This window comes from Ceratotherium simum, chromosome 4 (assembly GCF_057802395.1).
Source record: "Ceratotherium simum simum isolate JZ-2026a chromosome 4, ASM5780239v1, whole genome shotgun sequence".
Taxonomy (NCBI): Eukaryota; Metazoa; Chordata; class Mammalia; order Perissodactyla; family Rhinocerotidae; genus Ceratotherium; species Ceratotherium simum.
The window spans coordinates 47,560,235-47,704,413 of record NC_141903.1 but is presented as its reverse complement, the minus strand read 5'-3'; the positions used below and the strand labels follow the sequence as shown (position 1 = coordinate 47,704,413).

General features: G+C 40.5%; 1 protein-coding gene and 1 pseudogene across 2 annotated transcripts; both read left to right on the top strand.

Moving 5' to 3' along the window:
* Positions 1-54,570: 54,570 nt before the first annotated feature.
* GRAMD2B (GRAM domain containing 2B) lies at positions 54,571-122,482 on the top strand. Of its 2 annotated transcripts, XM_087429860.1 has the most exons (15): positions 54,571-54,828; positions 93,398-93,517; positions 96,517-96,628; positions 98,794-98,860; positions 99,810-99,913; positions 103,450-103,545; positions 105,669-105,740; positions 105,840-105,920; positions 108,504-108,615; positions 109,162-109,284; positions 109,871-109,958; positions 110,866-110,970; positions 117,621-117,714; positions 120,174-120,233; positions 121,220-122,482. In XM_087429860.1, the coding sequence occupies exons 1-15, from the start codon at positions 54,746-54,748 to the stop codon at positions 121,259-121,261; spliced, it is 1,359 nt and encodes a 452-aa protein (XP_087285986.1). In that variant the 5' UTR covers positions 54,571-54,745; the 3' UTR covers positions 121,262-122,482. The 2 variants fall into 2 exon arrangements, with proteins under 2 accessions (XP_087285986.1, XP_004420316.1); XM_004420259.3 differs by lacking the exon at positions 120,174-120,233 and having other exon boundaries at positions 54,575-54,828.
* Positions 122,483-130,745: 8,263 nt separating this feature from the next.
* LOC101390791 (sorting nexin-15 pseudogene) lies at positions 130,746-131,913 on the top strand (annotated as a pseudogene).
* The last annotated feature ends 12,266 nt before the right edge of the window (positions 131,914-144,179 follow it).

Sequence of the window (144,179 nt, the reverse complement as noted above, 5' to 3'; positions counted from 1 at the left end):
CCTTTCACCTTCCCCCCCGCCCCCTTCTCCTCTGGTAACCACTAATCTTTTCTCCTTATCTATGTGTTTGTTTATCTTACACATATGAGTGAAATCATATGGTATTTGTCTTTCTCTGATTTATTTCACTTAGCATAATACCCTCAAGGTCCATCCGTGTTGTCACAAATGGCACAATTTTGTTATTTTTATGGCTGAGTAGTATTCCATTGTGTATATATACCACATCTTTACCCACTCATCCGTTGATGGACACTTGGGTTGCTTCCACGTGTTGGCTATTGTGAATAGAGCTGCAATGAACATAGGTATGCATAAATATTTTTGAATTATTGGATGTCATATGTTTCTTGATCTGATACAATGAGAAGAACACAAACATCACTCCTTGCCAAAAATATATAATCTGAATTTAATCAAGAGGAAATATCAGAAAACCCAAATTAAAGGACATTCTAAAAATAATTGTTCAATACTCTTCAAAAGAGTCAAATCAAGTTTATTGAAAGACAAAGAAAGACTAAGGAACGTCACAGATTGGAGACTAAGGAGCCATGCTAATTAAATACGTGAGATTCTGGATTGGATTGCAGACCAGAAAAAGAGCTTTAATGGAACAATTGGAAAATTCAGATAAAGTCTATGTATCAGATAATAGTACTGTATCTATGTTAGTTTTCTGATTTTGATCACTGGACTGTGGTTACATAAGGTGTTATCCCTTGAGTAATCTGAATGAAAGATATATCAAAATTCTTAGCATGTTTGCAACTGTTTTGTAAGTCTGAAATGACTTTTGTAAGCCTTCAAAATGAAAAGTTAAAATTTTTTTAATTTTTAAAGTCAATAGGATAGAAGATGATGCACAATTGAAGAGGATCCTTGAAATTAGGCAGATTACGAGTGACATCTGTCCTATTTAGTTGGATACTGCCTGAGCAAAGTAATGATTTGCAACACTGGCTTAGGACCACCCTATCCCACCCTCCATTCTCACAGACCATCTTGTCTCTATTTGAGTTGAATATGTCACAAAATCCTCAGGAATTTTCAAAGTAGTCCCGCTCAAAATTCACTTTGAATTTACAAAATAAAATATCGTGTTTAAACACGACACAAGGGAGAAAGGAAGGAAGAGGGAAAATCATTCAAACAAGAGGCTAATTTCCAAAGAGGTAGTTCTGAGTTTTAAAACCATCAGCTAAAGCAGAATCATCTGGGAAACTTGTTTTCAAAGACTCTGACGCCCAAGCCCCACACCAAACCTATAGAATCAGAGCCTGTAGGAGCAGGGTATTTGCACAAGCTCACGGAGCGATTCTGAGACAGACCAGGAAAGTTTGAGAACCACCATTTAAGAAAACAACGGGTCTTTAAAACAAAATTCATTAGCCACTAGGTGGTGCCAGGATTTCAAAGATGGAACTTTCTGGTACGGTACACATTTCCCTGAGTATACAGTATATTCATTTCTTTTTTTTCTCTCTACTCCACATCTCCCCAACTTTTAGAAAAGGGTTATATCACTCTGAAATAAATATTTCACGCAGCAGTTTGGCAGTTTCTCCTTGAATTTATTTTGATTATTTTTGATCTCCTCCTTCTGAGGGGATCTTGGAGGAGGCTTGCCAAAAATATATAACCTGAATTTACTCAAAAGGAAACATCAAAAAAACCAAATTGAAGGATATTCTGAAAATGACTGTTCAATACTCGTCAAGAGAGTCCAATCAAGTTTATTGAAAGACTAAGGAACGTCACAGATTGGAGACCAAGGAGACATGCAATTAAATACAACGTGAGAGTCTGGATTGGATTTCACTTTAGATTTTATTTTTAGTGAAATGGGAAATCATCAGAAGGTTTTAAGAAGGAAAGTAACATAGTCTAAATTTTTTTTTAAGATCATCTTGGCTCCTGATTGTAGAGGGGACACAAGTAAAAGCAGAGAGAATAACTGAAATACTGCTGTAATGGTCTAGATAAGAGAGGATGGCAGCCTGGACTACTGATGGGAGTGGAAATGAAGAAAAGTGGTCAAATTCTGGATGTGTTCTGAAAGTATAGCCAATAAGACTTGTTGATGGACTGCATGTGGGGAATGAGGGGATGAGAGAAATCAACACCACCTACATTGCTGTTTGATCAACGAGGTAGATGGAGAAGCCATTTACAAAGGGTAAAGTGGGACAGGAAAAGTTTGGAGGAGAGCTGTGAATTAAAAATTCTGGTTTGGGGGCCAGCCCCATGGCTTAGCCGCTACTGGCGGCCTGGGTTCGGATCCCGGGCGCACACCAACGCAACGCTTGTCTGGCCATGCCGAGGGAGCATCCCACATACATCAACTAGAAGGATGTGCAGCTATGACATACAACTATCTACTGGGGCCTTGGGGAGAAAAAGGGAACAAAAGGAGGAGGATTGGCATTGGATGTTAGCTCAGGGCCAGTCTTCCTCAGCAAAAAGAGGAGGATTGGCATGGATGTTAGCTCAGGGCTGATCTTCCTCACACACACAAAAAAATTCTGGTTTGGTCAGACTAAGTTGGAGATGTTTATTTAATATGGGAAAAGTTGTGGGGATTATAAGATTTGGGAGTCATCAGCATATAGATGGTATTTAAAGCTATAGGGCTAGACAATATCACCCAGAGAATGACTGTAGATGGAGAAGAGTATCGAGGACTGAGCCCACTGACTCTACATCAATGCTGTGTTGTTACTCTCTCTCAATAAGGCTGCAGTAGTTATCCAAAAAACTGATGTGGTAAGATCAATATCGGTAAAGTGCGAATAATAATACTCCATATGGTTATTGTAAGGAATCAAGAAGGAATATATAAAATATCCAAGACACTGCCTGACACAGAGTAGGCAATCAACAAAATATGACTTTTTTCCTATTTCCTTCCCTGGTAAAAGTGGACTCTGCAGTAAATTGCAATAGAACTAAAATCTCTCTATCAGCTCAGATGTCTTTACAGCCAAAGAGAAGTCTTAAGAATCATCTGTCTCTACATTTACAAAATAAGACTCTTCCCATAAGGAGTTAAGTTTCCAGGACCTCTATTTGGTTAAGCCTGAGTTAATAGGGTTGAACAGATTTATTGAACGCAGACTTTCACAAAGGTCTCTAAGGGATAGAATTTGTATGCAGCATTTCCCAACTTTCATACAGGCTAAAGAAATTGTCCACAGGCCACAGTTTAGGAAAACATTGATTTACTCCATGCCCACATTTTACAGATGAGAAAATAGATGAGGAAGAAGGAGATAAAGTCACCTAGATTGGAGCTCATTATTATGGAATATACCATTATTATGATACTGTTTAGTGTGACTAAAGCTACTCCAACTTTCCCATCAGCCTTCCCCTCTGAGTAGCCTATTTCTAAAAGCTCTTTTCCTAAAAGCTGAGTTTATGAGGTGTCTACAGTAGGCCTTCAGGTTGATGAGATGCCTATAGAAGGCCTCAAGTTCCTTTATGTGTCTGAAATAGCACCCACGTGGCTTATGAGGAGTTGCCTAACTAAGAATGACTGTGTTACATATCTATAATATGGAGTGGAAGGTAGATTTGAAAAAAAATCTTAAGCACAAATTAGATCATCAAACTGTTACTATATTTAGACTTTGCCTCCAATCATATGTGTGACTTTGGATCCGTCCACGTCATGTAAAACCTCTAATTCTCCTGTTAATAATAAAGGCAGTAAAATGAGGGTTAATATTTGCTAAAGCTTTGACCCATAACTCTAAGTTTCTAAATCAGCAGAAAATATCTTTACCAGTGATTGAAAGAACCTTGGACTAACTGCCTTAAAAGCAATAGCTTCTGTTTGTTCCTAATTCCTTTCCTTAACTGTACAGTTAAGCAGCAGAGAGAAGGAACAGAGCTTTGCTGAGGGCCTTTTCTCATCACCATTTTGCAGAGAAGAAAACTGGAGTACACAGACACTATACCCTTAGCATGTCTGAGGGCTCCTAACACGTTAGGCATGAGGCAGGACTGGAAACCAGCTTTGTCTGACTCTTAAGGAGTGCTACCCCTTCATTGCAAAAACCTGGAGTGCTGTCAATTGAGGGGTGAGAAGAAGAAGGACTTCCTAACGAACCTGAGAAGAGTGAGTGTTGGGTACTGCTGTGAGCTTTGCGTGGGGAAGCTAAGAAGGGGAGGGGGGAGACTGGAGGGGAGGTGGGGAGGAGGGGGATGTGGGCATGGCGTGGCAACAGTTTGTAGGTCTACCAAATACAATTTTGAGATGTTTAATACATGTCATCTATCCCACCTTAAAGCTACTTTTCCTTATTTCTAATGATAATAGGCCTCTGAAGGGTTTTAGGCTATTATCCCAGGAAGATTCCACTATACTCCCTAAGTTCCCCTGTTCACTTACTGAAACTGAAGACACTTTCAAAGTTACATCCATTAAGCTCAAGCAGTTGACAATGGTTAAAATGTAATTGCCTCTGGAGAGGCTATCATCATCTCACCCTTTTAGTAATATGAATATAGGATCTGAGGCAATTGGCTGTTGCTGCATAACAAACCATCTCAAAATATATCGGTTTAAAACAATGATTTATTATTTCTCATGAGTCTACAGGTTAGTGGGTAGTTCTACTGATCTAGACCATGGCTGAGCTCAGTCATATGTCTGTGGTCAGATAGCAGGTCAGCTGGGAGCTGAGTGGTCTATTATAGCTGGAATGACTCAGCTCTGCTCCATGTGGCCTCGTGTGGAGCACACCCCTAATTCAGGCATGTTGTCATGGTGACCATACAGAAGCCAGAGAGGAAGCAGAAACTCACAAGGCTTCTTGAGGTCTAGATTCAGAACTGTCACAATATCACTTCTGCCACATCGTACTGGCCAAAGCAAGTCACAGACCAGCTCAAGTTAGAGCGGGCAGGGACTACAAAGTTATCAGGCAAAGGGTATGGATACATAGAGGCCATTAATTTAATTGAGATCATCAATGCCTTCAATCTAACACAGGATAGAAGGGCAAATTTTGATTGAAAGAGTAGGAAAGGGAGGATAGAGAAAAAATGTTATTTGCATTCTTAATCATCTCGTGCATGGAAATCTCTTGTTCTATTACCTAGTCTTGAACTCAAGCAAATTGTATTCTTCCTTCTCATTTGTACACCTTCATCTTAGTATTTCCTAAGCAAGTAAGTCATTTGTCTTACATTGACATTTTGTTTTGCAATGGTCTTAGATTAAAATTAGTTAAATACTTAAAAATATCTAACCATTTGAGTTCAGCCCATTAGATTTTTGTTCGATACAGAGCAAAAAAAAAATGTCATTTTATTATTCTTCTAATTAATGAGCAACTTTAGTGTTTGCATTAGGGACATGTTGGAAGAGCTAAAAAGAAGGAAGAATAAAATAGATCAAATTCCCTGTGAATTAGCTCTCTAGCGTAACAGTTTTATCATCAGTAAATATTGAGCACCCACAGTGAGGAAAGAACCATGATGAATATAATACCAAACATGTTCTGAAAAAAAAAGTATATTCTGATTATAGAAAGCACAGATGAGCCATGGGTGATAAAATACTGATAATATCATTTAACAATGAATATCAAAGTTGTGTTGGATATGTTTAATTATTTAAATTAAATAATGTATAGTCATGAACTTATAGGAGTAAACCGAAGACAATTTGGGGAGAATTAGGGAGGAACCTCTGAGGTAGCATATACTCACTATCTTCTAAAGTGAGGAAAGACATCAGGATTGGAGTAAGACTTAGTTAGGTCCATCAGTAAGGAGTCAGTGAAAGTGGCCCCACACCAGCATCAAGATAAGAAGAAGTTCTTGAGGCCAGAAGGTAATTATCTTAGGAGTCACAAAGAATGTCTCTGCGGTCATTTGCTGACCCACAGATGTAGGTTTCAGGTGTGGCTGATCTATCACTCTGAGCAGACTCTGAAAGAGAAACCTTATGATATAGCACTTGTGAGAGATGAGCAGGCCGCTTGGCTGGAAGGGCTGCCATTGGCCAGATCAGGAGAAAATTCAGAGTTCCTTCCTGGTACTCCTCAGAGTTTCTTGAAGATCAGCTGGTCTCTAGAAGATGTGGAGAAGACAGCAGGCCCTACCGGCAAAGAGGAGCATCCAGCAGACATTCCGAGCACAGCTCATGCCCTGGAAGAGTATGCTCCAGGGGAGGGAAGTGAAGCCAATGGATCCAGACTTGGAATTGTAAGTGACAGGTCTCAGACCTGGAAAAAACAGTTGAGAGTAGAGTGTTGCCTCTTTGCTATATAACAGGTCTTTTGGGTATCTCAAGGACAGAAAGTCTCCACATGGCGGAGGTCTTTGGTACCCATTGGGGGCATTTTCCTTGTTTATCACCAAGAGCTTAAGCAAAAACAAAAGTGATCTTATACGCTTTAATGTACTCAGGAACCTGTGCATTTTGCTTATAGGTTTATTGCATAGAAGAACTGGCAGGGTTTGAGGGTTTTCGTGTTATTCAAGCTGAAGAAAGAGAACTCGAGCAGAGGGGACAATGAGCAATGCTAGGAAAGGCTCGAAAAGTATGGTTGCAGTTTAGGACTCAATTTGTTCAGGAGAACTCAGTATTTCCCAGGTAAAGGAAAACGGGATTATAACACACTTGCACTGTCACACTTGCCGTGTTGACTCTGTAAGTTTTGGTTTTAAGTTCCTTTTAATCTAGAAAGATAGGTTTGGTTTTAGGTTAGATTCCTTTGACTCCCTTGTGAGCAGACACTATGGCTAGGCTTTTGGCTTTTTCGGCTTTGGCTTTGTTTTCTACTTTAAATTTTGTAAAACTACGAGCAGAGTACCAAGTATACGAAAAGGTATTTAATTTTTAAAAAACATCTCTAGAATTCCAACTACAATTGCTTAAACATCCCTCAAAGAATCCTATCTTCAAAGGAAAGAGAATTTTATGGGACAGTTATTGGTTTCAGCCCAGACCTGGGGCAATAAAGAGAAGGCCTCCAGAAAGACATCTGAAGGCATCACCATGGATACGCACGAACACTGTGAAGGCAAACACTGTCCGTGAGGCATGATGGGAACAGAAAACATAAAACGTAAATGGGTTGAGGAGACTAAGAATCACATGCTGTATTTTCCTTTCTGGAGACTGTGTGTAATAGCGGAAAGACACAGGGCTTTGGATTCTACAAACCTGCATTTGAATCCCAGCTCTGCTGCTGTTTAACTGAATCTATAGACTAGGAAAAAAGACATTTTCTCTTGAGTTTGGTTTTCTTATCTCCAAAATGGTGAGAAATGTACCTATTTCCTAGTGTTAGGATGATCAAATAAATTTCTATATGTAAAGTGCTAGACATATAGAAATTACACAATAATTAAGTTCCCTTCCACTCTTTATCCTCCTTCCCTGAAAACCTGAAAACAATGGAACACAGTTTCTTGGAAAAACAGCCTAAGTCTCTGCAGCCCCCATTAGGGCCCAGCCCAATCACCAAACCCCACCGTACCCTATAGAGTTTTCACAAGTGCATAGGGCAGATGTAGAATTCAAACTCTGGCTTACCAGAAATCTCAAAATGGCATCTGATCTGTCTGGCTAAATGCTCACTGTGGCTATGGAGGACTTGGTAAGCATCTCTATCCATGTTTGAGTCTCAGCTTTGTCACTCACAAGCTGTGAAACATGAGATCATTCATTAGACTCTCTGAGCCTTAGCTTTCTCCTCTGCAAAATGAGAATGATAATACTTTATGGAATCATTTCCAGCATTGCACATGAGCCTGTTAAGAAGCTTATCACCATCACCACAAATGTGGTGATTTTTTTTAAAAAAACTCTGCCAATTTGTTACCCAATTGGGTCATCATCTGCATTTTTTGATAAAGAGAATATTTTTCATTTGTTTATTAGCCATGTGCATTTCTTCTCCTGTAAATTGCATGCTTGTGACCTGACTCGCATCTTAAAAGATCCTATGAGCTAAATTCTCAAGACTAAACTATCACAGACAGCACCATCTCAGTCACCTGTTCTGAAGGTGGCCCAGCCTCACTGCACTTCACTGTTTTTAAAAAATTGCGGGATGAAAGCTAAATTGAAGAGATGTCATCACCAGCAACATAGATATGTATTCCATAGATAGGGATCTCTTTCTCCTTGCCCGTCTTTTTTTTTTTTTTTTTTTTTTAAAGATTTTATTTATTTTTTGCCCCCAAAGCCCCAGTAGATAGTTGTTATGTCACAGCTGCACATCCTTCTAGTTGCTGTATGTGGGACTCGGCCTCAGGCTGGACAGAGAAGTGGTGCCTCGCTGCGCACCCGGGATCCGAACCCGGGCCGCCAGCATCGCAGCGCGCGCACTTAACCACCAAGCCACAGGGCCGGCCCTCCTTGCCCGTCTTTAAGAGATGATAGTTCATGCTCTTCTAAATGCCTGAAGATTTTGTAGAGAATCATCATTGTTAGTGTTCTTTGTCATTACTATTGTTACGAACAGGTGAAATAACACCTAAAACACATGATTTCAGGATTATCAAGAAGGATAAAGGAAAAATGCCAAAAGTCCTGAACCTGGACTTATGTAGACATGCATAAAAAAAGGTAAAAACACATGTCTGCAAAAGGACAGTGATGATCAAATTCACCAACTGTAAATAAGTGTCTAATGATATTGATAAAAATAATTAGTTAGCCAGAAATAAACCCTAACACTTATGGTCAATTCAGTTTCAACAAAGGGGACAAGACAATTCAATGGGAAAAGAATAGTCTTTGCAACAATAGTGACAGAAAGACTGGCAAAAGAGTGAAGTGCCAGGACAACATGCAAAAGAATGAAGCTGGATCCCTACCTCACAACACACACAAGAATTAACTCAAAGTGGATCAAAGACCTTACACTACTATAAATGCTAAAACTCTTAGAAGAAAACATGGGAGTAAATCTTCATGACCCTGAGTTAGGCAATTATTTCTTAGGTGTAAGTGATAAAAGGCACAAGTGATAAAAGAGAAGATTGATAAATTGGACATTATCAAAATTAAAAACTTTTCTGCTCTGAAAGACACCGTCAAGAAAATGAAGAGACAACCTATGAAATGGGAGAAAATACTCACAAATTATATATCTGATAAGGGACTTGTATCCACGATATATATAGGACATAACTCAATAATAAAAAGACGAACAACCCAATTTGAAAATGGGCAAAAGATCTGAATAGATTTTTCTCCAAAAAATATATATAAATGACCAATAAGCACGTGCAAAGATGCTCAACATCATTAGTTATTAGGAAAATGCAAACCAAAAACACAATGAAATACCATTTCACATCCACTAGAATGGCTATAATCAAAAAGAAAAAAAATATTAAGTGTTGGCAAGCATATGGAGAAGTTGAACCCCTCATCCATTGCTGGTTAGAATGTAAAATGGTGCAGCCACTGTGGGAAACAGTTTGGCAGTTCCTCAAAAAGTTAACCATAGCAATTTCACTCCCAGGTATATAACCAAGATAATTGAAAATAAATGTCCACACAAAACTTGTACACAAATTTCCATAGCAGCATTATTCATAAGAGCAAAAAGTGGAAACCATCCAAATATCCATCAACTGGAGAATAGGTAAATAAAATGTAGCCTATCCATACAATGGAATATTATTTGTTCATAAAATGGAATGAAGTACTGATACATGCTACAACATGAATGAACCTTGAAAATAATATGCTTAGTGAAAGAAGCCAGACACAAAAGACCACATATAGCATGATCCCATTTATATGAAATGGCCAGAATAGGTACTTTCTCTAAAGATGAGATATGAAATGTCTCATCTATAGACAGAGAATGTACATTAGTAGATTAGCACTTGCCTAGGGCAGAGAAGGGGGAGATAGAGGGATGGAGAGTAACTGCTAATGGGTATAAGCTTTATTTTTGGAGTGCTGAAAATGTTCTAAAATTAGATGATGGCATGATTGTGCAACTTTGTAAATATACTAAAAACCACTAACCTATTCACCTTAAACAGGTGGACTTTATGTTATGTAAATTATATCTTAAACTGTTTTTAAAACCTTCAAAAACAGATAGCTATTTTAAACAAAGCCCTATGATTTTATTATAACTGTTGGTAAAAACAATTATAAATGTTGGTAATAATAATTATAACAACTTACTGTGTGCTTGTTATGTGCCAGGCAATATTCAAGGTCTTTACAAGTATTAACGAACTTACTTTCCAACCAACCTATTAGGTAAATACTATTAATATTCTCATTGTAGAGATTAGAAAACTAAAGCCATTAAGTGGCATTGTAAGAATTCAAACACAGAGAGTCTGTGTTTTTAAATAAAATATGTGTTGGCCTGGAATCAAACGACAAAATATGGGGAGAAATCCTGAAATTCAGAGAATTGGGGAAATTTTAAAATATAAAATTAATGGTAGAGCCTAAGAAAGTTAATGCCTAGGAATAAGAAATACATTTATTTTTTGTTGTTGTTACTTCACACAATAGCAGTGGAAAATGAAAAGCTAAAGGTTATGTGACGGTGTCCCTTTCTTATACTGTATAAAGACAATATTAAGCAGGTGGGCTGTTGCCAGGAGGCCTTGGCATGCTTTCATTCTCCCATGAGTTACAGGAGGAGGGATTCTGTATAGCGTGGTGTGAACAGGAGCCAGACTGCCAGGCCAGGATTGAAGAGAGAGTCCGGAGGGCAGCCCTGGCTCTGCCATTAATCACTCATGTGACCTTGGGTAGGTCATCTAACCCCTCTGGACACAAATGATAGATCTATAACACAAAGTGTCTTTAGCAGATACTTTCTAAGGTCCCCATTTGTTTTAAAATCTAGTCATCTACCATCTAGTTTCCAGACTAATCTCAAAAACATCTTGGCAAGTGTTATGTTTACTTCCAAACAAATCTTCCTCAAATCTGTTTCCTGGAATTCTCCAAACACATCTTTTCTGGGTCTATGTCAACTACTCCGGCCCCTGACACTCCAGCTGTGCAGAGGGAACTGAGAAGATGTGTCTGTTCCTTACTTTGAATGCTAAGGGCTTTTGAAAAGAATAAAAATCTATTCAGTAAATGTTGGATGTGCTTTCAGGATTACCAAACTATTTTGACAATCATTTAGAGTAAAACATAATTTTGATGGTGCTAAAATGTTCATTGTAATCATCTCTGGGGCTGAGGATTACAGACGATTTTTAAATTTCTTTCTTTATATTTTGTGTATTTTGTTTTATAAACAAAGGAGTGTATTTAAAAAACCTTATGGCACAACATTATGAATGCAGTTAATGCCACTAAACTGTACACTTTAAAACAATTAAGATGGTAAATTTTATGTTATGTATATTTAACCACAAAAAAAAAATCCCTTATGGGAACATTGAAAATCATATGACAGGGGCCGGCCTGGTGGCATAGTGGTTAAGTTTGCACACTCTGCTTTGGCGGCTTGGGGTCCACAGGTTCTGATCCCAGGCACAGACCTACACACTGCTCATCAAGACATACTGTGGGTGGCGCAGCGGTTAAGTGCGCGCGCACCACTTTGGTGGCCTGGGGTTCGCAGGTTCGGATCCCGGGTACGCACCGACACACCGCTCATCTAGCCACGCTGGGGCAGCGTCCCATATAAAGTAGAGGAAGATGGGCACGGATGTTAGCCCAGGGCCAATCTTCCTCAGCAAAAAGAGGAGGATTGGCAACAGATGTTAGCTCAGAGCTGACCTTCCTCACAAAAAAAAAAAGCCGTGCTGTGGTGGTGTCCCACATACAAAATAGAGGAAGATTGGCACAGATGCTAGCTCAGGGACAATCTTCCTCAAGCAAAAAGAGGAAGATTGGCAAAAGATGTTAGCTCAGGGACAATCTTCCTCACCAAAAAAAAAAATCATACGATGTTCATAAATATTTCTCTGTAAATAATTATAAATTTGTATAAAATCAAACAAAGGCAGAATATACAATGACTACTGTGCAATTTGTCAGATGATAATGCTATTTAAATCAAAGAACACAGTTTGCTAAATCTGGTAACTCTGGAGCCAAATTCATACATTTTACCAAACACTGAAGTTGGAATGTTTAAACGTTTACAGTGCTGTGAGGGAGTCAACTCTTACTGGCTCACAAGACCTAATTATCAGCATCTCTTCCCAAAGTCATGTTAGTGGCATCACACTGGTAACTTAAAATCAGCCATAGGGGGAGTATTTACACCTTGGAAATTGGCAAGTGATAGAGATCAGAGCTTTTTTTTTCTTTTCATGTAAAACCGGTGTACCAGCACACCACTGTCTAAATAATAAATATATCAATGGCCATAAATTTACACCAACAGAATGTTTAAAATCAACAACATCCAAAAAATGAAAAATAAAATAAAATAAAAAGGGTCCGGCCCCATGGCGTAGCGGTTAAGTGTGTGCGCTCCGCTGCTGGAGGCCCCGGTTCAGATCCCAGGCGCGCACCGACGCACTGCTTGTCAGGTCCTGCTGTGGCGGCGTCCCACATAAAGTAGAGGAAGATGGGCACGGATGTTAGCTCAGGGCTGATCTTCCTCACGAAAAAAAATAAATAAAATAAAAATAAATAAATAAAATCAACAATGTCAACTCATTTTATAAATTTAAGCAAATGCAATTAAGAGCAGTGAAAAGACTTGCCCAAGTGAGTGGCAGGGCTGGAATAAGAACTAGGGTTTTCAAATTTCTTTTTGTTATATCACACAGCCAAATGCACAAAAAGAAAGCTTGCCTTAAGTCTGAAATTGCCATGTTTACTTGAACTGCAAGATCAACTTTCTAATCTTTCTGGGGGCAAAACTCCCTCTAAAGTCACCAGCTGCTGCCATTAGTAACAGTTTTCTGCAAGGGCAACATACATCGTCTCTCTGCATCCTCTCAGAGAAGGGCTCAGGACTTTAGGGGAGGAATTAACCTCCTCTCCAATCGTCATTATAGAAAGCACAGAATAAAAGAGCTTGAGGGAAGAGGAAGAACTTTAGATATGATTTAGTCCATTAGTTATACTGGAATATTCCAGGCTGCATGGCGGGGCATTAGCACCACCATCAACACTCCATAGGCCCAAATTTTTAACACTTACTCTCCCCCTGGGATTAGGTCTTCCACAGCCACATGCAGACACACAGCTGATGTCACATTCAGAAAAGGAAATCATGTCTTTCAATGATAATAAGACTCCACTTAACTTGAGTGAAAATACAACCAGCTCAAATCATAATCTTCCTCCTCCTCATCATCAATAGTATTTTCTGAACGTTTACTATGGGCAGGCTTCATGCTTGAACTTTATCATCAAATCCTCTCAATAGCCTTTTGAGTCAAGTACTATTATTATTACCATTTTTACAGGGGCTTGGAGAGGTTAAGTACCTTTCTAAAGTAACACAGCAAGAAAAGAATGGAGCCACCCTTCCACTCCAGGCAACCTGACCTCCAAGCCCACGCTCTAAACCACGACATCACACAGCCCGCTCCAGGAATGTGGGTATATTCACATTACACCCAAACGCTGGTTTTCCATATATGACTGTTCCGTGGTGAAGTCTGAATCTCCAGATAACTTCACCAGACCACAGGCTTCTGTGCCCAGATGGCAGTAGTGTGTGCTTAGAGTATGCAAACTAGTTTTATTAATACTAGACTGAGCACAGCATAATCCATTAGATAATTCTTAAAGCACAAGTATTTGTAATGTTGCTTAATTGTAGAGGAAATCTATTTATTTATAAACGGAAATTTAAATCTCCTGCCTCTGGAAAGCTCAGTTTTGAAGCTCTGTTTATCTGGTGTTTTCAGTTTGGTCTTGTGCCTCAGCATCCAATTCCCACACCTCTAGGAGGAGAAGGAGCATATACAGGCATGAATTCCCCACCCCCTATCTAGCCTAGCACCAGTAGGCACATTAGTTCCGTATTTGTGGACTTTAGGATGGCTGGACATAATAACCAAAGATTATCATCATTGCACAAGACTAAATTCTTGGAACTATGGAGATTGTTTCATTGAAGAAAGAAAAAATTCTTACAGTAAAACTTGAATGAGTAGGGTTTAAGGAAAGAAAACTAGAGCTAGAGAAGACTTTCAACTTCATCTAGGCCCAGCAGGTTATGAAAACCAGTGAATCAAAGCAGGCAGAGTAAGACAAGGAGGGTGGCTGGAGACTGAGGCGAAATGCAGAGTTCAGCCATGCCACAAGGAGGCACTACTGCTTAGTGCCACCCAACTATTGCCATACTCTTGCCAGATCTGGTTTTCTAGGCAAGGCCAGAAAACCACATTTTATATGAAATGTGTAAGAAATTTCTACTTACAAAGCATAATAAAATCCCAACAGAACAAGTCAGCAGGCCAAATCTAGCCTAATATGTCTTCATTTGGTAGAAGGAAAAAAAAAGCCCAGAAACATTAACTGAACTTACCAAGTGGCAGAGCTCAAATTCCTGATTCTCTTTTCTTTTTTTTTTCTTTTTTTTTTTTAAGATTTTATTTATTTATTTTTTCCCCCCAAAGCCCCAGTAGATAGTTGTGTGTCATAGCTGCACATCCTTCTAGTTGCTGTGTGTGGGACGCGGCCTCAGCATGGCTGGAGAAGCAGCGCGTCGGTGGGAGCCCGGGATCCGAACCCGGGTCGCCAGCAGTGGAGCGCGCACACTTAACCACCACGCCACGGGGCCGGCCCCCTGATTCTCTTTTCTATGTCAGACTCTCTTACAACCTCTGTTTATAAGGATATAACACTGTGACTTATTGGAGAGCATCAAAAAAATGAGATATTTGAATCATTGGTGGTCTTACTTAAAACTGCCTTCTAGTTGTCAGTTTTTGTCTTGTTTGGTTTTGTTTTTTAATCTCAATTTCCATGAAAGGATATAAAAGAGTCTCTGCTATCTTCATTTTAGTGATATTCTAGTTATCATAGATTATTCATTTTTTGCCAGTGTGTAACTCCTTTTATAGCTCTATTCACATAAACGTCCTACTCCAGTTGTTCATCTTTGATTGCCTGGTCTTTGTCTTAATTTTCACACACAAAAATGAAAGCTGTAGCAAAGGCTAGGAGTGCCTTGAGCAGAGGCCATGTCTAACCCGTCAAAGTGACGGGTCAGACAGTGGCAGCTCTGTGCCTGCTGATGTGGATTGCTATACAGCAGTCAACTGCCATTAATCTTAAAAAATAAAGCAGTCAGAATTCACATTTTCTTTCAGTGGTCGTGTGCCATCAGAACCTTTTTCCCATTTGAACATAAAGTCCAAATATAACTACTAGAAATTTTTGAAAGATTTAGCATAAGCAGCCCATATCAAGAAGTGAGTGACCTTCAGGGAGCAAGCCATAGCTGAATCCCGCCCTCAGACAGGTTCAGGTTGCCCCTCCCACCAGCATCTGCTGCATTTAACACTTGAATGCCCCTGGGAAGGGCGTGAGCACTGTGCTTTTCTACCGCTCTGCTGGCTTCTATCCCCCCCTCACGGCTTTACTTATCTTTCTGGCTCTTGAAGGCATTTGAGTTCCCGTGACTCCTGCTCTAGACTTTCAGCAAATCTCATCTTTGACACAATTTCTTATGATAAGGAATTAACTCGTCTTACATAAGAGTTCAGTCAATACAGTTTTAACTACTTCAGAGCTGCTCCCATAGGCGGGTAGTTGCAGCCTAAATGAAATAACCATATCACCAGGTGACTGCAGTAATGGTCCAGCTCATCTCCGTCTGCTTCTGTAGCATCATGGACATGGCCATAAAACTAATCTTTCATCATTTTATTCCCATTACCTGCAAGATAAAGCTTGAACAACCCACTGGCATTCAGGGTCCTTCATAATTCAGACTCCATCTAAATGTTCAAAGCTATTCCCCTACCTCGCCAACACAAACTCTCCATATCTCGCACACACCTGGTCCATGCCTATTTACTTGCTCACGAGCTCTACTCTCATCCCTTTCTGTTTTCCCAATGTCTTCTCATTTTTCAGAGCTCAACTCAAACTCTCCAGGTTTTCCATTAGGCAGGCTTTTCTAAATCACCCCAGTCTCAAATGATCTTGCCTCCTTTTAAATGTAAATGCTCAATACACATTTGTTGAATGAATCAATTCTGGCTTGGCCACATTCTTATAACCACTTAATTATGGCCAAGTTGCTTAACCTTTTTAAGATGTAATTTCATCATCTCTAAAAATTTGGTTTTGGCAAGGATTAAATGAAATGTTGTTATGAAATTATCTAGCAGAGATGCTACATAGACTCAAAAATCAGGTGGTACAGCCACTCAAGAAAAAATAGACTGATTTACTGTCTTCCTCCCTCTTTTATTGTTAGCTAACTTTTCAATTATGTATATTGTCTCTTCCTAGCTACATTATTGGAGCAAGGACCCATTTCTTAAAATTTTTTTGTATCATTCACTGCAGCTAGCATGGAGCCTTGCTAATAAAATATTGTTGATTGACTGACTACGAAGAAAACTTGTCTATTAAAAAATATGTCCAAAGACTGGCTGCTGACACTGGAATTTCCTCCCGTAGAGACATTTTGTTCTAAGTTAAGCATTGCCCCCAGTTAAAATCTAAACCTGCCTGGGAGAGTAACATATTTTGTTTCACTAGTTATTAATATCTGTACTTAGACTTTTTTGTTTACAAGGAGCAGAAACTACCTTGCAGGTTGTTGCTATTATATAAGATACAATGATTGGTTTGTTTAATCCAACACTTTAGTATAATTCAGTTTATCCAGGAAGGACAAGGAGGGAAGCTGGGTGCAGTGCACCATCAGAATTGTAGCATGATGGTATGGGAACCAGGGTGACCACCTGTCGTGGTTTACCCAGCACTAAGGGGTTCCTAGGATGCGGGGCATTCAGTGCTAAAACCAGGAAAATCTCAGACAAACTGGGATAAGTTGGTCACCCTATTAGGCACTGGTAAAATCTTTCTGAAAGACTGTCTGATTTCAAAAGTGTGCTTGGAGTCAGTCCTGCACACGGAGCAGCACAAACCTGTCCCTGGCTGGTTATCAGCTGGTTAGAGCCAAGTGCTAAGGAGGCCAAGGCTAAAGGTTTGATTTCCTAGGAAACTTTGCTCTCTTCCACAGTCAGAATCTGTGTACTTCACTTAAGCCAGTCATTCCCCAATGTCACTGAATAAACAAGGGGAACAAGGAGAGAGAGAACATAGCTACTCTGGACCAAATCTTTCACTGCTGCTAGTAACATTGGTGGAGGGACACTGATGTTTTCCTTGTGCATGAACATTAAGTGATCGAAGGTTGTCACATAAAGAAATTCATTCTTCTGAACTTCCTGCTTAAATGGGTTCTAAATAACAACAATAATAAATAGCATAATTGGAAATTTCCACAGCATATTCTCCTGTATAATCCCATCCTCATCCTGGGAGATAGGCATGGCAGATACCAAGCTCAGCAGGGTTGGGATCACTTGTAGTTACCCAGCCAGCAAACAAGAGAGGTGGAGCTGGAACCCTGCCTTCTAGTGTTTTTTATTTGTTTGTTATTGTTGTTGTTGTTTTGGTACAGGTCACACCCTCCAGTAATGCAGCAAAATATACAACATTCAGGTTCTCTTGACTTTGTCCATTTCACTTCCATAAGAACTCCAGAACTCTGCAGGTCCCAAGGACCAAGCAGCACAGCCTTAAAGCTCCTGTGTGTCTTGCCAAACATTGGCTGCAACACACGGGTGGGCTGGTTATTTCCTGTATGTGCAGAGGCATAAAGCACATCCACATTCTTCACCCTGCCGGTCAGCCCCAGGGGATTAAAAAAAGCATCCCCGCCTTTAATGCTTAGATGTCACCAGTCTCTGCACCTCATTGTTTTGTTTTGTTTAAGTCTTTACTTTTCCGTAGACTTTTCTGCCTAAATCCACAGGGTTGTGTGGTGTTCATATCCGTAATCTGAAAGCTAAATTTCCCAAACACATTTATTTTTCCTTTAGAGCAAATGTGGGTAGGATGAAATCCACCCTGTGTCATACTTACATGTTACTCATTAACTCACTTAAAAAAAAAAAAAAAGCCTCAGCTAGATTAGGAGTCATGTGAAGAAAGCTTCCTGCAACGCGGGAACTGAGCAAAGCTAAAACGCAGAGGTTTTCACACTACTGGGGAAATTCAGAAATGAGCCTGTGAGCTTATTTCTCACCTCAGCGATCGACAAGTATACAATGGTGAAGAAAAAGGTGTCGTCTTCCAATGACATGGTGTTCCGGTTTGAGATTCCACGCAGCCCAAGGAAGGCCCGTGCCGAGGCCCCGCACAGCTCCACTGAGAGCCCCAGCTCGGTGTTTTTCAGGTGGGTACATCTGTCTGCCCCCCTGATGGCCGCTGCCTCCTGACAGGTGGGCCTCCTCTTCCCTGAGGTAGCAATCTGCCAAGGGGAGAGAGAAGGCCAGCCTAGACACCTGGGCCAGTGGTTTGGAGGGGGGACATAGCAAGAGATATGACCTGCTGAGCAAATAGAACTATTACCACTATTAAGGGAAAATAACTGTTAGTGCCTTCTTTAGGACATCTTTAGTACCAGATAACTGGCCAGCTATGCGGTTTCTCAATTCCTGACTCACTCTCAGGTTCATAGGAAGTGAAGCCAAATAGTTAAACCAAAAAACTTACTTTGGTGTCAAAATTACCTGTACTATTATTAAAATAGTAATTATTAAAATATTAAAATAATTGCCTTCTTTTTGGCCTTCTAAGTTACATATTAAAATAGTACTAGTTGTGCTCTAGTTCAATTATTTACCATATGTATAGTGATTTACAACAGCTTTGACCAGATTCAGAACATATCCTTTTGGCTGTAAATATTAATATCTATATCGACACCACTCTGATAATTATATATTTTTAATGAAAATTTATTTATTGACTATTCATTTTGTCTCATAATAATTCTCTAGCAACTTATAAAAGGTAGAAATCAAGTGCAAATCAATCATAAAAAAAGTTTCTCATTCAACTTCAATGTAAACTTTAATGTACCTTTCATGTAAACTTCTCAAATGAAGACAGAGGAATGACCTCCACATATGAAGTTTCCTTTTACATAGACCCACATCTGGAAAGCTGATCATTTGTTTTATTTTTAAATCATTTATGCAAAAAAGTGCTCAAAATTATAGCTTTTAAAAGTTAAATGGAAAACAAAGAAATCTCATTTCAATTAATGGCATTCACATATTCAGAATGTCAGGTTATGAATACAAATTAAACAATTTTAAGAAGAAGTTTTAGAGACCAAGAGTCTGAATTTATGCAAAATGTGGCTTAATACATCTTTTTTAAAGTTAGCTTAATTTTTCCATCTGTCATTAAAATGAATCTACCTAACCTGCATTATGGTTGTTTGAGCAAGAGCACAATTTCTGTGATTGAAAATGTAAAACTGTTGCACTATTTCCATATTTTGCGAGCTTTGAGTGTGTCTCAAATTGCTTTTTCTGCTTAATCCATCTCTTACATGGACTCTAGGGCAAATTCTTCTTTGGAGCTCAAGCTCTAACCAAGAAAAATAAAATTAAATCAACATGCATAAACAAATAAATAAAAATATACAAAATCCACGAAGTATAATTTAAATAAATACAATACATATGATTTAAATAATTATAGATAAAATAAATAGAAAATAAAAATAAAATTAAAACCTGCATCAACCTAAATTCAAGCCTCTTTCAAAAAAGGCCCAGGCCTATTTAATCTGCATATTTGAATATTCAACATTAAATCTCTATATCAGTGTCTATAAGTGTTTTTTTCCCCAGTGTGTATTAGAACCAACCTAAAAACACACATCTCTCCAAACAGTTGGGGCATTGGAGGACTTTTAGTCTAGTTCAAAGATCTATTTAACGTATTATATATAAAATTATTGAAAACAATTTGTAGAAGCATTCAGGCACATGTTGGTTAATTATCTGAGGTCAAACGTAAGACGAGGCAAACACTTCCCTTTACCTTCTAAATAAATATTATGAATTTCTGTGGCTGTTGTGGTATCCCATTATCCTTTCCATGAACAAAAGCTAATAAAATGTACTCTCAGATCAACAAACTACTTCAAGTAGGCACAGATACAATTTATGCAGTGTTTTTATTCAATCATTCAATTCAACAAAGACTTACTGAGTAACTGTTATATGCCAGGCTATGTGGAAGGCACAGGGGTTACAATCATGAGTGAGACAGACCTAGTCCCTACCTTCCTGGAGGTTATTAGTTTAATGTCAAAGACAGGCCAAAAAATCATGAATGAATGAATGCATACACACATACATAATGCAAGTATTAATGTATGTTACCATAGGAAACAAATACAAGGGTGAGATAGAGCATAAGATGGGGAAAACTAATTTAGATGGAGGGGCAGGTAAAGGACTCTCTAAGGAAGTGATATTTAGGCTGACTTAGAGGATGAAAAGAGAGCCAACCACGGAGTGATAGGGAAGGAGCATGTTGCCCTAAGGTGGGGAAGATCTTGTGTCTTGAGGAACCTGGGGAGAGTGACACATGATGAAATTGGAGAGAGAAGCAGAGGATGAAGGGATTTAGAATTCTGTTCTAAGGGTGATGGGAAGCCGCTGGAGGGTTTAGAATAGAGGAGTATCATGATGTGATGTTCCCTTTAGAGGGGCATTCCGGCCCCCACTCTGGATCATCTCCAGTTTTTCGCTCAGTCAAGCAATGTTACATCTTGCCCATGTCTCCCAGTGTGCTTGTGTAAGGCAGTCTCTAAAGTATGTACCTAGGAGAGAAACTGCTGTGTCATAGGTGATGCCCATGATTAATTTTACTCATTAGTGTCAAATTGTATTCCAAAATTCTGCGTCATTATGCTACCACCAGCAGTTGTTCTGCTGCCTCAACAATATCTGTATTGTCTGACTTTTTAATTTTTTCCAATTGGGAAGGTGAGAAATGGCATATTGACGTGATTTTAATGTGCATTTCCCTTATTAATAAAGGAGGAGCATCTTTTCAACATGTCTATTTTTTAATTGCATTTTTTTTGTTGATGTACAGAATTGCAATTAAATTTCTAAATTGATCTTATATCCAACATCCTTGCCAAGTCTTCTTATTTTGAATAATCAATCTGTAGACTCTAGGAGGTTTTCTTTGTAGACAATAATAGTATCTGAAATAACAAAAATTTTATTTTTACTTTTCTGATCTTTACTCCTTTTAAGTCTTTTTTATTTTATTATACAAGAATGGAACTCCATTATAATGTCGAATATAGGTAGCAATTCCAGGCATTCTTGTTTTGTTCCTGATTTTAAAGAGAATCCTTTTAACATTCCAGGTTTTATAAGCCTTTCTTAGGTTTAAAAAGTCCCTTCTAATTAAGGTTTTCTAAGAGGTTGTTGAAACTATTGAGTGCTGTCCTGGCCTCCACTGAGATGATCCTCATTTGAAAATCTTTCACACTCATAATGTGCACAGTACCTCAATATTCAAAATTCACAAGAAATCATCATTTCCCAAAATATACAGAACAGTGGGCAGCCTTGAAAAACATGAATTGGGGTAAACTTTACAAGTACTTGATTGAAAAGGGCTCTAGTGAATTAATAGTTCCTTAAATTAGTTATTTAGCAAATAAAAATCAGAAATTTATATTGAATTAATTAGCTTTTGGAGATTTATTAGGCAAATCAGCTATTAGATCTATTGCTTTTAATAAATTTGTTTTCCCAAAATATTTATTGTTAGAGTATCACTCTACTTCAGTTTCAGGCAAAGATGAAAGTTGCCCAGTGGAGCCAATGTGTAGAATGGGCCACCTCGGGCTTTGGGGGCACAAACAAGGTCCAAGATGGCAACCAAAGAGGGCAAAGATGGGCCAGCCCGGTGGTGCAAGCGGTTAAGTGCGCCCGCTCTGCTGCGGTGGCCTGGTATTCGCAGGTTCGGATCCCGGGCGCGCACCGATGCACCGCTTGTCAAGCCATGCTGTGGTGGCGTCCCATATAAAGTAGAGGAAGATGGGCATGGATATTAGCTCAGGGCCAGTCTTCCTCAGCAAAAAAAGAGGAGGATTGGCAGATGTTAGCTCAGGGCCAATCTTCCTCCCCCCCAAAAAAAAAAAAATAAAGAGGGCAAAGATGAGGCAGCACTAAGCAGAAATGTGGGACCAGGGTGGGGCCAGCCCAGGCCTGCTCAGACTCCTGTGCTCTGGGTTGTGGACCACTCCAGGTGCAGTCAACAATGACCTTGGCAGGTCCAAGGTAGCCTTGCAGTCACACTGACTAGTGGCTCTAACCACTCTGCTTCTACCCCTCTACACTTCCAGCTGCCACCAGTGAGTGCAAGAGGAAATGTTTGCCCTTCTTCCCTTAAGCTCTCCCCTCCCAAGAGCCTTGCTTTTTCTTAGCCAAACCTACTTCTCCTGCTATTAAGGAAGAGACAGGAGAGCTATTGGTACCTGAAGAGCAAGAACACAGTAGACATCATATTAGGACACATTTTCATAGGTAAGCCCATGGTCTCAGCTCCTGTTCACACAAGTTGTAGAGATAAGAGTAATATTTAGAAGCTGGAAGAAGCTGAGTTCTGGAAAATGGGCTTCCTTCTTCAGGAGCAGGGATGAGAAGGTAGTAGTCAAAGAAAGCAGGATTGTGTTAAGTGGATGAATAATAGTATTAGTGTCCTGAGTGTGTGGAGGCAGGAGATATTTCAGTGAATGGACTAAATCTATTCTCAATGGATAAGGTCAGGGTAGCAGGACCTGTGAACTCTGCCGAGCCTCAGGGGAGAGTGAGGGGTGGGGTAAGTCAGGAGGCAGAGTAAGAAGGAAGCACACCATGATGTAGTGAAATGGGGCTGTGGAAGTTAGAATAAAGAGGTGAAGTGCAGAGGAGTAGGCCTCTTTGAAAGGAGAGTTAGAATTTTCCAAGCAGGAGAGAATAGAACTCTCCAGCAGCTAATGTTGCCAGGAGAGAAGGCACCTACAGTCTCTTTCTCAAACTTTGCCAGACACTTCCGCACAGTCTATTTATATAAAGCACTCAAGATTCTCTCAATACACATGCTCTATCCTATCACCAGGCTTTTGAACATGCTGGAAGCCTGAAAATCCCTATTCATCTTTCAAGATGCATCTTCTGAAAGGTTTAGTATAACATCTGGGGAGACTTCCCTGTGGCCTCCTACTTCCACCCCTTGAACTAGCAGCCTTTTCTTATTTGTTGGCACCATATCCCATATTAACCACTTTCAGAATGTACTGCCGTCAGGGGAGTATTTATTATAAAGCCAGTGAAGCTTAAGCTTCTACCCTCACTTATATGGGCCCTTTCCAAGGCCCTGGGAGTGTCCCTAGCAAGACGTTCACGTAGTCATACATTTTTGTAAACTTTTAAGACAATATTTTAACAACAATTACATTTGCTCTCTCTCGCCACTCCAGTTTTCCCTCTGTCACACTTCCCCTCCAGTCAAGTAGCCAGGGCCATTTTTGGCATTCTGAGCTAAGGGAAAGTTGTTTGGAGATACGTTTAGTTTGGGATTAGTGGAATATATTTATGGGATTTGCCATCATTTCTATGTGCACATAAGTTATTGTTAGTCATTCTGGCCTCCAAGAATACTCCTACCACCCACTGAACCAATTCACCCTGGTTGGTGACACAGAAGTGCAGGGCCAGAGATGGTATCATGATATGAACATGTCCTACAGGCGCCAGGCATCAGAAGTGCGTGGGTAATGGAAGAGAAACAACGTCGGAAATGTACTGAGCCAGAAGTTAGTCTCGGGCAAATTCTTCCATTCATCAGATGTGTAAATAGTAAGTGTTGGATTCTGTTCTCACTAATGCCAAGTCAAAACAGAAGTTCTCTCCTGTCATGACTACATACTTGATAATGTAGCTGATGTAAGTACACCAAACTTTCTTATGCTAATTGCACAATTTATCAGAACTCCTGTGTGTAAGGGGCGCAACCCAAGGTAATACTAAAAACAGCCCTTGCCTCTGTGTGTGTCAGATAGTAGATAACATCTTAGCATGACATTATCAAGAATAGGTTTGAATCTGAAAGAAAATGTCTAGCTATCAATAAAAGAAAGGTAAGCTTTTTAGAGAGAAAAGACTAGATTATCTCTTTATTGAAAATATTACAAAATTGTTGTCATATAAAGAAATCAACGTATATCAGCTAAAAGTTATAAGAAAATATCATAGACTATGTCATGCTGTTAATTCACAGGAGCGTTACATTACTTTTCTAGATTTGGAGATGTTTATGGAATTTGTCAGCTTTTTCAAATTAATAATTTGATTTCTTTCCTGACTCTAAATAAATATTCACCTTTTTTTTTTTTTTTTGTGAGGAAGATCAGCCCTGAGCTAACATCCGTGCTAATCCTCCTCTTTTTGCTGAGGAGACCGGCTCTGAGCTAACATCTATTGCCAATCCTCCTCCTTTTTTTCCCTTTTTCTCCCCAAAGCCCCAGTAGATAGTTGTATGTCACAGTTGCACATCCTTCTAGTTGCTGTATGTGGGACGCCGCCTCAGCATGGCCGACAAGCAGTGCATCAGTGCACGCCCGGGATCCGAACCCCGGCCACCAGCAGCAGAGCATACGCACTTAACCACTAAGCCACGGGGCCAGCCCCTAAATATTCACTTTTATACCTAATTTTTTTTTGGTGAGGATGATTGGCCCTAAGCTAACATCTGTGCCAAACTTCCTCTATTTTGTATGTGGGATGCCACCACAGCATGGCTTGATGAGTGGTGTATAGGTCCATGCCCAGGATGCAAACCCACGAACCCGGGCCACCAAAGCAGAGCATGCAAACTTAACCACCATGCCACTGGGCAAGCCCCGTTTTCATACCTAACTTTTTATTCATAATTTTTCTTAAAGAAGATCCTACAGTTGTATAGGCTTCAGGCCCACAAAACCTGGATCTGCCCCGGATTCTAATCTGTGTCTGTGTTCTGCGACAGATCTGAGCTTTTCGTATCTGTAGAACTTGACCCAGGCTATGTACTTTGTGGCACTGAGTGAAGGAATGGATGTGATTCTGCCAGCTGGGGTAATGAACTCCCAAGTGGAATGCATGTTGGCTAGAAAGTGACTGCCTGTTATCAGTCCCTCATGTTTGGCAATTTTGAAAATAGTTATAGAAAAACTAATTTTACAAAAATGTTTTTGATCAGTGTTCACTACATCAAATTTTTCAGAACACCTAAAACTGTTTTTTAAAAAACACAATTTAGGGGCCGGCCTGGTGGCACAAGCAGTTGAGTGCGCGCGCTCCACTGCAGTGGCCTGGAGTTCGCCAGTTCGGATCCCGGGTGCGCACCGACGCACAGCTTGGCAGGCCATGCTATGGCGGCATCCCATATAAAGTGGAGGAAGATGGGCACAGATGTTAGCCCAAGGCCAGTCTTCCTCAGCAAAAAAAAGAGGAAGATTGGCAGATGTTAGCACAGGGCTGATCTTCCTCACACACACACACAAAAAAACCACACAATTTAATAACCTGTGCTTTAATCTTTGACATACATTTTAAATGAAGTTTTAAAACCTCAAGGAAATCTATTTTGGATGAGTTCAACTTAAAGTCCCACTTTCATTAAAAGCTTTTTATGGTAACAGATTAAAAAAAAAATCAATCAGGTTCATTCACATGTCTTCATCTCTCTCTCTTTCTTTCACCTCTGTGTTTAACAAAGCAAAACCAGGCAAGGGTAGTTGAATTGAAAGTTCTAGGAGTTGCGTCTGTGTGTAACTATGTGGAGCTACACGCGGGCACGTTGCAAAGCTCTGCCAAGAAGTACATAAGTGATGAATGAGTGCTTCTGTGTAACCCAGCAGTAACAATAATAACAGTCTCTTCTATTTGCACAGTGCCTTACTCATGGGAACTTTTTACAGATGTGACCCTATAAATCTTGAGGGCCTTCACTATAACAGATATCCGGATTATGGTTATTGTCTACGTTGCTTAGATGAGGAAAGCAAGTAACAGAAAAGGAACACAAGTTTTCTGTCGTTATTGTGTGGCAAAATTAAGCCACTAAAATTAGCTCCGGTAGTGAATGCACAGCCAGATCCCTGACTCAAATGGCACTATCCAACTTCACTGACCAATTTATTCACCTGGCTTGGCTTCAATTATTTGGGCTATTTCCAAAAATCAAATCATCTTCAAGGGTCATTTAATTCAGTTTCTTCCTCCCAGCCAGAGTGACTTGTTCAACCCCAGAGGGGACACTGGTTTCAGAAGCAGGCACACTACTCTGTTTGAAAGAGCAAAGTTAAGGAGACCTACCTGGGGTTCTGAATTCTACACTGACTCATTATGTGATTCTGTGGGTTTCAGTTAAATTTATCTGTAAAAAGACAACGGTATATGCTCTGTACTTTTGAGGAGTGGAGAAAGAACAAGTATGATGAGTAATTTCATGTAACAAAGAGCTATGGAATACTTCCTATAATCTCTGAATAGGGAGGACTGCCTGGTGTGCATCTGGTTTCATCACTTTCTAGCCGTGCCATCTCTCTGTGCCTCACTTTCCTCAGCTGTAAAGTGGGGCTAATCATAGGATTGTGGAGAGTATTAAATGAGTATGAAATGAGTATTAAATATAAAGTGCTTGGCTCACAGCAAATGTTCTAATGCTAGCTGTGATTACTGTAAGACAGTGGGGGAGATCCACAGAGAAATAATGGTATATTCACTTATCACCTAGAGCTCTTAGAGAGAGGAATACATCCTTTCCTCTCTATCCCCAGCACCTACCACATAGAAGAATCTCTGTGATGAGAAGAGACCCTTGTGAAGTAAATAAATGGCTGAAGACCCAGCTCCTGCTTCTGGGAGCTCCAATCTCTTGGTGACAGACACATACCCATGCTACTACAGAGGGCAAGTAATGCGCATGCACTTTGAAGATTAAATTATTAGCCTAACTTTCCAAACTATAATTTCCCACAGCATGTTTCCCGTTAATCCCCGTGTTGCAATACTTAGATCTAGAAATAAACCGCACATTTCAAAAGCTTAGTGGAACAAAATAAACTTTGCCTAATGTGAAAAACTAACAGTTGCCAGGATGATACTGGAGAAAAGGAAACCTTCCATTTTGTTCCCTGCAATAAACCAATAGGGGCAGAACAACGTGCCCTGAACAAGCCTCACTCCAAACACACTCCTGCAAAAGCGAAAAGAAACCCGGAAGCAGGCATGGTGAAGTCAGACAAGTGTGTTTGTTTATCGCACAGAGTTGTCCTCTGGACTCTGAGGAGGACCCTCTGCGACTTGGTGGGCTTCCCCGGTCACATCTCTTGCCTTCTTTGTGCCCCATGAAGACCACGCTCCAGCCAGACACACTAGTTCTGGGCCTTTGCCCCTTCTTCTCTGCCTACAACACTCTGGCAGAGTAAATTCTGAGCTGTCCTTCAAAACTGGACCAGGTATCACCGCCTTCAGAAAGCCTACCCTGCCGCTAGCTCCCTTTCTCTGGGCTCACACTATACCTTTTGGTTACTTCCATTGCAGCGTTTATTACACACCGAGTCACACTTGTTCTATTTGTTTTTCTTCCTCACTCTGCTGCCTTTGGTTTCTAACCAGCCACTCAGCACAGTTCCTGGCACAAAGCAGACAACAACAAATGTTAGACGGATGAATAAATGGTGGTGGGTGATGGGTAAATAAAGAGCTCCCCTGAGTTGCCAAGCAAGGCTGACCCTTGCTGGGGTGCTGCTAACCTCACCCCAGGAAGGCTGAAGCTGCAGAACAGTCAGGGCACACAAATCCAGAATCTGCTCAATGCGAGGAGAACAGCTAGTGGCAAAGTCAAGCGATGTATCAGACCTTCTGACTCGCAGTCCACGACCTTGTCACTGCTCCACAGTGATTTATTATTGGATCTGAACTCATATTTGCCTCACTGTGGTCCCAAATGTTTTATCCTTGCAATTGGGAAAAGAGAGGGAAAACAATTACAGAACTAAAAGGCTGCAAGGAGCAATATAGGCTGTAATTTCTGTTTCCATAAATTTAAGTGTAAACTTAATTTTAACTTAATTTCACATTAAGTTTAAAAATAAACTTAATTACTGTAAAATTGAATTAAACTAGATTTGAAAGAAATAAGAACTTTATAAAACATCAATTTTTAATTTGATAAATAAGCTCTCCCATAAGCCACACGCTTTCATATCTTCATGCCATTTCCCTCAAGCAATCCTTAATCAACAAGTATTTTACGTTTTTGCAATATCCTGTTGGTTACACAGGTCCCTCCTGTGTATTCAGTGCGGAAGGGGACAATACAAGGGTGAGAATACCAAGAGAAGGGGGTCATATGGGGCCATCTTGGAGGCTGGCCACCACAATAGCTGTGGGGGATGCCAAAATTACCATGTATTTCTAATCTGAAAGGTGGGATATGGTGTAAGGACAGTAGCCCGAGGGTACTCAGACCTGTGCTGAATCACAGCTCTAGCACTTACCAAATCACCTTAGTCCAGTTATCTAATGTTGCTAAACCTCAGTTTTCTCATTTGTAAGACGGGACAAATAACACCTACCTTTTAGGACTGTTTTGAGGGTTAAGTATGGATAATATATGGTAGCTGGCAAGTAAGAGCACTCAAGAATTGCTAACTATTATTACAGTTACAAGGTAGGTGAAGTGTTACTATAGAAACACACTTGGAAGTCATAATCCACACAGCCCTGTGTCAAACTCTAGGGATTTTTTCCGTATTTGTTTTATTATCCCCATACATTCTTTTATAACTTATAAATGATTTAGTGAGAGCTAAACACAGGGGGAAGAAAGTACATGAAACTAAAAAATATATTTGACTACATGTAGAAACATGAGGACTTTAAGACCCAAACTTGAAGAGCCAAACAGCTGTCAAGCTATTTCATTTCTCCCATATGGCTGAAGTCCATATTATGATGACCTTAAAGAAACATGAAAGTAAGGTAGAGAAAAAAACCTCCAGTACTGAGCTAAGTAGTTTTCTCAAAATTATAGCTCTTCTGGAAAAAAAAAAATTGATTACTTCTAGAAAAAATACAAGTTCAAATGGTCAAGTTCTGTCTCATGTCAAAATGAACCATTTTTTCCAACAATGCTACTGGTTTACAGGTCAAAGAATGTTCTATACCCAGGAATTTGAGAGTTTGTGCTTTGCTTTGTTGTCAATTCCTCCAACCTTAGTTTCTTCTCTGGTAAAATAACAATAAAGACACTAAGAGAAGAGGCTTCTTCATATCTGACTTAAAATAGGTATTATTTCTCTAAGTTCATATGCTGAAAGTATCATAGAAAGAGCCCAGGCTGGGCTCTGACAGACTTCTGTGACCTAGAGCAAACCACTGACCCTCGCTTTTTCCTCATCTCACAAAATGCAGAGATCTATTGTGAACGGGATTTTTCCAGACAGTGGAGAAATAAAAAGGAGGAAAAAAAATCAAGCGTGGGGATATATACAAAGTGAAAAAGTACAAGATCCTGGTCAGCCCCGTTGGCCTAGTGGTTAAGTTTGGCACACTCCACTTTGGCGGCCCGGGTTCAGTTCCTGGGTGCGGACCTACACCACTCATCAGCGGCCGTGCTGTGGTGGTGGCTCACACAGAAACAGGAAGATTGGCAACAGATGTTAGCCCAGGGGGAATCTTCCTCAGCAAAAAAGAGGAAAATTGGCAACAGATGTTAGCTGAAGGCGTATCTTCCTCAGCAAAAAAAATAAATAAATAAATTACAAGATCCTCTGGGAGAAAAAAATTATTTTATTCTTACTCCTATGATATTTTTTAAAAATTTATTTTAGTTGCTATCTGAAGTAGTAGATTTACCATGAAGTTAATGGAGCGGAAACTTCAGAACCTATCACTTGAATTAAAGTCTTCTAATTCAATATCCACTGTTGCACCTAATTTTGTAATTTTTTCCTTAACGAAATCCCCTATATTGATATGCTTTGGGCCCTACGAAACTGAATCTGCCCTAGTTGCTGTAGTTAACTTAAAGATGCATTTTCCAGCCAAGACCAATTTTGTAAATATTACCATCAGTATTTCATACCAGTACATGGGATATCATTTACTAACAGTTAACCAATCTATACAAGAAAGTATTATTATTTTGAAACATTCACAATGTCATATAAGATGACCACATTACATAAATAAATATAATTCATAAACTGTATAGTATACCAGTACATAACACATATTTAACGTATAATTTAATTTTAGAGTAAATTGTAGATAAAGGTGGTAGCAGCTTTATTTTCTTTCCTAAAAGGGAGAAAAAATTATTGAATCTTTTATCTACATTATTATATCCCAAATTTTGGGGGTTTTGAAGAAGTAGCGATTCCAAAAATCCAAAAGCTGCTCTACTAGTAATAATTCCTGTTTGAGTTGAGAAGTAGCATAGAAGAGTCATTAAGAACACCAGCTCCTCGGGCCAGCCCTGATGGCATAGTGGTTCAAGTTTGGGGCTCTCCCTGCTTTGGTGGCCCGGGTTCCCTTCCTGGTCGTGGAACCACACCACCTGTCTGTCAGTTGCCGTGCTGTGGAGGCAGCTCTAGTAGAAGAACTAAAAGGACTTACAACTAGGATATACAACCAGGCACTGGGGGGCTTTGGGGAGAAAAAAAAAAAAAAAGAGGAAGATTGGCAACAGATGTTAGCTCAGGGCAAATCCTTACCTGCAAAAAATAAATAAATTAATTAATTAATTAAATAGAATACCAGCCCCTCAGCCAGACTGCCTGGGTTCCCATCTCATCTGAGTGGCTTGGCATGTCTGTACTTCAGTTTCCTCTCCTGCCAAAGGAGGGGGGGTGGCTACTACACTTGTGAAGTGCTTAGAAAACTACCTAGCATATGTAAGCACTACAGAAGTGTTACTTAAAACACCTCTGGCTGATTTCTAACTTGGGTTGTCATCTCACATATTGCCTTATCAACCTGGGTAATGATTGAACATGTTTCATTTTATCTCACTCTCATTCTCCCATTAGTGACAGCATCTTGCTTCTAGATCACCTACTGAATTTTCACATTTTTAGTGGAAAAGACTATGTTATCCATCTTTGTAGCCCCCTAAGGTATTGTTTAGTTTTCTATCCTAAGGACAGTAGTAATCCCTAAGTGTTTTTTTGGATTGCAAGTTAAGATAGGAATAACTAAAATAGAAAACTGTGTAGTTTGACTTAAAATAAATGTTTCACGGCATAGGATTATTATGTGGGTTTTTTTCGAAAGGGTTTTCAATATTTGCTAAATTGTCCATATTAGGAAATATAATTATGCCAATTACTGAGCAAGAGTTTAACTTTTTTTTTTTTTTTTTGGTGAGGAAGATCAGCCCTGAGCTAACAGCCATGCCAATCCTCCTCTTTTTGCTGAGGAAGACCTGCTCTGAGCTAACATCTATTGCCAATCCTCCTCCTTTTTTTTCCCCAAAGTCCCAGTAGATAGTTGTATGGCATAGTTGCACATCCTTCTAGTTGCTGTATGTGGGACCTGGCCTCAGCATGGCCGGAGAAGAGGTGCATCGGTGTGCGCCCAGGATCTGAACCCGGGCAGCCAGTAGCGGAGCGCACGCACTTAACCACTAAGCCACAGGGCCGGCCCAAGAGTTTAACTTTTGATGATGAATAAAGTGGCAAAATTTTAAGTTGTGTTGTTTAAACAAAAGTTGAAAAAAGAGCAAAGAGGTCTCTTTCTATTAAATATTAATCAGCATATCTCTATTGGAAGGTGCCTCATTTATTAGGCTACCTGCCATGCAGGAGCAGGCTGAAGAAATGATTTGACTTAGAACTTTCGCCAATGTCTGAGTTTATAATAATAAAACAGAGTGTGTGGGGCCGGCCTGGTGGCACAGTCGTTAAGTCTGCACGCTCCGCATTGGTGGCCCTGAGTTCACAAGTTCGGATCCCTGGCACGGACCTACACACCACTCATCAAGCCATGCTGTGGTGGCGTCCTATATAAAGTAGAGGAAGACGGGCACAGATGTTAGCCCAGGGCCAATCTTCCTCAGCAATAAGAGGAGGATTGGCAAGAGATGTTAGCTCAAGGCTAATCTTCCTCACAAAGAAAAAACGAAAACAAAAATAGAGTGTACTTTCTTGTGGTCCTAAACCCCTCTGAACCTGTGAACACAAAATAATTGGGTCATTAATATGAAAGCTCTGAGGTAATGCTGTAAAGCATGGTAAATATGTAACAGAAAAATCATGAGACTTTTCTTAAAGTCTTGTAGCTAAGTGACAGGGAAGGAGTTCCGTTTGTTAATTTCCATGTAGTTATATAAATGGCCCTTAATTAATGATAAATAATAACGAGCACACATCATGATGAAACATTCAATATGCTGACAGCACAGTTTTTTGGTCTAAGGCTCTTTTTTGGATCCCAAAGAGCAAAAGCATTGTTTATTCGTGAATTCAAAAGAAATAAACTTCTACTGTGTGCCTATCAGGTTTTTCCATGCCTGAAGGCTATATAACCATAAGCAAAGCTATAGTTTTCTGTAATTTCAGCAGCCTTTCAGAAATGTACTGCTAAGAGCAGCATAATAACTTTAGTTCTGTTAGGTAATTCCTGATTAAGTCCAGCTTTGGTTCCATAAACTCTTAATAAAAATGAAAACAACTTAACATTTATTAGATGTCTCCTATGTGCCAGGTACTATGCTAAGCCCTTTTCACAAATTAGCTAATTCAAATTCACAATAACTTACGAAATAGGAACAATTATTACCCCATTTTCCAGATAGGAAACTGAGGCTTGGAAAGATTAAATACTTAATTCCATGATAGAAGAGCTGAACTCGATCTTCAGATTCTAAAACCCATGCTTTTTCTACCTCACTGTACTCCAACTCCTCCCACCCTTAGTCTCCTTCCCTCATGGAGTAACAGAATTGGGCTAATGGATATAGACCTCCTAAAGTAAGCTGAGTGATTAAAATCTGACATGAGAGTTAGATGTGACTAACCAAAAGCATAAGCTACAAAAGAAATAATAAGTAAACTGGATCTCATCAAAAGTAAATACAAAAGACATCATCAAGAAAGTAAAGGACAATACACAGAATGGAAGAAAATATTTGCAAATCATATATCTGATACAGGTTTAGTATCCAGAATATATAACAAATCTTACAACTCAATAATAAAAAGACAACAAATTTATAAATGAGCAAAGGATTTGAATAGCTTTTTCACCAAGGAAGATATATACAAAGGGCCAATAAGACACAATATGGTACTTAACATCATTAGTCATTAGGAAATGCAAATTAAAACCACAATGGGATAACACTTCATACCTACTAGAATCACTATACTTGAAAAGACAGAAAATAACAAGTGTTGGTGAGCACACAGAGGAACTAGGACCCCCATACATTGTTGGCGGAAATGTAAAATGGTGCAACCACTTTAGAAAATAGTTTGGTGATTCCTCAAAAAGTTAAACATAGAGTTACCATATGACCCAGCAATTCCACTCCTAAATACATACCCAAGAGAAGTGAAAACACATGTCTATGCAAAATTTGTACAAGGATATTCATAACAGTACTATTCATAATAGCTAAAAAGTGGAAACAATGCAAATGTCCATCTACTGATGAATAAAATGTGATATATCCACAGAATAGAATATTATTTGGCCATAAAAAGGAATGAAGTACTGTTATATGCCACAACATGGATGAAAGAAGTGAGTCAAAAAAGGCCACGTGATTCAGTTTATATAAAACGTCCAGAACAGGAAAATCTATAAAGATAGAAAGTAGATCAGTGGTTCCCAGGGGCTAGGGGTAAGGGACAATGGGGATTGACTACTAATGGTTACAGGGAGTCTTTTTGTGGTGATAAACATGTTCTAGAATAAGTGGTGATAGTTGCACACCTCTGTTTAGTGGTACAAAATACAATGAATTGTAGACTTTCAAAGAGTGAATTTCATGGTGTATGAATTATATCTCAATAAAGCTGTTATTAAAAAACAAAGGTAATGAGAGATCCTAAGAAATCATTCCTTTTTTTGAAAGTTCATGTTCTGTAAATACAAAGTGTATAAATAATTTTTCCATGATTGGTAAATTGGCTTCCTGATTTTCAAAAGGATTGATGCATTTTTATTAAACTAGATCTTCTAGATCAATATTTTCTTTATTTGCCACTTAATTTTTCAAAAACATTTCCCTTTTACCCTTTCACTGGAATTGTATAGGGTTAAGATAGGGATATAGGAGGATGAGTACCATAAGAAAGGGGGTTGTGTCAGGGGTCCCTGAGACCAACCCACACTCCGAGAGTCACTAGGACTCACAGAACTCAGCATATAGTTGTACACATGGCTTAGATTTATTGCAGTGATATATAGTAAGCTGGGTCATAAGGGAAAAAGATGCAGGTAGAGTCTGGAGGAATCCACATACAGGATTCCTTATGCTCTCTCTCTCTTATGAAGGGTCACAGAGAATATACTCTTCTTCTAGCAATGAAAATGTAGCAACATATGTATAATGCTTCTACCCAGGAAAGCCCAGTAGAGACTTGAGACTCAAGGTTTTTAATTGGAGGCACCTAACACTTAACACATATTCCAAATTTCAGCTCCCAGAAAGAAAGCAGATGTTCAACATAAATCATATTGTTTGCATAGTTTAGGCCCAATGAGCCACCTTTATCAGTCAGAGAACAGTGGGAACTCTCCCAAAATCCACGTTCCCAAATGCCAGCTAAGGGTCAACCTTGCAAACAGGCCTTTCTAAGAATAGCAGTCTCAGGCCTGCTGTGGTAACTCTTTTCTGCACAGGGGTAAAACATGAAGATCTCAAAACCACCATCCGATGAAAACAGATCCTTGAGAGAAAGAGGAAGAGGACTAAGAGACTCTGGAATAGGCCCAGCAGGGTTTCAGAGCCGAGGGGACTCTGTAAGGTTTGGTTCCCAAGTCAGAAGTCTACTGATACCCAAGACCTTGGCAAGTTAGAGTGGTTCAAGGAATAGCCTTAGGGCCGGTTAGGCCTAATTGCTCTGAAGTGGTCCCAGGAGTTTCTAGCTTGGGTCATATCTGTTACCACCATCATGGCCTTTGATGCTGCAGCCCTCCAAGTGAAAGTAAATCCTTGGTGCTGTTGTGGAATCAGCATGTCTTTTAGAGGAGCGGTAAAAGGAAGGAGAAATTAAATACAAGGTTCTTAGACTTTTACCCTTTGCCCCTGGCAGTCAAGAAAGGCTCCTCAGAGATGAACAGATGCTGAGATGGGTAACACAAGAACAGACTTCATGACATATCCCTCAAATACTTACTAGCCCAACTGTTCTTATTAGCCCAGATGTGATGGTCAAAGAAGTAACCTTGAGAAATAAGCCCTAAGCAGGACCCTAATGTAGTCCTTTTCTCTACCGCAAATACTTAGTCAGAATTACCTTCTACCTCATGGAAGGATGGAAGAATCTGTTTGCTGTCTCTTCTCTTTTTGGAACCAGTCACCACCACAAATCAACTAGAGTCTATTTGAAAAATGTAGTGGAAGGGATGTTTTTTTTCCCAGAATAAAACATTTTCTGTTCATAAGAACTGTTACACTGACCAGTGAGTTATAAAATATATGATTACAGAGCAGGACTCAAAGTGCATGCAGGAAAACAGTTGAGGACCGGGCGGCTACTTGGAATTTCTGCGACATCCTACCTTCTCCACCCCTTTCCCTTTTTCTCCCCTTCCTCCTTTTTTCCATACTTTCACCCATCAGCTTCCTCTTCTTTTCCCCCCTTTCCATCACTCCCATCTTCCCAAACAATTAGAAACTGACTGCAATTTCAAAGGATTCAAATAACAAAATTTGTTTGTCAAATAGCAAAAAAAATTGTTTTCTTTTGTTTGATTTCTCTGATTACCAAGATATAAGACATTATCTCACTAATAGATTATTTCTAATAAAAATTCCTATATGTTTGCATATGCATGTGCTTGCATCTTCCACATTAATAGTTTGATTTAAAAATTACCTTCAGTAAATATCAATTCATGAAAATCAATAAATTCTTTTTGCTAAGTTATACCTTTAGCCCTATGAAAAAATAAATAGTAAATTCTTATTTAGCAGCAGCCTTTCAGAATCTTCAAAGCTCTCCCTTAACTATCAGGGAGCCACATGGGGAAACCTTAGTTTCCCAGAATCAGACTTGGCAGCTTGGCTGCCATGGAGGAAACATTCCTGGCAGAGATCACCCAGGGAGGGAACTTTCATCTAACTCTCCAGGTTTAATCTTCACAAAGAGTCAAGATATCTTGAATCAAAGTAAGTCAACTTAGAAACAAGCACAACAGACGAACCATTATCAGGCTAAGCCTGTCTCCAAGATAATAATTATCTCCCATTTAATTTGCCTTCCATTGAAGCAGGATTTTGTTAAGACCAAAATAGAAGTTCTCTCTGAAAAGCTGAAAAAATTGTTTCCTCCAAAAATTAAAAATTCATTTGATATCACATAACATAAATAGACTCAAGAATGCATAACAATCCTATGTAGGTCAGGCCTTCCCTGAAGCATGGTGGGTACTCTGTAAAGGTGATTATCTAGATCATGCTCAGAGGTGAACATCCGAGAGTATGAGGGACACTCAGATCTGTGTCAGTTGTGAAAGAACCAGCGATATTAATCTGCAGAAGCAAAGCTCAGAGGCCAAGTGGAGAGAGCAGGGCATGAGGGTCAACTGAGATATTTAAAGGTTTGTCATGTGATAGAGCAAGTCTACTTGGCGTGAAGGGCTAAAATGGAACAAATAGGTGGGAAGACATAACAGTCCAATCATAATAAAAAAGAACTCTGAATAATCAGAATTCCCAAGGAAGAACTGGGCTACTTTGAATGGTAATGAGTTTCCTGTAGCCAAAGGTGTTCAAGTCTTTGATAGAGTCATTCAACTTTCTGCATTCCTTTATTGAATGTTTGCTCTGGAGGCTCAACACCAGCTACACACAGGTGAATGCAATAGTCATGGTCCCTGCTTTCATCCAACCTAGAGTCAGCTGGGTGATTGGTCACTTGTACAGAGGGGACTCAAACATACATCCAGGTAGGACCGGTGAAGTTTTTCCTAATTTCAAGAAACTGATTCTATGAAATAAAAGCCATGCATTTTTCTACATTTGGAGAGCCCCAAATGTTTTTTCTTACCAAGAATGAGCCAGCCAAATTAATAACCCTTAGCTATGAAACAGCTTACACCTAGCTTAAAGAATATTTGAGATAGTATTGGGATCAAGGCATTAAAATTATAACTGTGGGTCTCCAAAGTACATTAATGAAGAAATCTCAAACCCATTTTCCTAAAGTGAGCTATTTACAATCAATCCTTTTGCTCTTGGTAACAGTTCTTATAACTTAGAGTTATGTATGTTTTAGAGTTAGAAGATACTTTTCCTTTGGAAAAATGGAATAACAGTGTTTTGTAATTAGGAAAGAAACACAAGGTTGGTATATATTGAAGAAACATACTAAAAAGGATTTTTTTAATGGTTAACAGTCTCAGAATTAAATTCCTTAATGTTCAAAGCTGGTTAAGTACAATCTATTCTTGTCTATTGATTGTAATTAATGAAGTTCATTTTCTAACCACTTTTGTAATCAGTACGTTTCAAGATGTGATCACTTTACCTTAATCTGAATTTAATAACTATGATCTTAGGCTTGGATCACAGGATGATTTGGAAAAACGACTTGTTGTAGCTAAGAGGCACCTAGAGTTTGCCAAGCTTGACAGAAGGCAGAGGAGAGAGCTCTGGGAAATTCCAGGAGGTTAGTCTCCTTGAACTTCCCAGTGTGCCTCCAGGCAACACAGAACTCACAAACATATCTTCATGGAAAATAAACCGGCATTAACAAAAACTCATTTCATTTCATTTTTTTAAGCTTTTTTTATTGCTAAGACTAATCCAAAAAAGCTATTAGCAAACTACATATTAATCAAAGTTAGAAGTTTAAAAGAGAAAAAGGAACAATGTCACGGACTGAAAAGTCAAAAGCAGCAGGAGAGAACTGGCAAGAGTACTTAGTGTCCAGAACAAGAGGGAATGTTTTATGGAAACTTCTGGATACAGATCTGCTTTACCTAGCACTTAAACAGAAAAGTTTACTATCAACTAGAACAATGATACTTTACATTATTATACAGTTTTCTAACCATATGTCTTGAGTAGACCATTTCTCTGCTACTGGTTAAATACTGAGGTAATTTTTATGACTGCAAGTCATACTTGGGGTTAGACACTCTATTCCCAGCAGGTGACACAAATGTGTAAATCACAGAAGATAATAAGGACCGTGGGGCCAACAGTAAATTAGAAAGTTCCCAGTTCATTGTTAGGCTTTCAAATTCTAAGAAAACATACTGGTTGGTCACATTTAGCTGAGGGTCACTATTTCACGACTGCACTATTTCCCTATGAACTAGTCATAGGAAAAATCAAAAGTATGGGTGGGGGTCCCTGAATCAGGTTTCAGGTCCCATCAGGTTTCCAGTATTGGCCCTCCCCTCCAGCACCTTCAATAGCATCCAGCCTGTTCATGTATCTGTGGGGCTTCAGCCAACATCCCCACTGGGGCTTAAGGCCGTCTCTGTGCCTTCTTGTCTCCCCAACTCAAGCGGAAAGAAGTCTTCTCTCCAAGTGTGACAGTTCTTTCAGACAACTCAGAAAGTCTGGCTTCATAAGCAATAGGCCCTCTAATCAGAAATTTACCGCTTGGGCCGGCCCCGTGGCTTAGCGGTTAAGTGCGCGCCCTCCGCTGCTGGCGGCCCGGGTTCGGATCCAGGGCGCGCACCGACACACTGCTTCTCCGGCCATGCTGAGGCCGTGTCCCACATACAGCAACTAGAAGGATGTGCAGCTATGACATACAACTATCTACTGGGGCTTTGGGGGGAAAATAAATAAATAAATAAAATCTTTAAAAAACAAAAAAAGAAAGAAAGAAATTTACTGCTAATGAGCCCAAGGGTTGGCTGAGCTAGGGGGCCTTGGTAAATACCACCTTGAAAAATATTCTCAGCCTTCTCCTCAAAGGAGGTGATTCTCCTGTCTCCAGGTAGGGTCTCTGCTACTCGAGAACTCAGTCCAGGGTTCTGGGCCTGGGATAACCTTCATCATTTCTTCTTTGAGACATAATCTCTTTGGGTGTTATAGGTCCACAATACCCTACCAGCAATTCCAAGATAGAAAGAGCTCTGAAAACCAAACAACTTTGCTAACTTTGCCAGCAGAACCTGAATTGAAGTGATGTTAGCCTCTAAGCAATATCTATTTATCTCACTTAGTGGGAATACTCACGCATTTAGTTGAAGAAATATTATTGTGTTGAATTACAAGCTCGGGATTTTACGCAACATGCAGCATATGTGTCATTTTACCTTGCTAAAACCCAAAACTATCTCTGAATTCCAAAACACATCCAGCCCCATGAGTTTTGGAAAAGACCTGTGGATCTGTAGTGGCTTCAAAATTAGTTCCAGAGTTTTCCTTCACTATTTTCCTCAGGGGGCTGAGGTAATTATACAGGATGTGTGGATAAAAGAAGTCCTCATAAATTAGCAGGGAATTTAATGGAAGGAGAGTACTTTTATAGGGCACCCCTCCAAAGCCCTGGAGAAGACAGTACTTACCCCTTAGCGGCCAGTTTCTCATCTTTCTGGATCCTTTGACTAATATTCACCCAGGAAGGAGACCACACAGAGGGAAAGACATTCTTGAATTCAGTGAGGAGTTCAACATAGGATAAGAAGTGCCTTCACTATATAAACAAGTTTTTAAATGATGATTCAATTCCCAAGCTAACCTAGAAAAGTTTTCTCTGGAGTAGCTAAAACAGTAGAATTTACAGTATGAGATAAACTTGCTTTTATGAGTGAACCTAGGAATCTAAATTCTTTTCACATTACTCCTTATATGAGAAAAGATATTCTGCAACCCAAATAATGAAATACAAAATGCCATTTAGAACACAATGCATTTCTAAGTTAGATATTGCCTACAATATGTAATGTTTTTCTTGTTGTCATCCTTTATTGTTCCAGAAATAGTTATTGAGCATTTATAATAGATACTATTAGGAATAAAGGGCTCAACAAGAGACAATGAACCGGTCCTCACACAGTTTAGACACTAGGGCGAGAGAGAGCAGGGAAAAAAAATGTAATACAGGTTAAAGTAAACTCATCTTAATGTAAAATTAAGTACTGAATAAAGTTACATTTTTCTTGTTGTAATTCTATACATCAAAACTTTCCTGTGATGAGTTTCATCTCATTTAAAAGCAACTTAGGGCCGGCCCCGTGGCTCAGCAGTTAAGTGCGCGCGCTCTGCAACTGGTTGGTGGCCCCGGTTCGGATCCCGGGCAAGCAGCGATGCACCGCTTCTCCCACCATGCTGAGGCCACGTCCCACATACAGCAACTAGAAGGATGTGCAACTATGCCACACAACTATCTACTGGAGCTTTGGGCAAAAAATAAATAAATAAAATAAATAAAAGCAACTTAATATTTCCTGATACAGAGTTTGACACACTAAAAGATTCACCTTGAGTAACACAAAAGTCTCCAAACCTTCACAAAGGTCAGAGAGACTTTCTAATATATACATTGATCCCCGGAGTTCTGCTAATAAGGAAGAGGCTATCTGGAAAAGAACAATTTACAAAGGAATAACAGTATTATTTTTCCAAATATTAGACATTGAACAATATTTAATCTTAAAACAATAGAGCTGAAATTTGTCATAAAAAAATATCCACAACTTTGCCAAAAGAGGATGGAATGCTGGGGCCAGTCCTGTGCCAAGTGGTTGAAATTCCGGGTACTCCGCTTTGGTGGTCTGGGTTCGCAGCTTCAGATCTGGGGCGCAGACCTACTCCACTCATCAGCCATGCTGTGGAGGCATCCCACATACAAAGTAGAGAAAGATTGGCACGGATGTTAGCTAAGGGCGAATCTTCCTCACCAAAAAAAAAAAAGAGGATGTAATGCTAAAGTCCAACAGCCCTAGTCCACACTTTTAGAAAGCGTGTCACAACCTTCTACATACCATACTTTTGCAAACAATAGTTTGGTACTATTGCAATACCAAGGTTAAATTTTCTGAGGTAGAAATCAAAACACAATAGCTACCTTCCCTGAAATCAGGAAATCTCAGGATTCTACAGTCTCAACTCAACTCAAGGCAATGAAGCCTTGGATTTACACTGGTCCTTTTTGTGATGGTGATATTTGACACAAGGGGAATGTGAAAGGAAACAAAAGAGTTAGAGGCCTTACTTTTCCTCATGAGGGCTCATGGGGGAATTGAAGGTACCCATGTCAATGGAAATGGGAAGCTGTGAGTAGAAAGCACATATTAGGATTACTTCTTACATTAGACCAGTGCATCAACCCCATAATACCAAGGATAAAAAGTCAGCCCATGCTTAATATTAATCCCCTAAAGGAACAACAAATTCAACAAAAAAGAAATAACTAATTCCCAAATTGAATCATAGGCATATGCAACTACCCCTGTAGTTTTAGATTTCTAATAGCAATGAAGAATCCAGGGGGAAAATGCCAGCCTGGAAATCAATAATCAGGATCCTCAAGAGCAGCAGAATAAGGTCTGGAAGGCTTGGATTCTGTACTTGATGGAGTCATTAACTGGAGAAATTTGGAAAACTTGGAAAGTCATTAATTAGGAAAATGAAAGCAATCCAACAGGCCTTTCGTCATTGTCTAGACTAGTTAAGCACTGACCTTGGCAGTGAGGGGAGAATTACAAAAATGTGCAAGAAACCATCTCCTTCTCATTGGGGAGAAAAGCCTGTACACACATAACCATAAACCAAAAGAGAAGTATTATAGAGCACAATAATAAAAAATAATCATTATTTCACTTATCACAGGCTACACCCTATTCTAAAGAGCTTTCCATTTTTGAATTCATTTATTTATCACAACCACTCTATCAGATAAGTACTATTACTCTCTCCTTTTTTACAGTGAGGAAACTGAAGCTCAGAGAGGTTGAGTAACTTACCCAAGATCACACAGCTCATAATTGGTAGATCAGGGATTTAAACCCAGGCTCCAGATGCCACTCTCCCTTGCCCACCACACGATATAATATGCAAAGGATTTTAATTCTGACTATGGTGGGTTAGGGGGGCAGGATGAGGTGGGGAGGTGGAGAGAGGAGTATAGAAAGCTTCTAGGAGGAAATGGCAACTGAGATGTACATTATCCAGATGGACACAATATAACCTCCCTAGACTCAGTTTCCTTATCTCCAAACAAGTGGGACTGATGAGATTATCTCTAAAATCCCTTTGAATCTTTTAATCACTTTGGAATTCACCTCTTGTGACATGACCAGAGACAGCACAAAGAAGAGCAAGCTTCGGAAAACAACACAACTGAATCATTAGCTGTGTGATCTTGGGAGAGTTGTTTATCTTTTCTGAACCTTGGTTTCTTCATTGATGCAATGAGACAATCCTCATAGGGTTGTTGTAAAGAGTAAATAATCTATTCTAGGCACAGTGCCTGGCACATAGGAGGCACTCAATTAATTTCAGTCTCTCCCTCCTCTTCCTTTTTCTTTAATTGTATACAATCTCAGTTCTTGAATTCACCTATGTCTTAGATCATTGTGTTGCTGGCTACATATTAGTAGAGTACCCTTTAGAGGTAGATTGAAAAATAAAAGATAGGATATTTGAAGCTATCAAATATTTTCTAAAATATGTGGAAGGTTCTAATTTGCAATATGTCTATTTTAATTAAAATACTGTTTGTTTCTCTTGATACAATTCAGCTAACTTATTAAACAGTCACATGATAAACTGGAAAGCACAAGGTGAAGTTACATACTATTCGTAAACCATGACTGATAGGGCCTAGGAAGCTTTCGGGAGATAGATAGTTCATAAGTTCTGCAAAAAGTACACAGTTAAAACAGCAAAAAACTTTGTAATGTTACATACTGAAATAAATATGTGAATGGAAGTGGGCAAAAAACGTCCTATCCAAAAATTCTTTTGTCATAATTTGAAGTTTTATTATTATAGATTAAGTAATGACAGAGATAATCAGATATATATCTATAGAAAAGAGTAAAGAGACAAAGATCATATTGATATCCAGGAGAAAAAAAGAGATAAAAACTTTATGTAAGCAGATGTTTTCTTTCTTCTTTCTATTACTTTATTAACTCAGAATGGATCTTTTTTCTTACCAGCTCTAGCTAAAGAGATGTGAGACTTTTCTTTTCTTTTTACTTTTTTTAATTGAGGTTTAATCTAAATACATCAAAATGAACAAATCCTAAGTGTACATTCAATGAATTTTTATATATGCATACACCCTTGTAATCACCACCCAGATCAATATGTAGAACATTTCCAGCACCTTTGAAAGTTCTCTGCCTCCTTCTCACAGTCCATAACTGCGAGGTAACCACTATCCACACTTGTAAATAGAGCAGGTAACAAAAATAGAAAACGATAAATGAAAAAGTAAAGGAATCCTAAACCTGATTTTCTTGTGTTTTCCAGTGAGTGCTAGAGTTTTTCATTACAAAGCTTACTCATTGGCAGTTTAGTTACCATTAGATAACCAAGGCTCTAGGGAAAAAGCTCACTGGATGATAAACTGAAAAACATGGCTTGGGGCTTAAGAGAATCTGCCTTCAAGTTCTTACTTGTAATAGAGTCAGATGACCCACTTCTTTCTTCCAGAGCAAAATGATTAAAGAAAGCATCTGGAGAATTAAACCAGATTGTTTACAACCTCAGTGTCAACATAAATGTGACTCGATGAGGTCTAAGCAAAAATTCTTGTGGTTAGCAAAGTCAAGGCAAGTAATAACAATGAGTCACTTAGACCTAAACTCTTGATTGGGTCATGAAGCGATCAACTCTGCACATAGAGATGCCTCTGACGTGACATCAATGGAGCATGAGCTTTGAGTTGTTCTTCAAGTAATTGTGATAATTTGACATGCTTGCATACATTTGTTTTTATCCCAGTGTTCTGATAACTTTCAGGTCACTTAATAGAAGTTGAGAGTACACCGAGTGATAGAGGGTAGTCTACTGGGCAGCAAGGCAATCAGATCCAAGAGTTTGGCTCATTAGATGCCTAGTCCAAACAAGTGAGCTAATATGATATTTTAGTTTGGTCAGTACTATAGATTGGCTATCAATAAATTTTCCAAATAGGGACACCATTTGAGAATGAAAGGAGACCCTATTATAATTATGCCAGAACAGCTGAACTAAATCAGGACCATCCCAAGCAAACCAGGACATATAGTCACCCTAGCTATCATAAGCTTCCACTCCACTAGAGTTCATATTGATTAACTCTTTTTTTTTTTATAATTTTTATTTATTTATTTTTTTCCCCCAAAGCCCCAGTAGATAGTTGTATGTCATAGCTGCACATCCTTCTAGTTGCTGTATGTGGGACACGGCCTTAGCATGGCCAGAGAAGCAGTGTGTCGGTGCGTGCCCGGGGTCCGAACCGGGTCCGCCAGCAGTGGAGCGCGTGCACTTAACGCTAAGCCACGGGGCCGGCCCATATTGATTAACTCTTAATTCCAATGACTCCTTTGCTATTTGAGTGAAAGCTTTTATAGTGGCAAAGACATCTGAGAGAGGAAAAAGCCCAAAGACACATGAGAGATCATAGCTGAGATCTAGCAAGTTAAACAAATCAATGCCCCCGATCTAACAATGCAGCCTTAGCTTCTGACATAAAGAAATCAGCCTAAAAAGTGGTGAGGACTAGGAAGGGAACAGAGGTTACATCTTCTCTAGCTTTAGTAACTCCCTCTAGCATATAACATAACACTCTATACACTGCAAGTTGTCATAAATAATGAGGCTGATGAACTAAGGGAGGGCAATATACTCAATTTGTTAAAATATTATTCTGGTCAACAATAATGTGATGATGATAATTAACAGTTTCTACAAATTGAGTACTTACTATGTACCTGGTATTCTGTACTAATTCCTTTATATACATTAGCTCTCTAAATTCCCCAATGATCCTATAAAACAGATACTAAGGCTAATTCCATTTTTTCCCCACAGATGAGGAAACTGAGGCTTAGAGGAGGTAAGTCACTGGTCCAAGGTATAAGATGCATATTAGGATTCTCAGATCAGTCTGACTCTTAATCATTCCCTTATTCCACTCGCCATCCCCACCCCTCCCCAGTCATGGCTCTTCTACTGCCAGGACAACTCACTCAGTGGGCCCTAATGAGGGAGTTATTTACTGAAAGGATACCGCAGGCAATCCCTTGGACACACAGGGCAGGAAAGCAAATACTGTAGGAGCACCTGGGGGTAGAACTGAGAAGTCAGGAACCAAGACCATTCCCATCAGCTCTCATCACCTATCTCTTCATAGTTTTATGTAATACTTTCGCAAAAGCTGGAGGCCTGGGAGTCTATAGGACCAAGCATTTCCAACGTCTGAATCTCCCTCTAATATGTGTCTTACTAAAGAGATTATTATATGCTTTTTGATATGGAGGAAAGATGAACTTTTAATTTCATTTCTTTGACTGACTACTAGTAAAAATAAAAATTAAATTCTGATTTTAATTAGTCTGTGATTTTTTTTTTTTTTTTGTGAGGAAGATCAGCCCTGAGCTAACATCCAGGCCAATCCTCCTCTTTTTGCTGAGGAAGACCAGCCCTGAGCTAACATCCATGCCCATCTTCCTCCAATTTATGTGGGACGCTGCCACAGCATGGCCTGACAAGCAGTGCATCTGTGCACTCCCAGGATCCAAACCGAGGCCGCCAGCAGCGGAGTGCGCACACTTAACCGCTACGCCATGAGGTGGCCCCAATTAGTCTGTAATCTTAACACACAGGGAAACATTCTGTTTTCATGGGATAAACTTTTACTTTTTTTTTTTTTTTTTTGCTGAGGAAGATTCGCCCTGAGCTAACATCCACTGCCAATCTTCTTCTTTTTGTATGTGAGCCGCCATCACAGCATGGCCACTGACAGACAAGTGGTGTAGGTCTGTGCCTGGGAACCAGGCCCGGGCTGCTGAAGAGGAGTGCGCCAAACTTAACCACTATGCCACCAGGGCTGGCCCCTGATAAGCTTTTATTTATTTTTTTTGGGGGGGGGCTGAGGAAGATTAGCCCTGAGCTAACATCTGTTGCCAATCCTCCTCTTTTTTGCTGAAGAAGATTGGCCCTGGGCTGACATCCATGCCTATCTTCCTCTACTTTATATTGGACACCACCACAGCATGGCTTGACTAGCGGTGCGTCGGTGCGCGCCCAGGATCCGAAACTGCAAACCCCAGGCCACCAAAGCAGAGCGTGCGCATTTAACTGCTGCGCCACCGGACCAGCCCCTTGATAAACTTTTGAAAGTAGAAACTAATACAAAGAAGCCCTATAGGAAGAAGGTAAATGCACTTAGCTTCCCAAGTGAATAGATTTCGGTAATTGCTCTCTCCTCATGGAACTGATTTAATGTTGCCATTTTGCAATTGGTAAATGCAACATTTCTGTGGAAAAAGTTTTTTTCCCCTGTTCTTATAGTTGATCGATGTAAGGCGGAAAGTGATATTGCCGTAACCATGAGGTCTAGGGTCCTTTCCTGGAGGCCAGCATTCCGTTACTTCAGTGCTGTATTCCATTAACAGATTCACATTGTGGTACAAAGCACAGTGCTTGGACTAGAGCCCAGTTCTCCTGACTTCCAGCCTAGGCCTTTTCGACAAGTAGTGCGGATGTGTGTGGGAGTTGGGGGAGAGGGGGTAAAGGTAGGGAGTGGGGGTGGTTTGTGTGTGATCCAAAACAGAAGAACACCAAGCATCATATGACCCTCTCCCGCCCCTTCCCATCATTTGACATCATGATGTCACTTGGTCCAAGTGTCTGGTTATGCTATATGAACATGATAGTTTTTGACTAAAGTTCTGTGTATGTATGTTTTGTAAATATCTGTTTATTGAATTTCCTCCCACTAGACTGAAACCTCACTTATAGCAAGCAGGTTCTTTATTTCTTTCTTTATTTCTTTATTTATTTATTTATTTATTTATGAGGGAGATCAGCCCTGAGCTAACATCCGTGATAATCCTCCTCTTTTTTTGCTGAGGAAGACCGGCTCTGAGCTAACATCTATGGCCAATCCTCCTCCTTTTTTTCCCCAAAGCCCCCCAGTAGATAGTTTTACGTCATAGTTGCACATCCTTCTAGTTGCTGTATGTGGGACACCGCCTCAGCATGGCCAGAGAAGCAGTGCGTCTGTGCGCGCCCGGGATCCGAACCCAGGCCGCCAGTAGCGGAGCGCGTGCACTTAACCGCTAAGCCACCGGGCCGGCCCCCTTATTTATTTTTATATTTCCATCTCCCAGAATATAGCCTGGCACACAAAAGGCATCAAAAGAATGTTGGTTGGAAGGAAGGAAGGAAGGAAGGATGGACAGATGGACTGCACAAGTTGCCTCAAATGAAGAGTCTATTTATAAAGATTCAGCCAAAAAGTAAAAGCAAAAATCTACTTGAAAGAAATAGAAAAACTTTCTTATTTGCCTGAAGTGTTTTCTGCGTTCTCTTCTCCCTTGTTCCTTCTTTACTAGCTTATTTGTTACATAATTTTAACAAGTGAATAGTGCCACATAGAGAACAGACTGGAAAAAAGATAAGATGCTAATAGGAATTGTCAAAAAAGAATAATACAATGAAAGTATGTAGAAAAAAAGAAAATTCAGAAAAAGCAATTAAAATTGTGCAATATAGGTGATATAAAGAAAAAATGTAACTTGTAGATACTAATAATTAAATATTAACTGCTTTGAAACAATGTGCTGATTGCACTGCATGGACTGCATTGTCAAAACATTTCACAGGGAGGAAACAGAACACACCAAACGAGGGTGCGAGGAAGGAGAAAGGCCAGTCCTCATACTGATGGTGTGATCATTAGTTCCCAAAACAAGGAGAGGAAGTAGCTGGATGAATGTTTGTCTAAGAAAATATGAGCAATTCCATAACTTTAAATTGTTGCCTGTGGATTATAAACTGTGATCCCTGGACCTGCTCCAGAGCTAGACCATCTGGGAGTCACGGGGCCTCTCTGACCTGTTGGAAGCACTTGCCGTCAACTAGCAAACAAGTGATAAGTCGTGTGAGCCAAAGGTTTCCCTTTTTAAGTTGGGGGATGGGGAGGATTTAAGTTATATTTCTTTTTCATTCACTCTTTTTTTCCCCTGCAAATTGAAAAAAGACCAATATTATTCAACATTAACATCTCATGTCAGCTAGAGTTCCAGGGGAGTATGGTTGAGAACCACTGGTTGGAAACAACCAGCCGATGATTCATTCATTCATTCAACACATATTTATTGAACATCTAACATGAACCAGGCACTGCAGATACAGGGGCGAACACAACAGACAATCCTTGCTTTTGAGAAGATTCCATTCTTGTGGGAGAAGACAGATAATAAACAAATGGGCAGAGAAGATATCTCTGTGACACCATCTCCCACCAACCTTCTCTTCTCTCATACAGCAGGCATAGTGGAGAACAACGGCCTTCCTGCTGTTCCTAGAATATGCCAAACTCAGTCCTGCCTTGAGGACTTTACCCACATTCTTCCCCCTGGCTGGCACATAGACTTTGCACTGGACTTCACATGGCTTTCTCCTTCCCCTCCCTCAAGTCTCAGTTGAGATGTCACCTCTCAAAGAGGCTTCCCTGATCTTCCCATGTAAAACAGGCCTCCCCCACTCTCCATGGCTTTCTGCTCTTTTTTTCTTTATATCTCTTATCTGTTGAAACTCTGTTATTTATGTGCTTACTTTTTTTACTTTTGGTCTCTCCCACTACGATGTAAGAGCCACAGCAGTAGGGGTTTGCCTATTTTGTTGACCTCTGTATCTCATGCATTTAGAACAGTGCTGTTAGACATGTCCATTTACTCACATGCCCAGTGACAAACTATCTATAGTCAGAGGGCCTAATCTAATATCTACACTGTGGTGGCTAGTCTCCAAAGATGGTCCCTGGCGGACTAGACTCCTGGTATTCACACCTTGTGTAGTTCTCTTGCCTAGAACCTGGGCTGGCCCTGTGGCTCACCTTTGACCAATAGAATGCAGCAGAGGTGAAGCTGCCTGACGTCCAAGGCTATCTCACAGGAAGCCTTGGTATAATGGAACATATGCTCTGGAGGAAGCCAGTCGCCAAGTAAAAAGTCCAACTATACTGAGACTGCCATGATGTAAGGAAGCCCACACTAGCCACGTGGAGGGCCATGGAGAGAGACTAAAATGCTCAGCTAGTCCCCAGCTATTCCAGCCTTCTCAGATGAAGCACCAGACTTGGGAGTGCACATCCAGCTCAGTATTATCTACAAAGGACTCCAGCCCTGGGCACCATCGGACTGCAACTGCATGAGAGACCCCAAGTGAGAACCATCCAGCTGAGCCCCGTCAATCCACTGTGACATGAGGGAAAATAACACATTATTGTTTTAAGCCACCAAGCTTTGAGATGGTTAGTTATGCAGCAATAAATAACTGCAAAATGCAGCCACCAAAGATAGCTCCAGATTCAACATTTCTTTCCCCACAAACATTACGTATGTCGAAGGGTCCTTGGGGTCCCCCACCCCCACACTCTCCTATAAGGCACGTGTCTCTGCCGTTAACAAACTCTGTTTTGCACTGTTCACTCTCCTACACCCCTACAACTACCCCACTGGAAGTCAGGGAGGCTGAGACTTCGTCCTCATGGGATCATTGTAATTTTGGCCAAGACACTCAACTCTTTGAAGCTCAGGTTCTTCTCTGAAAACTTATGGCGGGGATTCGATTTTTCAATTTTGTTTAGTGTGTGGCAGGCAAACTTTTCCCCTCCCCTCAGACAGAAACTAATACAGAACACAAATATATGAAAGAGATACAAGTAGGAGAGTTCTAACTGAAGTAGAAGAGGCTGTATATTGAAGTAGTGGTAAGAGGCAGGCACTGGAGACAGAAGACCTAAGTTCAAAGGCCAGCTCCTCTCCTCACTAGTTCAAAGAGCCCCAGACTCCCTACGAACCTGGTGTGAAAACCACTGTACTGGATGGTCTCAGCGGCCTCCCCACTTCACATGCTGTGATCTGTAACATTTACCATACAGAAAGTAGACATATATTTTAAAACTTTGGGATAGATTTTTTTTTTTTTTGTGAGGAAGATCAGCCCCGAGCTAACATCTATGCCAATCCTCCTCTTTTTTTTTTGCTGAGGAAGACCGGCCCTGAGCTAACATCTACTGCCAATCCTCCTCCTTTTTTTTTCCCAAAGCCCCAGTAGATAGTTGTATGTCATAGTTGCACATCCTTCTAGTTGCTGTATGTGGGACGCTGCCTCAGCATGGCCAGACAAGCGGTGCGTCGGTGCGCGCCTGGGATCTGAACCTGGCCCGCCAGTAGCGGAGCACACGCACTTAACCGCTAAGCCACAGGGCTGGCCCCCTGGGATAGATTTTAATGTGGCATCATTTATTTCAATTTTTAAAAAGACTATTGAACTGAAAGAGTTTTTTTACTCCTCCTTTCTCACAGAACCAGATTTATACTAGTGTTTTCCAACTACCATCTGCCCCTCAACCAGTAAGCCCCTACCATCTTGCCTATACCTCTCAACACAGGTGCTAAGCTTAGTGCTTGCCTCATCCCTAAAAAGAGAAATAGAGTATTTAAAATCTCCGCATCTGCGTTATAACTTGGCTTGGGAGATACTGGTTTAAAACCATTCTCTTTGATTTTTTTAAATTTTTATTTATTTATTTTTTTCCCCCAAAGCCCCAGTAGATAGTTGTATGTCATAGCTGCATGTCCTTCTAGTTGCTGTATGTGGGACGCTGCCTCAGCATGGCTGGAGAAGCGGTGCGTCGGTGCGCACCTGGGATCTGAACCCGGGCCGCCAGCAGCAGAGCGTGCACACTTAACCGCTAAGCCACGGGGCCAGCCCCTGATTTTTTTTTAAATATTATTTTCAAAGCCCTCTATAGAAGGAGATTCCATAGCCTACTATAGACTCCCATTCCAATGTTTAATGGCTATATTCATCAGGAAACTTTCTTTCATTTTTGATAGAAATGATTTAATAAAGATCCCCTTCAGGTAATGCTTCTCGACTTTCATTCTTATAACTTTTTTTTATAAAGCCTTATAATTAAGTTCTTCAGTATCACTGTATGGCTCTCTTCTGAACTCTCTCATTTTTTTCCCATTTAATTCTCCTTTGGCTATTGACTTTCAATTGAAAACAGGAATTGACTTTCAATTGAAAACAGGTGTGATGAGTGTTCCTAGAATTCTTTGACTTATGACATTGATATATTAAATATTATACATAGTTAAATTATTACAGAGCTTCCAGTTTACATCTTGATAAAAGCATCAACATCTAAACCATGTCATCAGACAATATGCATAAAATTACAGGAATGTGATGACACTTTATGTGTACTTATGTTGGCTAATAAATACACACCCTGCCACGTGTTATAAATTAGGAAACTACTTGACCATATATTGGAACCTTACCTCCACTCAGATCTCCAAACTCTGTCCCTGTGACTACAGACAGATGCACAGTGTATCTGATCAGAGTTAAGAAGAGACCAACATTTGATCATACTCTAAGCTGTTGAACAGAAGCCCCTATCTACTGAAAGGTGATGGGTTAGACATTTTCTACTGTACCTGCTTCAATTACTGGAAAAAGTATCAGCTAGCACTCTTCTTTGATATTAGAAACAAGAAATTATGTTCCCAGAAGCTTGGAGGAAGAAAAGTAAAGGGTCTTTTATTGGATAGAGCAAAATCAAAGAGCCCTCTAAAATATATTTTAGACATAATCTTACCTCTCTGTTTTGTCACACTAAATGAAATTTCCCCTATCGTTTGTCTGTTGCTGCCTTTTAAATACTGCATTCCATTTTATTGTACAATAGCCCCAAGGATAACCAAATTAGGAAGCTGTTTGACAATGTCTTTTAAACTTAAGCAAACATCACTAGGTAAAATAATGTAGTTTACTTGCTCCTTTTGAATTCCTCTGCACTCTAGGAAAGGACTATCTGCTATTTTCCCCACCCACCCCTATCCTCACCCTCTCCCCTCCTTTCTCACTTAAGACCACACTATTGCAAGTCTTCAGCCCATACACTAAAGAACAAGTTCAGGGCAACCGAGTGCTTGTGAATTGTGCTATAAGCCCATGCTGGGGAAGCTCTGAACACTTGACCTTACTCACGTATCAAAAGAGGTCTAACCATGGTTCCTCAAAACGTTAAACATAGAACTACCATATGACCCAGCAATTCCACTCCTAGGTATACGCCCAAAAGAACTGAAAGCAGGGACTTGAACAGATATTTGTGCATCAGTGTTCACAGCAGCATTATTCACAATAGCCAAAACATAGAAACAACCCAAATGTTCATCAGCAGATGAATGGATAATCAAATGTGGAATATACATACAATGGAATATTATACAGCCATAAAAAAGAATGAAGTACTGATACATGCTACAAATTGGATGGACCTTGAAAACATTACCCTTAGTGAAATAAGCCAGACACCGAAGGAAAAATATTGTATGATTCTGCTTATATGAGGTACCTAGAATAGACAAATTTATAGAGACAGAAAGTAAAATAGAAGTTACCAGGGGCTGGGAGGAGTGGAAAAGGAGGAGTTATTGTTGGATGGGTACAGAGTTTATGTTGGGGATGATAAAAAATAGTATGGGTACAGATAGTGATGACAGTTACAATGTGAATGTATTTAATGTCATTGAATTGTACACTACCAATAGTTAAAATGATAAATATTATGTATATTTTACTGCAATAAAAAAATTACTTAGGGGGCAAAAAAAGTCGGTTCTGGACTGAGCTCTGTAGTGGGGGTGGCTTAGAGGGCACCTGAGATTTAAGGAGACAGTCATTACCCAGAGTTTGAGAGGGTGACGACTTCCTCTATATTCCAATCCCACCCCTGTCCCAAGTAGGGTGGGGAGCTAGAAGAGGGACTCGGAGGTGAAGGTGTCGGTAATGTCTGCAGGAAGAGGCAGCTATGGGCACTGAAGAGAGGGCTTCCAAGTCTCCATGACACCCAGAGCCTTCCCCACCCCGCCAAGCCAGCCTCCCTGAGTAAGGGGGATCAGTGGTCAGGAAGCAAAAGACAGAGACCTGACCAGGCCAGCTCTCACGGAATTTATGTAAACTTTTTCATTTTGCTTATTTTTCAAGTGTCACGAGAGTCAATTCTGGAACAAGCAGGCTACAAAAAGATGCTTTTATTCTCCGGCCTGCTGATATAAGCCAGTAGATAGAGTGGAAACAAGAAAACTTTGGCGAGGGCTTTCATCTCCAAAATGTTCGAGGTTATTTAGAAGGGTAGGTGTTTTCTTTTACACACACACACACACACACACGTATATACATATATATTAATACTATGGTTGCATATTCTTTGCAATTATTCTTAAATCTAAAATTAATTTTAAAAGAAAAATGAAGGACTTGCAACACCATAGCACAGACTTAGTAATTTTTCCCCAGCCATCTCATACTCCACTATGTAATTGTTTTAAAGTTAGGCTTCCAACAACAAGATTTTATATTAGTTTTTCTTATTCTCAACTACTCTGTAGCAAATTAGAAAACCACCACACATACGTTATTTGCTATAAGAAGTGAATGTTTAGAATAATGCCTGCAACATAGTAGCTCTCAAAAACTGGTTAAATGAATTCACAGATGCTTCAGATGCAAAACTTCAGACAGAACCAGCAAGTTAAAACCTCACCAAAAGGCGGGAAAGAGGAAGCATTCATTTTATTGGTTGAGTGCATAGTAAATAAGTTGCTAATGAGGTTTTGATGAACGCTTCTCCCTCCACAAAACTAGGAAGGGTTAGCCAGGCGACCACTAAAAGCAACCACCTTTTATTACCTTTGTTATTGAACTGACCTATTGTTAAACCCCGACGAGGCAGCCCTCAGCGAGGCAATATCCTGTTTGAATAATTTAGGCAGGGGCAGAGGCCCGCCGACACAGCGCATCTGAGTGAGAGAGAGCCTCCCTCAGTCGTTCCCATTTCCTGTATCTGCAGCCGGCTGCCCATTTTTAAAATCCCCTAGTTACAGTCCTGGTAGAAAAAAGCCCAACTTCATAGGAGGCTAAATGGATGGTGCCTTGTTAGGCAAATGTTTCACCTGCTTGGCCAATTAGCTTCCTCTCCCCCAGAAAGACTAGTTCAACAGGTTTCCTTTTTCTCTTCCTCGGCCTCCTGGGTTGGGGAAAGAGGCTGTCACTTCGCTTCGACCCTCCCCTTCCCTCCCTGCGGCTCTTCCACGCTCGCTCGGCCCAATCGCTCGGGCTCGAACGTGTGCAGGTTGGCAGCCCGCCGCGCTCGCCCGGCCTGGATGCGCCGAGCGCCCGGGGGGCGCGGGGCACGGCGCGGCGCGGCTCCTGGGCCTGCGCCCCGGACGCTGGGAGCGGCGGGGAGGAGGCGGACGAGACTGCAGGCGCGCCGAGGTCTGAAGGTGCCCTCCAGACGCGGCCCTGATGACTGAGCTCCAGCAAGATGTGGAAGACACCAAGCCTGCCAAAGTGCTCGGGAAGAAAGAGAGCAAAGTCGGCTCGGCCCAGTAAGTACGCTCAGCTGAGACCCATCCGAGGCGGCAGAAAGTGCGCTGCCCGAACTTTTCCGCCAGGGCCGAGTTGGGAGTGGAAACGGTTTTCTGGAACTTTAACATGGAGAGCCCTGCCTGAGGCTTGAACTCTTTCCGTGGCGCCGGGTGTCTTTTTTTTCCTCAGATTCTGGAGTAGAGAAAGCACAGGAGCATTTCAGGAATGTACTGTAGCTTGCAGGCCGGTGGGGATGTGAATTCTTTGAGCCGAAAGCACTATTGGTGTTTTATAATTCCCGAGGGAGGGCTGCGGAAACCACTCAGATCTCTCAGCCGTGTCAAGAGACAGCGCGAACACTTATTTCTGTTGTTTTTACTTCATAATGACGTGCGGGTAGATGCGGTTGTCTCGTAGATGTCATCTGGTCCTTAGCTTCACAATGATGTGTTTTTTGTCATTCGATTCAGAGCTTGAGAGTGTCTTTCCTCCATCCCCTTCACTGTGCCCCTCAAGAGAGGGGAAAAGTAGTGGAAAACGTAAAATACGCTTTATCTTTCCCCTCAGAGATTGCCTGCCTGCCTTTGGTTGGGTACTTAAACTTGTTACATACTTGTTTTTGAGAGAGGGTGTAGGGGTGGAGTGGGGGAGCACAACTAACGTGTAATAAAACAGTTCACATACTGGTTATGACTATCTTATGAGATTCATGTGCATAACAGGATTTGCACATTGACCTATAAATTCTTATGGTTTAAGAAACTGAAAATTCAAATATTTTGATCACAAGGATTAACTTCCTGTACTGAAACTTATCTTCCCCTGTACTACTTTGGGTTTTTTTAATCCAGAAGTATGATTATTTACATGATTGTTATTCCCAAACATTATTCTTTCAAAAAGGAAAAGAATCTTTCAGTATTTGCTATATCACTATAACATTAAGTAATATTAAGATAAATATCTAAATAAGATATTAAGATAAATAAAGAAGCCCAATTATATTTTTTATGTTACCAAGCTGTTGGGGGTACCTAAGATGCTTTACTGATACTAGTATAACAAGATGATAAAAATTTTAGTAATGAAGATTAATCTCCATCATTCATTATTTCAGCTTTTACTCATTTTTTAAAACACAGCCTCATTCCATGTAATGACTTGTGTTTATAAAGGCATTTTCCACGTGTGTATCTGTTGAAGTTTGGGCTGAAGTTTTGAAAGAAGAATAGATTTATTAGCTGCTTTGATTTGTAATTTCAGAGGCGTTGATCGTTTTCTCTTCCAGTGGCTGCTTTCCTTGGCTGCTCATTCTTTTGCCCTCCCAGCTTTGTCGAATCGAGCTGATGTTCCTTCCTCTACAATAGATAAAAGATGACAAAAAAATCGCTAGAGGTATAACCCTCACAAAATGTTTTTGTTTTCTCACCCAAAAATAAAATCCTAACTCTATACTAATAATTCAAGCCCAAGAAAAAGATGAACTAGCAAACAGCATCCATTTCCTTTGCACCTAATCATTCTTTTATATACTGTCCTTCTCTGAAAGGAAAATGTGGATAGTAATGTGGATAATCTTATGTGGATAATCTTACCACCATTTCAGATGTTGGAGGTGACAGGGGGACTTTCAACTCCTAGTCTAGAACTCATCCAAAGGCAGTATTTAGTTCCAGTTACACAAAGCAGAATGATTCAAGTCTACCATATAGCTACGAAGTTTTAAATCTTCACATTCCCAGTAGTCTAGATACTTAGTTAAGGAGATCATTTTGATTGGAAAAGATCAACACAGCAGTAAATGCTACTGTAGCGTTTAGACTAATTATATTAACGTAAAACTCTTCAGATGCTGGGAAAATAATTTTGTAGAATATGCACCTAACCCCCTCCATGCTCAAGGCCCCAAACAGCCAGCCCTTCGTTTGGAACAGCCGGTTTCACAAATTTATTTCAGTTCAACAAATGTTGGAATATGTCCCATTTGTTCAGTAATGGTGGGGAATACAAGAGTGAATGTGATTTGGTATCTGCCCTTCTGGAACTCTAAGAGCAGTGTTGAGCAGAGGCACATATGTATATCACTGTACTTCAAGGGACATTGGTGGCCATCGTCACATTAATCACACCAACAAGATAGTGTAAAAAGTTTGGCCTATAACTGAATCTTTTCCATAGTCAGGATGTTTATCCCTTTGGCAGTCTTTGGTAAAATTCTCTTGGGTTTTATTTTTCTTGGTTGTTTTGTTTGTTTTTCCCTACAAAGTGGTAATTTCCAGGCCTACTGAAGTCACTTCTGATTCAATCTAACATTTTTGACACTCTTCTTCTGAGCTCTTAAACTCTTGCTTTGGTAACAGAATACGAGTAATTTTAAGACAGAGGTAGATACATTATCACAGTGATGTTTTAGTGCGATAATTCCATATTTGAAATCATTTTGAGTAGCAAAACTTTTATGCTTAGAAACCCAGTCTAACTTCTGTTTTGAACTTTGTAACTTAGATGAATTGTCACTAAGCTCAAAATTGTTGAAGTCCAGGTGTCCCAATGGACATTTTCTTCTAAGAGTGTTAGAATGTCTTGCTCCTCCCCATTTCCCTATGTCTGTAACTACACCCACATAGGCCTCACCAGCTAGAACCTGGCCTCCTAAGTAATAATAGCTGGCATTTATTGAGAATGCTTGCTATGTGATGGGCAGTGTGCTCAACACTTTACATTCATGTTCATACAGAATGAGGTAGATACTATTGGGATCTCCATTTTACAAATAAGAACATTGGAGCTCTGAGAAGTTAAGCAAGTAGGCAGAGACACAGTTAATAGGAGAACAGCTCAAATTCAAGTCCAAGACTCCTAACTCTAGAGCCTGGACTTGAATACTTCATCTGTACTCCTCTACTTCAGAACCTGTGATGGCCCTCCATGACCTCCTCTTAAAAAACTGCCTCCTCTGCCAAGAACTTAAGACTCTTAATGATCTGGACACATACAGACCATCTCAACCTCATTTCCTAATCCTAGCCAGCATACACATCTTTTATAGCCAACAAATCATACCAGCAGCCCTATACTTAAGAGGTCATAATGCAGGTGAATAAGGAACAGGTGTGCCAAACGCAGGCCTGAATGAAGTTCCCTTCATTCTTCCTTTCTCACCTCTATTACTTTGCTCAAGCAGTTCCCTGTCTCCTTTCTTTTAATATACTTCTAGAAATCGACTCAGGTTTTCCTTTATTTAAAGCCTTCCCTCATCACTGGCCATGCTCATCTCTTCCTTATCAGCGCTCATGCTGTATGTATGGGTCAGCCCCATAGAATTTAGCTGCTGCTGTTATTACTGTTAATTAACAAGTTTTATTGAACGTTTAATATATACAAGGTGCTATTTTAAGTTGTTAACATATATTAACTCACACACTAGTCCTGTGTATATTTGTTAACTTTCCCCTAAATATGTGCAAACTCCAATCACAATTTTCCTTATTGAAATCTCAAAGGGCCCAACAAATAATCACTTTCAATAACCATCTGTTGGTGATCTGGGGAGGCTGAGACCCCAGTCCCCCTAATTAAGGTATATAATATGCTTATAGCTGACATTCATTCTCAGGGGAAATTCTACTCTTTTAAAAATTTTTAATCAAATTTTCTATCAGTAGCAATCAGAATTTTTAGGTACATTTACTTGCCTGAGAGCAGAGGTTGATTTATTCATCTTTGTGCGAGAAGTGAGGCTGAAGATTTTATTCATCACCAAAGTGCATATTTGATTAAAAAATACAACGTACCCCTTTTCTTACCAAGAGTTAGTAATTTAGCTGTTTGTTTCCTTTTGAGATTCTGGTTTTTCCCCACTTTCATTACCTTTTTCATTCTGAATTTTATGTTCTCAATACATAGACAGGTCTAACATAGCTTAACTTTTTGGCACACATTTTGTGAGATACACTTTTATTTCTTAAAAGTCTCTCTTGAATCTGATTTAGTAATGGCCGGGTTACTTTTTTTTTTTTTTTTTTTTAATTTTTTTGTGAGGAAGATCAGCCCTGAGCTAACAACCATGCCAATCCTCCTCCTTTTGCTGAGGAAGACTGGCCCTGAGCTAAATATGACCAGGTTACTTTTGATGAATTTCAAAAAGCATCTAAAACTAATGCTGGTATATTTCTGGGCAAAAGTTATCTTGATTCATATTTCAAATAATGAACTACATCAAGTGTAACATATATTTATAATGCAATTTGAATTTTTAACATTTAAATTTTAATAACTTGGGACATAAGATTTCTAGAAATTTATTCAACTCTATATATAGAGAAAGAGAGGGTGGATGTGGGCAATATAAACATTTACCTTAAAAGGAAGGTCTCTGGTATTATCAAGAAATAATAATGATTTTAGGGACATATTGCAACTTTAAATAGTGAAGTCAAGTAAAAATATATTACCTGCAGTGAAAGCATTTATCATTCAACTGTACTGTCTTTATGCATAGCATATTGGGGATACTTGACAAGCAGAATAAGAGTTGAAGTTGGGAATTGATCTTGAATTGGAAGCAAGACGAGCAAAAACAAATAATTATTGAGTATAGCTTGATTTCTTAGTGCTTGCTTAACTCCGAACTTTGAAAGTTTCCATTTAGCAAGAGAATCTCTATATTATATATTATCTATATATTATCTGTCTTTCCATATGTGTGTATGTACACGTATTTTTTCTTTTTTAATTTTTTGTGTGTGTGTGTGTGAGGAAGATCAGCCCTGTGCTAACATCTGCCAATCCTCCTCTTTTTTTGCTGAGGAAGACTGGCCCTGGGCTAACATCCGTGCCCATCTTCCTCCACTTTATATGGGACGCCGCCACAGCATGGCTTGCCAAGCGGTGCGTTGGTGCGCACCTGGGATCCAAACCGGCGAACCCCAGGCTGCCACAGCAGAGCCAGTGCACTTAACCGCTTGCGCCACCGGGCCAGCCCCTCTTTTTTAATTTTAATCTCCAGGTTACTAAATCTGACAGATTGCCTACCGCACTTTTTAATATAAACTTTGGGATAGGAAGAAAAAATTATAATAGAAAGTATAAAAAAACAATGGAGAGGTTTGAAAAGATGGAGAGAAGTAAACTGTGTTCTGGTTTAAATGTTTTGGGAAAAAAATTTGACGAACCAAATCAGCTCTGAGACTAGAGGTTAATATCATATGAAATTGCTGATTTGTCAAGGCAGTACATAAAGTGGTTAAGAATGCAGATTCTTCATACAGCTCAACAACACAAAAACAAACAACCCGATCAAAAACTGGGCAGAGGATTTGAAGAGACATTTTTCCAAAGAAGATATACAGATGGCCAACAGGCACATCTAAGCACAAAAGATGTTGAACATCACTAATAGTTAGGGAAATGCAAATCAAAACCCCGAGATATCACCTCACACCCATCGGAATGGCTATAATTAATAAGATAAAAAATAACAAATGTTGGCGAGGATGTGGGGAAAAGGGAACCCTCATACACTAGTTGGAATGCAAACTGGTACAGCCACTATGGAAAACAGTATGGAGATTTCCTAAAAAATTAAAAATAGAAATACCGTATGATCCAGCTATCCCACTACTGGGTATTTATCCAAAGAACATGAAATCAACAATGCAAAGAGATTTCTGCACCCCTATGTTCACTGCAGCATTATTCACAATAGCCAAGATGTGGAGGCAACCCAAGTACCCATCAACTGATGAATGGATACAGAAGATGTAGTATATATATACAGAGGAATACTACTCAGCCATAAAAAAGACAAAATCGTCCCATTTCCAACAACATGGATTGACTTTGAGGATATTACATTAAGTGAAATAAGCCAGACAGAGAAAGGCAAACACCATATGATTTCACTCATATGTAGAAGATAAACACATGGATAAGGAGAACAGATTAGTGGTTACCCGAGAGGAAGGGGGTTGGGGGTGCGTGAAAGGGGTAAAGGGGCACATATGTAAGGTGACGGATAAAAACTAGACTATCGGTGGTGGGCACAATGCGGTCTGTACAGGGACTGATATATGATGGGGTACACCTGAAATTACACAATGTTATAAACCAATATGACCTCAATAAAATAATTTTGTTTTTTTTTAGATTTTTATTTATTTATTTTTTTCCCCCAAAGCCCCAGTAGATAGTTTTATGTCATAGCTGCACATCCTTCTAGTTGCTGCATGTGGGACACAGCCTCAGCATGGCCAGAGAAGCGGTGCGTCCGTGCGCGCCCAGGATCCGAACCCGGGCCGCCAGCAGCGGAGTGCGCGCACTTAACCGCTAAGCCAGGGGGCCGGCCCAAAATAATTTTTTAAAAAAAGATAATCCATGGCACTATGATCCTCAATAAATAATCTTTGAGATAACTACAAAAAAAAAAAAAAAGAATGCAGGTTCTAGGAAACTAGGATTTGAAATCTGACTTTCCCTTTTCCTAGAATTGTGACCCTAGCAAGTTACTCAGCACCTCTTGTACTTGGTTTTGTCGTCTGTAAAGGGGAATTCTTAAGTCAGCTGTTTCATATAGGCTTGCTTTAAAGTTTGGATGGGAAATGTAAGAAATGCACTTCACCTAGTGCCTGACGTTGTCAGCTCTCCATAAACCATAGCTATGTTAGTCCTCACTGTTGAGGGCCTGGGACGTGCTATGGAGTGGGGGTAGGAGCATGATAAAATGTAATTAAACTAAAAAGTCAAAACTCAAAAGGCCTAAACTCTTACAGTCGCATGCACTAGCGTTCTAAGTGAGGGTTCTTTCCATCAGCTCACTGAGGATACTTCTGACAGCACCTGAGCATTTCCATGAATCCAACATGGCATCTTGGTTTTTAGTTTATGCTAAAAGGATCTCCTGCCTTAACTATTTAGTGACCTACCAGCTTATTTAAATATTACTTACTGATTTGGTATTACTACATCTGTTGTCCAGTACTTTTACCTGTGATGCACTGATTTCCACATCCTGCCTCCTGGCACTGAGCTCTTCTCTCATGGCTCCACATCTTTAAACTGCTGACTGTTTTCCATTTGCTGAACTCCAATAGAACCCTCCTTCAACATCTTTCTAATTCTTTAAATGCTTGGCTTTAGGCACTTCACACATTTTCAAATGGCCTAAAGCACAGGTCCTGGAGAGAGACTTCTCCACAACTATCTTAATAATTACTCTTTCTCCTTAAAGAAAAGAGAGTGTCTTTATCCAAACTTAAGTTTGATTATTTACCCTTAGAAAAGAAGCAGAACCAACTTAAACTGCATTCCCTAAGGTAAACCAATTTTGTGTGTGTGTGTGTGTGTGTGTGTGTGTGAGGAAGATCAGCCCTGAGCTAACATCCATGCCAATCGTCCTCTTTTTTTGCTGAGGAAGACTGGGCCTGGGCTAACATCTGTGCCCATCTTCCTCCACTTTATATGGGACGCTGCCACAGCACAGCGTGACAAGCAGTGCATTAGTGCGCGCCTGGGATCCAAACCCGGGCCGCCAGCAGCGGAGCTCACGCACTTAACCGCTACGCCACAGGGCCGGCTCTAAGGTAAACCAATTTATATGCGCTCTCTCGTTGGTCACTCTGGTGTGCCAGAGGTTCCCACGTTCATAATGGGACATGATGTCCCAAGATGCAGATTATTTTTAAAAGGGTCATTGAGATATATTTTACATGTCTTAAAATTTACCCACTTCAAGTGTACAACTTAATGACCTTTAGAAACTTTACTGAGTGATGCACCATCACCATACCCAGTTTTAGAAAATTTTCACCCCCCTAATATACCCCTTGGGCCCATTTATACTCAATCCTCATTCCCACCCCTTTACCCCCACCCTCAGCCCCAGGTAGTCACTAATCTACTTTCTATCTCTATAAATTTGGCTTTCATATAAATGGAATCTTATAACAGGTGGTCTGTTGTTATCTGGCTTCTTTCACTTAACATCATATTTTTGAGGTTAATCCATGAGGTAGCATATGTCAGTAGCTCATTTCTTTTTATTGCTGAGTGGTATTCCATCATATGGAATATATATAATGGTATATATAATGTATATGTGTATATAATGGCATTCTATTATATATACACATTTTGTATATCTATATATTTGTATATACACATTATGTCTTTAAACAGTATATATGTACACACATATTTTGTCTATCTGTTCACCTGTTCAGGAACATTTGGGTTGTTTCCACTTGGTTATTATGAACAGTGCTGCTCTGAATATTTGGGTGCAAGTCTGTGTGGACACAGGCTTTCATTTCTCTTGAGTGTATACTTGGAAGTGGAGTTGCTGGGTCATATGATAATTCTATGTTTAACTTTTTGAGGAACTGGCAAACTGTTTTCCAAAGCAGCTACACCATTTTATATTGCCCCCAGCAATGTATGAGGGCCCCTGGTGTAGATTTAAGAGAAAGGGCTTTCATATGACAGGGAAACAAGATTGTAAGCACCTTAAAGGTAGGTCACTGCCTCATACTTTATAACATAACAAATATCTGTTGAATGTTGACTAAGTGACATTTATACTTAGGATTTTGAAAACTTCCCCAAACTACACTGTCAAAGATAATTCAGGCTGTCATACTTGGGTACTTTTTTTTTTTTTTACAACCTCTTAAAATTTTGCATGTAACATTTCTTACTGGTTTTTTTATGACAGAGCAATACAGATTTTAAAAATTGGACCAGAATCTCCCCCGTCCATGTTGACATACTTTATTTTTTATTATTATTTTTGTGTGTGTGAGGAAGACAGCCCTGAGGTAACATCCATGCCAATCCTCCTTTTTTTTTGCCAAGGAAGACTGGCCCTGAGCTAACATCCGTGCCCATCTTTCTCCACTTTATGTGGGACACCAACACAGCATGGCCTGACGAGCAGTGCGTCAGTGCGCGCCCAGGATCCAAACCCGGGCCACCGGCAGCGGAGCGCATGCACTTAATCGCTACACCACGGGGCCAGCCCCATGTTGCCATACTTTAAAGCAATACGTGTATAAGGTTAGAAAATTAAAACAATATAGATATGTACAAAATGAAAAGTGAGGGCCTTCTTCCTGTCTCTCACCTTACAGATCCTCGTCTCAAAGGTAACCACTTGCCAAGGTTTGGGGTTTTGTTCTTAGGCTATTGTCATTTAAGGCCATAATCAAGTTTTTTCTTGATTTGTTTTGTTTTTCCTTGGAGTATTCACCTTCTAACACACATACTGTATAAGTGTGTTGGACATGGCGAAATGAAGCACTTCGTGAGGTTGTCACGAGGGTTAAGTGTGATCATACAGTACTTGACTGCACACCCTAAGAGAGCTGAGTAAATGGCAGACATTATTCTCATAAACCACTTTTTTCCCCAAACTTCTTTGCTGAATAATTATCTATCAATAAAGTGACCTGCACAGTTTTGACATTGATGGATAAATAAATCCATCAGAACACAGCTTTCTTCAGATGACCTTAGCAAAGTGGACTTGCAGTATTAAATGGAGGGATTGGTTTCTGACTGAGCCATCCTCAAGTTGTCGATTCATCTCCTTATCTCTTCTGTTCCTCTCTCCTAACTGGGGGATCCCAGACAGGCCCCTAATCAGATGAGGTAGCAGTATCTGGGCCACCCTAGGACGAGGTCATGATAGGAGAGGAGAACAACATGGAGAAATGGAAATGTGAAGTTGGAGACAATGAGCAAGGAGATGGGGAGAAAAAGAGGAGGAAATACTGAGGTATATTGAAAAGAGAAAGAAAAAATGCTAATTTACCATGAATTTGTGTGATCTTCTGCTTCTATCCGGCAGATCTCCTCCTCTTCTCTCCCTGTCCTATTCTGTGTCCTGTCAGTGAAGTCTCAGGCACTGAGGCAGGGGGCTGACATGCCTCTTCTTCCCTAATGGAGATATTGATTTGTGTATAAATGTTGATATTTTCTTAACATCCATAGATATCAGATTTATGATTATATCCATATTTGTTATCTTCTGAATTTTTTAAATTATGTCTTCCATCCTGAACAGTAAGTTAAAAACTGGGAAGAACTTCAGAAATAGGCTAACTTTTGTGTCTTTGACTGTTAAGGATTGATATCTGAAAACAGTTGTCTTGTGATCCTACAAATTGTTTTGAAACCCCTAGAGAGTAGTGCTATAAAAGGTGTATTGTGTGAATTGAGTTGCTGTGTATCGATAGTGATGAAAAACTAATTTATCATGACAACTTTTATTATGACTCTATTGTTTCTATAATTCATTGGGAAACAGCTCCTCATTTGATCCTAACAACTTAAATATTGTGCTGGATGCTTTATGTAACATATAATGTGGTGCTCTGAGACCCTATATGAACTGTCAAGAATATATTTCTTTCCCTTTCTCTCTCCATAATAAAGTTCTGTGGTATATAAAGTTGGACTAATATTGCCGTGAAGTTGGTAGATTTCTTATGCTGGTTCTTGACTTGATGAGATCTTTTCTGAAAATTTTACAAAGAATCACACCACCTTTTCTGAACTCAAATTCTAAAACCATAAAATATCAGACTTTTCATCAGAACCCATGAGATGAGAGAATAATAAATGGCATATGAGCTAGGAGAAGGGGAATATTTAACAAATGATAATGACCAGAGAGATTTGCTTATGTTCTCATAACCAACATTTACTAAATAGTTCTGTGTATTGGGCACCATGCTGAGTGCCATGGCAATCACCAAGATGAAAAAGATAAGGCCTTTGCCCATAAGGAAAATAGAGTAGAGGAAAGGAATATTTTATTCTGATGTTTGATCTTCTTTCAAAGAAGAGATTAGGTAACTCCAGAAAATGTATCAAAGCTTAGACAAGATGAGATAATATTAGTGCTATGTGCTAGACATTGTTCAAAGTGCTTTTACATGTGTGCACGTAATGAAGTAGGTATGCATCACCTTTATGCATCATAGAGATGCAGTGACTTACTTGCCCAAGGTCATAACAGTTGTTGACTTGTTGGACCCAAAATTCAAATGCAGGCAGTCTAATCTGAATCTGTCTCCTAAAATCATCCATTATACAACCTCACTAGACTTAGGAAAAGCGAAAATGCAGAAGGAGGGGGCCGGCCCCAGTGGCGTAGTGGTTAGGTTCGCATGCTCTGCTTCGGCGGCCCAGGGTTCGCAGGCTCGGATCCCAGGCATGGGCCTACACACCGCTCATCAAGCCATACTGTGGCAGGCATGCCACATATAAAGTAGAGGAAGATGGGCACGGATGTTAGCCCAGGGCCAATCTTTCTCAGCAAAAAGAGGAGGATTGGCAACAGATGTTAGCTTAGGGCTAATCTTCCTCACCAAAAAAAAAAAAAAAATGCAGAAGGAAAACTGCTCCCCGTTAAGTGTCTGTGCATCCCTGAGTAGATCTCTTCACTTTTATAGGTCTGTTTTATCAACTATAGAACTAAGACTCATTTCCATTCTACAGTTCTAACATTGAAAGGATTTCTAATGTTCTGTGGAAGATAGGGTAGAGAGAGCACCTTTAGCTATCAATTGGGCCCTGGTACTTTATGTATTATCAAACACAGATACCTCTGGATATTTTGGTATTCATCAGTGTTCAGACCTGACCATAGAGAACTTAATGGTTTCAGTTGCAGGTTTTCACTGTGATTTGCACAGCAGTCCACAGATTCCAGTTCTGGAAAACTGTAGTTGAGTTCTGCTTTGCACGAGTACAGAGTGTTTCTATAAAGTAATGTGACTGATTTGTTTAAAAAACATGTGAATGTTGTCTTCTTTAAAAGTGGTCACCCAAGGAACCCAAGAAGTTTTCCAAAAATGCTGCAATTGCACAAAATCTTTTTAAAATGCTTTTTCAGAGTTACTTTCAAAGCCTGGAGCCCGTTCTTTGAATAGTTATAAGTTTGGCAAATCCTCTTCCTTTAAGAATGAATTCAGGGGCTGGCCCTGTGGCTTAGCGGTTAAGTGCGCGTGCTCCGCTGCTGGCGGCCCGGGTTCAGATCCCGGGTGCACACCGAGGCACCGCTTCTCTGGCCATGCTGAGGCCATGTCCCACATACAGCAACTAGAAGGATGTGGAACTATGACATACAACTATCTACTGGGCCTTTGGGGGAAAAATTTAAAAAAAAAAAAAAAATGAATTCAATTTTTGGAAACAGACTGAAGCCAAATTTGGTGGATAAGAATAGTTTAAATTCTTATTTAAGAATTTAAATTAGAATTTAATTTTCTTTAAACCGCTCTATGGGTAGGATCGTTTTTGATTCAAAACAAAATGTGACTATAAAATAACAAGACAGAGTTTCTGGTGATACTTCTAAACCAATTTCTGTACTTCCAAATTTAGGTTTATTACTTTGTAACTTCATTAGGAAAACAGTAAAATTTCAGTTATTATTCTGTCCTGAAATCATTTTTCAGTGTTTATGATATACCCAGATAGGTGTTGGGCATATCATAAGCATTAAAAAATACTTTGAGGATGCAAATGTAACATGTGATAAATCTTTTTCTTGAAGAGTATACCCTATGTATTATGGAAAACATAATTTTTGAAAAAATTTCCATGAGTTTAGACAGTGAAGTAAGCGAAGGTTCAGCTATCACAACCTTCTTGTACTATCTTCTACTTCATTTCACATTATGAGAATTTGTATATAAATTACATTTTTTCAGGTTCTCTCCCCATATCATAGTTTTATACCAAATGGACTATTTTCACTATATGCAAGGCACTACTCCTGACTTTTGCACATGATAGCTATCACTTATCAGCATGAAGCTTTCCATTTTTGTCTAAGTGTCACCTGCTCGTTAACATCTGTGAGCTGATTGGTCTATTCCATGGTAAGTCCATGAGCATACTTCAGGACAAGCGTATTTTCCTGTTCCTTGTTCTTGATCTTTGGTCAGAATGGATTTATTAGCATAACAGTTTTATCTGAGATCTGATTTCAATACTTTATTGTTCCATAAATTTTATGTGGTATGTCTCCACTCTTCTCTAATCCAGTGTAATTCAACAAGCATTTACCTACCACTTCCTCTATGCTGGGAATACAAGGCTAAATGAGATGGGTGTGATGCCCTTTACGAACTCTCAGCCTGGAGAGAGGAGAGCGGCACACACACACACACACACACAAGTAATACCATGTGATAAGAATTCCCCCATAGTTGTCAAATGCTAATGGGAACAGAAATGTAGACAATGTGGGGTTTTTTTTAGGTGAGCTGAGATAAGAGGTGATGTTTGAAGTGAGGTTGATGGGTAAGAAAGAATTTGGCCTCAGCTAGAGGGAGAAAATTATTGCAGGCAAGGGAAGAACAAAGATAGAGTACTTGAAATTTCTCATTGGTGTTTTCGTTGAATACTGAGGGACCTGCTGTGGCCAGACAGGTCGGGGCCAGGAGGACTAGCAGGAGGAGTGGAACAGGGAAGGACTTGGAGTCCCCATTTAGAATTCTCCTCGTTGCCTTGTTCTCTTTGCTTCACTTCCGGCTTTGGCTCTACTACTGATACTTTGAAGTCATTCTCTCTGGTCTTCACTTTCCTCCTCTGTAAAGAGAGAGGGCCGAATGACCTCATTTGTTAGATCCCTTCCAACCTGAAGAGTACGAGTCTTTGAAGAACCTGCCCTACTTCTCTGCACTCTTCTGTAGCCTTTGTGTCAAGAATTCTATCAGACTGAGCAAACTGAGAGAAGCTTTTTGAATATGAATGGAATCCTTGCTTTCTTGCTTGGTTTGGCCTCTTTTATTTTTTTCTTCTATTCTTCCCCTAGATAAACTTACACCTGGTTAAGGCAGGACTGCCACTGGAACATACCTAAACTATCCTCTTATGAATTTATAGATACATATCAGCATTCACGTTGCATTCAGACAGCCCTGCCTTGCTCTTTGGCTGCAGGTGACAGGGCCACAGTACCTTCTGGAGCAGTCATAGTAGAAATGTCTAATCAGGTAACTTAATGTAAAACCTATAACACAAATCAGGACCAAATTCATTATAGTAGAATTGTAAATTTCTCTGGTATACTTCAGGTCTGAAAATAATCATATATTGCACTTGAATATAGAATACAATTTAAGTTTAAAAAGCTCTTTTCCTCAGAAATGAAGTCAGGGATACTAGCTTACCACTTCAACTTAATAATTATTATAGCATTTTTAGTATATTATAGCATACTTTATATTCTTTAAAGTACTTTTATTTACATCAATAGTTGGAATTTAACACACATTTTTTTTGAGAACCTACTATTGTTAGGCACTATGCTATGTTATAAGGATATGGATACCAAACCTCAAGTTCATGCACCCAGTGTGCAGTAAGCAAGTCACTGAGACATTGGTGCTTGGAGATGGAGAAAGATTTATTCAAATTGGCCAAAACGAGAAGGTGGGAGGATAGGTTCTCTCAAATCCACCTTAACAAGAGGAGAAAGCTGGCGGCTTTGTAGAGCTAAGGGGCTTGGCGGGAGGAGTTTCAGAGAAACAAGGGGGTAATCCATGTTTCTTTCACTCCAGATAAGCCCGTGGGCAATCTGACTTCTGGGCATCAGACATAGCTAGGGGCTGGTTATCTGGTGATCATAACTTCCTTGATGGCATTCTTTTCCTTCTGTAAAACAAGCTCATAAATCCTTGTGACCCTTGAGTCACCGCTCAGCTTAAACAAGAAGACAGCAAATTGACAAGATTAACTTCTTTTCAAAACAAGGTCCTCAGCTTAAACAAGAAGACAGCAAATTGACAAGATTAACTTCTTTTCAAAACAAGGTCGAAACGTAATCTTATTGAATATATACAGTAACCCTCAGGTACCCGGCTTCAATATTAGGACGTATTACACATGGACCTGCCCTCAAGAACATTAGAGAAATATCTTAATATGACGTTAAATATGAATTTCAATCTGTTGTGATAAATAAGAATATGTACAGGTATTTTAAGAGAATGGTGGAGAAGAAACTATTCCAGTGTGAGGACTGAGTAAAGACTTCTTAGAGGAAATGATGATACCTAAGTTTTGAAGGAGGAATAGGAGTTAGCCAAAAAAAAAAAAGAGATAGCATTCTATCCAGAAAGAATAGCCTAAGCGAAGACACAATGATATGAAACAGCCTGGTGACTATGGAGAACTAATATTACTAGAACATAACATGTAATATTGAGTGGCAGTACATGAGGCAGGAGCAGTAGACTGGAGGAAGGCCACAGAGGATGACCTTTTATGCTATGAGAAGGAGCCTGGACTTACCCATAAGACATAGGGAGCCACTGAAGGCTTTACCCAGGGATGTGATACAGTCAGGATTTTTAGAAATGACTTGAGTAGCAAGGTTTAAGATAGATTTGATGGAGAACACAACAAGAAGCAGGGATTCGCTGGCTGTGAAACAATCCAGGTGAGATTGTTTTAGTTGGAAAATTAGGGGGAGAATAGGCTTGAGAAATGTCAATGGGATCAGATTTGGAAGGACCAGGTGATGGATTGGATTGATAGAAGGAAGAAGCTAGAATGACACTTAGTTTCTCTTCCCAGGAAGGCTGCTTGGTTTGTGGTGCCATTAAGCAAGCCATGGAAGGTAGAAGGAAAAGGAGATTTGGGGTATTAAAATGATGAGTTCCCTTTTATAAAAATCAAGAGTGGGATGGAGGTCTGTGCTATAATAAGAAATATATTTTATCTTTGTCCTTAATTCCTGGCACAGAGACACTAAAATTGGAATTTCCTGAGTGATAGTAGTGTTTTGTTATTCATAATGAGCCCCTTTTGATCACACCTGAGTTTATGCTAATGAGGCGATTTAGGATAGGGCCCCTAGATAGCCTCAGGATGAGGCTGGTCACCTGAAAGGCCAAGTGATTAGAGATTGGGAGCTTTCAGTCCCCCCCCCAACCTCCTGGGAGGGGTGGGGCCCTGGAGATTAAATGCTGTAAAAACTCTTGAACAGCAATATTTGAGGAGCTTCCAGATTAGTGAATACATCAAGGTGCTGGGAGGGTAATGCACCCAGAGAGGGCTTGGAAGCTCCACACGCCCCCACACCTTGCCCCATGCATCTCTTCCACCTGGCTGTTCTTGAGTCGTATCCTTTATAATAAATTGGTAAATGTAAGTTAAGCATTTCCCTGAGTTCTGTGAGCCGTTCTAGCAAATTATTGAACCTAATGAGAGGATCATGGGAACCTCTGATTTATAGCCAGTTGGCCTGGGACTTGGAGCTGGCATCTGAAGTGGGGGCTGTCTTGTGGGACTGAGCCTTAACCTGTGGGGTCTGTGCTAACTCCAGGTAGTTCGTGTCAGAACTGAATTGAATTGAATTGTTGGATACCCAGTTGGTGTCTGGAGAATCAGAGAATTGGTTGTCAGAAAACACTCCAAAAGATCAGAGCTGGGAGATTTGGGAATTGTCAGCATATAGGTGATAGTTAAAATCATGAGAGTGGATGTCATTTTCCAATGGAGAGAAGAGTACAGGACCAAAGAGAGAACCTAGGAATAATCCTATATTGGGATAAAAGGCAAAAGAAGAGGTCACAAAGGTGTTGGAGAATAAATAGCACAACAGAAAACAAAACAAAACAAACATAAAATTAAACAGAATAGAAACATGAACAAACAAGAGAAGGAGACTCGCAAGAGATAGTCAACAGTGGCAGGTGCTACCAGTAGCAGCATTAAGAGAACTGAAATGCCCTTGGCATTTAATAACACAAAGATCACCGGTGAACTTGGCCAGAGAAATTTTAGTGGAGCAATGAGAATAGAGGCTGGACTATAGTGGACTGGGTTAGTGGGAAATGAGGAAGCAGACACATCGTGGGTAGACTATGGCTTTGGGACTTGTCTGAGAAGTGAAGGAAAGAGAGGAAGGTAACTAGAGGAAGTAAGGTCGAAGGAAGGTTTTGGTTTTTAGATGAGAGAGCCTTGTGAGCCTGTACATAAACTAGGAGAAAGAGCCAGCAGAGAGGGAAAAGACAAAAAGATGGAATAACTGATAGACCAAGCCCAGAGGTATCAGAAAATGGGCTTGAACATTAATCAGAGAGAGACCTTGTCTTCTGAAAGTGGAGGCACATACTGATGCAGCTCAGGTGCAGATATAGGTGATTTTAGGTCAGGGGACGACATGTGACTGCACTCGTCTGAATACTTCAATTTTCAGTTTTCTTAGCGAAGTTGTGACATGGCCCCTTTCATCCAGAGGGATGAGTTGTGTTTGGTTAGGGGCTTGAGCACAGCGGGTGTTTGGAATACAAGTTGAGGGAATAGGAGAGGAAGATGTCCAAAGACTGCTGAGGGCCCAGCTGTGACAGAAAAGGCACCAATCCACGATAAAGGCTAATTTTTCCCTCTTCAACAGTGCCCAGAATCCAGGGATTAGAAGTTAAAAAGGCTAATTTTGAGCTGATCATGGGGTGTTGATGGTGAGAGGGTGTGCAGAAGGACTGGCATAATTGGAAACTTAAGGTGATCAATCACATTTATGGTCTGAGCTGCTTGAGGAAATAAGTCCAGAAGGGATGGATAGACTAGAAGAACATGGAAATAGCAAGGACTGTTGTCTGTCTCTGAGGCTGAAAACTACATGTGCTGGGAGTGGTGAGGGGCGGGAACTGGAAGGATAGAAGATTATGGGCAGACAGGGGGAGGTTAGAGACGTCATATCGACAGAGGATTTCTGTATGGAGCAATCTGAGCGATGATGAAAGCCAGACATTGACGAAGTGAAAGTAAAGGTCACTGGAGTTAATGCCAAGTTGTTGGATGCCATCCACATGGACGTTGAAGGATCCAGGTGTCAAAGTTCTCAGGAAAAGGAGTGATCAGAGGATGAAGGCAATAAGGAACATTAAGTGCAGCTAGATCAAGGGTAACGCACAGGAGGTTGGATTTTCTGTATGCTAAGTATAGGTGAAAATTGATTTTACTTTTTAAACTCAAGTGAACTGACGGAAAAACAATTAGAAACAAGAGTATTCAATAAGCTGACATTATCAGAAAAATGTTAAAAATCAATTATCTTTTTTACCAACAATAACAAAGTAAAAAAATAAATTCGAGGAGAAGGTACAGACAGGCAACAAAAAATATAAAATACCCAGAAATAAATTTAATAGGACTTAAAGTAAAACAATACACCTACTAAAGGAGACAACTTAAATGGAGAGGTTTACCTTCTTTAAAAGGTAAACTTAACATTATAAAGATAGCTGTGTTCCTTAAATTTATAAGTTCAATGCAACCAAACAAAACCTCAATGACTGTCTTGAGAAAACATTACAGAATGATTCTAAAATTCTTCTGAAAGAATAAGCATGTGAGAATATCCAGGCTAAATCTACGTGATAGAAGATAGACTCATGGCTTGTCATGATGTGTTCTCAAGTTATAGGATTTAAATTGAGCACATTAACCCATTAACTCATAATCATCAGTCGTAATTTTGAAACAAACTCATTCAAAACCCTATTTAAAATGCATTTTCCAAGGTATATTCAAATTTATGCGTTATAAAACTTCTAGACTTCCTGTGAGCCTCTTGCTTAAAATCCCTCCCTAAATCCCTAAAAATGATTATTCTCAAGCTGCTCTAGTTTAAGATATTGTGCATAACTGATGTCTCAAAATCCAGTGTGGTCCCTTTTCCTTCTTCTCCTTTTAAAAGAACTTTTAAACAAATTATCATCTATGATTATGAGAAGCTCGTTGTGGTAACCTTGACAACCACAGATCATAGCAAAAAATAAAACAAAAATCACCAGTAATTGTATCTCCTGAAGAAAACTCAAACATGTTTGTATTTGATTTTGGATAGTCCATTTAACTGGTATAGAAACTTCATTCCTGAAGGTAGCATTTCATATTCATTATTAATGGGGATTATTTTTTCAGAAGTATGAGTTTGTGCTGATAATTGACCACTGTGTCCCAGCCCGCCTTGTAAAGATGCTACGTGAAAGAAACAAAGGTAATTGATTCGCTTCTCGCTTGGCCCAATAATCTTGGCTTGGTTGACACTCAGCTCAGTAGTTCCAAGGTTTTAGTGGGTATACGACTTAAGTCTTAAAAGAGTCTGAAGTAGGACTAAGAATGTGCATTTTTATAAACCTCCCTCCCGGGGCCGGCCCCGTGGCGTAGCGGTTAAGTGCGAGCGCTCCGCTGCTGGCAGCCCGGGTTCGGATCCCGGGTGTGCATAGACTCACCGCACAGGCCATGCTGTGGCAGTGTCCCACATAAAGTAGAGGAAGATGGGCACGGATGTTAGCTCAGGGCTGGTCTTCCTCAGCAAAAAGAGGAGGATTGGCATGGATGTTAGCTCAGGGCTGATCTTCCTCACAAAATAAATAAATAAATAAAATTTTAAAAATGTTAAAGAAAAATAAAATAAACCTCCCTCCCCCAATCCCCAGGTGTTTCTGACAAATAAGTTCCTTAGGCCCCACCTTGAGAACTACTAGTTTATGGAGTTCACAGACTGATCTTACCAGAAACCATATGGTTCAAGCACACCTAAAATGACCCGTCATAGGGGAGAGAAAAGTTCTTCAGCCTTATTTGTATTCTCAGTCCTGGTTTTGCTAAGTGTTTCAGTCTGTGTATTTATGTCCTGAGCCAGAGTCCCATTAGTTAAATAGTTCCATTAGTTAAATTAGTCCCATTAGTTAAAAGACAACAGGCCCCTCCAGGCAAAATGTTGAGGCTGCAGGGCCCTCCCACATCCTCTTTCACATCTCTCCTTTCATCTGCCTCCAAAGACACCTTATATCCAATCACCCACTGCTGTCCCAGTGGAGATGTTGACACAGTTAATGACTTTCCTGCACAGGACCTTTGCTGTCTCCCCTCCATAAAACCAGCTTTCTCTCAGCTGTGATGGAAAGATGCCATCAGTGACTTCATACATTTGTGTTGTTACATTCATAACAGTAAAAGATAGAGATGCCTTCCACCCACCCCTACTCCCGTCCTGGCTTACGGTTTCAAAGAAGATTATTCCAAAGAAATATAGGTGAGGCACATTGGGGTGGGGGCTGGAGGGACATGCATACCCCTTACAGTGGTAAGGGGATTCAGGGACAGTACGAAAGAGGGGCCGTTCCCATTATCTCCCACTATTAAGCAAACTGTACTATGCAGATAGCTGCCTTAAAAACAAGCTGGCCTTCCAGCTTAGAAAAGATATTTCCACAGTGTCCTTTCTGAGGTACCCTGCCTGTTTGGTATCTGAAGCATTCAAGGGGAGGGTAGGAGTTATTGTTACGTAAGAGCTGTTTTCCGTGAACAGAATTCTGTAAATTTTTCTAAGAATTGGCAAGAACCTCTTGCAAAGATAAGGAGGAGGTACTATTTGTGGCATATATTTATGGTTGACAAATTCTGAGAATCTAATACTTTTGAGAGAGCTGATCTTTGCACCTGGAACTCCATACTGCTTGCTTTTGAGATGGGTGCAGAATTGTCACTTTTCTGTGCTCAGGGGGTCTTACCTAACCCTGCAGTTTCTCAAAGGCAAATAAGCATGTCTATGGGAAAGCCCAGACAATCTCACAGCCCAAGGCCCCACTGACACATAGTAATGAATGGGCCAGAGGAAATGGGCATTGAGCTATATCACATCACCACCTGTGTCGGCTGCTGCTCAGGTTTCTCTCCAGACTGTCCCTTAGGTGGGGTGGGGGATTGGAGAGGAACAGCTGCAGCATGAGGCCAGGAAGGATACAGGTGTGGCTCCATCATCCCACCTGGAGTCATGGTAGCTCATTCAGTTAGCTACGTTCCACTCACAATTACAGCTAGCTTCTTGTTGACCCGTGTAATTGCTAATCTCTTTTCCTCCATCCCCAAGAAAACCTAATGTGGCCCAGGTGTTGAAATTAGGGAATGTCATTTCTGTTTCTTCCTCTCCTCAGACTAGCCCGAGTAGCTAGGCCCCAAGAGAAAAAAGACCCCAGCATGTGGAGATATCAAAGTGGGTACTTCCTATTGCCAAGCTGGCGACAGCCATGTGGACTAATGCAGGGAATGTGTACTCTCCCAGGTCCCATACTGGATACTCAAATATCCAGCAATGTGCCTAGAGATGATTTAGTCCACTCCAATCCTAAATACTGGAGAGGAGGAAAAATAATTTTCCCTCTACCCTTCTGAATTCTTAGCTAAGATTCCCATAATAAAAGACAGATTAACAAGAGAAAAACAAACAGAAGTTTATCAACATGTACACCTCATGGATACATGGCAAATACCCAGGGTAAAATGAGTGACTCCCTAGGTGGCTTAGAATTTAGGACTAAATACCATCTTACTAGGGAAAAGAGGGAGGATGTAGGCCTCTCAGGAGAGTCAATGGTTTTTAGGAAAGATGAAGGGCCCATAGAAGAATAGATGGGAGATATGATAGTTTGTGACAAAGTTTGTTTGGAAGTGGTGTTGACTTCTGGTCTCCTCTCTTGTGATGAGTCAGTCCTCCCTGGTTGATGAAATTCTTGGGAGGAGATTTAGGACAATTGAGTTCGTTTTGGAGGATCTGTCTGTGGCAGATAAGGGGAGTTCAGAGAAAGCCTCTCCCTGCATTTGCTGTTCTTCAAGTGCCTGCAGCTCAAAATAATCAATATACCGAAGTAGCATCTTTGGGGGGGGCATTTCCTGCTACTCTTCAATAAAAATATGTAATGCTGATACATTACATATTATTGTAGAACAGCTAGATTTCACTTATTTTTTAAATCAATTACAATTGTTAATCCTTTTGGGTTTGATATTGGTATTGTGTTTATCTTAAAAAAAAAGAATATGTATCTTCAAGAGCTATAGTTAACAGATGCAAAGATAATGTTGGGATGTGCTTCAAAATAAATAGGAGGTGGGAGGAATGGGCAGGCATCTAACTGAAACAAGAATAGCCATGAGTGGATAATCATCCTTCTGCCTACTTTGTATATGTCATAAATTTTCATAGTAAGTGGTTGGAAATTTTTCTAATCATTTACAAAAATACGTGGGCAGCTTTAATTGTTCCATCAGCTATGATGTAAATTAACTATTAATCCCAAAAGCTAGATCTATCTGGGTTTTTCTAACAAAGTCTATGACTGATCTTCAAACATGGTCACTATTCCTCTTGTCAACACCTCCAGGCTTCATTGGTCAAATAGAAAATGCATACACTCCCCTAAGCTCATTTATGCAAAATTTTTTAAATTGAAAAAAAAAAAAAGCATGTGTTTCCTAAGTTCAAGTTGGATGAGACAGGGAGCAGCTCCATGTAGCGCAGCTCTGTAACGCATGCTGTGGGAGGGAGGACCTGGTGTGGAGGCGAGAAAGCCGGGCTCTTATTCAGACACTGAAGAATGATAAACATCCCTTATGAAGAAGCCACTCCCAGAAACTGTGCATTGGGCTACTCTTTGGAAGCCACAGATCGTGGAATAGATTCCTCTCCTTGAGCCTTATCCATTTCAGATGTGTAAAATGAAGAAAAACAATCTTATTTTCTTCTAGTTTCTCGGAATCTGCAATATCTAAGCATTGCCCTTTAAACCCTTAAAGTCAACTAAGGCATGATGGCCCCTCCCAGCAGTCATGACAGCTCATTTGGCCTTAGTAAGGCAGACTGCACTCCCTTTCACCCAGTTTCATTGCAAGAAACAGTAATGCTTCCTCAGTGGAAATGTTTTTTCTTTGCCCACAACCTTTGCAGGATGGATTTGTCAGATCTTTGTTTGCAAGAATTGGAAGGGCGGCCACTGCCTCACTAAAACCACCCCTGACTAGTTTAGTCTAAGTTTACCAGAACACAGTCCAGCCCTCGGCACAAAACTTCTCTGGCCTTTCTCATGCCAATCTTCCCAAGTCCAGGAATTCCAAGTGAAGTCCGTCCTTTCCTGTTGCTATTTATACTGTCTGGTGTAGACAAAAAGGGCTCTGGGCTAGAAATCAGAGCACCTAGCCTCTAGTGCTGGTTTAAGAAACATGAAGTAGTGAAGGGAAATGACAGGAGCACCTTCCCTGCTAGGGATACAGAGACGGGATAAAACCCAGACCCTGCCCTCCAGGGGCTTATGGTCTAGGGAGAGGAAAGACAAGTAAACAGTAGCCCATTCATAATTTTAAAACAAACCGCATATTACAGCATACGGCTGCCATGGCAGTCATACCTTGTAGGGTCCTGGGGAGGAGCATTAAAAAAGGAGAGTCAGTCCTCAGAGCACAAAGCGGATTGGGGAAGGCTTCCTACAGGGGGAGGCCCAAGCCAGAGCTAAATCTTGGAAAATAAGCAGTGCTGGGGATGGGGGGTGGGTAATGCCCAGGGAGGGGGCTTGGGCAGCCTAAGCACAGGGTTGGAGGAAACATGGCAGGAGGTTAAAAGCTAGCGAGGGAGGCTCCAGATTGCAGAGGGCCTCCTGTATTCATCTTCAGCTTTACCCTGTAGGCAATGGAGAACCAAAGGGTTTTAAATGGGGTGGGGGTAGAGAGATGATACGAATATCATATCATATCATATCATATCATATCATATCATATCATATCATATTTGGGCTTTTCAAAGATCACAGGGCAAAGTGATCTTCTATGTAGATGGGCAGAAGTGTGAGATGGAAGGAGTGTCACATACAACTTGAATGAGTTAGGAAGGTATAGTGGTCCAGGCTGGAGACATTGAGGACCCTAGCTAAGCCAACAGAACTGAGGAAGAACAGGAGGGGGCAGAACTGGAAAATATTAAAAAGGTACCATCCACAGAGCCAGCCCTGGTGGTCTAGTGGTTAAGATTCGGTGCTCTCACCACCACAGCCTGGGTTTGTTTCCCGGTCAGGGAACCACACCACCTGTCTGTCGGTTGTCATACTGTGGCGGCTGTGTGTTGCTGTGATGCTGAACGCTATGCCATCAGTATTTCAAATACCAGCAGGGTCACCCAAGGTGGACAGGTTTCAGTGGAGCTTCCTGACTAAGACAGATGAGGAAGAGGGAAGTGGCCACCCAGTTTTGAAAAAATTGGCCTTGAAAACCCTATGAATAGCAGCGAAGCATTGTCTGATACAGCTCTGGAAGGTGAGAAGATGGCACAAAAAGACCAGGCAGGGTTCCACTCTGCTGTACACAGAGTAGCTAGGAGTTGGAATTGACTCAAGAGCACTAACAACAAAATCCACAGGTCTTAGTGTCTGACTGGATTTGGTGGAAGAGAGTCCAAGTATGCGAGAAAAGGAGACTCCAGTCACTCAGATTGTTGTGTGGTCCCTCACACTCGCATTTTAGTTTCCTTATTTGTGAAATCTGAATAACACCTGTCTTACATACTTGCCTCATAAGATTGGCATGAGGGCTAGTATGGTATTGTAGTATGGGTGTGAATGCTCTTTGAGAACAGCAATGCAAGTGTAAAGTCATCTGGAAAATCCAGTAGGCAGGAGTGGTGAGGAAGAGGGAAGAGGCGGATATTTTCCAAAGCAATATATTTTCAGCACTGGTAGAGAAAATGCATATTTGTGGTGGGAAAAATTAAGGACAGGGAATAAGGATGTCAGATTTAAGATTTAATAAAATCGATGTAGGCTTACCGCTTATTTCCTTGAAAGAGGAACTAATTGTCATTTATAAATTACATTAATTCTAATTCTTCTATCCTGTGCAAGTTAGTTGTCTTCAGAATATTGGGATAAACATTTCTTTTCAACAGCAGTGAGGAGTTATTAGTTCTATAATTATTCCATGTTTTGATATATAATAATAATTATAATAATATATGATATAGTATGATATAAATAATGATAATGTGGAATGATTCCATATCGTCGACACTAATATGTATAAAACACAGGGATAGATTCTGGGGAGAAACAAATGCAGATAAGAGACAGGAAACAGGTTTACTTTCATAAGTGAGTTACATTAACACTTTTGAAACTTCACAACTTGAAATAACTAAAAATATACTCTTTTTGTTTTTTTGCCATAGGACAGCATGAACTGTTCTTCCTTAAGGAAGTGTAACTAGTTTGGAAGTCTTTTGGTTAAACCAAAGCCTTTTACAGAAAACTGTTTGCTCTAATCTATAGATAGCCCACTTTTTAAAAGCAATAATACCTTTCTTCTCTAGAAGTTGAGTTCCATTACTTTTTCATTGGAAAAGGACTCCTGAGTTTTCATAATACATGGCATTTAAGCAAAGAGGATTTTCATGTGTATGAATGACATCCATAACGTCCCAGGCCCGTTTAGATTCCTGGGGGTGATGTGGCATGAGCTCTCCAGCTGGCTTCTGGGAAATCCCTGTATGGCGCCGCCCTGTGAACATCCTGAGCTGTCCTCATAGACACAGAATTCTGAACTATGAGATCCGAATACAGGAGACTGAGGAAGTGGTAATGCCAAGTTGTGTGGGGAGAAACAAAGGAGAGACAGGTGTCTGGAGCTCTCTCTGGTGGTATTTTGGACTCTCGTGGCAACTTTTCACTCTGCTGCAATGCCCATGTTCTCGCTCTTTTAGCTCTCTGGCTTTTGATTTTATTATTTTTTTTCCTACATGGAACAGAAAGACAGAGTTCCAGGAAATGAAGGGTGTAAGAGGAAAGAAAGCACTTTAGTCCTCACAGATGACAGCCAGGGTGGCGGGAGGCCACTCATCTCTCCAATGCTTCAAGTCCAAGTGCCTCCTCAACAGCTGAGGGCCAAAGCAGCACAGCGCGTCTCCATGGGGACGGGGGTTCCTCACAACAACAGCAGACGTTTTCTATTCCCAAGTCTTTTCTTTTTTAACCTTTAAATATTACTGTGCTATTAATAGGTAAAATATTCCCTTCTGGCTAGATACGAGTAATTCTGGCATGATCCATTCCCCTTCTCTCTCGCTGAATAAAAGTTGTCATAGGTATAGTAACAAGAGAAATGAAATTTACTGCAAGAGGAATTTGTACTGGAATGTTCCGCCCACAAAGTTTACTATGCTGTCTCACTCTAGGGTGTCTCTACTTCCTCCTCTTTCCCTTTCTCACTACACCTGGTCCTCATTCCTTCTCTGTCCTGGAAGAGTCCCTCAAATCAGGTCTCCCTACCATTACTCTCTTCTAGTACCCATGTTTCGGAAAATACACAGTAATTTTCTCAGGATTACCACTTTCATAAAGCTGTGCTTCATTTCAGGAAACCTTGGCAGGACCCTGTTATTCTCTCATAAATTCGGAACTCCTCAGCTCATCCCTCCATCTGTAAGTGCAGCACCTCAGCTGCCCGATTCCTTATCATTCTACTCACCTCTCAGGTTCTTATACTATATACACCTTCTTCTCTCTGGCATTCCTGATATACAAGTTACTTGTCTTTCCTTTCTCCTTCTTTGCATACTGTAACTTTTTATCACTTTTGCCCAAAGTCCTCATGCTCCCAATTTTGTATAATCCTTGGTCCTCTGTTCCTTTAAAATGGGGTTCCAAATTGATAGTCTCTGTGATGGACCCCACTTAATTCTTGAAATTCCAAAATGGAGGCATTAACATTTTTTATTTATCACGGGTATAGGATCTCTTTTGGTGTAGAGGTGCTTAGAAATAGACCAGATTCCCATTTGAAATTTTTAGTTATGGCCCTACCCAAAGCTTCTTAATTATCCTGAGATTCTACAGTTCCTGCTCTGGGCAATAGGCACACTTGTGAATTTGACCGGTTGTAAGTCTAGTTTATGTAAACAGCTTTGCTTCATTTTATCATTCAGAATTGTCTTTAATTCCAACTGGCTGTTTTAATTTATCACATGGCATATTCTTTGTCTGTATTACCTCTCAAGAAAGCATTCCCAATGACCCAATTGCTCTCCATACTCTAGTTTATAGCTTATCTATAGATATTAGATATAGTTATCTAATTTATAGTTATTTCTAAATGCCTGCGGGTCTTTTTAATCTTATTTGATATTTATGATATTTTGAATATTTGCCATAATAGCTGAAGATTTGTTAATATTGTACTTTAAATATTTTTTCCTGGATGTCATGCCTTATTCTTTTGCATTCCTATCGTTCTGTTTTGGTAAGTTTTTCATTCTACTTTTAAAATCTAATTCTTCCCCAATCACATCCTTCAAGCCAAAAGCCTTAATTAAATAGATGTCCTCTAATATACCTTAGGTTTATGAAAAGTAGCTTATTCTGACATTCAGCATTGCTGTGGAAGAACAACTTCAAAGGGGTGGAGATAGAAATAGAAAAAATATTTAAAGTCCTTGCACCTGAGATGATTATATTCTAGTTTGAAGGAGATATATTAAATATATATTTTTAGAAATTTTGTTAGCACTGAGCAATGCAACATACAAAATACTATTTACATGCTGAGGGTGTAAATAACAAAAAGGCACTTACTATCAGCAGCATCAATCTACTTTTCTTGGAAATTGAAAAATTCAATTGCTGCCTCCTTGATGCATTTTCTTCTGATTTTCCTTTGTTGTTTTCCAGTTGTGCTTGGCCTCAAAATACCACTGCTGAGAAGTTATTTAGTTTGATTATGATTTTACTTATGATTGTTTTTTCTAAAAATGAAGACAGTCTGTTCAAGTATCCATATGGTTTCAGATATTTGTTCACCTAACTAATAATCAGTTTATTTATTTATTTTTTTTGTGAGGAAGATCAGCCCTGGGCTAACATCCATGCCCATCTTCCTCTACTTTATATGGGACACCGGGGGCCGGCCCAGTGGCGCAAGCAGTTAAGTGCACGCAGTTAAGTTCACAGGTTCGGAACCCCGGGCGCGCACCGACGCACCACTTGGCAAGCCATGCTGTGGCGGCATCCCATATAAAGTGGAGGAAGATGGGCACGGATGTTAGCTCAGGGCCAGTCTTCCTCAGCAAAAAAAGAGGGGGATTGGAAGATGTTAGCACAGGGCTGATCTTCCTCACAATAAATAAATAAATAAATAAATAAATAAGTAAGTAAGGGACACCACCACAGCATGGCTTGACAAGCGGTATGTCAGTGTGTGCCTAGGATCCGAACCTGCAAACCCTGGGCCGCTGAAGCAGAGCACACACCCTTAACTACTGCGCCACTGGGCCGGCCCCAAATAATCAGCTTAAAAAGTAAGTTTGTACACGATGCTGATTCAGTGAAAGAGACAGTGAAAAAAAACATCCTTTTTCTCCCCACTCCGACCTTCAACATGGCCCTCTTCCAGTGGAAGTGTAAGTCACACTTGGAAAGGAGTTTACTATGTAGGTTTTGAGATATAATTTAGGGCCAAGCCCTTTTTTTAAATGCTGGTTGTTATCCTGTACTGCAGATATACTCAAAGTTGCCTGGTCAACAACTATTAATTGCACAATTTCTTGTATCCAGACATTGGAAGTAAAGAAATGGGGGCGAATATCAAAAGGGTATATAACCAGACATGTCCTGGGCATGGAACAATGAACAGTTGTGGGTAGTTAGGAAGGAGCAGAGAGGGTATTCCAGGTTAGAAGAACCAAGAGCCAATGCACAGAGGGAGGATGGAACATGATGTAAGCAAGGCGCAGTGAGAAGACCAACATGGCTGGAATGGAGAATTCTTTTGGAAAAGTAGAGGGAGACTGCAAAACTCTGGAGGGTCTTGGCTCGTATCCAGATGCCACAGTCTGATGCTCAGTAGAAAGCCATTGTTGGTTCTGAAGCAGTGGCATGACATAATGGAGGCGATGTCTCAGGAGAATGAATCGGGCATTGATGTCCCAGAAGACTTGGAGAGGGAGACCCTGGAGATCACGGCTGTGTGTTCCCGAGGTTGAAGGGGAACGTCTACAGCTGCAGCTGTTCTCTACTGTTGACTTCCTCTTAAAGCAGTCACAAAAGCCCTTGTGCATTGTTTTTTTAAATAAATAAATAAATAAATAAATAAATAAGCTAGATTGAGTTGGGTTTCTGTCCCTTCAGAATCAGAATCCTGACAGTTAAATGCTTTTTGGAGTTATGTGAGTTGTCTTAGGCTTTGAAAGAAAAGCAGTGATTTAGGAAAACAGAATTAGGAGAAGATATAAAGGTGGGAGTGATTCGCCTGATTATTCATGGGACAGTAACTTGTCCGTTTTAATGAGAACAGAGGGGAGCTCTGTGAGACCAGTTTAAAAAGGTGTGTTGCGGGGCAGGCCCAGTGGTGTAGTAGTTAAGTTCACATACGTGCTCTGCTTTGGTGGCCCGGGGTTTGTGGGTTCGAATCCCGCACTCAGACCTACGCACCGCTCATCAAGCCATGCTGTGGCAGCGTCCCACATACAAAAGGACGATGAGCATAGATGTTAGCTCAGAGCCAATCTTCTTCAGCAAAAAAAGGAAAAATTGGCAACAGATGTTAGCTCAGGGCCAATCTTCCTCACTAAAAAAAAAGAACATTAGAAAAACAAGGTGTGTTGGGGCCTGTTGGTGGCCTGTGCTAAGCCATTCCTCCAGCCCTGGTATGGCAGCTGAGCTTCAGGTATTACTCTTTGCCATGGCAATGTGCTTAGGACTCAACAGAAATAGTTTCTAAGTGGCAGAATCCTTCCTCTGCAAAGTCAGTTACTCCTTTTGTTGTTGTTGTTCTCAGCTTTTTTGGTTTTTTAGATACAGCTTTATATCTGCTAAAAATATGTGTCTATTATATCTAAAACTAGATTCACAAAATCCCTCCCACCAGACTACATTTCCTCTTGTGTTCCCTCTGTTTGTGGCAATGCTGTCTTCTCCATCCCCCAGATAACCTTGGGGTTATCTTGGATGTTCCTCTCCATTGCTTGCTCTCTGCACTTGTTCTGGTGTTCTCTCTGGATTCTCTCTCCAATGCAGTCTCTGCTTCTTGCCTTCAATCTTGTTCCCTTATCTGCCTCCAGCCTCCACACTCCCCCACGGCCTGTTTTTGTACACTGATGCGTATAATCCTCCAGAAGCACGAATCTCATCAGGTCCCTCATGATATATGTGTGGGGAAAGGTGGGCACTTAATATCTCGTCATTTCATTCCTTTGGTTTAAATATCTTCAGTCAGTCCCTACTGCCAACCAAGGAATTCTAAAAGCAGCCCTCTCTTATTAGGAATCAAACTTCACAACAACCTAATTTCTGTTTCTTTCTGATGCCTGTGCTCCAGAGAAAACCAAACTGCTAGATTCCTCGTGCATGTGTGACTCTCCTCTGTCCTCATGTTTTCGCTTCTGCCTTTCTTTGTGTTTCTCATGCCCTTTTGGTATCTCCACAAGTTCAAGTTGTCCAGCTCAAATATCAATCTTTCCACAGTAAGCTTTGCATAAATACATTGTTTCTTTGGGCAGAGAGGTGGCATAGATGACTACAGTGCGATGATGGAAAGTTTTGATTTTTTCCATCCAAAGAAATTGTTTTCTTGTTTTATAGGACAAACAGAAATATAATTTACACTTCTGGTTTCTTGTACTGAAATGTGTTTCTAACGGTTATAATATTTGTCTGCTAAATTAGAGAAGATATATTGTCCCACCCCCACACAACGTCATTGTTATTTCCTCCACAAAATGTCCCTGATTCTCCTCTTTACAATTAGAAGAGATTTCTGAATTCCCAGGACACTCTCTTTATGGCAGATCTCCCTTACAACCTGTACTGTGCTTTATTTATGTGCTAAACTAACATTCTCAGTAAAGCCTAAGTCTCTGGAGAGCATAGCGTCTGGCATTATGTTTTACACATAGTAGGAACTCAAACATTTGAAGATAGTAAATCCACCAATTTTCTGGTCTTCACTGTATTTTACATCTTTTCTACATCTTCTTGACATCTTCCCACCTCTCCTATTCTCTATCTGCCTCCCCAGTAGCTTCTTTTAACTGTATCTGATTTTAGTTGTAGTGGTTACTTCATTATCTATAAAAATGTATGTATCCTGCTCTTATTAATTCTAAACCTTATCTCTCAACTTGCTGTTTTGATGGAACATAAGAATCAACTCACACTAACTCCCTGTGTCCCTCTCTTCCTACTCCCAGTGTTAAGTAGGCATATCACTCTTTCTAGTTCCTATTTTCACACATTTATCTCTTCAAATAATACATCAACCTAAAGCTCTCGTTAAATCAATTTAACTCCTTACTTTTTAGGATAAAAAATTAGTAACCTCTGCCCTTCTTTCACCTTCTCACCATTCATATATTTTTTTAATAATTCCTTCTCCTGTTTTTCTGTTTAGAACTCCTATTCATTTGATATAGAAGTGTCTGGCTTACCCATGTCTTGTTTTTCCCTCTCACTTTTTCTCTTTTTGAATTTCTGTATCTTGATGCTATCTTCCAACCCTTTGGTTAAATATTCAGGTCTCATTGAGAAGGTGACAGTTGAGTAAAGACCTGAAGGAGAGGAGAGGGAGCCACGTGGATCTATGGGGTAGGGCATGCCGGGCTGAGGGAACAGCCAGAGCACAGGTTTTCCCATGGGAGCATGAAGAGGAGGGGGTCAGAGATCAGAGGGGCGGACAGGGCAGGTCACAGATGCCTTGTAGGGTATTAAGGATTTGGACTCGGAGAGAAGTGAGGAGTCAAGGAAGGTTTCCTTTTCCATAATATTGTGATCTGTTTTATGGGTACTCTCTTCTGTAGCTGAAGATATTAATTGGAAGGTTTTGGGTTTTTGTTTTTCTTGTTTGCTTGTCTGTTTCTGTTCTCTGAAGTCAGTTTCCTAAGGATTTTACTTCCCTGTTGGTTTATCTTGGTCTTTTCTTTACCACTTCAGGTTTTTTCCAAGGGTCTGGCAATCTTTGTTGTGATTTCATACTTAAGAAGGAGGGACTAAGAGAAAAAAAAAAAAGAATGAGAGACTGGAGTAGCTTTGGAAGAATATGAATAGGGAGCTAGCACGTAGCCTGGGGTCTACCTTACTCAAATGGAAGGATGAGAAGGGGTTCACTCTGGGCTCCACCCTCCATACTAGGTACCCTGGTTTTCTGCACCTAAGTTGTCCAGTTTTTAATTGACAGCCCTTCTGATATTTTTCCCTCGTGGGCTAAGTACCTGACTGCCTGCTATTTAGGTCCGAGGATGGGGGTTGGAAGCAAGGGGGAGGGGATCAAAGATTTCTCACATATACACACCTTTAATTTAATCTAATGGTTTTGGCAACTTCTTACATCCTCCTCCTCTAGCACCTCGCTGGGCTCTGACAAACAGATCACTATTATCTTCCATTGATGCCAATATTCTGAACTACGGCTTTCGCTCCTTTGCTGTGTGAGTTAATATTGTACTTTACTTTCTACTTTCCATTTTCTAGAAATTTTGGGAAATCACTCTCCTGTTGACGATTTCCTCCATTATTGTAAGCAGGATTATTACTTCTTTTATAAATAATCATTTTAACAGGCCTCAGAAAGGAGAGGCAAACATTTGTGCTCCTGTTCTCTCTCTTGAACTGGAAGCCTGTCAGGTTTCATTTAAGGTTTTGCTGATGCCAAAGAATACTGTTTTTGGCATGCCTTTTTTTCTATCTGCCATAGCCTATCAAGGAAAAAAAGTTAATTTATCATTAATGTTTTAATTTAATGTTATGCTGACCCCTAATATCCACTTAACTTTGCTAAATGTTTATGATTATTTATTTAAAAAGTCAATTCTAGAGGCCAGCCTGGGGGCGCAAGCGGTTGGGTGCCTGCGCTCCGCTGCGGTGGCCCGGGGCTCGCCGGTTCGGATCCCGGGCACGCACCAACGCACCGCTTGTCAGGCCATGCTGTGGCGGCATCCCATATAAAGTGGAGGAAGATGGGCACGGATGTTAGCTCAGGGCCAGTCTTCCTCAGGAAAAAGAGGAGGATTGGCAGATGTTAGCTCAGGGCTGATCTTCCTCACACACACACAAAAAAAGTCAATTCTATGATGCCAAGAATTGGTGATACAAGTATGATAAGAATTGTTTTCCATAAATGTTTTAATCAACAGCCCACTAGAAAACTTGGCAAAATGTACATACAAACAGCTAATTCACAAAACAGGAAATAAAAAAAAACACTCTTAAATCTATGAAAATATACTCAACCTTACTTGTAAGAGAAATGTAAATCAAAACTATAATGGGATTTTTTTTTTTACCTCTCACATTTACAAAGCTCAAAAAGTTTAACGTTAATCATCATTAAAATTATTATTGTTATTCTATGTGCCAAGTGCTTTCCTAGGCACTTTGATTTTTTTTTAATTTAATATTTAATTAGTGAGAATGTGTAAACTATATATTGTGGGCATGGATCACAAAACCTCTACTAAGGGCAATTTGGCAATAACTATACAATTTTTAAATTATTTTATTTACGTTTTGACACAGCAGTTACATTTCCAGGAAATTATCACATGGATATATTCACATGCATAATAAACATACAAGGACATTTGTTGCAATGTTGTTTGTATTTGTATTAGGACTGAAATCCACCTAAATTCCCATCAATAAGGAACTGGTTAAATTATAATTCATCCGTTACAGTGGAGCTCTATGCAATCATTAAAAAGAATGAGGAAGCTCTATTTGTACCCATACAGAAAAAGCACCAAGATACAATACGTTAAAAAAAAAAAAATAGCAAGGTATAGAATAGCATGCTATCGTTTGTGTTTAAAAAAATACACACACTCATGCACAGATTCTCCCTGGAAAGACACACAGGAGCTGGGGACAGTAGGGGCCTCTGCGGACAGAAACAGGGCCACCATGAAACAGGGGTACAAGGGAGATTTGTTTTTCCATTTGTCACTTATGAATTGTGTACTTATGCTTCTAGTGCCTATTCAGAAATAAATACGTAGATAGATAAATACAATTTAAAGTTTTTAGACAAAGATATATCAGAATTGTAAATGAAAGACTCTTCTTCCTGACTTGTAAAAATCTAGTTTGGGAGATTCTGAGTTTACTTTGCAATTGGAGAGGCTGAGGGGTCTTGGAGAGGTCCTGGTCTCCATCACCCACTCCTGCACCATCTGCATCCCATTCTGCTTCCTTCTTTTGGTTACCATGATGTCTCTATTTGTACTACGGCTGCTGCCCAGCAGTCCCAGAGCCCTCCTCTGTCCCTATAGCCCATCTCTTTGCTTCCCAAGTGTTGCCGCCCTTGCCTGCCAGCCATGGAGTCACTGAGCAGGCAACACACCAAAAACAAGAGTCTGTGAGGCCCCCGGTCTTGGCAGTTCCAGTTGCAGCCTAGTTTTCAGCACAGGGCTTCAGCAACACTCTGCTCTCTCAGACCTAGCCTTCATCACGACACTTCCATTTCTAGGATTTTATCCTTTCAGATCCTGTAGGGAACATACCCTATCTTCAAGTCACTTCTAAACCTTTGTTGGTCAATACTGTGGTTTTAGGAAATGGTGATCAGGGATTTTTTTTAATGATAGTGGATTTAAAACTACCCTCACCTATACCACCCTAAAGGAGTTTAGTGACTTTTTTATTTTTGGTGAGGAAGATTGGCCCTGAGCTAACATCCGATGCCAATCCTCCTCTTTTTTTGCTGAGGAAGACTGGCTCTGGGCTGACATCTGTGCCCATCTTCCTCTACTTTATATGGGATGCCGCCACAGCATAGCTTGACAAGCAGTGCATTGGTGCATGCCTGGGATCCGAACCTGTGAACCCCGGGTCGCCGAAGCAGAGCGTGCGCACTTAACCGCTGCACCACTGGACTGACCCCATAGTGACATTTTTTATGCCTTAACTTAAACGAATTTAACTTGAAGGTAGACTCAAACGCAGGGGTTCACCACTATAATTGGAAAGGAACACAGCTTCCTAGACTGAACCATAGTGAGGCACTTGTTTTCATTTACCTGACATGCAACTTAATCTTCATTCTGCCCAGTAGCTACTTACTTGCCTTGCATGTAATGATGCCTGAATACAACATATTGTCATCAGGAGGGACCAAGGGCCTGGGAGGTTGATGTGACAGGAGAAAGTAGTGCTGAGTTCACCTTAAACTCACAGAGACTCTCTGGGAGGAATGATAGTTGACCCTATGTAAGAATTCTAATTCTGAAAAATTGTGAAATCCGAATCAAGTCGTCAACAGACTAATGAGGTCTGGAAATTGACAAATATTAGACTATTGATAGGGATTGTCCAACCTGTTTTTTATTTATAGATTGTGTAACAGTGTGTGGCAGTGTCTTATTGAAACCAGCACTTCCTAGCTCTTCATAAAAATGCTGCCCCAAATAGGTGAAGTCAGGCTTGGTTGATATAAGTATGACTATCTGTCTCACTGCTCTGAAATTTCTACTGAAAAGCTTTCAGGGCCCGTAACTGATGCTGAAATTAGGTTGAAGATGGGAGAAGAAATAACTTGCCAAGGCCAAGTGAAGGTTGATCCTGTGTTTCCAGCACCTTCTTCTGTTTCTATGGATACTTATAACTGTCACTCACTCATCTGTCTTGCCCGCCTGGCTCTGAGCATCCTGCCCTGCCAGCAGGGACCCTTCCAATAAACATTTGTTGAAAGAGGAGGGTTGTTTTTTCGGTTTGGTTTTGCTTTTTTAATTGACTCATTTAGTCAGTATCCCTGAAAGGGACTTGTCTTCTTGTTTTAAAAAAACAAAACCCAAAAAACCGATTTCTTTATTTTCATGATTTAAATGAGACTTGTTATTTCATGTCCCTTGTCAGCGAGAGTTCAGCTTCACTGACAGTAACTTTAAAGTTACTGAGAAACCTTCCATTTCCCCTCCCACACTCTGCTCACCCAAACAGGCCAGTCTCTGCCATTTGGATTCCACATAGTTTCAGTCTGCTGCTGACGAGACCTCTGAGGGAAGGGGTGCTTGCCGGAATAATCTCTCCTGTGTTCGGAATTCCCTTGCTTGAGTTTCCATAGCATCTTTAAGTAAACAAAAACCTAAAATTGAATTGGCCCATAGATGAATTGCACTTCCTCTCTGAGACACTACAGAATTAATCCCACATCAATCAACACATACTAATGACCACTGTGAGCAGTGCTGAGCTGGTGCTGTGAAAAAACACAGAATGCCCCTGCTTTTAAGGAGCTTAGTCCAGTAGTTGGATAAGTAAGACATTTGGGAGAAAAAAGTTAACAGTACAAGGCATTAATTGTTTAGGGGCCTAGTGAGTTATAAGGCCAGCAGCAGCAGAGCCCAGACTACTGGGTTGGAAGACATTGTAAAGCATGTGCACCCTGGGGAAGGGCCTTCAAGGAGAGAACCAGTGCTGGAGACCAAGCACCAGTTTAAGGAAAAGTGGAGTGGAGACTGTTTAGAAAGAAGCCATTTTTAACTTGAGCACACCTGAATGTTCTGTCATTGCTTAGGGGAGTTGATACAGAGGCGTGCACCGTATCTTTTCAGTGCTAAGCTAGGGGCCCTGAAAGAGGACCACCATACGTGGGGAAGCTCCTAGTGCCCTGCACTGCACGAAAGAGCCTGACCAGGAAGGGGCAGGGCAAGGAGGGGCTGAATCTAGCCGAGCTTTGCCTGCTTTGCATCTTGGTGCTGGGCTGTTTCTGCCCAGAGCAAGGGGCACCTTGTGTCTGCCAGGGCTACATCCAAACTCAGGGGCACCTTCTTATGAGTGCTTCTTAGTGGAAGTGGCTCTTAGTACACAAACGTGCTGTACAGGACAGCTACAGCTCTGCCTCCAAGTCTTAACCTGATCCTGCATAAGATTCAGCAAATATTTGAATGAAGGCTGAGATGGATGATTGAAGTTCCACACACACTTAGTCTCCCTACTTAAAGAGGGACTCAAGTATGTTTCTGCCTGATGCTTTTGAAGAATAGGAGTAATGTGTGTGTCTTGGGGAGTAGAAGGAAAAGACAGAGATATGCTCAAAGGCCCCTTAACAGTTCTAAAATTCTTTGAGTCCATAAATTAAACTTGATGCTAAATTTAAATAAAATCCTCTTTTTTAAACCAAAGCAGTGTTTTGCTGTTAATATTTGAAGGCCTTCCGTGTACCTTTTGTCACATAATGCGATTCAGTTATGAACTGAGCCCTTTTAATGTACATGAATGCTTTAAGTACTTTGAGAAGAATTGAAGAAGTAGCCGTTTGGGGCTCTGTGCTCGAATATTTATCTACTTAGAAAAAGAGAAATGTTAACTACAAGATGAGAGCATCAACCATCCGTAGGGATTATTAATCGGATATCTTGTCAGATATACTTGATCTTGATTTTGATGCTGCAATAGGACCCCTAGTGTGGGCTGAAATTTTCATATGCTGTGAAAAGTGGTAAGCAAGCAACCACAAAGTTGAAACTAACCCATAACATTTCCTGCCTGCGCAGTCATTTGCAGGTGAAGATACCAAATGGGTGGTAAATTAGGATTAAAATTAGCTAAACTGTCATAGCAGTGCTTTCTTATGTCTTCTTTGATGCTCAGCAACTATGGAGTTCTCACATCCTCAGAAGTATGTTTTGTGAGTTCTCTGCTGTGCAGACTGACACCAGAGAAGGTCCGATCCATGTACAACAGCATGTATTCTCCTTTACCACATTCCTTCCCCTCCTTCTTCCCACAGTGGAAATGGTTTCCTTGTTCCTGAGATGGGGGCAGCTCACTTCTGTGTCCACCTCACTGGTCAGTCTCCATTGGTTCCTGGCTCAGTGTGCAGAGCCTCTTGATTGACTTTCTCCTCCATTCCATCTTTCACCAAGGTCAGACCTAGTTTTCCAAGAGCCTATTGATCATGAATATATACCAGCACTATCCTAGACCCTGTGGTCAATATAAAAATAAGACTCTCACCCCCCCTAGAACTCTCACACTGAGGAACTAATAAGGGTGCTAGATAGATAGATATGTGGTTGGGGGGATGGATGGATTGGAGGAAGAGGGAGAGAAAATATGAATGAGATTGAGTATGTGCACAAAGGCCTCCCAGATGGACAGACCTGAATTTGAATCCCAACTCCAAGATACTAGCTCTGCGAACTTGGCAAGGTATTCAATATCTGAGAGCCTCGGCTTCCTCATCTGTGAGATGGGGGTAATAGTTGCTACCTAGCCCGGCTGGTTGTGCAGATTAGAGACTGTAAATTGCTTAGAGAAGTGCTTGGTTAAAGTAACAGCAGCCCAAAGTGTGACGTATATAACTGCAACAAAAGGTGATAAGTGACATAAGGGAAGTGCAAACAGAGGGCGGTGGGAGTTCCCAGAGGAAGGCTCACACCTGGCAGGAGGCCACTCGTGAGCGTGTACATGTGCGCAGGGGCCCTCCCAGCCTCCAGGTGATCTGCCGCCCTGCTCCCGGGTAGGCAGGGCAGAGCTGGGCAGCGCCGGGCCCACAGGGCGCAGACCTGGAAGCCAGCAAGTTTCTGCCAGGTCATACGTTTACCCGACCATAAAGCTGGACTTTTACCTGCTGAAGCAGGCGTGGCCAGCCGAGAGGGTTAGAATGGAGATTTGGAGAGGACAGAGCTGTCCCAGTTGACTTCAGCCTGTTGGTGGAGACTGAAGATCCTTCCGCTCTCCAGAAAGCTAGGTTACTTCATCGTTTTCCTGTCCACCCCCTCTGGATGTCTAAGGTGAAGCGTTTTTCCTTCTTCTCCAGCTCAGAGGCTGAGAATGGCGTGGAGGAGAAAAAGAAGGTCTGCAGGTCCTCCACAGCCCAGTCTCCTGCGCCGTCTAGTGAGGCCGAGTCTCCAGACCAGAAGAAACTCATTTGCCTGCGGTGAGTCCTCACGTTGACTCTCTTTGTTCTTTTTGGCCTTTTGGGGAGGAGGAGTTGCTGAGAGGAGCTAGTGTTTCTAGTTTTATAGTGGTTGTTAAAAGATTATCTACTATAGGCAAATAACACCCCTGGATAAGAAGCGGAGTGTTTTTCCTTGATCTCTGGGCACTGGGGCTTGCCACTTTCTCTCATCTCTTCCCGGGAGCATCTTTTCTCCTTCCTGCCCTAGCCTTCTGCAGAATGTCTGCTCCTTTCTTAAAGCACTGATGTTACTAACTGATAAAGCCAGAGTGGCCCAGTCTCTGGCGCAGATTTAGAAAGCACCTGGAAAGGCTGGCCAGGTTGCTCATGAGGCCGGCGCGGGTTGGAGTGTCTGCTCTGCCTGTGGGTGTGTATACCTGCGGTCTCACTTTCCTGGCAGCCACAAAAAAGAGCAGACGGGAACCCCGTCGGGGATCCCCATGCAGGGTGTACTTGTCTTGGGGGGCTGCCCCTTTCCCGGGGCCAGAGTCCGTTAGATCATGGGGCTATGAGGGGACAGGTAGTTTTACAATGTGGAGCTATGGTCCCCATCACTCTCAGAGGCACCAATTATGTGCTTTCTTTCACATGGAAGGAAGAAATAGGGACTTAAAGTTGCTTTTCAGCCCTTAAAAGAAAATGGTTAAGCCAATGGTCAATTACAGGTAAATGTGGCCACTTATCCATGGGAGAGGAGGAGTGATTGCTTCCTCCCTATTATTAGAACTGTCACAACTGCTACCTTCTATGTCTTTTGGCCTCTGCTAAAGGATGATTAAATAATTCCTGCTTTTCCCTTCCTTTCTGGCCACCCAGCCTGTATCTTCTCTCCAAATCTATACTTCACTCAGGACCAAGTGTAAGTCTTCACTCTTCCCCCAAATTTTTCTTTTCTAACTATCACTCCCAATTCTCTCCATCTTTTCTGCATGCCTGTTTTGACGCATCTCACTTTTAACCATTCTTTCTAGAGCTGTTTCCTGTGAGAGCATCCTGCCTCTCTCACCAGATGAGTCTCTGCACAAAGGCACAAAGCATGTTGTTTCTTGTATCTTTCACCACTACTGACTGGCTACAGGAGGCACATTTAAAACACTATTGGTTTTACTCCAACTTCCCCAGGCTTCAGATGAGAATGATATGCTCATCATCAGGGCATGTGTGTTAAATTTCATGGGCATTTGGTCTATGTAATTGCTGAGAGGTCGTGCTTGGTTTAATACTCTGCTCTTGCTGTCTGGAAATTCTTAATTTTTGAATAAGAGGCCCCACATGTTCATTTTGCACTGGGCTTCTGGTCCTGCTCATCGTCACCTGTAGGAAGTGAGAATAACACGGTTGAGAAGACTGGGCGACATCAATACTGTGTAAATAAGCACCCCTCCCACCTCCACCACAGAGGCCAATGCTATGCCACAGCCCCTTCTGCTTCTGCCTCTTGAAATTATCAAGGGGAGAGCTGCCCTACTTGTCATATTTGTGTCCAGTCCATCGTTCTTCAAAACATCTAATCATTGCCTTGGTGATTCCATTGACATTTATTAATTTGAATCAGTGGAGGTGATAAATTCAAATTAGTGGATAGTATAAATAATAGGTAAATTTGACATTTGTGAAAATAATTTTATTTTCAAGTACAGTACACATGTTTTCTCATAATTTCAAAAAAAACGTAATCCCTAGAATTCTAAAGGAATTTATATCTGAGAATAGGTTCAAAGGCTGGTAGCTGAATCCAAATCTATATACCTTGAATTTCTGACAGGTATTTCCACTTGTGATTTGAGCATTGTGGACTTGAACTGTCAGGGCCGGAAGGGAACTAGGATATCACATACTCGTTTTCCCACCTGAGAAAACCAGAGCCTGGTATCTCTCTAACTTCAGTCATTTCTGTCCCTCTGTCACACCCGTATGCCACCTGAATTGCTTAAGATTCTTCTTAAATCCACTTTGAACCAAATGTTTTTTTAACTGAGCCTCATTCTAAGAAATCATATTGTAGAATCATGGATTTCATGAGCCATTTTCCCCCAATAAACAAAAAAAATCTACATAATTATATCATAAACTTGTTTGTATATATAAAATCATATATGCATACCCCTTTGAAATGACTGTGTTCAGCTCTTAGGTTGCAGGTATGTGTAGATTTACACATCTACTGAAATGGAGAGCCAGGACTAGAGTCGCCTTAGAGAGAAGTCCTGGAGCTCTGACTTCTGCCCTTACGAGAACAAAGGAAGACTTGACCTCCAAACATGTTCTTTTTTATCCTGATTTCACTTCTTCTATTTTCCCACCCTGGGATGTTCTGTTTCTCTTTTCCTCAGATCCAACTCCTGCTCACCCTGTTAGGCCCAATGCATTAAACCCACTTTGTCCTATTGGTCTCCTTATCTGTTACCTCCTGTTGGACTTATTGTCTGGATACCTCCTCGTAACTCCTATGAAATGTATTGTTTGGGTGCTAAATCATGTATTGCCTTTTTAAAAGATGTTTGATGTGTGCACAGGCTCCTTACGGATAAAGACTGTTTTGTGTGCCCCAAGGCATTTAACACAGTGCCCCACTCAATTAACATTTGTTAAATATTAATGGAATTCTAAAACAAAAATATTCTTTGATTGAACTATAGCTACAGTTTTGTTTAATAATTTGCCTCCAGTACTCCTCTTTATACTGATTAAAATACTTTTGACATAATTACTTTCACAACTTGATTGTGCTTTCTCCCTTCTATAAGTTACCATTTCTGCAGTTTGAGATTACAGCCTGCTGAAATCATCCCAGTCTCCTACAACATGGGCCATGTAAATGCCCCTAGAGTATTATGAGTGATTCTTGATGTCTAGAAGAGAAAAACAAATGTCAGATTCTCTTGTGAGATGGTATAATAATCAAGATTTATTATAAGAAAATTAATGAGTAGCATTAAAAATTCATCTTATAGACTCCCTGGATTTTCTCTCCTTAGGTCAAAATCCAGTTTTGATGGTGCCTCTTTAGCAAGTGATAAGAATGACTGTAAAACAGAAAGCAAAAATGACTCTAAGGCCGAAAGGAAAAAGTCTTCATCTTCCAGCCAGGTAATCTGGGCATGAGCTGTGTACTGTCTCAGAGGGTGACAGAAGCATTAAGGCCAATGGAAAGAAAGAACTCAAATGTATAGCTTCCTGCTAGTCAGGACTAATGTAGGTATAGATTTTCGAGAATCTAGAAGAAAGGACAGGCTGCAGTTCCTTCAGTTAATTTGTCATCAATACTATATTTCACGACCGACCTTTCAACACTTGCTAAGTGGTAGTGAGTCCCACACTGTGACCCTGAACTCTGACAAGTGCCCAGAGAGCAAGGACCAACGCAGAGTCATGTGCCTGTCTAATAATTAGCCAAGATCAGGAGATGTATGACATCCTTGCATTAAAATTAGAGTCTGATAAGGCACATGTGTGAATAGAAGGCTACCCAACTGTACACAAAGGAGGAAAACCTGTGAACAGGATCATGATCTCCTCCAGAAGTAATTTTGGTTCTGAGCTAAAATATACCCAGATAGGCAACAAAGCCCAGTTCTGTGTCAGAGTGTGACACACTTACTAGGGTCAAGAGTTCAGGGGTTTTTTTTGACGCTTCACCCGTAAATACCTGAGTATGTGTCTCCTAAGAACTAGAACAAAAAACTGTTGGCACACCTAAGAAGTTTAACTAAATAGTAAATATACAAAAATATTATTAATATAAAATCCATTTTTGAATTTCCACAATTGTCCTAGTAGCAAATGTCCTTTATAAAGGTTTTTTTGTTCCCACCCTCTCTAAAATCCGGTCGAGAGCCATGTATTGCATTTATTTGTCATGTTGCTTTTAATTTAGATCAGTCCCACTACCTTTTTTGTTTTTTTGCCTTTTATTACATTCATATTTTTCAAGACTCCATGGCCCAGGATATTTTGAAATCAAGTGTGCAACCAGTGCTCATAGTAGCCATTAAAAACAAAATCTCAGTAAAGCCCCCATAGAACACCTAGCTTTAATCAAGGTAACTTTCTGGGTGCAAAGTGTACTCCTAGGAAGCTGCGTGAGGTAACCTACTTTTTTATGAGGTATTTATCTATAAAATAGTGATTTGCAGGGACCACCTGTCATCTGCATGACCTGCCTGAAGCTCTCCTTTAAGGCCATACTAGGGCCGGTTCTGCCGTTGAGACCACTCCTAGTTTGCATAATAAAACATCGAGGGCCTCCTTGTGCTCTATCTCTGTTCTGCTCATAAGACTTTTTCATTAAAACATCCTATCAGGCAGAGTGGTCCTGTGGAAGGAGGACCCAACTGTACCTCTTAGCTGTGTGGTGCCTGTTAAGTCACTCAGTATCCCTGAGGCACAGTGTCCTGACCCATGGAATGGGGATGTCAGTTCCCAGGTTATTTGTGAAAGCATTTTACAAACTGTAAATTGCTGTCTATAAAGTGTTGTCACAATTGTGGAAACAGATGTGTTGAAAGTGAAGTCACTTGCAGCATTTCAGACTCTTGGGTGGTCTACCACCCAAGACTCAACTGGAGAGTTGTCTTTTGTGTGAAATCCTCTTTGTCATCTCCCTCCTTGACACTGGCTAAGGAAATGCCTTCACAACAATGATAGTGTTAGTGACAATACCAGGTAGTAGGTCCTTTAGATGTATTATCCCATTTAAGCCTTATGGCATCCCTCTGAGGCAGGTACTGTTTTTGCCTTCTGGCACAGAAGAGGAAACTGAGGCCAGAGAGGTTAAGTGACTAAGCCACAATCATATACCAAACAAGAGATATAGCCAAGACTTAGACTTAAGTTTATGTGACTACAAAGCCTTTAACCCTTGCCCTCTTCTAAGAGTGCTCCCTTTTCTTTAGTGTCCTGGGATCCACTACCTTCCCTGGTAAGATTCCTTAGAATTTAATCTCATTTCTTATTAAGGACATCCTTGTTCAGCCTCCTGGGCAGAAGGCTGACCACAAGCTGCACCATGATTCTAGATGTATGTCCAACCAGCAGGTCACTAATCTGGTTGGAAAATGAAACCTTTGTGCCCTGCCTTCCACTGTTTTTCACTGAAAGGTTGTGTTGGAGACTATGGATCAGAGAGAAGGAATTCCTAAAGATACTATATTAAGGGAGGGAAAATTTGTTACATAATGTAAATTGAAGTTAAAATTTGTGATGTTTCACAAAAAAGCAAGAGCAGTGATGCCTGTGTTTTGTTGCCATTGCAGTACAAAGCAAACATGCACTTTCACAAGTTGTTTCTTGATGTCCCAACTGAGGAGCCACTGAGGCAAAGTAAGTTCTGACCTGTTTGACTTCTTAGCTACATATTTGAAAAGATGCTAATTGGTTTGGGGGAAAGAGGGCATGGTGTGGGGACTGAATCACCCAGGGGAATAGGCTTCTGAAAGTCATGATGTAACAAATAAGGCCAGCTTCATTCAGCTTGAACACTTTGAAAGACACTAGAGTAGAATGGGAAACTGAATCTCTCCATGTGACATGTAATCATCCGAGATGATTCCAGAATGATATCCTTGCCTTCCATATTCACTGCCAAGATGCATTGTGATTGGATTGTCATGAGTTTTAGGATAACAGGACTGAGCACGAGAGGCCATTAGAAAAAGGCTAAAACGGAAAGCTAGATCTAAGTGGACAGACATGTGTTGATCCCTGTGCTGTGCAGGGCGTGATAATCACACCTAAACCTCTTGCCTGGCACACCAGTTAAGCACCTACTCTGCTCCTCTGTGGTTCATCAAGCAGCCTAGGGTTCCATTCTAGCCTCTCTCGGTATACAAACGTTAAGGCAAGATGCTGGATTCCTGCCATGATGTCCCAATGGGAAGTGTGGGTCACATGCTCTTCCCACAGTGAGAAGAGGAGTCATTAGTGATAATCCCAGGGAAGGAGGGGTAGGAGTGCTAACATGAGCACTAGAGTGACACACCTTTTTAAATAGAGGAGATTTTTGAAACATCATTCTTTACCTCTCATTTGCAATGCTAGACTTGCCTTTCCATTTTGATTTTTCTACTAAAGTTTGTAAGACTTTGAATTAAAAAACAAACTCGCATCTCCGTAGCTTTATTCCACTAAAGATGAATGAAAAAGAGGTGATAGATCTTTTGAGTATGTGAGTTTATTATCTCTGCCCATCCCTGAGTCACCAACATATATACACAGTTTTCATTTTAAATAGACATTCTAAATGATGTTATTTCTGTACATATTTTATCAGGTTTTACCTGTGCTCTACAGAAAGAAATATTATACCAAGGGAAGCTCTTTGTGTCAGAAAACTGGATTTGTTTTCATTCCAAGGTCTTTGGAAAAGACACTAAGGTTGGTATAATTTTTTTAAAAGAAAGCTAACCCTCTACTTTATTATATATTGTGAATATTAATTGTTTTAAAGGTAGGAATATTTATAAATATTTGTATCATTTTTATCCAAGTTTCCTTTATTGTAGTTCCAAATATTACAGGTTCTAAATGCCTCTAGATGATACTAACTTCCGTTTTTCCCTAAACACCACTCTCTAATTCATTTCCTAATATACATATATCTCTCCCACAACTCTACCCTAAATCCTTTTTACCTAGATGTCACCAGCAAACTCTCAAAGTTGTTCATATGAAGAGTGTGCCATAATTTGTTCAAAAACATACATTAAACCCAAAACAATTTTTAAAGAAGTATCAGTTTTTGCACCATATTCATACCAGTTACCATCAGAGATGTCTAGGCAAACAGGCCTATAAATAAGGTATTTATTAGAGTTTACTTGGTACCATCACCAGCACAAAATGAGCAAGAATCAGAGCATTTAAAGCCTAGTCTGAGAATCACATACCCAGAATCCCCAGTGGATGCTGACTGACATCTTGTCATTCTCATTTAACTCAGAGTTGGAGGAGCAGAGGCCCGTGACACCTGAGCAATTAAGAACAGCCTGAAGGAATTGGCAGTTTTCCCAAGGCACCACCTTCTAAAACAAGGACCTTGGGACTGTGTCATAAGAAGGGAAAAAATAATTTCCTCCCATTGACATTCTTTCCCTTTGAGCTGTGATGTCACATCACACAAGTTCATTCAGGCCACCAGAATAAGGAGTCAGAGAAACACCTTGGGTTTGTGTGACCTGAATGAGTCTTCGGTCATTCTGATTCATGATTATGAATAAGCAGCCTTTATACTCACAAAGTAGCTCATTAAAAACTCCTTTGCTTTGACTGGTAGATATGTTTTATTTAAACATTCTCCCTAAAGCCACTGGCCATCGTATAGATAAAGACTACTTAACAAATATAATGGAAATTCTTTATTTTGATGGTGTTGAGTAAGCTGATTAGCATATTATTCTTTCTGTGAAACGTTATTTTTATATTATTCCTTTATTATATAGAGTTATGTTTAGATAAATATATTTTAGATTCACGGTATTATCTGAATCAGTATAATGCAAAGCAAGATTAAGCAGTATTTCACCATATTTCTAGATTTCTGGATTATAGGAACTTGCTCATATGGGGAAGGGGATTGGGTAGTACTGGTCTCCAGTTCAATGTGATAAAGATAATTCTCAAGAAAACAGAGAGAGCCCACACCTCTTACCAAAGCAGCAGGGGTTGAAGACATTAGTGAGCAAAGAATTAAAGAATTAGTCTTTGTTAAGGGATGGGGGAATTCACAAAGCCTGTAAGTGCAGTTTCAAGCTAATATGATTCTAGCAATGGTTTCAAAATCCTACTTCTACCTAAGAGAGAACTGACATAAACAAAGGTAAAAAGAGTAGCCCTGATTTTTTAAAAACATAATTCACTGGGATTGCTTTTGCATGTGCTGTATCTAATCTAAGAGACAAGAGATTGAGAATTAGCAGGGGGTGGGAACATAAGAACTATGACAGTGACTTGTACATTTCTTCCCCACCAAGGATGCTGTCAAGGAGATTTGGGCTTCAGCTCTGTGGCAGAATGTCCTCACTGCCAGCAGACCTTGGTCCAGCGTGATCCAATATGAACTAAAGGCAACCCAACAATTTGCTCTAGGAGGGAGAATTTTCTAAGCATCCTACCCTGAGAAAATATAACAAAGTGCAGGCCATTTTAGTCAGTCCGTCGGTATTTTCGGATGCTAGTAAAAGTAAGTGCATGTATCACATTCCATCTAGGCTCAAACTGAAAAGTGATTTATGCTTTATTTCTCAAATGTTATCTTGTTGTCATTTTATACTCAAGAAGCAGTTGATTGAAAACTCCTTCTTAAGGATGTTCCATGGCTTAGATTATGCAAAAACCCAAATTTATAGCCCCTTGTCACTGTGTGTTTGTGTTCTTGCTCAGAAACAAAATTAGACTCATTTTTATATCATCATCTGTCTTGGCAGATAGATGATCTAAATTCTTTTTTTCTAAAGTTATCCCAACTTATAACTTCTGAATTATCTTGCACACTTCAAAAGTTTTGTGGGTAGAGTTCTTTGGCAAAATAGCTTTTGGAAAATGTCTAATTTAGATTAGCCCCTTATTCTTGCATAGTCTTCCTGTCTGGAACTTTGAGGGGCAGTAGAACAACTTCATCTCATACACCTAAACATGAATGTGAATATTCAGAATTGAAAGCTCATTTTTCTTCCTTCAGGCTGGCAGTACTAATATAAGGCCCTCCTCTTCCCCAGTGACCTGCTTGTTCTCTTTTAGAATATGTGAAGCATTTTTACAAAATAGATGTTCAAGTGAGTGTGTGTACCCATGGAGAGAATCAGGTCATTTTTTTTTTTTTTTTTTTTTTTTTTTTACCGTGTGTGTGACTCAATTTTTAGGGATCAAAATGATGTGATCCATTTTTCTTTGAGACCAAACCTGGTTGGAAGGATATAACATAAAAGTATCAGGAATATCTACTATCCTTTGTGGCATCTGGTATATTCTTGTAGTACACTGTATAATAAAGAACCCACATTTTGGATCAGATTAGTTCACATTCCATCTTGTAACATTATATTTATGACCTTGAGCAAGTCATACACCTCTCTAAACAAATGTCCTTATCTCTTGGAATACCTACTTTATAGGATTGTCATAATTAAGTGACATTCTTATCTGGTAAATAGGAACTAATAATAGTAGCTGCTACAATTGTTACTGTTGTTATTCTCTATTGTTTGATCCAGAAAAGAACTTAGAGTTCTTTTATTTCATCCATCCTTTTTTTATGAGACAAATGAGGAAATGAATTGGGAATTGAGTGCTAGTCATTTTCCATATATTATCTCATTTAGTCCATAGAAAATCCTGGGAAGTAGGTAAGACTATCTCCATTTTATAAATCAGGAAACTGAGGCCTAGAAAGAATAGCTTATAAGGTTGAGTAGGTCATGTCGACAGTAACAGAACTGAGCTGAGAATTCAGGGCCCTAACTTTCTGTCCAATAATGGTTCTACTACACCAGTGCTTTTCAACATTTTCCCCGCCCACATGCACCTAAGGACAGAGGCGAGTGGGGTACATGGAGACTAGCCTACAGTGGATGACCACAAACTCGGAACTTCTTTAGAGCCTTGGGCTTATCTCTAAAATGGTTGTAAATTTTGCATTCTATTCCCATGTCTAAAGATAAGCATTTCCCAGCAAGCCCTTCAGTAGAATTGATGATCCAGATTTATCCTCGGGCTTTGAAAACACCACTTTGAGAAGCTCAGAGACACACCCATGCCGCTCTTTAAGATTCAATTTTCTTCATGGAGGCTGGAGAGTTTGCTGGTGGTTTTGATTTTATTGTCAGTCTTTTTTTTTAATTTTTCCTTTAACATGAAGATTTAAAGTGCTGCTCTGTGAAGGCTGAACCAGTGTTAACTCGGTGATTCTGTTGCAGATCTCTATTCCGGCTTTCTCGGTAACGCTAATAAAGAAAACCAAAACTGCCCTTCTGGTGCCAAACGCCCTGATTATAGCGACAGTCACAGACAGGGTGAGTACACAGCAGAGCTGGTCACCTTTGCTCTGTTCTGTTCGGGGCTCCACTCTGGGCTCCGTTGTCTTGGGGCCTCCTGCCAAGGACCAAGACCCTGAACGGTAAATACCATCATCACCTATGGTGAATCAGGAGATATGCTATAAGACTAATTTGTAAAATCACAGCTTGTGTACTTTGTTTCCTCTCACAAGGTGATTTATTCTCATATAACTGTTAGCAATTTTGAATTTCCTGCTGACTTAATTATACTTGCTTGACCAAGGTCAGAAAAATAAAATTCTTTCCCAATTTCCCTTTCCCTAACATCTGTTAGGTCAGGCTAAACTGATATATTCAGTTTCTTTAATAACATTTAAAATCACTTCCACCACCATCTTGTTCACAGGGTGAGGCAGGGTGATAGTGAGGAGTGCAGCCTCCCCTTAACCTCAGTGGGTACCTCTTCCTTGCCATCCCAAATACATAAAGCTTGTGCATGCTATGCCAGTGCAGCTTCAGGACCAGTTCCCAGCCCCTCTTTGCTTCCAGGTTGCCTTAACTCTCCCTCTTCTATACAGAATTTCTTGAGCTGTTAATGACTGTTGAGCTACCCCAGACATGTGCAACCAGAAATATTTGCATTGAGAGTAGTGTTTATTTCAGCTTGGCAAGAGAGAGGGGATGGAATAGTTTGGTTACTCATTTTTCACATGAAATTTTTTTTGAATATTTTACCTGCTATTTCTATGAAAGCATAAAAGCAAAATTCCATTTCTAACCATATTGGATAACTTGAAGAGGGAAGGAGGGAGAAGGAAAGATAAAAGAGGCTCTTCTGGTGAGCTAGGAAATATGTTAATATCTATTGTTAAGATTTTTTTTTTTTCCCTGGTGAGGAAGATTAGTCCTGAGCTAACATCTGCTGCTAATCCTCCTCTTTTTGCTGAGGAAGACCGGCCCTGGGCTAATATCCGTGGCCATCTTCCTCTACTTTATATGTGGGACACCTGCCACAGCATGGCTTGATAAGCGGTGCATAGGTCCACGCCCAGGATCTGAACCTGCGAACCCCGGGCCACCAAAATGGAGCATGCAAACTTAATCACTACACCACTGGGCCAGCCCCTGAGAATTTTTTAAAAAATACTAATGGCTAACAAGCATCAAGTACTTCTCGCCAGGCATACACTGAATGCTTTCCTTATATTTTCACATTTATTCCACACTGCCACCCTATTCTTAAGAAAATTGAAGCTAAGAAGGATTGAGTAAGCAATTTGCTCAATGTCATCCACTTAGTAAGTGTTAGAGCCAAAATTTGCAACTGGGTCTGTCTAATGCCAGAACCCACAATGTTAACTACTTTAGAATACAGTACTTGCTTGAAAATTATATCAAATCTCTCATGAGTGAGTGAGAGGGGTAATCACAAACTTTGGAAAGGAAGTCTGAAAAGATTCTGTGGCTAAAATAGTTGGAGAAAGAGTGAGTTTTTATATTTTCTCAATGTCCTGTTTTTGGTACAATCATTTTTCCTGATGTCATTTGTCTCCAAATTCTTGTCTAGCTCTGATTTTGCTTCTTTCCCATAGCTTACTTATAAGCATCCAATAGAAAAATCTCCATATTTGTACAAGGAAGAATCTGGAAGCAGCTTGAAAAAGAATGAGCCTGTTAGAGCTGCTGGGAAAGTTTCAATGGAAATCTAGGTCAGAGCAGAGAAAGTGGACCCTCGGGAACTGTTAAATACCTTTAAAAAAAAGAAAGAAGGAGAGAGACTTGAAAGAGGACCTAGCAAATATCACTAGCCTTTTTTTTTTTAATGTCCAGGCCTTTTCCCATTTGTTCTTGTTTGGGGCACCAATGTTAGGGTATTATATCCTTCGTTTTGTTCTACATTTCTTTATTAAATTGGGTTTAGGAGTTTTGTTGCTATTTTGGGGGAATATATTAGTTTTATTCCAGACACGGAATAAAAACTGAACATGTGGATGAGCAGAATGAGATTATAGGCCAGAGAACAGTCTACATTGTTTGAAAATGACAAATATATATATAAATATATATATTTTTGAACTCGGAACCCTCGCTTCTCGTCAGGCAGTATCTGTTCATAATTTCTCTGTGTTGTTTTTCAGTACATATTTGTCTCCTTACTCTCCAGAGATTCAACTTACAAACTACTAAAATCTGTGTGTGGACACTTAGAAGTGAGTAAAACATCCCTCAGCCTCCGTTGCTCTCTCTCCTCTGTATTTCTTATGGCTTCACAGTTGATCTGGTTTTTCATTTTGTTTTAATAATTTCAGAATACAAGTGTTGGTAACAGTCCCAATCCGTCTTCTCTTGAAAACAGTTTCGGGGCGGACCGTCCTTCATCTTTGCCTCTGGTGAGTTCCCGATGTAACTATCTAAATGCAAGAGAAAGGGAATATGTCCCACAAATACATTTCTTACACCATGACCAGGGTGCAGGAGGAACTTAGGACCATAATATTTGAGGCAAAGTTGAAAAAAAAGCAGGACATTTCTGTCCTGAAGAAGAGGGGGACCATAGGAGGCCATAAACTTTTTTCAAGTAATTGAAGGATTGTCTTGCAAAAGAAAAGAAACATAGTGGGCTGTCTTGGCGAGTTTACTGGTCACAGAAGGTACTGATATAGTCTTGCTGCATTTGCTTGTCAGTGTTGTATTAGAGGAATTCTCAAATCTGTTTGGGTAAGGCATATTCATCCCACAAATTGCTGAGTGTCTTCTACATTCCAGGCACTGTGCTAGTGTACACTGCAGGACACCAGGAAAAATCAAAACTAGTTCTTGCCTTCGAAGACTTTACAGCCTAGTAGAGAAGATGAGGAATACCCCAAAATAACTGTGAAAAAGAAAGTTGTAATGCCCAAGTGAAAGGTAGAGATTCTTTGATCCTTTAGATGTTGTTGACTGTAGAGTAAATCTCCAGTGGGAAGTAGCTCCCCCAATTTGTACAATATTTGTACCTATAATGGTATAATGTTGACCCAAGAGAGTTCTGAACTGTAGATTACTCAAATGATTATTCCCAAACTGATTATTGTTTAATGGTGAAATGCTTTTGGTGAAGCAGTGTGAGAACTGTTAAAAAGTAGAGGGATCGAAAACATGTTCACACAAAAACTTGTACAAGAATGTTCATAGCTTTATTATTCACAATAGCCAAAAAGTAGAAACAATCCTAATGTCCATCAACTGATGAATGGATAAATAAAATGGAATATATCCATACAATGGAATATTATTTGACTATGAAAAGGAAAAAGTACTAATACATACTACAACATGGATGAGTCTTGAAAACATTATGTTAACTGAAAGAAGCCAGACACAAAAGACCACATATTGTATGACTTCATTTATATGAAATGTCCCAAATAGACAAATCCATAGGGACAGCAAGTGGATTAGTGGTTGCCAAAGGATAGGGGGAGGGAGAAATTGGGAGTGACTGCTAATGGGTAAAGGGTTTCTTTTTTGGGGTGATGGAAATGTTCTGAAATAAGACAGTGGTGATGGTTGTACAACATTGTGATTATTCTAAAAACCACTAAATCGTATGCTTACAAGGGTGAATTTAATGTTATGTGAATTTTATCTCAATAAAAAGAAAATCTACCTTAAAAACAAGTAGTGGGAACAGTACAAACTAGAATGAAGCACATATGATTTGGAATCCAACAAACCTGGTTTCAGGTCTGGTTCCACCCAGCTGAGCTATGTCACGGGAGAAGCTCCAACTGCTCTGACTCAGTTTCTTCATCCAGTAAAAGGCCAGCCTCCCGAGGTGGCTGTGAAGATTAAGTGCAGTCGTGTGTGTAAGGAGCTTTGCCTACTGCCTGACATGTGACAGGCATTCAATAAATAATTAAGTTGAAGAGATTTGTTTTTTTGTTTTTTTTATTTATTTATTTTGTTCCCCCAAAGCCCCAGTAGATAGTTGTACGTCATAGCTGCACATCCTTCCAGTTGCTGTATGTGGGATGCGGCCTCAGCATGGCCAGAGAAGCGGTGCGTCAGTGCGCGCCTGGGATCCGAACCCGGGCCGCCAGTAGCGGAGCACGTGCACTTAACCGCCAAGCCACGGGGCCAGCCCAAGTTGAAGAGATTTGAATTTTTCAATTTTCCTTCCCCTATAAATTCTTGCATGAAATTGAAATGAGTGTTGAATGACCAAAAGACAGCTAGCTTAAGGTGACAGGCTGGTAATTTGCTTACAAGACGAGTCTCTTCTTCATTTGGCAGCTAATAAATTGTGAAAAGCTCAGCCTAATTGGACCTTTGCCAGGGCATTTTAATGACACCTCTTGTCTCTTCAGTTCTTAAGCTCTTTAGGGGAACAAGTGGGATACAAAATCAAACATCTCTGCTTTTTTCCTACTCCTCATTCCTCTATCATCCTTCTGTAATTTAAATGTAATATCACTGACCCTGTTTTGATTTGGTTGAGGGAAGAAAAAAAGCTAAAACTTTGCCTTCAGTGTCTAATTTGCTAAAGCCATTTTCCCTTTTCTGTTTCCAGTACTTTTTTTTAAACTATAATGTAAGAATACCTTTCCCTCTGCATTTAAAACTTTCTATCTACTTTTTTCTCTCACATATGTCCATTTCAGTCACTTTTTCTCATTACAGAGTGCTAATGATGAGGCTTCTCCAAGCTTTACCCTGGAAGCTTTTCAATCATCAGCATTCCAGTTTTTTTCTAGACATTTGTTGTTTCAAACAAATTGGCCACTGTTGACAGAATTCTAACTGCCCAGAAAAATCTGTTTCAGTAACCAGATACTCTGTGATCTGTTGGGAAAATCCCAGTAGTGCGGGGTAATCCTTCCTTCTTTTCCGTATTTTATAGGTCAGGCCTGAGTGAAAGGGCCGGGGGTTACCAGGCCTGCCTGTTTAATGAGAGAAAATTGGCCTCTGTTTATTTCATGATTTCCCTTCAGGATTTCAATGACGAATTCTCAGATCTCGATGGAGTGGTTCGACACAGAAGGCAAGACATGGAAGGATACAGCAGTTCTGGCTCTCAGACTCCTGAATCCGAGAACTCTCGAGGTCTGGGAAATTTTTGTTATCTTAACTAAAATTTAATTCTCCGCAAAATATCCTTTCCCTCAAAAACAGAAAACAAAACCACCACCACCAGCAACAAAAAAACCACCACCTTGTCTTCCTAATTAACAATTAAGAAAGGACTCTGGAGAAAGGTTAGTTTGAAAGTTCAAGGAAAATGAATTGCCTATGTGGTAAAAATCCATTTCCCTTTATACACATTTAACACATGTCTCTTAAATAGACATAATATTGGGGTGGTTGAAAGAGAGAAACATAAAATATTTTCTTACTTCTTTCAGTAATATTATTCATTGTTATAGCTGAATTGTCCCCATGAGTCAGTGGGCTAAGGACAGACTGTCCTTATATCATTTTATTAGCTTGAGAATTAGATTTTAATCCCCAACCACTCAACCAGCTTGGGAGAAGATCCATTTATATTCTTAGACATTATGCATATTAAGGGATTGATTTGCTTTGTGGTTGAGCCTATGTTTTTAAATGCACTGGGGAGAAAACTTACCCAGGCCCATTTTGGTTTAATAGATTTCCATGTGACAGAATCCCAGACAGTTCTGAATGTCTCCAAGGCAGAAGCAAAACCAGCTCGGGCAGATGCCCATGTGAACAGAGTGCCTGAAGGAAAAGCCAAGAATCTCCCTGCACATGGTAAGGAATGGATTATTTGGCATCTGTTTATAACTTTTAAAGGGTCCTCATGCTTCACTTTATGACTGCCTTTCATGTTCCCTCCCCTCCCTTTCTGCTGTAGGTCTTTGCATATTAATTCATTTATTCATTCAACAAATAGTACCCAGTTCTGTGCCTTACTCTGGGGGATACAAAAGTGAATAGCCTTCATGAAGGTTCCTTCATTATTCTGAATACTTTGAGATTGTGATTCAAAAATTACCTGTAAAACTCAAATTATTTAATTATGTATTATTTACTAATTATTCTAATAACTAGTATGAGATCAAGGATGGTGTCTATATTGTTCACCGTTCAGTCCTTCGCAATGCTTGCCACAGAGAAGGCTCTCAACAGATATGTATTGAATGAAACATGTTGGAAGGAATTGTAATTACTGGTTAAAATGACAGACAACCTGAAGGCTTCAGTTAGTATTTTTTCGACTTCTATTACCTGGGAATAATTCTCTCTCTCAAGTACTTCTTCCCCATAGGGATATTGCTGGATGAAGGAGGTGGGTTGTGATTTTAAAACAGTCACTTTTTGTTTCCCCCCACAACAGGTCAGTCAGAAACCATTGGAATCTTACACAAAGTAAAGTCTCAGAAATATCCGACTCTCCACCATATTCTTATATTCTACACAATTGTGTAAGTAAATGAATTTACTATGAGTGACTTAAAATGACTCATTCACTAAAGGAATAATGTCTTCATGTTGACAAGAGCCATTGTACATCTCAGTGGTCTCTAATGTAACCCAAATCTTTTCTTTGACAACTTTTGTCTCCTACTTGAACAGTTTTTTTCTTAGGCTTAAGTCAAATTTTCATATTCATCCCCTTCTTATTTAAATAAATAGTGAGAAAGGAGGAAGGAAAAGCAAAATGTACCAGATCTAGCAGAGGACTAAGTTCTGAGCAGATACTCTTACTTGGGAAATTGTGCTGTGAATTTGAAGCATCTTTGTGCTTGTTTATTTTTCTGTCTATCCCGTGTTCTCTGGATAGAGACCAAAACAACTTTAAAATGTTATCCCCTTTACTGAAAACTTAGGCATTGACTTTTTTAACCTCCCCCTCAGCTTCTAGTCTGTAACCAGTTGTTCTTCTGAAAATAGCCTGACCCACTTCTAGGCTGTTCATCACAACCAAGGAGGATGTGCCCAGTTTGGTTTCTAGATAAAGCAGGGAATTTGTGAGTCACCAGAGAACAAGACTGGACACTCCCTGGCCAGGCCCTTCTAGCGAGGGACACAGTACCTCGTGGGAGGAGAAGCACCAACTTGGTAATCTACCTTGGCTGGCCTTGAGTGACCCTATTAGAATAGCCATTAGTTGTAAGTTGAGGGACTTGGGCTAGAGGATTTTAAATATCCTTCCAGTTCTAAAGTTTTGTGACAAGTATCAGCCTATTGGAAAAAGACCTTTTTAAAGTCTCTTGAAGTTATTTTGGAAAATACCTTGCCTCAAATGTACAGCATTGCCTCTGAGTTTGTTTATGAACGTCAGGTCCTGGCTATTAACCTATTGAGAATTTCTCTTTTATCCCTTTCCAGTGTCTGTGCACTGATCATCTCGACCTTCTACATGAGATACAGAATTAATTCTCTGGAGGAGCGGCTGGGGTCACTAACCTCTGTCGTGGACACCCATCATACGGAGTAAGACAGTTCCCTCCAGTGCTATCATCTGCGAGCTATTCAGATTAGTATGTTTGACCTGAGCTTAGCATCTTTCTTAGCAAACATTAATTGAGGATACATGCTGGATGAGACATTTTTTTGTTAAGTGTATATATGGGAAGTAAAGAGGTGGGAGAGTCCTAGAACTGAATGACCTGACTCTGCACGTTCTTGAGTTCCTATAGTGTCACCAGTGATAAGGCAAGAAACAAGCGTAATTTTACATTATCTTGTTCTATTATCCTAAGACCCAGTTATGACCTTGGCCCATTTATTAAAATATTCAAGTTTATCTTTGTAAAATGGTAGTGAGTCACGATATTCATAGAAAAGAATAACTCAGCACATTTCATCCTGTATAACTCTTTACTTTCATTTATTTACAAAATTCTTGACAACTATAAAGATCCATATGATTAGTAACTAGTTGAATGTGTCTGCAAAGATTTTCCATCATAGTCATTTTTAACGCCTGACCTAATTAAATCTATAGACATAGAGGTTTGTCCTTTAAACCTATTTACATGAAGATCTTTACATATTGCCTAAAAAGTAAAATAAAATAAATTATTCCATGTTGAAAGCATACTTTTAGGGCCGGCCCCGTGGCTTAGCGGTTAAGTGCGCGCTCCACTGCTGGCGGCCCGAGTTCGGATCCCGGGCATGCACCGACGCACAGCTTCTCCGGCCATGCTGAGGCCGCGTCCCACATACAGCAACTAGAAGGATGTGCAGCTATGACATACAACTATCTACTGGGGCATTGGGGGAAAAAATAAATAAATTTAAAAATTAAAAAAAAAAAAAAAAAAGCATACTTTTAGCCCAGGTTTTATTTATTTATTTATTTATTTTTTTTCCCCCCCCAAAGCCCCAGTAGATAGCTGTATGTCACAGTTGCACATCCTTCCAGTTGCTGCATGTGGGACGCGGCCCCAGCATGGCCGGAGAAGCGGTGCGTCGGTGCGTGCCCGGGATCCGAACCCGGGCTGCCAGCATCGGAGCGCGAGCACTTAACCGCCAAGCCACGGGGCCAGCCCCCGCCCAGGTTTTAAAAGTACAAACATTCTGGGGCCATTACTACCCCGGTGGCATAGTGGTTAAGTTTGCACGATCCACTTCGGTGGCTCAGGGTTTGCGGTTTCGAATCCTGGGCAGAACCGATGCACCGCTCATCAAGCCATGCTGTGGTGGCATCCCACATACAAAATAGTGGAAGATGGGCACAGATGTTAGCTCAGGGCCAATCTTCCTCAACAAAAAGAGGAAGATTGGCAACAGATGTTAGCCCAGGGCCAATCTTCCTCACACATACACACAAAAAAAGTAGAAACATTCCTTTACAGAGTACATACCACATGCTAGAGACTCTATTAGAATAGATACATAATGCTCAAATACAAACAATTTTCTCTCAGGGTATCTTCACCATAACTTTATAAGATAGCTATTATTCCCATTTTACAGATGAGGAAACTGAGACGCAGAGAAATAATTAGCTTGATGTCTTACAGTTTGTAATAGAATCAGGATTCAAATGTGTGTCTATATAATGACAAAGACCATAGGCTTCCCAGTCTATCAGTGGTTCTTTGGTTGTGAGGAACAGCCTGGAACTGGGTCAGGCTATTTTCAGTGTGCATCAGAATCATCTGGATGGCTTGTCAAAACAGATTGCAGGGCCCAGCCCCAGAGTTTCTGATGCAATAATAGATCTAGGGTAGGGCCTGAGAATCTGCATTTCTATCAAGTTCCCAGGTGATGGTGCTGGCCTGGGGTCTACACTTTGAGAACTATTATGCTATACCATTCTAGGGCCTTTCTTTATGCTCCAACGATTAGCTAAAAGTCTTATTCTTTTGCATATGCTGGCGTAGGGGTTATATATATATATTTTTTGGGGTGAGGAAGATCGGCCCTGAGCTAACATCCATTGCCAATCTTCCTCTTTTTGCTGAGGAAGATTAGCCCTGAGCTAACATCTGTGCCCATCTTCCTCTATTTTTTGTATATGGGATGCCACCACAGCGTGACTTGATGAGTAGGGTGTAGGTCCGCCCCAGGATCCAAACCTGTGAACCCTGGGCCACCAAAGCAAAGAGTGCAAACTTAACCACTATGCCGCCGAGCCAGCCCCTGAATGGGTTATTTTTGAACCATAAATATACATTTGAACCAATAATACATAAGCCTAATGAATGGTTTGGAATAGATTTTACCCCTTTACTCTCCCATCATGTTCAAAATGTTAATACCCTTAGAGCGAGTAGGTGACTAGATTATTGCAGACTATTATTTTTTACTATTGTATAAGGAGTTGAATTTATCAGGAAAGTGTACCTCTTATCCTGTTATCATTTAATTAACTTGGTGATGATGAAGGGGAAATTCACTAACAGAAGGCAAATGGAATATTCATTTTACTATTTAAATAATCAATCCAGGAGGAGGTACAATCTAAAAAATAATCATTTAAAGGAAAAAAATCACAAAATTACATATGACATGAGGTCAGGGAACACCCAGGATGGGAAAGTCTCTTAATAAAGTACTTTTACAGGACCTGAGCTTCCTCAGTATCTTGCTTCATCCAGGGTAATCCATCCTTGCTTCCCAGGAAGCTAAATCTACACTCATAATCTGTTTAGTTGCTGCAGCGCAATACTGTTGAATCCATACATTGTACCAGCTTTGTTAGTATGTTAACAGCCTGTGGACTGCCAACATTTCAGGTTGGCAAATCAGTACTGTGGGTCTCAGATCCCTCATCTCGAAACTGAAAGATTTAGATTCAGTTTCCTTTTTGAGATCTAAGATTTTGATAGTATGGATCAAGGCTACAGAAAAAACTGTTTCACAAAACAGGACCAGACAGCTTCTCTGGTGAATTCTGCCAAACATTCAAAAAAATATTTAATACCTATCCTTCTTAAACTCTTCGAAAAAATTGGAGAGGAGGGGACCCTTCCTAACTCATTTTACAAGGCCAACATCACCCTGATACCAAAACCAGACAAGGACAACACTAAAAAAGAAAATTACAGGCTAATATCACCGATGAACATAGATGCAAAAATCCTCAACAAAATATATATATATATTTTTTTTTTAAAGATTTTATTTATTTATTTTTTCCCCCCAAAGCCCCAGTAGATAGTTGTATGTCATAGCTGCACATTCTTCTAGTTGCTGTATGTGGGACGCGGCCTCAGCATGACCAGAGAAGCGGTGTGTCGGTGCGCAGCCGGGATCCGAACCCGGGCCGCCAGCAGCAGAGCGCACGCACTTAACCACTAAGCCACGGGGCCGGCCCTCAACAAAATATTTATAAATTGAATATAACAACACATTAAAAGAATCATACACCATGATCAAGTGGGAATTATTCCAGAGATGCAGGGATGGTTCAACGTGCGCAAATCAATCAACGTGATACACCACATCAACGAAATGAAGAATAAAAATCACATGATCATCTCAATAGATGCAGAGAAAGCATTTGACAAGATACAGTATCCACTTATGATGAAAACTCTGAATAAAATGAGTATAAAAGGAAAGTACCTCAGCATAGTAAAGGCCAAATATGACAAACCCACAGGCAACATCATACTCAATGGTGAAAAGCTGAAAGCCATCCCTCTGAGAACAGGAACAAGACAAGGATGCCCACTCTCACCACGCTTATTTAACATAGTATTGGAAGTCCTAACCAGAGCAGTTAGACAAAGAAAAAGAAATAAAAGAACCAAATTGGAAAGGAAGAAGTGAAATTGCAGATGACATGATTTTATATATAGAAAACCCTAAAGCATCCACCAAAAAACTATGAGAAATAATAAATGAATACAGTAAAGTTTCAGGGTTCAAAATCAATATGCAAAAACAGTTGTATTTCTATACACTAACAACAAACTAGCAGAATGAGAAATTAAGAATACAGTCCCCACAACAAAAAGAGTAAAATACCTAGGAATAAATTTAACCAAGGAGGTGAAAGACCTGTATACTGAAAACTATAAGACATTGTTGAAAGAAATTGAAGAAGACACAAAGAAATGGAAAGATATCCCATGCTCATGGTTTGGAAGAACTAACATAATTAAAATGTCCATATTACCTAAAACAATCTACAGATTCAATGTGATCCCTATCAAAATCCCAACAACATTTTTCGGAGAAATAGAACAAAGAATCCTAAAATTTATGTGGAACAACAAAAGACGCCAAATAGCCAAAACGATCCTGAGAAAAAAGAGCATAGCTGGAGATATCACACTACCTGATTTCAAAATATACTATAAAGCTATAGTAATCAAAACAGCATGGTACTGACAGGAAAACAGACACAGAGATCAATGGAACAGAATTGAATGCCCAGAAATAAAACCACATGTCTATGGACAGCTAATCTTCGACAAAGAAGCCAAGAACATACAATGGAGAAAAGAAATTCTCTTCAATAAATGGTGTTGGGAAAACTGGACAGCCACATGCAAAAGAATGAAAGTACACCATTATCTTACACCATACAAAAAAATTAACTCAAAATGGATTAAAGACTTGAATATAAAACCTGAAATCATAAAACTCCCAGAGGAAAATAGAGGCAGTACAATCTATGACATCAGTCTTAGCAGTATCTTTTTGAATACCATGTCTACTCAGGCAAGGGAAACAAAAGAAAAAAATATATGGGATTACATCAAACTAAAAAGCTTCTGCACAGCAAAGGAAACCATCAACAAAACAAAAAAACCTAAGGATTGGGAGAAGATATGTGCAAATTGTATATCCAATAAGGGGTTTATATCTAAAATATATAAAGAAATTATACAACTCAACAACAAAAAAAACCAAACATCCTGATTCAAAAATGGGAAGACGATCTGAATAGACATGAGGATCTGAATAGACGTTTTTCCAAGGAAGACACACAGATGGCCAAAAGTCACATGAAAAGATGTTCAGCATCACTAATTATTAAGGAAATGCAAATCAAAACTACAATGAGATATCACCTCACGCCTGTCAGAATGGCTATTATTAAAAAGACAAGAAATAACGAGTATTGGAGAGGATGTGGAGAAAAGGGAACCCTCGTACACTGCTGGTGGGAATGTAAATTGGTACAGCCACTATGGAAAACAGTATAGAGACTCCTCAAAAAATTAAGAATAGAACTACCCTATGATCCAGCAATTCCACTTCTGGATATTTATCCAAAGAACACAAAAATACTAATTTGAAAAGATATATGCACCCCCGTGTTCATTGCAGCATTATTCATAATAGCCAAGAGTTGGAAACAACCTAAGTGCCCATGAGTGATGAATGAATAAAGAATATATGTTATATATATATATTTGCACGCAGTGGAATATTACTCAGCCATAAAAAGATGAGATCTTGCCATTTGCGACAACAAGGATGGATCTTGAGGTTATTATGCCAAGGGAAATATGTCAGATGGAGAAAGCCAAATACCATATGATTTCACTCATATTTGGAAGATAAACCACCAAAAACATAAGATAAGGATAACGGATTGGTGGTTACCAGAGGGGAAGAGATGGGAGGGCGAAAGATGTAAAGGGGCACATATGTGTGGTGATGGATAAAAACTAGACTATTGGTGGTGAACACAATGTAGTCTATACGGAAGTTGAAATATAATGATGTACACCTGAAATTTATGTAATGTTAAAAACCAATGTGACCTCAATTTTAAAAAAATTTTCAGTACTAGTAAATGAAAAACATCTGATTGCTTTCTTAATATTTAGATAATCATCAATAATTTGCCAAGTGCCTATATTTCAAAAATGGATCCTATGTAAAATAAATTAGAGCAGTCATTGCCATCTAAAAACTTAACGGCTATAATTAAATTACAACCAAGAAATATAGAGGAGGTACAAAACTGTGGTTCTTAACCTTAACATGAAACTCTAATAAACAGGCTTTAGACCAGCTCTCCAGGAAAGTGTACATACATCTCTAAATTTCCTAGTTTTAGCTGGTATAGGACCCCAGTGGACCCCAGAGTAAGAGCCCATGCCATAAATAGTCAAATAGTACATAGTGACTACATCTGTTACAAGACAAGGGCAATTACATTTGTATGGCAGGTCTCAAAGAAGGAACTGCACAAGTCACACATTTCAACAGAAATTTGATTAAAGACATTCCTAATCATTCTGAAAGTTCTAGTGCAAATGGTTCCTTCTCCCATAAAGAATTTGTATATAACTGAGAGGAGCAATAATTCTTACAAATTTATGCTGTAGTGGGGACAAAGAGGATATTAGGGGTTAATATAAGGGGTCTAAGAAACCACATGCTTGAGAATAATTGTCTAATTTTTGTTTGCAAGCCGAGGCACAACACAGCCACTTAAACAAAAATAGCTTAAGAGATTTCTAGCTGAGCTTTTAAGAATGAGTCCCCTACATGTCTTAGTCTAGAGTGGTGGATTACTGCAGGGCCTTGCTGAGATTAACAAGTTATAAATGCTCCCTCTCTTCTATTATAACCTAGTTTGCCGTTCAAATAAATTTAAAATGTGTTCATTCCACTTCTTTCTTTGCCATTCCGGCCCACAGTAATTTTTCTCTTTGTTCTTACAGACAGACAGCACCGTCCGGCCTGGGGTCACAAGTACAGTTAAACGTGGAGGTCCTCTGCCAAGAGCTTACAGCTAACATAATGAAGTTAGAAAAGGTGACTGATTTCTTTCTTGTGTTTGGGGACAATCCAGGTAGTGCTTCTCGATTGCCATAGATCAAGGGTTACACACTAAAACACCTTCAATGTGCAGCAGGCAACCTCAATGACCAATCCCAGCCAGGGGATTGCATTGTAAATGTGAAAGGCTATTTTTTATTTCCATGAAGAAATAGCTTTTAATCTCCTTTTCCTTGTTGATCTATCTTCTGGTTTTCCTCCTTGGTTAGAAATATGTCTCTGTACCTAGGGCCCGATGCTAAGTGACCGCTGACACAGGGCTCAGTGGAGGGACACTGGAGGGCGTGTCCCAACCCAAGAGTAAGCCCAGCTCCACCCAGGCTGCTTGTTGCTGTACATACAATATTGCATTCAGTCTCTATTACAACCCTGGGAGAAAGATGTCCCTGTTCCGTCTGACAGAGAAGAATCAAAGTTTCAAATTAACTTGCTCAAGGAGACACGCCTAGAAAGTTGGCCAACCTGGAATTTAAAGCATGTCTGTCTGACTCCAAAGTACATAAAAGCCCTTTACTCCTCCTCAGAATCCAACCTTAGGCTTTGCTGATAAGGCCACTGATGTACCTTTACCTCTAAAAGTATCTTCCTATGGGACAACTTTAGGGCAAACCTTATGCTTGTAGGATTCACTAGAAGGGGGAACAGGGAGAAGGTAGGCATGCCAGAAATAGCCCGAAGTGAAACCTAGTTAACATTTCTTACTTCTCCTTTCAACATGTCTATCCCCTCCCATCTGATACTTTGCTTTTACCCTAATCCTCAAGGAAAGGCTTAGAGTGAAGTATTCAACTTGAACTGCTACCACAAATGGCCAGTATGTGGTAGCTTTCCATAATCGTGCAGTTATGCTTACTTGGGAAGAAACATGAAATACAAATGAGTCAAATTACGTTTGTTTTGTTATACTAAATGTTATCTACCATTTAACCACTGAAATATTGAGAGCAAAGGAGTTTCCAAACTTTTGTTCTAAACCAAGGCATGACAGATAATTACTGTTGAATCATTGTATCTATGGGCAAACTTGGGAACTTTTTCTCTTTTAAATCCAAAATCAACCTAGAGAATGTCTGGTGTAGCAACCAGAATTGTTTTCCTTTCTAAAATGTTAGTTGCTGAGAATTGAAGATAAATTAACTTTTTTTGTAATGAAATGCTTACAAATGTTTGACTTCCATGCTGACGTAAAAAATGGGGTGGTATTAATTTTCTGTTTTGTTCATTTTGGCATACGGTGGTCTTCTTTGGACCAGAAGCACACAGAATCCTGCTGCCCTCTTTTGCATTTCTTCCCACTCTCCTGCCAGGCCTGGCTAAGACACCACATTCTGTAATGAGGGGCAGAGAAACAGGAGAGCTTGTTCACAACAGGCAGGCAGCTGGCCACATTTTTTGCAGGGCTTCGGATAGAGCTAGCTACTCAGCTAGGTGGCCTGTAGTACCGATAGAAACCTGTGTCCCAAAGCAGAGGCTGTAAAAAGTGCATTTAGGGTCAAAATGCATTTAATGAAGTTCTAAAAAGTTCTATAAGCTGCACACATTGCTCAAAGGAACCTAAGCATAAAAACAATTACCAGGCCACACCCATATTCTTTTTGATTGGTCTGCCCCCCTCCTCAGAGGCAATCTGGCAATAATGCAGCACAGCCCGGTGGTGGAACAGCAGTTACACGCTGCGGGAAGGTTGGAGCCATGTCTCAGCTCTTTTTACTCAACACCAGCAATTCCTTTCTACCCTCCTTCAGGGACTGGCCATGTCTAAGCCTATGATCTGCCCTGCTTGTAACTCCCTGATTTCTGTTCATGGCATCACTGCCTTTTCACTCATGCTTGGTGGAAATCTAAGAATAATTTTTGACCCTTTCCTCCCTTGCCTCATTAGGTGACAAGTCTTAGGCAATCTATCTTCAAATGTCTCCTCAAGTTCTCTTTCCATTGACACCATCTTAGTCCATTCTGGCCCCCTAGTACCAGTCCAGTAGTGTGAAATCAGATCTCATTATGGTCTTTATTTGCATTTTCCTGATTACTGCTGCAGTTGAACATCTTTTCATGTATTTATTGGCCATTTGGATTTTCTTCTGTTAATTGCCCATTTATCTCCTTTGTTTTACTTTTGTTTTTTTTGTCTTTGTAAGTGTGTTTTGCATATTTTGGATATCAGTCCTTTGTTTCATTTCTTTTTCTATCTTCCCACTCCTGCTTTTCCATTTATCTTTGGTCCTGTGGGATAGGTAGGGAAGACATGAAGTAGCAATGTGGGAATGAAGTCAATGCCTTTTATGGGTAAAGAAGTGAATGCTTGTTTTCTTAGTACTGGAAATGGCATTAATGGTGGAGCCGTATAGAAAAAAGAGCATAAATTTGGGAGTCAGACTTCTGTTCTTATCCCTACTCTGCTGCTTACTATCTGTGTAACTGGTCTTGTTATGCAGCCTCTCTGGCCCTCAGATTCGTGTGTGAAACCTGCCTCTGTGTGGTGGTGTGTGGTTAAGGTGAGCACATGTGAAGTTCCTGGCACAGACATATTAGATCCCTCCTCTTCTCTTACCCTGTGTATGGCTGTAAGACATCACAGACTGTTCTTCCAAAAGAATATAGCCTCTTTCTTTTGTTCCATGGGGTTCCCTGCTCCCATCACAGTATTGGTTGTTGAATTCCTTGCTCTGTATTCTTTTTTTTCTCCCCCCCACTGGGAAAGATTTGCCCTGAGCTAGCATGCCAATCTTCCTTTTCTTTTTCACCTCCCCAAAGCCCCAGTACATAGTTGTATATTCTAATTGTAAGTCCTTCTAGTTTTTCCATGTGAGCCACTGCCACAGCATGGTGACAGATGAGTGGTGTAGTTCCACCCCCGGGAACTGAACCTGGGCCACTGAAATGAAGCACGCCAAACTTTAACCATTAGGCCATCAGGGCTGGCTCTCTGAATTCTTTAAAGTTCATTTACTCAGCAAACATTTACTGAGCACATTTTTAATGCCCAACACTGTACTGTAGTCTTGAGATCCAGAGACAGGGCATGGTCCTTATCCTTGTGAAATTCAATCCTCTGGGAAATATCGTATAATATCTGATAGGAGGGTTAAACACTGTTATGTGGTGTTTGTCTGATTCAGACCATCAAATGGTCTTGAAAAGACCAGTTTCCCATTGTCTTTGAATGCATTCGGGTCACACCTGGTGTTGCCAATCCTCTTGTTCTTCTCCTTCCATCTGATTCTCTTGGTCTCTACTGACATTTTCATCTTTGTGCCCCTCTTTCTTTTTTAGCCCTATCTTTTTTTATTTTAAAGTGGCTTGTCAAACAGAGTTCTGTTCCATTAAAAAGTATTTACTTGCCTGATCTAAATTTAACATGTGTAGCTTTTTATTCAAGGTAGAATAGATTAATCTCAAGCATTATATAGGCCATAGCAAATATGCCCTTAATACACTCCATTCTGTCTAATAACAGGAGCTTCTCTCTTATTATTTCAAGATACAAAACAACTTACAAAAGCTGCTTGAGAATGGTGACTGATCGACCAGATTGCTTGGGCCAACATAATACCTCGCGCTTCCCTTTGAAGAAGGTGCTCCCTAGGCATTCTGGTGGAGCGCTCCCTGCTGGCCAGAGGAGCGAGCGGACGGGCATCCCCAGTCACGTCTGGGCTTAGATGTCTCCAGCTCAGGAAAGGGGGGAAGGGGAATAATTTGGTTCCCGTGCAAGTAAGTTGACCTTGACTCTCTGAAGAAGTTTCAGTGCTGCTGCCTGAAGAAAACAGACCCATCTCTGGAGGTCTCAGGAAGGGCCTGGTGGACACTCTCTTGGATGCTTGTGGTTTGGTGGTTATCATGACTGTGTCAGCAAACACACTCCACTTCGTGCCTTTTCAGTCCTCCCCACCCTCCTTTCCTCTCCTTTACTCCCCTCTTAACCAACCTTCCAACTATGGGATATATCATGTGCCAACGAACTTGATATGGTCCTTTAAATAACTAGCCATGACTCTCCAAAAAGGCAATCAAGAGCAATAATGGACAGACTTGCTTCAAACAAATAACACCAACATTTTGTCTTTTTTTTTCTTTCTTTCTTCTGCTGTTATGTTCTGGTTTAAATCACCTGCATATCTTAACTTCTCAACTGAGTATTGGCAAGAATATTGGGCAAAGCAGATTAAACTATCCCATTTATGTTTTGTGTTGCCCCTTTAAATAATACTTAATTGGACTGATTCTCACCTACTCCAGGTCAAGAATCTGTTGAGACACGAGACTGAAGTACTAAATTAAACTTACTGTGAAAGCAAAACTAACCTTTAAACCAAAAAAGTGTAATAGTGATTTGATACAGGATGCAAAACACTGAACTTTTAAGATTATAGGTGGACTATGTTAGTTTTGAAACAGGATGTCTGAATTAAGTGCTGAAACCTATTTCAGCATGATGATGGCATGCTTTTCTCTGCTGACTAAAATAAAGAAATAACTGGTGGTTTGCTAACTTCTATTTACCATATGGATTGGCTGGTTTTTATTAATAATTACTTAGGTACCATAAGATCTGTAACACACAAGGTATTCTGTTTCTGTCTGCAATGCATTTTATAATCATTTCTATGAAATGTATTTTGTTTAATCGAATAAGCTAATAAGTGAATTGGTTACATCATTTGTATTTGTTAGCCTACTGGACAAGAATTGTGCCTGGTGCACCCTGGCTTTTAATAAATACTCATTGGTTAAAATGCCCTGCTAACACTGTGTTTTGTCAGTCTGTAAATTCTTTTAACTAAGACGATATGTTTTTTAACTGCTTCTCACCTCTTCTCTACTACTTCCAACTCACCCATACTTCTTTCCTCCCAAGTGTTCATTTCAAAACTCAAAAATGATTTCAGTTCTTGGGTTGTAATGATATAGGGGCAAGAAAATGAACTTTGAATTCAGACAACCAGTGCTTGATTCCTGGGTCCATATTTTATGAGTTGTTTGACCTTAAGCAAGATATTTGGCCATTTCCCTCCATTTTATTGATGAGGCTGTAAGTACCAATGAAAAGTGTCATTGTGAGAATTAAATGTGATAATGTCTCTAAAGCACATCACCATGTTAGGCAAGTGGCATACTCTCATAACAGGTACCCTATTCACTACTGTAAAGAATGTTTTCATGTCTGACATTCCACTTTTATAAAAGTTGTATGTCAGTGCTTTTATAGTCAAAACTCATTAGAGATTCAAGTGGGTCAGCCACCTCTGGAGAGAAATTTTACAACTGTATGAAGAGCCTTTAAAACATTCAAATTTCACTGACTTAGTAATCTGCTATCTAGGAATTTATCTTAAAGCAATAAGCAGAGATCTAGTCAAAATTTATATACAAGAATATTCTTTGAAGCTTTATGATAGCAAAATATTATAGACTCTTAAATATTCAACAGCAGAACAGTTAAATGATGTAAGCTATTTAGAATTGTATTGTCAAAGAATGGCATAGAAAATAGCATTAAAAGAGTAGGCACGAAACTCCATGGTATGATCCCAACTTTATGAAGAGACTCCTACGTGTATGTGTGTGTGTTTACACATATATACATACATATGGACGCACACACACATTGACCTTTTCTATATTCTCTAAAGTTTGTATAATAAGCAGTTACTAGCTTTTTTTGTTTTTTGTGATGAAGATCAGCCCTGAGCTAACATCCGATGCCAATCTTCCTCTTTTTGCCGAGGAAGATTGGCCCTGGGCTAACATCCGTGCCCATCTTCGTCTACTTTGTATGGGATGCCACCACAGCATGGCTTGACATGCGGTGCATCAGTGCGTGACTGGGATCCGAACCTGTGAGCTCTCGGGCCAGCAAAGCGGAGCGCGTGCACTTAACCGCTACACCACCGGGCTGGCCCCAGTTATTAGCTTTTTTAATCAGATAAGTTGATTAAAAATATTAAGTAGCTCTCAGCAGGGAATCAGATCTTACAACTGTGCCCCCTACATGCAACACTGCTGCTAGTTCTACACCAGAAGCCACATTTTTAGTGGTTTTTTTCAACAACCACTACAGTTGACTCTTCCAAAGAGAAAGCACTTCATTTCTAGATTTAGTTATTATATTTGCTTTGGGGATGTTGTTGCTTGTTTTATTTTTTGTTACTAGCTCCTAAGTCAAAATCTGGTGCATGTGGATCTGAAGGGTGATGCCCGGGTCACCTGTCTGCATACTAACTACAAAGAAGCACGGGAAAGCAAGCATCTGGGGTTTTTCAGCCTCCACCACCTAGATACAAAAGTCAGGAATTCTAACATAGGAAGTGGTTTCAGATACTGAGTGGCGAAAATAAGAGCAAATGTCAGCCACATACCTTGCCCTTTAAAACTTGAGTATTACCTTTCTATAATCAGGGAAAAAAACCAAAACCTTAAAAAGAGATTATTGGTTTTAATACTATTTCTATGCATTCTGATATTTTAATCTATGATTAAATAAGTACTATTTTGGTGAACAGAAATTACCAGTCTCATATAAATTGGAAATGCTATTATTATTGATCTCTCAAGCTTTGTGAATTTTTAAGATACTTTCCTACATATACTCCACAACACTCCAAGGCATTTCCCAGGTATTCATTTATACAAGTCTTTGAAACCATCCCAGACACATTTTTTTAAGATGTCTTTTCCTTGCCTTTCACAACTCATCCCAATTCATAAATTCATGGAGTCAGACCGAAAATTTTCCAACTTAAATGTAAATTGTCTCATATGCTGTTTTGATTTATGTATCTAATAGTGACATTCAGGTGATGCTTGATTTGTTTATGTTTGTTTCCGGTGGTCTAAAAGTCATGGACAGGGCCGGCCCCGTGGCTTAGCGGTTAAGTGCACGCGCTCCGCTACTGGCCACCCGGGTTCGGAGGGATCCCGGGCGCGCACTGATGCACCGCTTCTCCGGCCATGCTGAGGCCACATCCCACATACAGCAACTAGAAGGGTGTGCAACTATGACATACAACTATCTACTGGGGCTTTGGGGAGAAAAAAAGGAGGAAGATTGGCAATAGATGTTAGTGCAGAGCCAGTCTTCCTCAGCAAAAAGAGGAGGATTAGCATGGATGTTAGCTCAGGGCTGATCTCCCTAACAAAAAAAATAAATAAATAAAAGTCATGGACACTAACATGATATAGAGAGTCCAGGTGATTTTGCTCTCAAGCATTTTTTTTTTTGTGAGGAAGACCGGCCCTGGGCTAACATCCGTGCCCATCTTCCTCCACTTTATATGGGACGCCGCCACAGCGTGGCTTAAAAAGCGGTGCGTTGGTGCGCGCCCGGGATCCAACCGGCGAACCCCGGGCCGCCGCAGCAGAGCACATGCACCCAACCACCCGCACCACTGGGCCAGCCCCCTCAAGCATTTTTTTTAAAGTCAAAATTCTACACATCAGTAATAGTTATGCTGTCATTTGGGATCCATAACCTGATCTTCTCACAAAGAAGCCCAGTGATATAATATTCTTTTCATGTGCTTCTTTTAAGCCTGTCCCTGCTAATAATGATGATGTTACCAGTTCCTGACTAAAAAAAAAATCAGAGACAGTAAATGAAGCGTCTTTGACCACAGAATTTCCAGCACTTCTTTGTTTTTTCCAAATGCTAAGCCTTACCCAAAGCAACCTACAGATTCAATGCAATCCCTATCAAAATTCCAATACCATTTTTCACCAAAATAGAAAATGCAACCCTAAAATTTGTATAGAACCACAAAAGACTCCCAATAGCCAAACAAAGCGACCTTGAGAAAGAACAAAGCTGGAGGCATCCCACTCCCTGATATCACACTGTATTACAAAGCTATAGTCATCAAAACAGTACGGTATTGGCATGAAAACAGACACATAGATCAGTGGAACAGAATAGAGATCCCAGAAATAAACCCACACATATGGTCAATTAATTTACAACAAAGGAGGCAAGAATATACAACGAGGAAAGGACAGTCTCTTCAATAAATGGTGTTAGGAAAACTGAACAGCCACCTGCAAAAGAATGAAAGTAGACCATGCACAAAAGTTAACTCAAAATGGATGAAAGACTTGAATTTAAAATCTGAAACCATAAAACTCCTAGAAGAAAACATAGGCAGTAAGCTCCTTGACGTCGGTCTTGGTGATGATTTTTTGGGTCTGACTCCAAAAGCAAAGGCAACAAAAGCAAAAATAAATGGGACTACATCAAACTAAAAAGCTTCTTCATGGCAAAGGAAACAATCAACAAAATGAAAAGGCAACCTACTGAATGGGAGAAAATATTTGCAAATCATGTATCTGATATGGGGCCAATATCCAAAATCTATAAAGAACACATATAACTCAATAGCAAAAAAACAGTCCGATTAAAAATGGGCAGAGGATCTGAATAGACATTTTTCCAAAGATATACAGATGGCCAACAGGTACATGAAAAGGTGTTCAACATCACTAATCACCAGAGAAATGCAAATCAAAACCACAATGAGACATCACCTCACATCTGTTAGAATGGCTATTATCAAAAAGACAAGAAATAAGTGTTGGCGAGGATGTGGAGAAAAGGAACTCTCATGCACTGTTGGTGGGAAAGTAAATTGGTGCGGCCACTATGGAAAACAGTATGGAGGTTCCTCAAAAACTAAGAATAGAACTACCATGTGGTCCAGCAATTCCACTTCTGGGTATTTATCCCAAGAAACTGAAAACACTAACTCGAAAAAGTATCTGCACCCCATGTTCACTGCAGCATTATTTACAATAGCCAAGACATGTGAACAATCTAAATGTCTATCAATGGATGAAGGGGTAAAGAAAATGTGGTATATAAATACAACAGAATATTATTCAGCCATTAAAAAAAATCTTGCCATTTGCGACAACATGGATGGACTTTGAGGGCGTTATGCTAGGTGAAATAAGTCAGACAGAGAAAGACAAATACTGTATGATCTCAATTACATACGAAATCTTAAAAAAAGAAGCTTATAGACACAGAGAGGAGACTGGTGGTTGCCAAAGGCAGGGGTGTGAGGTGCGCAAAATAAAATGGGTGAAGGTGATCAAAAGGTACAAACTTCTTGTTATAAAATAAGTCGTGGCGATGTAATGTACAGCGTGGTGACTATAGTTAATGGTACTGTATTCCATATTTCAAAGTTGCTAAGAGAGTAAATCTTAAAAGTTCTCATCACAAGAAAAAAATATTTTTTGTTGCTATGTATGGTGACAGATGCTAACCAGGCTACTGCAGTGATCATTTTGCAATATATACAAATACCGATTCATTATGTTGTACACCTGAAACTAATATAATGTTATCTGTCACTTATACATCAATTTAAAAAAAGAAAGAAAGAATTTGTTTTTAGCTACTCTTGCTAAGGTGAAATTCTTTTCAGTGTCTGCTTTTAATCTCCTAAGCAGCTGTTATAGGTCTAATTCTGTCTTCTATGAAAGTGTATTTCCCCAAAGAACATTTTAAAAAGCAACAAAGTCATGTTCAATGTTACGATGTTCAGTGAAAAAATCTAAGTGCAAAATTATATGACAACTTCTAGGTAAAAAATATTCAGCCATAGGGACAAATCCCTGGAAGGGAATACAAAGTAATGAAAATACTTGTTATGGTGGTAAAATTGTGAATTACAAAATGGTTTTCTTTCAATTTTGGTATTACTTGACAATTAAAGATACTTTTAAAAAATGCTAAGCTTTCTTCTCTTTTTTTTTTTTTTTTTTTTTAAAGATTTTATTTATTTATTTTTTCCCCCCAAAGCCCCAGCAGATAGTTGTGTGTCATAGCTGCAGGTCCTTCTAGTTGCTGTGTGTGGGACGCGGCCTCAGCATGGCCGGAGAAGCAGCGCGTCGGTGTGAGCCCGGGATCCGAACCCGGGTCGCCAGCAGTGGAGCGCGCTCACTTAACCACCAAGCCACGGGGCCGGCCCTAAGCTTTCTTCTCATTTGAAAAAACCCAGAGACCTGACTCTTGTCACTTCTTGTAGGGTCTCTTATCTCTTTACATATCTAACTATATAGTCTCTCTTAACACACACACTCTCACACACACACACACACACACACACACACACACACACCATCCACCATACCAATAATCCCAGCATGTGGTAATGAAAAGTGGGAGGGAAAGATGGCAGGCATCCCTCCCAATTTCATAACAGAATGATAGCATAGCCAATAATCTCTGGACCCAAGCAGCATAGGCTCTTGCCACAGTAGGAAGTAACAAAAATCTTCCCCAGGACCTAGAGCTGGGGACAGCTTGCCCTGGGTGAAAGCTTCTCAAGGGAGAGTGCAGTCCAAGGCAGTAGAAGTAGGAGAGAAATAGGTTTGTTAGCTGCCAAAAGGAATGCCTGTGCTGTTTTGTCTAACCAGCATCATCCTAATGCATTCTAATTTGTTTTATTTGTAATTTTTAACACCTTTGAGATATAATTTATATACAGTAAACTACATATGTTTAAAGTGTACAATTTAAGTTTTGCCATAAGTATATACTGGTAAAACCATCACCACAATCAATAAACATTTCCACCACCCCCAAAGTAATCCATTTGCAATACCTTTCTTGTGCCCCTCTCCTCACCCCCATCCCCAAGCAACCACAGATCTGCTTTCTGCCTCTCTATATTAATTTGCATTTTCTAGAATTTTAAATAAACGGAACTATACAGTATGTACTCTTTTTTGTCTGGATTCTTTCATTCAGAATAATTATTTTAAAATTTATCTACTTTTTGTGTGTTTCAATAATTCATTCCTTTTTATTGCTGAATAGTGTTCCATTATAGGTATATATCACAAATTGCTTATTCATCAGCCTGTGGATGGACATTTGGGTTGTTTCTAGTTTTTGTTTATTACAAATAAAGCTGCTATGAATATTCCTGTACAAGCCTCTGTGTGGACATACACTTTCATTTGTCTTGGGTAACCCCTAGGAGTGGAATGGCTGGGTCATTTGGCAGATAGACGTTTAACTTGTTAAGAAACTGCCAAACTGTTTTTCCAAAGTGTACCATTTAACATTCCCACCAGCAGTGTATGAGAGGGCCAGTTCCTCTACATCTTCACCAACACTTGGTATGATCAGTCTTTTAAATTTTAGAGTCTCTAATATAGGTGTATTATGGCATCTCATTGTAGTTCTAATTTGCATTTCCCTAATGACTATTGATGTTGAGCATCTTTTCATGTGCTATTTGATATCATCTGTATATCTTCTTTGGTGAAGTGTCTGTTCAAATCTTTTGCCCATTTTTTATTGGACTGTTTTCTTATTATTGAGCTTTAAGGGTTCATTACATATTATGAATAAAAGTCCTTTATCAGACATGTGATTTGCAAATATTTTCTCCCAGACCGTGGCTTGTCTTTTCATTCTCTTTATGTAAAGAAAGGTTCTCTCCTCTCCAGTGCTCTGCTCTGCTAACTATAGCCACCTGGGCTTATTCCCAACTCCATTTCTGCCTCTCATTTCTGCAGCTTATTTCTGCCTGGGTTCCCCTCCCTGCCCCACAGCCTGAAAACTCTCTCCAGACAGTCAGCTGGGGCGATGAGCAGCGCCTTGGTCTACTCCCAGGATTTGAACCTACAAACCCAGGGCCGCAAAAGCGGGGCACACGAACTTAACCACTACGCCACTGGGCCAGCCCCTGATTTTTAGTGTCTTGAAAACCATCATTCATATATGTTGTCTGGATCCCTTGGTTGTTTCAGGTGTTAAAATCAAAAACAAATGGAGACCAGCCTTGAAAATTCCCTGAGCAAACGAAACAGTTTAGTCATACAAGCAAAGCTTAATTTGACCTGGGTAATTTCTTGTTTAGCCTCTGGATATCATAAGCAAAATTTAAACTGTTTTTTAAGGTTGATAGGAGGTAACCATTGACCAATTCCCTATCACTTAAAGTTCTAATATTATAACCAATCACTATTACTGCCTTCTGACTTCTGTTACTGAATAGTCAACGCCTTCTCACTATATAAACTGCTTTATAACAATATACCCCTGAGGGTCATTCCATGTTTGGTTGGAGTGCTCCTGGTTCGAGAACTGTCTTTTTGGTGTGTGCACAATAAACTTCTACTAATTACTACTTCAGTGATTCGTTGGTTTTGCTTTGGCTATTTTTGAACTTGTGATACACGTGAGAAGTGAAATCTAGTCCCTGTTACTCCATCTTAGATAGAAACAGAAGTCCCACACCAGAAAAAATTTAACATCAAAGACTGGAAACCAGGGGCCAGCCCAGTGGCCTAGTGGTTAACTTCCCATGCTCTGTTTCAGCCGCCCAGGATTGGCAGGTTTGCATCCCTGGTGCCGACCTACGCACTGCTCATCAAGCTATGCTGTGGCAGCATCCCATATACAAAATAGAGGAAGATGGGCACAGATGTCAGCTCATGGCCAATCTCCCTCACCAAAAGAAAGAAAAAAAAAAGACTCGAAACCAGGGAGAAAGAATTAACTTGGTGACAGAAAAGGGAAACAGAACAGTAAGATAGAATGGAGGTGCAAACCAACGTTTGAGGAACAAGAGAGAAGTGGTTGGAACTATTAAAGCTTAAAAGCTTGGGCAGAGCTCCCTGGAGCTGAAACTTGGCCCCCCGGGGAAGTGGCACACCAGGTGGCGCAAATGTCTCAGAGGGGGCACAAAGAGGCTGGTTCTGCAAATATTGGGAAAACTGCAAACTGGATTCAGCTACTGCTACAGAAATAAACTGCCATTGCCCGGGTGAAGAAGTGAGAATAAGGTGACACTCACCGGAACAGGAAGAAGTCAGGAAGTTCTCGGGCAAACAGGAAGGAGCAATCCCTTCCCTTCCAGCCTCACAGGCTTTCGATAGTGCCACTATTAGCAGAATCGAACAGGGAGCAGCTGGCAAACAGAAATATGAAGAGTGTCAATATTAGCATCACAAAGCGGAGTCTAGAAGGGAGGGCTTACAGCTAAGAGAGAATAGCTTAATAACTAGCTACTATCTACTCCGTGGGCTACTCAGCAGCCATACACACCCTGTACATATTTGAACAGCACTCTATGTTTCTGTCTAACGAGACACAACTATACTTCATACAAAGGAAGATATTCTCACCCTTATCTGAACATGCTGAGATGCAAAGTCCTAACATTCATTGCCTGCGGCACAGCGACTTCGGCAAGCTGCGTGGAGACCTGGCCCACACCCACCGCGACCTCTTCCGCCACCTCCAGGAGCTCCCCGCTTCCCTCGCTTCCCCCGCACCCAGATGTCTGGCCGGTTGGAAGCCTCAGTGATCCAGGAGCGGCGACAGGGCCTGAGGACTTGCTTCCCTCACCATGCACATCCCCGCGCTCAACAGGTCCCCACTCAAGGAGCTCTTCCAGCGTGGGGAGGTGACGCGGCCCTCGGAGGTGTCCGGGGACCTGCACATCCTGCCGCTCCCTGTGATCCCCACACCGTCCCTGGACGAGCCCCGGCCGCCGCCTGAGGACCCTGGTTGCACCAGCCGCTCCCCGCAGAGAGGAGGGGCCTCGAGGAGTTGGAGGTGCCAGCGGACCCGGCCATCCAGCCTTACCCAGGAGGCCCTGGATCTCCTCCTGAACTGTGGGGGCAGGGAGGAGGCTTCCAGGCCCCTGCCCGAGGCCCCCCTCACCGAAGCTGAGCTTGCTCTCTTCCACCCCTTCTCCAAGGAAGAAGGTGCAGGCCCCACTCCTACCCACATAGGTGAGCTGGCAGCGATGCAGGCAGAGTCAGAAAGGCTGAACCAGGAACCTAGGGAGCCAGGAGGGCAGCGGGAGGAAGTGGCTGAGGCAAGCCACAGAGCTCATCACCCAGGCCCTGCTTGAGGAGAAGGCAGGGGCCTACCCGGAGGCTCTGCAGGGCTGCCAGGCCAGCGTGCACATCCTGCTTCAGGGAGTTCCCAGTGACCCATCCCCTGCCTGCTGGGAGGGTATGAAGAAGACAGCTGAGTACCTGAGGCTGGCGGAGGCAATCCTGCACCTGCGCCTGTCCCAGCTCCCGCCCTGAGAGGGCGTGGACCCTCCCCCAGGACTCCATCCAGCACTGCCAGCTACCCCCTTCTCCTCTCCCTGGCGCTGGCCCTATCTTCTTTCTGGTCTTGAAACTCCAGGGGACATTTCTGTATGTAACTGGACCAAAAATGAGATAAATAATGAATTCTCGGCTCCCTAAAAAAAAATAAAATAAATAAATTTAAAATAAAATAATTAAAATTTATCATCTTAATTATTCCTCAAATTTGGTCACAGTGCCATCTGAATATTCTGTTCTCTGATGACTAAATTGTAAAGTTAGCTTCCAACAAAACTTGTATAAAATATTAAACGGAGAAAGAAAACTGTTACCATACACACATTTATAATATATATATCATTCAAACACACACACACATACACAAAGTAAGGAAGAAAATATGCATAGCTGCTATAGTCTTCATTTCTGTAACTAATCACGAAGATATATTTATAACCATCTTCCCTCCTACACTACCCATTTCATCTTTTCTTTGCCCTCAGAAAGAACCTCAGCTGGTCATGATTCTTTACCTGTGAGGTGACCCAAATCTTTATTCCTGAAGGGTCTGAATTCTCAGAGCCTTTCTTTTTCTTTCTGTTGTTTTTTGTTGTTGCTGCTGTAGTTTTTGGTTGCCTGTTGGTGCAATGGGCAGTAGTAGATGAAAATGAATATTTGGCAGTCTTAGCTTCCAATTCAATGGAAACATTTGTTCTGTTAGCAGCCAAAATCTCCAAACCAGCAGAGCTCAAAACTGCAAGGATGGGAAGCAAGAATTCTGCAAATGGATTATGAGTTGTAATCGTGAAAGGAGCCATTGCTGCCTCCAACCCTGACTCTTGGACCCATGGCTGTAGGAGAGGCCCATGTCTATTTGTTTCTGCTTCATAGCATCTACTGCATCCTGTGCAATAGAACCGCCTGCTTTCAGGGTGTCTCTTCTAACTGGCAGCTAACCAGGGCTTCAGTAGGCTGTGCCACTGTCCTATTAAGCTTCTGAGTGGTGGAGTATGTGGTAAAAACCAGTGGATTCCATGGGCATTCCCCTCCGCTGAAATTCTTTTGCTGTGAAACGAGCTTCTTGATCCGAAGCAATATGGTGTGGAGCGTGGAGTGAAATCACCATCATGGCGAATAAGGCAGCAACATTATGGGCAAGGAAGGCAGATTAATATCAAGAACACATATCTAATCCAAAGAAGACAAAGCTCTTCCCCCTCCATGCTGGAAGATATCCAGTGTAATAGTCTTGCCACCAAGTGGCAGGCTGGTCTGCAGGTGAGTGATGCTCTATCAATGGCTCAGTGACTATCTCTGGTGTCACCAGGCTAGGCACTCAGCCAGGTCAGCCTTGGGGAGGAGAAGTCCATGTGGGTGAACCCAGAAGAAAATATCATGATAACTGACATTTATTCTCTATTGAAAGATTAAAATTTCAATGGGTGATTTTAGATTGAATGAAGAGCAAGGACTCGTGCCCTTACAGCTGCACTTCCATAAAAGAAATGAGATATTCACAGGTTCCAGTCTGCCTCCCCATGAACACTGGACTCGTTAAAATCCTATTTATTTAGTGAACGCTCAGTTAGGAAGTCAGTCAGAGCCCATCAGCTGTCAGGGAGGTGTGAAAAAATTTCCTAGATTGCTTGGCATTAAATGGTTCCGCTGACTATTTCAGGAGAGAACAGTGGTGAACGAGCAATCTGCATTTCCTCCACTGCACTTTCCCTCATTTTTTTTTTTTTTTTTTTTTTTAAAGATTTTATTTATTTATTTTTCCCCCCAAAGCCCCAGTGGATAGCTGTATGTCACAGTTGCACATCCTTCTAGTTGCTGTATGTGGGACTCGGCCTCAGGATGGACGGAGAAGCGGTGCCTCGATGCGCACCCGGGATCCGAACCCGGGCCACCAGCATCGCAGCGCGCGCACTTAACCACCAAGCCACGGGGCCAGCCCTCCCTCATTTTTAAGTGTGGCAAATTTCTGTTCAAGGGTTAAACTTGCCCATGGGAGATTAAGCCATTTCTTGCTAAACTAAGAAGTAAGAACAACCGTCACATGATAACGCTGGGACTCGGACACTGTTGATCTGTGTAACGTTGCGTGGAGGATGCGATGTGCTGTCGGCTTTACAGACAAGCATATTGTGACCCCATTCGTTTGCCAGGCAGTTGTTCCAGAGAGGTAGTTTACTGACAGAAGAAAAGTGAAGGCAGTGTACTGATTGCACAATCAAAGCCCAGTGGCTTCTGAACTGAATAAGATGCTGTGTACATCCAGAAGTCACCCTGGAGTAAAGAAAATTAAATAACAAGGAGGAAGAGGGATTAACTTGCAATGAAACACCAGGTGATTTCTACCTGTGTCACCTCATCCAACAGTGACCTAGTGGGCTAAGCCCAGTAAATTGGTCTCCTCCGGGTTCAAATGCCTCCCTGGGAGCAGAATCCTATTGCAATCTTGGTAAAAGAAGTGAGTAACCTTTGGGTCAGCATACACATCCATTTTCTGTCATCGTTTTCTAACTCTTAGGAAAACTTAGAAGAGATTTTCAATTGTATTTTACATCTTTTTGTATGATCAGTGAGTAGTACAAGATATTGATGCTTTCCTCTCACACTGTTTTCTCTAACATGAAATTCAGCTTCAGCCAGGCCTGTCTTGCAGGCTTGTGACTGTATTGATCCTACTGCCCAAATGGATTTTGAATGAGTTTTATAAGAAAATAACACTGTACATGGGCTCTTTGAGGGGCTTGAGACCCCCCCAAGGCTCCTGATAGTTTTCCCTGGACTTTCAATGTCAGGAATAATCATTAGTTTCAAAGAAAAGTGATATGAAAATAGGTGTCCTAAAGTGAGATGAATTTGGTGGTCATTTGGAGCAACTGTAAACTTTCCTGAGCAATTGATTCATTTCTCCATTTGAGGGAAACAGTATTAAATTGGGTGGGAATCCAAACTCTACATCAAGTTGTAGTCTCCAGAAAGATCTTGGAAATATACCCTCCCCTGATGTAGCCAGGGAAGGAAAGACCATGACTGAGTCCAATCAGAACTAGAGTCTTCCCTTTTTACATGGAGCCTAATGAAGGTCGAAAGTCTGCTAAATGTTATTTGGGGAAGTTGTGATGAATATAAAATATGGACACTTGTAAAGCCCTTGCAGCTATAGAATGGGATAACACTATAATATGATGCTGGCACTAAGAGAGCTGCATTTTCCCTGACGTGAGTAACCATAATGGCTTGAATAGATTTGTGTGAAAGGCCATCAGCTTTCTATTTGGTTCTGCTCCAAGTAAACAGTCGCACATGATCATATCTGCTACTGAGGTGAACACATAGGACCAGGAACACAGTCTTCCGGAAAAAATAGGAGGTGTATCTGTTTCTAGAGCAATATTTTTATCTTTTGTTTAGTTTTTTTATTTTTATCTTTTTTCTTTAGTCTTTTGTTTGGGTACCGTCAGGCTTCTCACATAGGAAAGACTTCCTGACATTTGGGTAAATATTAATAAATCAACCCATGACGTTTGTAAAGGACAAAATATGTTACTCTCACCCTCTGCTTCCACCTTCACAAACACGACCTGAGACAGTGAGGTTAAATAATTCTCAGGAAGCCATGCCGCCGGGACTAGCCAAAGGGGACTTGCCTTAGACAGTTCTGCTTCCTTTCAAATCTGGGAGCTCATCACATAGATGTTGTTATTCTTACACACCTGTACTACCTACACCCTGGTTTGAAGAAATGAACAAGCATGGAACTTAGTTTTTCCTCCTATGAGTTTTGTGTTCATTAAGTATTTAGGATCCCATAAACACTTTCTTATTTCATGTTTGATAATATTTTTTTTTTGATACTTGGCACCAATAATGAATACAGCACCAAACAGTATAACTAGACACTGCCCGGATGAGACACTAATTTAATCAGCTAGGACACAAGAACTGCCCAAGATTGAACACGAAGTTTAACTGCTCATTTTCCTAGGTATTCAAGTCTCACCTACCTTTCAAGCTGTTATAGGCGCACTGCTCTCCTAATTTACTCTGGCCCTGAAGGAAACATGGGTCCACAACAAAATTGCTATCATCTGCCCCTCTTTCTGAATTTGATGATTCTGAGGCCGTGAGCCCAGTCTGAGGAGGAGTTCCTTGATTGGGCTGTTCCAGTCAGCAAGTCCAAGCTTCCCCTGGGATTAACTCACAATGGGATTAAAGGCACCGGCCCTCCCACAAAAACAATGTGGTCCAAGGAATGCCTACCACAGAATCCTAGGGAGGTAGATGTTTATTGAAACAGATGGTGAGACCCCTCATCAGATCTCCTGAATTAAAATCTCTGGTGGTGGCTTTGGGAATCTAGTGCCACTCACTTACAACTGGGTAAAATGGTTTAATCCAATTTACGTGTAAACCATGAGGTCCTTTAGAAATGTAAGGGAACATTCATTGCAAGCAAAAGCCGAGTCCACGTGCTGTGAGAAATAGGAAGAAGAAACCAACATTGCATGCAGGTCAGGTCAGGCCCTGAATTCCTTTAGGCCACCCCAGATTTCTTTTCAGCCCTGAGGACGTGACCTAAGACTTGTCTTGATAGTTGCACAATACACTGGTTATGCCCATTCCAGATTTATTAATGGCAAGAATAGGTGTAAACCATCATCAATACAGAGCATGAATAAAAATGTTCATTGAGAGATGCCAGAGCACATTTCAACCGGAAACTTCCACTGATGTAAACTCAGCAGAGCATGTCTAAGGGAGATCATAAGCTGAGAGCATCTCCAGAAGTAAGGAAATGTTTGTGCTCTCAAACCAGAGGCAGAAGTCCTTGAAACCACCACATTGTTGGCTCCCAGAACGGGGAGGCTCTCGTGCCCTAGGTGACGAATCGGGTCGATTTGTTCTACTTTGTATTCCTCGCTGTTCTTCTGCACCTGTGGTGAAATTTAAATAGACTGCATCCACATCAAAGAAAATAAATTTCTTGGCAGAATTTAAATGTTAAGAATCTTGAGATATGTTCTCTTCTGTCTCAGAAATGAAAATGCACTGAAACAGGATGTCAGCCTCACGAGTGGGAGGGAGTCTCAGAGAAATATGACTCAGACATTTTTGAACATACTCCATTTGGAAGGACAAAGTCCCCCACAGCTTGCCCACCTCATCCATTCCAATTTTCCCATGGGAAAAAAAAAAGCTCCATAACAAAGAATTAAAGGAGAGGAACAAATCAATCAAAATGGTAAAAATGGAGCAATTACATAAGAACAAAAACAATTAACAAAAGAAAACTGTAATAATAATTTTACAAATACATTACTTCATACAAAAATAACACCTCCAGATCATGGCCAACTTAAGTGACTACTGATCATTAGGGTGATGGCATAATTTGTCATCCACACTATGACCCTTCTGACAGTAAAGAGTAGTGCTATTGATAATTTCGTCAGGACAGCAGGCATACACCGGAACTGCTCCAGGATATCCAGGAGTTGTGGTCATCCAAGTGATAATTCACAAACAACAGATCCTTCCACAATAGTGTGTGTATTCCAAGCATCTAGGTGTGCACGTGCTCAGTGAAGAGTTTGCAACATTATTGCTGGTAAAACACTGAAAGCAAGGCTTCGGAATTCTCTAGCAATGGGCTGATTCTAGTGCCTAAATACTCTTGACTGTGTTGGCCTTCTTGCACCTCAGATATTTAGGTCAGCCCGACTTCGGTCCGTGAGGTTCCATATCTGCAAGTGCCTCACCTCTCATGTCATTTAGTTCCAAATATTTCCTAATTTGGGTTCTTTTTAAATGTATGCGTTCTTTTTAAATCTAAGAGTTCTTTAGTAATGTTATCTGGTTTCTAACATGTGAGATGTTTAAGCTATTCTTCTGTTACCGATTTCTAATTTTATTGACAATTATAGTCAGATAACATAGTCTGGATGATATTATTCCTTTCGGAATTTATTAAGGCATCCTATATGGCCTAGCGCATTGTATTAGTTGGAGTTTTCCAGAGAAACATAACCAATAGGATATATATATAGATATATAAGAGGAGATTTATTACAGGACCTGGTTCACACAATTATGGAGGTTGACAAGTTCCATAACATGCCGTCTGCAAGCTGGAGAACCAGAAAAGCCAGTGGTGTAATTCAGTCTGAGTCCAAAGGCCTGAAAACCAGGAGCTCCAAAGTCCAAGGGCAGGAGAAGACACGTGTCACAGCTCAAAAAGAGAGCAAATTCGCACTCCCTTTTTGTGCTATTTGGGTCCCAAAGGATTGGATGCCCACCCACATTGGTGAGGGTGATCTTTTTTCCTCAGTCTACTGATTCAAACGCTAATCTCTTCCCAAGACACCCTCACAGACACACCTAGAAAAATGTTTTACCAGCCACCTGGGCATCCCTCAGCCCAGTAAATTTGACACATAAAATTAACCATCACATGCGTGGTTTATTATTTTTTTTTAATATTTAGTCTTTGCTCACAATGAATGTGTTTTTCTGTTTGACAGGTTTACTGCCCCCGTTTTTCACTTCCTTGTAGTGCCATTTCTGTGTCTGTGGATACTGGTGATCTGGACACCACTGTCTTCATCAGTTTACTCAAAAGAGCCAGTACAAGTTTCTGAACGTATCAATTGCCTGGCGATTTGAGAGGTCCTGGGAGAGTGTTCATCCTGCACTGTCCAGCCTGTGCTATCACATCCTCTCCCTCCCCCTCTTCCCCATCCCTCAGAGTCTGCCCTTTGCCAGGGTTCTTGCTCACACCATGTGACCTGCCCCGAGCACGCACCACAGGCAGCAGCCCCTCCAGCCAGCCAGCCTCCCAGCCTGGAGGCCTACATTCTGTCCCCAGGGGGCTTCTCCATGCATTGCCTCCAAAGAGAGGAAGCCCTCCCTACAAGAGATTTGTTTACCAGCTGCAAAAGGAATAAGATTGTCTTCACAGATTGCACCAAGTTATGATAACTCTAAATATCATATTTATTAGGTAACTTGGGAACTTAGTTCTCAGTCAAACATACTAAAGGGGATAACAATACGCCATCCCAAAACATGCCATTTGGGCGTAAGGATTATTTTGAGCTGAAGGCATGTGAGTCCCTGAAATCCCTTATCTACCTAAAAGCAGAGCCTCCAAAAGGACTCAACTGTCATAAATCCCCTTCCTGAGAAGAACTCTAATCTAATCACATCCAGACAGACATTGTCAGAAGACTAGCATATCTCCATCTAGTCTCCTAACGGCCCATTTATCTTTCCAAAAAGTGATTTGTTTTCCCGTAAGTGCCTTTTCTCCCTCTCCGTTTCTCCCACTAAGTTAAGTATATAAGCCTCCAAGTCCAACTGCTTCTTTGGGGCTTTCACTTCTATGAAGTCCCTCATACATGTAAAATTATTAACATCAGTAAAATCTGCATACCTTTTGTCAATTTAATTCACAGGCCCCAATAACTGAACCTAAGAGAGTAGGGGAAAAGTTTTTCTTCCCCTACAATATCAAGTAAAGTCCACAAAAATTTGTGCCGTTCACCCATTAGAACAACAAGAAAAATTTTGCATTTTTAGATTAGACCTGGCCCAGCCAAAGGACCTTGGTATTCCCAGGAGTTCTGGAAGAAGAGAGGCACAGTGAAGACAATATTCCTAAACCTAGAGAGTTGTGAGCTCAAATGCAAAGTTATCAAGTGTTGAGAGCATGGATTCTAGAACCCAAATTTCTAGATTCAAATTTTTCTTCCATGACTTACTAATGGTGAGGTTTGGCAAAGTTCCCTATCTTTTTATGCATTAGTCACATCATCTGCAGTGGGCATAATGACTGACAATTCTGCAGGTTTGTTGGGAGCAGTCAATGAGATAATAAGCACAGTGACATAGTAACAGTGTCACCAAGTGCTCCGTGTTGCTGCTGTTGATGGCATCGTGGGAAGACAGCCTGAGCCTCGCCTAGCAGGAATGTTGTATGCATACTTTCCCTTTATGGTTTTTTTTTTTTTAACTTAGTTAAGAATCATTTGTGTTGAAGATGAGTGCCTCATAATTGAGTGGAATTAACAACAAACCTGCAGTTTCTTGTTATGAGTGACAAATTATATGAACATTGTCTTGCTCATACAGATAGTAACAGGAACTTGTTACAAAGTCCTTTCTTATTCAATCTGCCTTCAAGCCAGAGAAAAATCTGGTAAAAAAATGAAAAGTTCAGGCACATATTAGCCTTAACATTTTACAGATGAGGAAGCTAAATTCTGAGAAGCTAAATGACTCGCCCAAGAACTAAATTGCTGGGAAAAGCACTTGAATCCAGGTGTTCTGATTCAAAATCCCAGCCTCTCGCTACCACACACTATCCCTCATGAGTTTGTCCTAAATGCAGAGTGTAATGCTTTGAAAAATCTCATAACTAGTTGGGAAAAAAAACAAAACCTAATTCCAAATGACTCCCAAAATTAAAATTATTGTAGACTACATGATATAGCACATCTCATTAACCATCAAACATATCACAAACAAGCTATTACATGGACAAGACTAATATAACCATTCTTTAAATAACTAACTCAATTTGCATCTTTTTGTTAAATATACAAGAATTTATATTTTGCCTCAAGTTATGCAAATCTTCTCCAGAAACTTTGAATAAGTTTGATTTTGCTCTTGTTGGGACAACTTGCCATTGCTTCAAGGCAAAGTGTTGGGCTCAATAGCCTTTCAAAATCCATACAGTGTTATGATCCTATGACTTTAATGAGACCTGAAGTTTAAGTTCAATTAGAAGACCAGTATTTGTAATTATAGTTTTGCCACTGGTAATTTGCACCAGTATGAGGAAGTTTAATGTACATGTAAGGCTGCTTTTAAGAGGGGAACAAATTCATTACAAAATTATCTTTGATAAGAATTAATTGATGTCCACATAGTTTTTTTGTTGTTGTTTTGGTTTTTTTGCTGAGGAAGATTTGCCCTGAGCTAACATCTGCTGCCAATCTTCCTCTATTTGGTATGTGAGCTGCCGCCACAGCACAGCCACTGACAGACGAGTGGTGCAGGTCCGCACCCGGGAAACAAACCTGGGCCACTGAAGCAGAGGGGGCCAAACTTAACCACTAGGCCACCAGGGCTAGCCTCACACAGTATTTTGAAATTACTATTTTCTAGATTTTAGGGAAATGTAAATCAATTATTTTATTACTGCTATTGAATATCTCATACGACTCTGGTCCTAACATAAGATTCAAACACCCGGATTCTATTCCAAGCATTCAAGTCGTTTTGTTTTGAGCTTAAAAATTCTCTGCTTCTCCCAGATAACAATGAAATTTCTCATTTGTTCCATTAGTTTCTATTCCTTTATAATTCATTTACGTCACCCCCGTTATCCATATTTCAACCCTCCAGAATTCTCAAGCAACCAGACTACCGCAGAACCTGAGAGTTCGAAAGAAAAGAAAGCCAACACTGGTGATAAAAAGGCAAAAGTAAACCAAACAATTAAAAAGAGAAACGAAGGATAACTAGAAACACAACTCTTAGAGATTGGCCAGAAGAGAAAGAGCATTCTGGTTTTCTGACAACCAGGCCTGGTTCTTTGTATGATGGCCATAAAGCAATGGCAAACAGAAGATGATAAAAGAAAAAGAGCAGAAAAGATGAGAAATGGCTGCTGGTGGAGAGGAAACGGGGGAGCCCGGCAGCGTTCACTCAGACAGAAGGAAAGCAGAGCTGCTCTGCTGAGAGGGTCACTCACACTCCTCCCAGCCCCACAAGTGCCAACACCAGGCCACTCTGTGTGGTGGAGGTGCCGTGTACCTGGTGCAATGCCTCGAGGCCAACCAGCCCCCACTATCGCCTTGGGGGAAAGGCTGGTAGACTCAAGGAGAGCCCATTCAGTACTGATCAACCCTCTGACTTTGATACTAACTACCATTTATTGAGCACTAATTTTGTGCCAAGTCCAGCCCTAATTACATCCTTTACTCATTCAAGTCTACCTCTGAGGTAGGTATAATTATTCGCACCCTACGTTAGACCAGGTCTCCAACAATCGGATGCCAAGATGGGATTCAAGTTGCCAAGATTTTTTTCTAGATAAAATATGAGTCTACTCAAAGTTAAAGTATACTTATGATAAAAAATTATCCACTGTTTATTCGAAATTCAAATTTAACTGGACACCTTGTTGTTTGTTTGTTGCTTAATCTGACAACCCTATATTAGGGGAAATGTTTGTGTGAGGCAAAAAAGGGAGAAAGCCGGACTAGGCTGGGAGAGCCCTCAGACCATGAAGCAAGTCTGCGCCCAGCGAAGAGACAGACAGAAGTTTGGCTGGAAATATCAGGAAGGGTCAGTTAAGCAAAGCCATCGAGTCCTCAAGCCACAGCAAACAAAGGAGCTCCATGTGGCCCAGGATTGGGTCTGCCTTAATATCTCTGCCACACTGAGTATGCTAGGAGCAGCCGTGGGGGCCTGGCTTCAGTGAACCCTGGTGACAGATGTCAGAGCACAGCGCTGGGGTCCTTGGTCTATTACACTCCCTGCAGTTGAAAGTTTGCAAAGCGTATCCTAGTGGCCACCCCACCCCACCCCACTCCATTTGATAGGTAGTGAAACTAAGTCAAAGAGAAGCAACTTACCAAAAGTCAGGGCTAGTTAGTAGAGGAGCCAGAATTTGACGCTATGCTAGGCTATCTCCTCTCTAAGCTCTTACTTTCTGCACCTTCAGAAACTGGCTGAAGTTCACAACAGTGTCTTTAACAAATGACCACGTGCGCTTCACTTGGTCTACAGTGATCTAGAAAAGGAAGTCTATGATAGTTCAAACAGATGTCCATCAAAGCACAGTTAGTACGTTTACCCACCACCAAAAATAGGAGATCAGTTCCCAAGCCTAGACAACTACAGAGCAATCTGGAAAAATTACATATCCAGAATGACTCCTGAGCCCATAATGTGGGATAATTGAGATTATTACTATTTCTTGTTAATAGCACAACAACATCAGTAAACTCTACTATTTCATTAGGTCCCTCAAATCTTAGAATATCTGAAATATGTTTCCATTATCTAGGACCAAGTGAGGCCAAAATCTGACTGAGAAACCAGGTAAATAATCCTGTATCACTGGATGGGGCTTTTCTTAATAGGCTTGGAAACACGTCTCAACACCGTAAATTTATTTCCTAAAAATAAACATTTCCAGAAAAAGTTTCCTTTTCAGAGAAGGGACTAGAAAAGTGAAAGCCCTGGGAAGCAAAGCTTCACACAGGGCTGCCAGGGCCTTCCAAAGGGTCTCGGAGGCTGAACTAAGTGCATCCACCACTTCTCCCAGCCCAGCTCTTGCGGCCAGTGCGGGCCCTCTCAGCCCTGCAGTAGCATAGGGAACCCTCGTCTAATTCTCGATGAGGCCTCGACTCGTACAGCCAGTACCCATTGCCCTGGAACCAAAGACATAAGGGACCAAAGTCACTTCTCATATCAGCCTTGCACACAGGAGTTTCAGGGGCTCAAACCTGCCATTTCCTAATAATCTCCTGGAAGTAAATCTACTGAATTGTTCAAGATTCCTAAGCCAGTGAAAAGTCCCTGCATTTTTCTAAGGACGACTTCAGTGTTACTGGGCATTGCTTCTAAGTTATCCCAACTACATAGAGTCTCCCATGCTTTTGGAAGCCATGCAGTGGAGAAAAGCCACACACTGGTTTCTAGCCGTCCATTCAAATGCTGCACCCGAGGTCACCCATTTTGGAATCTTACAGCTTCCCTAGATCCTGAATCATACGTGGCAGTTTTCTTGTCCCATTTCTGGGCCTCAGACTTGCTTAATAAAATACACTTCATGAGGGGCAGGCCCTGTGGCGCAAGCGGTTAAGTGCGCACGCTCCGCTGCGGCGGCCTGGGGTTCCCCGGTTCGGATCCCGGGCGTGCACCAACGCACCACTTATCAAGCCATGCTGTGGCGGCGTGCCATACAAAGTGGAGGAAGATGGGCACGGGTGTTAGCCCAGGGCCAGTCTTCCTCAGCAAAAAAAAGAGGAGGATTGGCAGATGTTAGCTCAGGGCTGATCTTCCTCCCAAAAAAAAAAAAACATTTCATGAGCCTTCCTCTCTCCATGTGTGACAGATGGCCAGGAAACTTAGGTTTTATTTGAAGAAAATCCATTAAAAGCAATAACCTACTTGGGTTAATTTGATTTTTTTTTCCTTATGATAATTCAGGAAAACAACTGCCAACTATAATGGTCTCAAATCTTCTAAATTTCAGACTGGTCTGGATTTGCAGTGTGTGTGGCCACCCCCCCCCCAACACACACACATACACACACCAATCGCGGAATGTTCTGGGCTCATAGGACTACAGC

Coding starts and splice junctions, on each gene's coding strand:
- GRAMD2B (XM_087429860.1), top strand. CDS start 54,746: ATGACTGAGCTCCAGCAAGATGTGGAAGACACCAAGCCTGCCAAAGTG. Junction 103,546..105,668: donor TAGCGACAGTCACAGACAGG/GTGAGTACACAG, acceptor GTTGTTTTTCAG/TACATATTTGTCTCCTTACT. Junction 117,715..120,173: donor ACATAATGAAGTTAGAAAAG/GTGACTGATTTC, acceptor CTTGTTATGCAG/CCTCTCTGGCCCTCAGATTC.